At 30.3% G+C, this 112,061-nt stretch overlaps 10 protein-coding genes and 1 non-coding gene across 12 annotated transcripts; 8 read left to right on the forward strand and 3 right to left on the reverse strand.

Annotated features, from left to right (window-relative positions):
- Nucleotides 1-6,165: 6,165 nt before the first annotated feature.
- Nucleotides 6,166-32,147, forward strand: Cad96Cb (protocadherin Fat 4-like Cad96Ca). The gene is made up of 5 exons (XM_065515141.1): nucleotides 6,166-6,223; nucleotides 24,334-24,635; nucleotides 29,778-30,824; nucleotides 30,887-31,598; nucleotides 31,657-32,147. The coding sequence occupies exons 1-5, from the start codon at nucleotides 6,166-6,168 to the stop codon at nucleotides 31,932-31,934; spliced, it is 2,397 nt and encodes a 798-aa protein (XP_065371213.1). The 3' UTR covers nucleotides 31,935-32,147.
- Nucleotides 15,683-15,846, forward strand: LOC135949627 (U1 spliceosomal RNA). Its single transcript, XR_010575878.1, has one exon. It is a non-coding gene; the product is annotated as a U1 spliceosomal RNA (small nuclear RNA).
- A 2,649-nt stretch (nucleotides 32,148-34,796) lies between the features above and the next one.
- TfIIFbeta (transcription factor TFIIFbeta) lies at nucleotides 34,797-35,944 on the forward strand. Its single transcript, XM_065498351.1, has 2 exons — nucleotides 34,797-35,426; nucleotides 35,493-35,944. Exons 1-2 carry the CDS (start codon nucleotides 34,866-34,868, stop codon nucleotides 35,784-35,786), a joined length of 855 nt encoding a protein of 284 aa, XP_065354423.1. The 5' UTR covers nucleotides 34,797-34,865; the 3' UTR covers nucleotides 35,787-35,944.
- Nucleotides 35,945-40,897: 4,953 nt separating this feature from the next.
- On the reverse strand, nucleotides 40,898-48,467 carry Cap-H2 (Chromosome associated protein H2). Its single transcript, XM_065515152.1, has 7 exons — nucleotides 48,464-48,467; nucleotides 47,939-48,111; nucleotides 47,696-47,874; nucleotides 44,915-46,434; nucleotides 44,495-44,847; nucleotides 43,346-44,431; nucleotides 40,898-41,783 (listed from the first exon to the last, which is right to left on the reverse strand). Exons 1-7 carry the CDS (start codon nucleotides 48,465-48,467, stop codon nucleotides 40,917-40,919), a joined length of 4,182 nt encoding a protein of 1,393 aa, XP_065371224.1. The 3' UTR covers nucleotides 40,898-40,916.
- Nucleotides 48,468-50,080: 1,613 nt separating this feature from the next.
- Nucleotides 50,081-51,079, forward strand: MED7 (mediator complex subunit 7). The gene is made up of 2 exons (XM_065498353.1): nucleotides 50,081-50,522; nucleotides 50,584-51,079. Exons 1-2 carry the CDS (start codon nucleotides 50,199-50,201, stop codon nucleotides 50,911-50,913), a joined length of 654 nt encoding a protein of 217 aa, XP_065354425.1. The 5' UTR covers nucleotides 50,081-50,198; the 3' UTR covers nucleotides 50,914-51,079.
- Nucleotides 51,080-54,384: 3,305 nt separating this feature from the next.
- Nucleotides 54,385-90,164, reverse strand: LOC135957107 (synaptic vesicle glycoprotein 2B-like). The gene is made up of 10 exons (XM_065507784.1): nucleotides 89,698-90,164; nucleotides 61,234-61,603; nucleotides 60,988-61,169; nucleotides 60,748-60,929; nucleotides 60,459-60,679; nucleotides 60,229-60,394; nucleotides 60,006-60,123; nucleotides 55,074-55,233; nucleotides 54,881-55,008; nucleotides 54,385-54,804 (listed from the first exon to the last, which is right to left on the reverse strand). The coding sequence occupies exons 1-10, from the start codon at nucleotides 89,762-89,764 to the stop codon at nucleotides 54,749-54,751; spliced, it is 1,650 nt and encodes a 549-aa protein (XP_065363856.1). The 5' UTR covers nucleotides 89,765-90,164; the 3' UTR covers nucleotides 54,385-54,748.
- On the forward strand, nucleotides 65,936-67,216 carry LOC135957115 (luciferin sulfotransferase-like). The gene is made up of 4 exons (XM_065507794.1): nucleotides 65,936-66,265; nucleotides 66,331-66,463; nucleotides 66,535-66,932; nucleotides 66,996-67,216. The coding sequence occupies exons 1-4, from the start codon at nucleotides 65,994-65,996 to the stop codon at nucleotides 67,129-67,131; spliced, it is 939 nt and encodes a 312-aa protein (XP_065363866.1). The 5' UTR covers nucleotides 65,936-65,993; the 3' UTR covers nucleotides 67,132-67,216.
- On the forward strand, nucleotides 68,399-69,875 carry LOC135957133 (sulfotransferase 1E1-like). The gene is made up of 4 exons (XM_065507819.1): nucleotides 68,399-68,766; nucleotides 68,839-68,971; nucleotides 69,037-69,434; nucleotides 69,511-69,875. The coding sequence occupies exons 1-4, from the start codon at nucleotides 68,495-68,497 to the stop codon at nucleotides 69,644-69,646; spliced, it is 939 nt and encodes a 312-aa protein (XP_065363891.1). The 5' UTR covers nucleotides 68,399-68,494; the 3' UTR covers nucleotides 69,647-69,875.
- Nucleotides 72,975-76,395, forward strand: LOC135957143 (sulfotransferase 1E1-like). The gene is made up of 5 exons (XM_065507831.1): nucleotides 72,975-73,246; nucleotides 73,297-73,429; nucleotides 73,489-73,664; nucleotides 75,966-76,193; nucleotides 76,250-76,395. Exons 1-5 carry the CDS (start codon nucleotides 72,975-72,977, stop codon nucleotides 76,383-76,385), a joined length of 945 nt encoding a protein of 314 aa, XP_065363903.1. The 3' UTR covers nucleotides 76,386-76,395.
- On the forward strand, nucleotides 80,661-84,668 carry LOC135957125 (luciferin sulfotransferase-like). The gene is made up of 4 exons (XM_065507806.1): nucleotides 80,661-80,968; nucleotides 81,037-81,169; nucleotides 81,236-81,633; nucleotides 84,394-84,668. The coding sequence occupies exons 1-4, from the start codon at nucleotides 80,697-80,699 to the stop codon at nucleotides 84,527-84,529; spliced, it is 939 nt and encodes a 312-aa protein (XP_065363878.1). The 5' UTR covers nucleotides 80,661-80,696; the 3' UTR covers nucleotides 84,530-84,668.
- A 5,438-nt stretch (nucleotides 90,165-95,602) lies between the features above and the next one.
- Nucleotides 95,603-109,155, reverse strand: LOC135949032 (synaptic vesicle glycoprotein 2B-like). Of its 2 annotated transcripts, none has more exons than XM_065498490.1 (11): nucleotides 109,028-109,155; nucleotides 108,691-108,948; nucleotides 108,216-108,378; nucleotides 107,969-108,150; nucleotides 107,718-107,899; nucleotides 104,129-104,346; nucleotides 103,909-104,068; nucleotides 103,723-103,834; nucleotides 103,498-103,657; nucleotides 95,781-95,908; nucleotides 95,603-95,720 (listed from the first exon to the last, which is right to left on the reverse strand). In XM_065498490.1, the coding sequence occupies exons 1-11, from the start codon at nucleotides 109,035-109,037 to the stop codon at nucleotides 95,665-95,667; spliced, it is 1,629 nt and encodes a 542-aa protein (XP_065354562.1). In that variant the 5' UTR covers nucleotides 109,038-109,155; the 3' UTR covers nucleotides 95,603-95,664. The 2 variants fall into 2 exon arrangements, with proteins under 2 accessions (XP_065354562.1, XP_065354561.1); XM_065498489.1 differs by having other exon boundaries at nucleotides 103,723-103,837.
- Nucleotides 109,156-112,061: the final 2,906 nt, after the last annotated feature.

The following is a 112,061-nucleotide window of genomic DNA, read 5'->3' on the forward strand; positions in this document are numbered from 1 at the left end:
CGCCCACCGCCCACGAAGCCCATACATAGATAAGAATTTTTTGATATTTCCTTTATTATTCGACAAAAAATTTTAAGTTTTCATCCTGTTCCGAAAACTTCCGAAAACTATTTTTTTTAATCGGAACAAGATACTCCCAACTTTCATTTTATTAAAAAAACAGCTTGGGGGAAAGTGGGGCTACATTTTTTTTCCATGGAAAATCAAAAAAAAATAATTTTTAGAGACTTATAGTTTACGATACGATATCCCCATAATTTGTTTTATTTATGGAGAAATGTTATATTTTTCAAATATGTTAAAGATAAATGGTATTATTAGGAATATTATACATACATATATAAACCACTGAATTGCGTGAAAATATAAGTAAATTTTTACTTAACACCCTTGCATGGACTTTACTTCAATTTTTTAAAAATAAAATCTTCTTAAAACTATAAGTGTACATTTCATCTTTAAACATTTCTCTACAAAACAGCATCATTTGATTTTTGAAATTGAGTGTTTGAAAAATTGAGTTTTTGACACCAAAATCCCTCTGTGCATCGTAGGCGTACGCGACCGCTTAAGGCACAATCAATCCAGTTGTATTAACAGCCCAGCACCACCTTGTGTGGTATCCCTGATAGCCCATTTGGAGATAACTCAGGATTCCGGTAAGCAAAGTTTAGTATTATCTGTTTCGGATTTCTGAAAATGATTTATATTCCCTTACAATTGTAACGTGCAGTTACAACATTCAATACATCAATTAATACTAATACAATATATATTAGCATATTGTTGTCAATAATTCTCAAACAGTTAATCTGAATTCTAATTGGTTGTCAATAATTCCCAAACAGTTTATGTGAATTCTGATATAAGACATCAAAGAAAAACTTGAACCGGGAAGCTAGAATTGAAGTTCCGATCTTCTTATACTTTGCGCCCGGGTAACAAAGTATAATTAGACGAGATCTAAATTCTTACTTCGTATTAATACTAATTGGTCGTTAGCCGACCGAGAGCCGAAGCATTTATCTCGTCGGATTGTACTCATTAGCTCAGTGATGTTAACTTTTTAATTTCGATTACCGTACAGCCCTAAAAAAATTACCGTTTTTTAAGTAAAATTACCGTATGCAAAGTTTTGTACAAAAATAATAATATTTTCTTATTGAAACAGGTTTATTTTTATAATTCAATATATCGAGGGCCTATATTCAAAACTCTATCTTACGGCCATTCTCACAATGTACGATTAAAAGTTAACGTGAACTTTAACCGCAAGTTAGCCTAATTTGAATTTCACAATGTACGATTAATTCTTAATTGACACTATTTAACAACAAAGTTGCTGTTAAATATAACCGAACAAATTTCGCCGGTTAGCATCTTAATTGTAAGAAATATAATAAAAGAAAATGGAAAATCAACATTTATATTTCTGTAATATTTTTAATTTTAAAAATGTAAAGCGCAGAAAAAGAAATTTGGCGCGGCGTAATCATTTTTCTTTAACTGATGAAGAATTCAGACAAAGATTTAGAATATCAAAGTCCACAGCAAAATACGTTGTTAAACTTATAGGCAGCAACATAAAATATGCAACAACTAGGTAAGGTGCTTCAAAAAAGTTTATCTAATATAATTAAATAAAAAATATTTTATTAATCTGCTTTATAGAAATCGATCACTATCACCTATGGAAATGCTGTTGTTGACTTTAAGGTTTTACGCTACAGGCAGCTTCCTGATTGTAATAAGCGATTATTGTGGAGTATCTATCGCAACAGCAAGTCGCGTTGTAAAAAAAGTGTCGAAAGCAATTGCAAAACTTTCAATGAAATTTATAACAATGCCACATTCTCAGGAGGATATGAGGAAGACAGCTTTACATTTTTATGGTATTTCAAAGTTTCCTAAAGTCATAGGAGCTATAGATTGTACCCACATTAAATTACAATCTCCTGGAGGGACTGATGCTGAAATTTTTAGATGTCGTAAAGGTTATTTTTCATTGAATGTACAAGTAAGGTTTCTTTAAATTACAGAATTTTCTGAGATTTAATAAGCATACGAATATATGTAAATTATTTGTAGGCTATTTGCAACTCTAACCTGGAAATAATGGATATAGTAGTCAGATGGCCTGGATCGGCCCACGACAGTTATATTTTTAATAACAGTCGTATTAAAGCTAGATTTGAAAATGGAGAGTTTGGATCCTATTTACTTTTAGGCGACGGCGGCTATGGTGTTAAGCCATATTTGATGACACCATTAAGCAACCCACAGACTGAGGGAGAAAAATTATACAACGAGTCACAAATTAGAACACGAAACGTAATAGAACGGTGTTTTGGTGTATTGAAGCGACGTTTCCCAGTATTATCTCTGGGAATAAGAGTATCCCTTGACTCTACTATGGCAATAATATTGTCGTGTACTATTTTGCACAACTTATGTCGGATTCTAAAAGACGTTTATGACTTTGATAACTATTCCATATCAAGCGATGAAGACGAAATTATCGGAGATGGATTATCGAGGACACGAAACAGCCTTATTGAAAATTTTTTTTCAATATTGTAAAATATTTGTTGGTTTTGAGGGTCATAAATAAAGAAAGTTTTTGTATTAATCATCAATAGCTGTATTTTTTCATAATTTGCTTAGTAGAATCTATAAAACCATTTGTAAAAAAAACTGCAACTTCATGTACTGTGGTCGTATTAAATATTTATTTACTTCACATATCGTCACCTTAAATTCAAACGGATGTTACTACACTTTCGATTTGTATAATATAAAATAAAAATTAAATAGAAAATCGTTATTTGGTTCAGGTATTTATTTACGTAAATATTTTTCTTATAATTTAATTCACAGCCTTGTAAGGCAATTTAAGGTATCAATGTATCACAAACAAACAAAATAACACAAAATATTGAATAATTCACAAAAAGACAAAAAAAATATATATATACAGCAGAGCTGTAAATGTATCATTCTTTTTTGATTTTAATTCGTTACGAATTAGCTAAATTTTGAATTAATTCTTGAATGAAATTTGAATCAATTCAAACGAATTAGGCAGAAATGAATTTTAATTCTTATCCAATTCAAATGAATTTGTTAAAATTCGTTTTCAATTCAAATGAATTTGTAAAATGAATTGAATTCAAAATCAATTCAATTCAAATTAACTGGAAATAAATTGCAATTCACTTTGACAAATTCATTTGAATTAGAAACGAATTGCAATTCACTTTGACAAATTCATTTGAATTAGAAACGAATTGCAATTCATTCTACAAATTCATTTGAATTAGAAACGAATTGCAATTCATTCTACAAATTCATTTGAATTAGAAACGAATTGCAATTCATTCTACAAATTCATTTGAATTAGAAACGAATTGCAATTCATTTGACAAATTCATTTGAATTGGAAATGAATTGCAAATTCATTTTTACCAAAATCATTTGTATTGACTCAAATTTCATTCAATTCATTTTTTTGTGTGAATGATTCGCGAATTAATTCAAAAATAAATGATTCATTTACAGCTCTGATATACAGTGACCCTCAAATTATATGTTTTTTTAAGATAATGAAAATCTTAAAATCTATCCATTGATTAAAATTTAAAAGTTTCGGTTTGTTGGATATTTGGTTAAAAAATAGATTCGGTTATGAAAAAAAGATTTAAGTCGAACTATAATAATTTTCACGATCTTAAAAAAATCAAAAAATTCACTGGTGTTTACTAACTTTTTTAACTGTATGTAAACATAAAAATTAACGAAAAAATAAATAGAATTTCATAATTTCAAAGCAGTAGAAATTATCAATATTTATCTTTTTGCTCAAATTTCTGAATTTCTAATTTTTTTAATTGTATTTCTAATTTTAATACTTCTTCTTTCAAACGAAGTTCATTAATTTGTAGATTATGTCTCTCTTCAGCTCTTGTGTCCTCATTTTCGAAAAAAGACATTTGCTTGTCTAGCAGTTGATCACTTTTATCGGGAACAGCGCACTTTTTAAAGTTAAGTTTTTCAGACTTCTGCTTCTTTAACTTTGAGGGGTTCCATTTACTCCATGAGTTGGACTGAAATAGTTATATAATTTTTAAATAGTTAGATTGATAAATAGATAGTTAGAAAAATATTTAATTAGGTAAATATTTAGTTAGATAAGTAAATATATCGAGCCCTTAGAGCCAAATTATCGAAAGCGACATTTTCTAATTTTTTTTTATTGCTAAAATTAAAATTTTATGGACCGACTGATGTTTTAGCGTTCTTAGAATATCAAAATTGTTAATAACTTAAAAATTATAGGGGGTAAGATTTTATCGTAAGTCAATGTTTATATTTTACAGAAAACGAATTTTATCGTAAGCGACACACAGTGGTATCGAAAAAAAGAGGGAAATAAATCTGTAACTTCCAAATGGTTAGATTGGTTTGAATGAAATTTCACATGAAAAGAAAAAGTGTTGTCGAGTTTAAGTTTTGAACCTTGACCTCATGGGCCCACCCGGGGCGCGACCAAGGGTCCTCAAAGTAGGACATGTTAAGTAGGGCTTGTTATATTTTTAAATAATCCAATTTATTCGTTTGTGTTCCGATTTCAAAAAAATTACACACAAATAATCTTCTCACCGAGCACTATAAAAAACCTTGTCCTAGCTGTCAAATATCTCTTATAGCTTAGGAGATATTCGCATATGAAAATTAAATTTTCCAAATTTTTAACCACCATACTCCAGTTTTTTGATAACAGCTCGTCCAAATTTTTTCCAATTTTCATTTGTTGGAGTAACAACACATTTGTGTGTCAAATAGAAAATGAATTGTTTAAAAATAATGATTAAGTCCAAAGTTATAAGCATTCGAATTTAAAAAATTTTAAGTAGACGATTTTTTGCAAATTTTCTGGGAAAAAAGTACTTTTTCCTTTTTAAGTCATCGCAAAAAATTTCTAAGAGGATGTATAATTAATATATACTTTCTGAAAGCTAAGTTTTCATAAAATATTTTATAAATATTATTGTAAAATTAGTGTTTTGTCGCTTAGGATAATTTGGCGCTAAGGGCTCGATATGGATAGATAGTTAGTTAAATAATACATAAACGATATACATACATACCTTGTCATCAATTTCTTTTTCAGATTTTAGGTCAACCTCGTCCTCCAAAATATCTATTTCGATTACACTATCATTTTGCTGTTGGCCTGAAAAATTAATGATTAAAATATGTACATATGTATGCATAATATAAAAGCTTATAATATTAAAATCTTACACATATCGGAATCAAAGTCATTGGACAAGCCTGTGGCAGATTTTCCTAATAATGAGGCAATTCTTTCCTCATTATTTGTCACCTGGCTATTGTACGCGCCTCCGCCGGTTTTGTATAGCTGATTTCGGTGGACCGATATAGCTGTTTTTGCTTTTCTTTTCATATTCTCATACTTATCTCTGAGATGTTTAGATGATCTGATGGAGTGGCTTTGAGATCCAAATTCTTCGGCGATTTTTTCCCAAACGTCTTTTTTTTGTTGCCAGGTCACTGCGTTTGTTTTTTTGTTTTCTAATACATTTGAATATTTTTCTGCCAACGATGTTAAAATATCTTCTTCCTGAGACGTGAAGTTGGAAGCTCTACAAAAAAGTTAGTAAACAATAAAGACGGCTTGTGTTGAGAGCTATGCCACAATTACTTACCTTGCTCGCTTTGTTTTAGAAATATCCATGCTGGCATCATCAAAGGGCGACATGCGTTCAAAACTGTATTCCTCCATTTCGTCTCTGTTGATTAGTGAAATATTAATTTTTTTCCATATACCACCGGAATATTGTATTCCAAAAAAATACAAACCGAACAACAAATGTACACTTTTCCTTGTTAGTTTTCAGTAATTGTTGCTCAGTTTGTTTCTAGCTATAAATGCGCAATATGTATAATTTAAATTTTACACTTACCTTAATATTTTAGTTTCATAAATTTTTTTTAATTTTACAAATCACAAATTATTATTTTTTGATGCCGCCTTTTGAGAAAATGTTTAAATTTTAATCTTTCATTACACAATTGTTCGTAAACAAATATATGCAGTATTGCCATACTTTCTACTGAATGTTTTTGTTAAGTAATCAGATGATGGTGAAACGCAAATCAGTAACCGTTGGTTTAATGGTCCCCGTTAAACAAACCGACAGTTAGTTAATTTCCCGGTTAAAATTAAATAATCGTACATTGTGAAAATGGCCGTTAAAAACACAACTTTTCAGGAAAGCCAAAAAAATTTTTTTTCGCGTATTACTTGAGTTATTAAAATTCGGTATGCTACAATTATTATTTTAAAGCAACTACTGAATCTCACATATAATTTGTTTTTAAAATTTTGCATTATTTATATTTTCTTCTCAAAATATTCAATTCAAAAGATGTGATAAGATAGAGGATTTTGCATTTTAATAGAATTAAATTATTTTGATTTCATTTATGCCATCTGTCAGTTTTTAATGTGATTTATTTAGATAACGGCTAATAATACAACATAATATAAAAAACACTTTAAAAGTAGACACTTTTTAAGCAAACTCCAACTTTAACCATTAATTGTTATGCCATGGAAATTATATTTTCCAAAAACAAAAAGGTAAAATATTTCCATGGTAATTCATTTTTTTAAATGATTGAAAAATGTAAAATTCATGTTCAGCATTCAAAAATTAGTAAGAACACATGAATTGCAAGAAGAAATTATTCCAAAAAAAATATTTGAAAAGATAGAGACTTCAGTTTGTTCTGTAAATTTTACAGTTAGGTACCTTAATATTTTTGAGTTTTTTACGTTTTTTTTTATAATACCACTAAGAAAACACAAACTATTATTTTGTATGCCGTCTTTTAGACAATTTTTTATATTTCAATCTTTCATTACACTATTTTTCGTAAACAAATGTATGCATTATTGCCATACTTTCTACTGAATGCTTTGGTTAAGTAATCAAATGATGGTGAAACGTAAATCGGTAACCGTTGGTTAAATGGTCCCCGTTAAACAAACCGACAGTTAGTTAATTTTCCGGATAAAATGAAATAATCGTACATTGTGAAAATGGCCGTTTGAATCCATTTGAAAATTTTCTGGGAAATGCAAAACTAAAGGATATTTTAATATTACAGAAATATTGGTATCGAACAATTGGGGATTTATTACGTCAATGTTTTTAATGATTGCATTTGATTTGATTAAAAAAATGTTTGCAACAGTTTTAAATACTAATTTCCCAGCAAAAACTTTACTTACAAATAAGCCGAAAAATAAGGGGAATTTGACGATTCGACTACTTATTTTTCTACTGAAAGAAGTCATTATTTTTGTTCGCGATGTCCCAAAAGTAATCCTTTATATTTTGGCCGGAAATAAGTTGTTTTGTTAGTAGAGTTATTTATAGAATTTTGTATTTGCAAACATAAAATAAAAAAAAAATAAGTCGCAGCCAAGAGTCGAACCATCAACCATCCGTTTGCTAGTCTGTTGTTGTACTCACTACACCACTGCTTAGTTATTAGTTATTTTATTTCTGTTTTTCTAAAAATTAACATGCAATAAAAAAATGGGCAAATTAAAAAAAAGTAACAGTTTTTTTGTTTTCTTTGTTTATTTTATAGTAAAGTCTAAAAAACAAAAACAGTATACTTAAAAAATAAGTTATTAAAAAAGACACTACTTAAGTAGCTTTGTAAGCGAAGTTTTTGCTGGGTTGTTTGTATTTATATCCATACCTGAAAGACTTGCGGAAGTTGGTTATCATCATCCTCAAAATTTTATTATTATTTTAATGAGAAATATGTATGTATATCATATGTAGACACATTATGGAAATATAAATTTTGCGATATAATTCATAAAAATTTAAACTTTTTAAAATTACCGTACAAATGTAGAAATTACCTGCCTACCGTACGGAGGACTAAATTACCGTACAATACGGTAATTACCGTACGGTTAACATCACTGCATTAGCTAGTCATAGCCAATAAGTTGTAGTTAGCCGACGAGAGCTGAAGAATTTGTCTCCTCGGATTGCATCCATAGACAGTATTCACAAATAATTAGTCATTATCCGACCGATAGCCGAAGTATTTATCTCGTCGGATTCTCTATTAGAAGTTTCACCCATTAACAAACATATTCCAAAGATCCAAGACTGCTCTGTGGTAAAGATTTCTAAGGAAGCAGACCTTTGAAGAACCTGGACAGACTAAGCATACCCCGGCTGGAAACAAAAACTGCATCACACAATTGGCTCTAAGCTTGATCTTTGGAAAAATATGGATTTCAAAATGTTTCAATATTTCTATGGAAAACATCTGACTCAAACAGTCAGACAGACTGAAGCATGATCGTAAATGACATGTCAATTTCTTTCAAATCATATTCAGGATATGGGGGAGAAAATGTCCTTCGGGATTATGCGATCTGTATTGATGATTCAAATACAAAAACGGGCAATGGTTCGGTAATTCTCGCTACTGATCTTAACCATTGGATATCTCTAAGACTGGAGTGCTTTCCAAGCTTCGGCTGCAAAAATTATACAGGAATTACATATATCCAGTCGACTATTGATATATACGTGGACAATCTTGCAGCAAACCAGGATATCTATTGGTAAACTGTAGCCATCTGAAGAGCCACCTATTATTAAATTTTACAACTATGTAAAATATATTCAGAAAGCTCACCCCGATGTTCTGGATGACCACCACTTGTACAGAATTAGTCACATCACTTTAGTCAAAATTACTGTCTCAAAGGTATTATTGATAGCATGCTGGTTAGCTCTTCTTTTATTAATATGTATATTTATCACAAATCTTAAATTTATTAAAGCAATTTTATTTGTTTCCACTTATTTTATAATCGACCCCACTGTTAACTGTAATTGAGTTAATGATCTCTATCTCAAATTAAGGGTTAACTGTACTTCTGTTAATTTCAATGATTGCATTGCAATATCATTGTTTAACAACCAAAGAAAATATTTGAAATTTATAGTTCAATAATAAGAAATGAATTCAATTTACCATAAAATTTCAAAAATTTCACAACTCTACGGCTAATTAATTGTCTTGTTTTTTCTGGGTGAGGTTTTTCAAATAAAAATCATAAAAAACAAACTTCATTAAATATTATAAAGAAAAACAGTAATCAAAAATATATGTAAGTATAAGTACTATATAACTCCCCCTGATTTAAAAACAAAAACTACAAAACATTTTCAATTAATTAAATAATGAAAAGAAAAAACTGGCATCCAAGTGTAATAATGCAGTTACGGCTACGAAATATGAAGGCAAAAGGAAAATCAAACTTAAAAAACTAAAATTGACTCATATCCATATGGTTGACAACTGAAAGACAAAGTGTTCTGGCCCAATGATTTGTGGGTCTATATGACTCCAACTTAATTTCGTAAAGTCTGTACGTAACTTTAGATATACATATGTATTTAGATATTTCATACTTACGTGACTTACAATGTTTCTTTGTTTTTTTTTTTTAATTTTGAAACAAAATATTTCTATATGTTTAAAAAGACTATTCAAACTTGGTTATAAATTTGTATGTTGTTGTTGTTATTGTTAATGTAATTTAACAACAAACAATCAGTTAATATGTTTTTATGTCATAAATGAGTTTTCTATTTAAGTTTTAAATTTTAACACATGTTGCATTTGATGTTTGCAGCTAATAATTTTATTTAAAGGGTGACGAAATCAGAGACAGAAAATATTTTTAATTAAACAAAATTTGTTTAATAAAGTCTACAGTTTCACAAAAAATTCTAATTTAATTTTTTTTTTAAATTTTTTAAAATTTAATTTTTAATTTTTAAAAAAAAATTTTTTTGGAAAAATAATTTATGACAAAAATAATTTTGATGAAAAAAAAATTCGGGTTAAAAAATATTTTTCCCGATTTTGACCCATTGTAGGTCCAACTTACTATAGCTTTATATACATCATTGCAATGGACTTTAAAATATCTATCATTAGACTGATATCCATATTGTCTATATTAATGACTTAGTAATCCAGATTTAGATCAAAAATGGACCAAAAATCGAGGTTGTCCCGGTTTTTTGCTCATATCTCCGTTATTTATGGACCGATTTTGCTGATTTTAAATAGCAAACTTCTCGAAAGCATGTCTGACAGACAGAAGATTTGGATCCCGAAGATATCTGGGGTCTTCAGAAAATTGATTTCAACAGACAGACAGACATGGCTTAATCGACTCCGCTATCTATAAGGATCCAGAATGTATATACTTTATAGGGTCGGAAAATTATATTGTGGAAATTACAAACGGAATGACAAACTTATATACATATACCCTTCTCACGAAGGTGAAGGGTACAATAAGTATCCTGAATCGACACTGGTCTTTGACGCTATATCTTCCATTAGCATTCCATTTTCATACCCTTGAATTTCATATGTTAAGTTATTCGCATTTTCACTCTCGGATCTTCGCAATGTTTCACAAATAAGTAGCTATGAAACGTTCAACTTTTATCTACGAAAAGGCTCGTTGGACGGAGCTGAGCGATTTCTTTCGGCATTTTAATTGGAAACTTTGTTTCTTAGACAATAATGTCAATGCCATGGCTAAAATGGTTGAGAAAATAATCACGTGGGCGCCGGTTGTACCATCAGGAAGAAGTATTACAAGAATGACACTAGAGTGGAATACTCAAGGATCAAGAAGCCGTGGTTGACCCAGAACTCCTGAAGGCAATATATACTCCAATAGCTAGGACAGTGTAATCTTACGTGAGAATGTGTGAAAATAACCGGCAACTCTCCAATAGATTACATGCGTTGTATAAAATAATTACTTTTTAAAGTGTAGTACAAAAAAAAAGTTTAAAGTGACTACACTCCAGACTACTTAGAGACACTAAAGTGACAATTGACTTCACACTAGATTACATGGGATGTATAAAGTAGCCAATTGACTTCTCCCTGCACTACAAAGAGCACATATGTGTCAAATGTCCCAAAATATATAAATGGAAGTCAGCCAAGTGATCAGACATTAGAGACAATTACTGTCTATTGACTACTTGCTTAATTGCTGGGATATGAGTGATACAATAACAAAATACATGGGAATATACAGGCCTGTCACACATTAAGTTCGGAATGGTTTCAATTCCGTAGTTTTTATTCCGATCGCGTTTTAGGTTCTTCAGATTCCATGTAATTTATTAATTACAAAAATATTTAATAATTCTGTATTTCTGATTTTAATTTGATATCTTTTTTATATTAAGACAAAAGTGACGCTTTTGGTACAAAAATAGATTACAAATTTTAGAAAAACAAATACATAATTACGAAGAATATCAATTCCTCTTTGAAAACTGAAAGAGGTTCCATTCCGAAAGAAATTTTCATTTTACTTTTTCTGAAGAAGCAAAATACGGATTTAATTACACTTTCGATCGGAATGGAATTCTGGGACAGTCCTGTATGTTATGATAATGTCACAATGTAAAAAACAAAAGACGCTACCGTGATTTAAAACTTAACACCTCCTCCATTTTGTAAAACTTTTCAAAATTGGTAACTATAAGGTCTAGTTTTTAAAATGTAAATAAACTTTAATGGTTGGGTTTCAATTAGCGATTATCTGCTTTATAATCTAAGTTTAACTGAGCAGTATTGGGCAGTTAGGAACTAAACTAACACTTTAATAAGAAATACCCTTTAAATAAATGCATTTCCATGTATGTCATATGGCATTATTATATGACTTTGTTTTTGTATAAAATTCTTTTTTCATCTTTTCCTGCGTTTATATATTTTTGTTGGTTCTATTTCATTCGATAATTTATTACTGTTATTACTCGTATTATTATTTTTCATACTTCACTGATTTGTCTTTATTTTTTTTCATTTGATAAGTTTATTGTATATTTTTTTCTTTTTTTATTATTTATTTCTTCATAAGTCATACAAAAACTTGTTGATCTTTCTTAATAAGTTTGCCACAGTTAATTTTGCATTGAACGTCGGTATGTGTACCTACTATGTCTTTAGCAAAAGAAGGTCTTATCCGTTTTGTTTTTCGATTTTTGAGGTTAAAGTTGTTTAAAGCCTTTATTATAAGTAATTTTTCTTTAAGTATTTTTTAGTATTGTATATAATTTGACAAAGTTAAAAACGACAATAATCAGATATTAATGTTTATTTGTCATTGCTTAAAAAAACTTTAGTTTAAAAATGTTGCAATATGTTTTTATATGTTATACGCGTTTTGAAGTGCAGATTCTTAAATCTCTTGATTACTCCGAGTTCTAGGCCGTTATTTGTATGGTGCTGATTTGTGTTTCACTTCATAGAGCTTTTTTAATGTCATATAATGTAATAAAATCTCATATATAGTTTTTCCCTGTAATAATACCTACATAATAGGGGTTCTATCAGGCCTGTCACAGAATTCCATTTCGAATTTCGATTCATCAGAAAAAGTAAAACGAAAATTTCTTTCGAAATGAAACCACTTTGGGGGCATTTACATTATGACTTTAAGTCATGACTAAAAATCATGCATATTTGTTTGTACTAACAAATTGTGACGTCTAACCATAAGGCAAGTATTCTGTTTTTCAAGACTTTTTTTGATATTTTGCTTTGAGCTCTTTTCTGATTGGTTGTTGAAACGATTATGTGCCAAAAAAAGGCAAAACAGGGGTTTTAAAAGAGAAACAAAAAAAAGACATGACTTTAAATCAGAGTGTAAATGCCACCTTTCTAAAATGTGTAATCAATTTCTGTACTTTTGTTTTAATACAAAAACGTAGTGAAATTAATATCAGAATTAGAGAATTATCAAATATTTTTACAATTAATAAATTATACGGAATCTGAAGAAGCTAAAACGAAATCGATCGAAATAAAAACTACGGAATCGAACCAAATATGAGACAACCTGAACCAAAATATGAGACAACCTGAAATAATGTTAATATTTTTAATTTTTTTTTGGCAACTTTATAAAGACGTCTGATGACATAGGAAGCTGAAATTTGGAATACCTAAAGTACTTTCTCTGCGGAAAATCGTAAAGGAGCCACAGTTTTTCGGCCTGTGAACGGAGCGGTGTGGCACTTTCCGTTTTTAATATTTCTCCATATAACTCACTATATTTTGTAATGGGGTTTTACTTTTTCACAACTTTCTGGAGCTATCTGATGACATGGAAAGCTGAAATTTGGCATGCTAAAAGTACTTTCTCTGCGTAAGATCGTAACGAAGCCAGAAGTCTATTTTGTAGGGAATTTTTATATTTTCTAGATTTTTATGAAGACCGATGAAGGGAATAACGGATATGGAAGTAGTATTGGTCATGTGTTTCTTAATATTGTTACGTTTTAACCTTTTCAAAACGTTGGTATATTTCCTTTAAATAAACCTAATACTTTTGATTGCAAATAAAAGCCATTTAGTAGTTTGAAAATTGTAACAACTCTTTATTTATTTAAAATGTGCAACAGAATTAAATAGTCACTCAATGTTTTTTTATACACGTTTATAAATTCGCAGAAATACAGACACACTTTATAATGTACACGAATTCACTTGAAGAATACAGCACTCAGTTGATGTTTATTCGAAAAGCATCTCTGATAAACTAACTCACGACTGCAACCTCTGCCACTATTTATAACACTGCCATCTGCACTCTAGATTGCTCTTTAACTGTCTAGAGCTTTCTAATACATACACCATATGTGGTGTACTTTCTACAATGTTCTTTAACTGAATATTCGAATTCGAATATACGGTCGCAGCAAACAGCGTTGCCAACTTACGATCAATGGTCAACTGAAAGCTTTTATTCAATGTTAATAATGCCCACAGATACTTTTAAGGGTGACTATTTGAACTGATTTCAATAGTGCGTGGTTTTAGAAACTTGCACTAATCTAAACATCATGTACTAATGTAATATTTCAACATTTCCAATAAAAAACTCAAAGAAAATATTTCATAACTTAAACACATTTGTCTACTGAAGAATTCATATATTTTAAAGGAAATTGATTTTCCTTAAAGACCATAATTGGGAAAAAAAAACTTGCATAGGGGTGCAAGTTTGAATCGTCTTTGAATATTGAACAGGCAAGAGTATTTCAAACAGTAATGGATGCTTGGAGGAGATTTTCGCCAATGTTTGCCTGTGGTGCCACATTCCCTCAGGGCTGCTGTTGTACAAACTTCATTGAAGTACTCAGTTCTCTGGTCAAACTTAAACCAACATCCGAGCAGTGAACACGGCATACAGAGGTGGGCTTTTAAAAATGGACAATGGAGAGCTAGCAATCGGAGTTTGGTAAAGATATTATTGAAATTCCAAATGAAATGATGCTTCAAGACACAATTGTAAAGATCATTTTTGGTGAAAAATTAAATACTTGCCCTAGAAATGATGACGTTTGTCAAATCAACGAGTTGGAGTTAAACATACTTGAGTATTGACACAGTTGAATGTGATAGCATAGCCAAAAAGAGAAAACTATTTGGTCGAAATTTTTAACAGCCTTTAACCATCTGCGGAATTTAAATACGAGGAGAGGACTCTGTAATGGCACAAGATTAAAGGAGACCAAACTTTCGAAAAATTTCATATGTGCAAATATCCTGACAGGCACTGCCGAAGGAAGTCCAGCATTTATCCCGAGGATTGAGCAGAACAGTATTCCCCATAAGGCTGGCATTTTCCATAACAATAAATAAAGAATAAGGTCAGACGTTGGAAAAGGTGGGGTTCGATCTAATATATGGAAATGCATTAACATAAAGCACTTTATGGATTATAAATCTTTAAGTGATGTTTTTATTGAAAGTAAATTGGCACAAGTTTTGTGTCAACAGTAAACGAATTAAAAACTTCTTCAAAATTAACTGCAAATATATGTATATGTATGTATGATTTATAAATAAATGAGTGAATAAGGGAAGCCAGTGTGACGCCGATCATAAAATGCTAGTATAATAAAAAACGCAATCAAAGCGATAAACTGCGAAACACAAACTTTGCTGGATGACAGTATAATTTTTAACAAGTTAAGGAATTGGTTATAGAAAGAATACTGAGATCTGTAAACATTTAAAAAAATTTCGATACAAAAACATTTTTGGAAATTAGCAATGAAAACAAACAAATTTAATATTTCCTTATTCATTAAATTTTACTTAATAATAACAAGCGTATGTAGCTGGTAGCTTGTCGCTGTTATTGTGAAACAAAAACTTAAGTTTTTTGTTGTTGTTGAGTTGTATGAATTCATACAACTCACCACCATCATCCACAAACCAAGAAACAACAACAAACAATATTTTGCCAGATTTTAGCACTACACTAGCGTGCCATTAGTGTGCTACTAAATAAAACAGCAACAACAAAAACAACCACTTTTTTTAACACAAGCTAAATATAACAACAAACAATATACTTTGAGATAAACAAGCGCCAACATTTTGTTCAAACACACACAAATATTTCGTGTATTTAATTTTTATTCTTTGTAATTCTCATAGAGTTTATACGTTGCATTGTATAAGATGTTTAGTTTGAGCGGAGAAAAGCATACTTACCTGGCGTAGGGGTTACCGTGATCATGAAGGCGGTTCCCCCGGAGTGAGGCTTGGCCATTGCACTACGGCTGAGTTGACCTCCGCGATTATTCCTAATGCGAATAACTCGTGCGTGTAATTTTTGGTAGCCGGGAATGGCGTTCGCGCCGTCCCGACATTTAATAATAAATTTCAATGAACAAGAGTAGAAGTGAATTGTTTGGATATTATCTATTTCCGCAACTTTTGAACCGTTTGTTTTATTACTAAATTCTATTTTCTTTTAAACATCTTTAAATTTGTAAAATCTTACATTTCTGTGGACATTTGACAAATCGACTTCTCTCGAGATAAGACAATTTACAGGATTTTTGTAGTAAATATAAAATTTGAATGCGCTTCTTTTGGTCTTATAGCCGTATTTCTATGACTTTTAGAACATAAGATACGCAATCGAAAAAACGACCTCTTTCAGGTTTTTCCCCAATTTCAATTTGACAAAACAACTTCTCTCATAGAATTCAAATCATTTAAAAAAACTAGTAAACTGCCTTTTGACAAAACAGCCTATCTCTATTGAGTTTTAGCACATTATTAACAATTATTTTTTGATAAAACAGCTTCATTCGAAAGAAGTCGTTTTGTCGAAAGCAAAGATTGAGACAAGTAGATTTTTAAATCAATTGATCACGAATTTTCGTTTTGACAAAACGTCTTGTATCGACAGAGGTTCTTTTACAAAAATTAAAATTTAAAAAAGTTAAGTCTTATACCATGTTCACACGACGGCATTATTCGTCATTCACGCTCTCATTCGTCATTCAACCCCCAATTACGAACTGAATTACATGATTCGCCATACAAAATTTCAAGTGCGAATTACCTTGTTCGTACGTAATTCAGTTTGAATTACCTTATGAATTACGAACGAATGACTGTCATCTCTAATTTTTATCGATTATTTATGTATTACTACGTTTATACGTAGCCTATTCGCAAATAAAAATTATTTGCAATTAACTAACTCACTGTTTATAAGTCGGAAAATTTATGTTTTTATGTGATGCCGGATGGTAAACTTTAATAAATAAAAATAATGTTTTTGAACAAAATATGATACATTTTTTATTTTTTAAATGCAAAAATGATAGAATCTAAAATTCATATTTGTCTCGCAATCCAATTAATGCAAAAACACAATGAAATATTTAAAAAAAGTCTTAATAAACTAAAAATGTTAAAACATATGGCAATGCTTAAAATCTTATTTGCAAATAGTGTCGTTAATCAGGAATTGTTTTCGTGAGTTAGCTATTCGCAAATAAAAAATTAATTCACTGTTTATGCGGCAAATTTTTCTAAATTCAATATTTTTATTTGCGAATAAGCCGTGCGTATAAACGTAGTATATCAAAATCAGCTGTCCAAACAAAAATGTCAAAACAAAATAAAGATTTTTGTATTAAATAAATAAATTAAATGAAATAAAAAGTCTGATTAAAGTTAAAGCCACGCAGCTCTGCCATTCTTTCAGCCCACACCTCTAATAAAGCCCGATCGATGCCCTGGTCCCACTTGCTTGCACTTTTTCTTTTTTCTAATAATGAAAATAATAATTAAATTATATTTGTTTAATTAATAATGCTACAATTTTATGTTTTTACTTACCTTTTTTATCCATTGCCAAATTACAAATTTAAAATTCGCACCAAACAAACAAAATAAACAAAAAAACAAAACATGTAAACAGAAGAAAAAAAAACAAGAAGAAGAAATAAATAAATGTCAAACTGAATTACGAATGTTGTCGTGTAAACAGGTTGATTCGCAATCGTAATTCAAAACGCGAATTAGGTAATTCAGACTGCCGTGGAAACATGGCATTATCTTAACATAAGTGCTTTTAAAAATGGAAAACAGAAGAAAAGAAGCTGTTTTGCTACTTAAATAAAAATAAATTAAAAATTCCTATAAATGAATGAAGTAAAAAACTTGAGACTATGGCCAATAATGTGAAAAAAAGAACAAGTAAATATGTCTTTGATTTCGACCAAAGACCATGAACTAGAAAAATCTTTGGCTAAATATATGGTTCAAGTGATGAAAATACTTTGATTGCTAAAAATTTCGATGATGTGAATGGATTGACCATACATTTCTAGTTGTGTTGCATCTTGAGTTTGATACAGTGCATGAGCAAATTGAAAAAAATTAAGAAAAATTCATCCTTTTCAATATACCATACACACGACTGGGTAAATTTAATAACGGCTACAAATCGTTCACGAATTAAACCAAAACTATTTTTTAGATTTTATTGGTCTGATGAAAGATAGATACACATGGAGGAAATGCAACATTTCAGGTATTTATAAAAATAATTTTATTTATAGGCTACATTATATAACTTTTTACTACTTACATACATATATCTTTTTCAGGTAAAAAATTTGAGTGAACCTGGAGTTTTGCAGTACAAATCATCACTAGACCAGGATAGGCTTTTAAGCTGCTAGACATCAACTCTCGTCGTCTAAAGATGCCGATTCCACAATTGGTCGAAGTTACATGTCTCCATTAGTCGTATCACATAACAAAAAATGCGATTTGATGGATATGCTGCCACTGATAAATACCCATCTACACATTTTTTAAAGCATCTTGGATCTGGATCTTGACGAAGAAGAAAATCAATAAAGTTTCACAAAGTAAATCGTAAAATATGATTTTTTACTGTTTTCTTCTTATAATAAGATAATAGTATTATTTTATTTAAAAGTTAATTTTTATATTAAAATTCAACCTAATCAAATATTTACTGTTTTTAAAGAAACATTTTTATATTTGATTAATTATGTGGCTATTGTAACGAAAATGTTGAATAATTTTTTTTAATAATACCGAAATATGTTTGTCAAATCAACTTCTTTCGACTTTTTTTTATATTTCCATATATGATACAAGCTAATTTGTTTGCTAAAAATACATTTGACAAAAAACCTTAAAATTGTTTGTTGCTGTTTTAAAGAAAACTATTGCACTTTCAAACAAATGAAAAACCGCTAATTGTTTATTGGATATTTGTCTATAATGTGTATGTATAACATTTCTTTAATGTTCTACACAAGAACTTTTGTTAGTAGTTTATACGGTTTTTTCGCTCTCCTGAAAAGTTTACGTTTTAGAAAGAAGCCGTTTTGTCAAATGTCCACAGATATGTTCTCAATTATACATGCCTTGAATTGTCAGACTAACATAAAATAAAAAATAAAATTACAATTGAAAAAATAAAACATCAAAAATAATAATAATAAAATAATTTAAATTCAATTTAAAAAATATAAGAAGAAACATGTGTGTTAAATGTTGTTTGTGTAAATGTTCATTTGAACAAAATCTCGTAAGATTTATAAAATGTCCTGAAAATAAAATTAAAGAATGGAGTGCAGCCTGCGGAGTTGAGCTGAATAAACACTCCCGGATTTGCATGCATCATTTCAATGACTCCGATTATATTGAACTGCATCAAGCCACAATGTGCACGTCTAATGCCAAATATTAACAAAATATTTCTCAATTTTCATTTGTTATTATTCGTATTTTTGGATTTCTGTTTTTTATTTTTCTATTATTTGACGTAACAAGGCATAGCATTTTAAACTCTCTCCCTCACGCAGAGAAAAATATAATTGGGCATGGTTACTGTAACCATTTAAATAGTGTTACAAGATTTTTAACAATATTATAGTCACAGTAACCATTTACATGATTGTGATAACATGGTTAATTTTCGATTCACATGATTGTATCAACCATATATATGATTACAGTTAACAAGTATATGTTTGTGACAAGCATATTTATAATGAATAATTTTATCATAATATGTTGTTCTCAGATTATGATAAGCCTTAAGCCGAGAGCAACATAATATGATAAGTCTTTCATCATATGAATGGTTGTTACAAACATATATTTGTTTACTGTAACCATATATATGGTTGATACAATCATGTGAATCGTAAATTAACCATATTATGGTTACCACAATCATGTAAATGGTTACTGTGACTATAATATAGTAAAAAAATTTTAACAATATTAAAATGGTTACAGTAACCATGCCCAACTATATTTTTTCTCTGCGTGCTAGTGATTCTACCTTCTAATGGTTGTACCATGGGTCCAACCAAAAACAAAATGTCCAGCAGTCCGACGTATAAAAACAATTAACCTTCCGTTAGTCGCAATTATTTTCAATCGAGACTACACCATTTCCAATTGTATTTCAGAAGTTTCTAATTGTATTTCAGAAATTTCCAATTGAATTTCAGAAATTTCCATTTATATTTCAGAAATTTCCATTTATATTTCAGAAATTTCCATTATATTTCAGAAATTTCTAATTATATTTCAGAATTTTCTAATTATATTTCAGAATATTCCAATTATATTTCAGAACTTTCCAATTGTATTTCAGAAATTTCCATTTGTATTTCAGAATTTTTAATTTATATTTAAAATGTTTCTAATTGTATTTCAGAATTTTCCAATTGTATTTCAGAATTTTCTATTTGTATTTCAGAAATATCCATTGGTATTGCTATTAGAATTTTCTGAAATACAAATGGATATTTCTGAAATACAATTGGAAAATTCTGAAATACAATTGGAAACTTTTTAAGTATAAAATAAAAATTCTGAAATACAAATGGAAATTTCTGAAATACAATTGGAAAATTCTGAAATACAATTGGAAATTTCTGAAATACAATTAGAAATTTCTGAAATATAAATGGAAAATTCTGAAATATAATTGGAAAATTCTGAAATATAATTAGAAATTTCTGAAATATAATTGGAAATTTCTGAAATATAAATGGAAATTTCTGAAATATAAATGGAAATTTCTGAAATTGAATTGGAATTTTCTGAAATATAAATAGAAATTTCTGAAATTCAATTGGAAATTTCTGAAATACAATTAGAAACTTCTGAAATACAATCGAAAATGGTGTAGTCGCAATGATCAAATTGATATCAATAAAAAACGGAGAGTTTGAAAATAAAATGTCTTCACTTTTTATTTCGAAAACATAAAAACAATATTAAATTCAAAGTATTAAAAATATTAATAAAATTGCAAAAAAAATATATTTTTATCAAAAAATAGCTTAAAATTTAGGGTGTTTAAAAAAAATTACAATAAAATATTTTATTGCCTGTGTCAACCAGATCAGTTGCGACTAACGGAGGGTTAGACATGATAGTACCCATGGATTGCAAAGTTGATACTATTGTACTTCTATTGATACTATTTCATATTACTCCCGAGACTAATTTAACATTTTCAGTATTTTATATACACATAAATTCTAATTTACAAGTTCATATCAGAACGATTTGTTACTATAGTTAATTAACTATTTTCTATTGAAAATCATGTATGTATAACTGTATTTTATATCTAAAATATTAGGTATAATTTTCCATTTTCCATAAAAAACAACAGCATAAATACGCTAAAATGAAAATAAATATTATTTTGATACCGAACAAATTTTCCAAACTATAAGCAGCTGTGTCAAAAACTGAAGAAAATGGGTTGATCAGAATAAATGGAAATTTTTTTCGGTCTCAGTAAATGTTATTCCTTTGAAAATTATTTCGAATTTCGTTAATAAGTTCCATAACATTTGTTGAGGTGAATGATATTTACCTTTTTATTTTTGCATTGGAATCACCAAATCTGTATTCTTAATATTTTTTTTGGAAAAATAAAATTTAAAATTGATTTTAAACAAGTAAGAGTGCTATATTCGGCTGTGCCGAATCTTATATACCCTTCACCAAATTATACTTCAATATTTTAAATATTTTTAGGTAAACAAAATTTAATTTTTTTCCAGTTGTTTTTTGAATTTTTTGGAAAAAAAAATTTTTCGATTGTTATTTTAAATTTTTTTTTTTAAATTAAAATTTTTTTTTTTTTTAAATTAAAAAATTTTTTTTTTTTTTAAATTTTAAAATTTTTTTTTTAGTTTTTTCAATTTTTTAAAAAAAAAAAAAAAAAAATTCGGGTTGAAAATTTCTCATATCTCAGCCATTTGTGGACCGATTTTGCTGATTTTAAATAGCAAAATTCTCGAACAGACAGACAGACAGACAGACAGACAGACAGACAGACATACAGACAGACAGACGGACATGGCTTAATCGACTCCGCTATCTATAAGGATCCAGAATATATATACTTTATAGGGTCGGAAATGAAAAATGTAGAAATTACAAACGGAATGACAAACTTATATATACCCTTCTCACGAAGGTGAAGGGTATAAAAATGCTACTTTTATTGTACCATAAGTGGCAAGGGTATATATAAGTTTGTTATACTTATATGAAAAATGTGTGTATAACAATTTTTCTATAGAAAAATATGTATAGATATAACTGATTTTTTATAGAAAAATATGTTAATATCTTTTTCAAAATGTCTATATTAAATACTTTTATACACTAGTATTTCTATAGAAAGGTCTGTTATACTCAAGACTTTCAATAGCAAAAATTCATATACACAAGATTTTCTATTAAAAACTGTTATACACACATTTTTCTATACATAATAATTTTACACGCAACTTTTTCTATAGAAAAAACTATATTTAGACTAATTTTTGTATAACAGTTATTTGTCAGTATATCATAATTTTTTCCAATAGAAAAATATCAGTATAAAAAGTATTTAATATAGAATTTTTATAAAACTGTTATTTCTATAGAAAATTTTTTTGTATAACAGTTCCAGCGAAAATTATCATATGTTAATAATTTGATTTATAAAAAAACTCTAAAAATATTGTATAAATCCCAAAGTTAGTTTAAGTTATTATTGTTTAGCCTCAGATTATGCAAAATACATGAAAATGCATTTTTGCTCTTGAAGTCTTGTTAAATTTAAATAAATGAAAAGAAAACTGATGAATCATTTTAAAAACAAATTAACAACAAAGTTATTTAGCAAACAACAAATACCAAAAGAATAATTGTAAAAACAAAAAATAAAATTGCAAGAGTTTTTAACAATAATTAACGAAAAACGGAAGCTTACTAGAGCGTAAACTGAAAATGAATCAAACATGACGGACAAAAGATTCGTCCATTTGCAGTAGTAAATAAATTGAAAGAATGAAAGTAGAAGTAGAGATAAAACGAATTTTTTATACCCTACACTAGGATAACGAAAATTGTATATTATACCCTACACCACTATGTGTTTATGCGTTTATGCTGATGTTTGTAACGCCCAAAAATATTAGTCTAACATCCACCTGAAAGTATACCGATCGACTTAGAATCAATTTCTGAGTCGATTAAACGATGTCCGTCCGTCTATCCATGTAAACCTTGTGCGCAGAGTACAGGTCGCAATTTTGAAGATATTTCGATCTAATTTGGTACATATTATTTTTTCGGCCCATGGACGAAGCCTATTGAAACTGGCTGAAATCGTTCGATTATTTCACCTAGCCCCCATACAAATGTCCTTCCGAAATTGGACTTTATCGGTCATAAATGTTTAATTTATATATGTATCTCCACAAATTTCGCTCCAAATAAGTTTTATATACACAAAATTCATGTCACCAAATTTTGTTACGATCGGTCCATAATTAGTCATAGCTCCCATATAGACCCGCTACCGAAAATCACTTTAACGTGCATAAAGCGCTTAAAAATGTTGGTATACTCACAAAATTCAACATAGTTAACTTTAATATAGACATAAATCACACGACCTATTTTCATGGTGATAGGTCCATAATTGGTCATAGCTCCCATATAAGGCCCACTTCCGAAAATCACTCAAAAATATAAATTATTGAAATTTTAAAAGAAAAAGGTTTTTGCTCTTTTACTTAGTGTAGGGTATTATATGGTCGGGCTTCAACGACCATACTTTCTTACTTGTTATACCCTTCATCTTCGTGAGAAGGGTATATATAAGTTTGTCATTCCGTTTGTAATTTCTACATTTTTCATTTCCGACCCTATAAAGTATATATATTCTGGATCTGGATTAAGCCATGTCCGTCTGTCTGTTGAAATCAATTTTCTGAAGACCCCACTTCGGGATCCAAATCTTCAATAATTCTGTCAGACATGCTTTCGAGAAGTTTGCTATTTAAAATCAGCAAAATCGGTCCATAAATAACGGAGATATGAGCAAAAAACCGGGACAACCTAGATTTTTGACCTATTTTTGATCTATATCTGGATTACTAAGTCATTAATATAGACAATATGGATATCTAATGATAGATATTTCAAAGTCCATTGTAACGATGTAGATAGGAAGTTAGACCTACAATGGGTCAAAATCGGGAAAAATATTTTTTAACCCGAATTTTGTTTTCATCAAAAAAAAAACATTTAAAAACTAAAAAATTTGGAAAAAACTTTTTTTAAAAAAAATTAAAAAAAAAATTTGAAAAAGAATTAAAAAAAATTAAATTTTGTTTACCAAAAAATATTTAAAAAAATTTATTTTAAAGTATAATTTGGTGAAGGGTATATAAGATTCGGCACAGCCGAATATAGCTCTCTTACTTTTTTTTTTTTTACACTATACTTATTATATGGTATTTTTCTTTCTTGCAGCTGTTGAAAGTGCTATACTGGACTCCCGCTGCTATTTAGAGGGCGGTGGTTCGGCGGAGAGTTTTCTGGCCAGTGAAGATCTTGAAATTGGCACTATCATTGGAAAATTGCGCATCAATGGTGATCCAGATATGGAGAATGGTGATATAAATTTAGCTTTAAGAGAAAAGGATGCACCTGTTGAAATTGTGCCGGGTACCAAAGACTTAGCTTTAGCAGTTGAATTGGATAAGGAGGGCAGAAATGGTCCTTCCTCGATATATGTTAATGTTATATGCATACGAAGGCATTCAACAGATCCGGTAAGTTGATACAATGATTCAGTTAACAACCCTCGTGTTGTGTTTACATTTGGAGGCAATGAACTTTATTTGCAATTAAATATTTGTTCTATAAATAAAACTATTTAACTTTTAAACTTTACTTCATTTGCTACTCGATGGGATTTAAATCTCAAAAAACTTTATTAAAATAATTTGGCTACAACACGCCTTAGTTTAATTTCGACCTAAATACAAAAAAAATAAACAGGAAAGGGTGTAACTTTAGAAAATAATAAAATAAAATTCCTTATAAAAATATTAGGTTAACACTCAAATATTGTGTTTGTATACAAAAAAAAAGTAAAGAAAAATGTTATAAACATGTTATGTTTGTGCTTCTCTAAAACCACCTATAGTGGTTTCCATGTGAGACCATAAATTAGTCCCTATAACTTCCGTTTGCCGGCTTAGTTTGAGTTTGCGAATGTGTGTGAGTGTTTTTACAATGTACACAGAAACGCATTGTGGCCTGGGATCCTATTTCCCTACTAACACTATGCGTCCTGTATTTGTAACCATAACAGAAATTATAGTTTTCCTTACAACCTAAATATTTACACAAAAAAAAAAACAAAAAAACAACAAGAAAGAATCAACCAAACACTTGTACACTTTCATTCATTTACCTTAAATTCTCTCACAATCATTAGAAAGTTCTTAGCAAAGGTTTTGTTTTTGTTTCTAGTTTCTTTTATTTAACACCAACATTCATCAAACAACTTGAACTATGAAAGAGGTCCTCTTATAATGTAAACTTCCTAGTTGAGTTTTCAAAAAAATAAAAAAATGTAAAGGAAAACTTTACAAATAACTTCTAAAGTAGTTAGTAAAATTGTTAACATACAACTGTTTCAGCATTTGAACACCCTACTATATAGGTTATAGAATTTTAGACTAGACACTTGATTCATCATGAGTTTAGACATAATTCTTAATATAAGTTTTTTCGTGCTACAAATCTTCATTTCAATCGCTATAATAATATATAGTTAATAATTATCCTGAATCGACACAAGTCTTTGACGCTATATCTTCCTTTAGCATACCTTTTCATACCCTTGAATTTCATATGTTGAGTTATTCGCCGCGCATTATCACCTTGCGATGAAGGGTGCCAAAATAACACTATTGACCTTTTTCTTACCTCACGGCTTGAAAAGTATGAAGTGGATGTTCTTGCACCTCTCCGTAATTCGGATTATCGCACCATTTCCCCCTCATTTTTGCTCTCGGATATTCGCAATGTTTCACAAATAGCCATGAAACTTTCAAATTTTTATCTACGAAAAGGCTCGTTGGGCGGAGCTGAACGATTTCTTTCGGCATTTTAATTGGAAATTTTGTTTCCCAGGCAGTAATGTCAATGCCATAGCTAAAATGGTTGGGAATGAAGACGTTCAGATGTACAAAATAGCAATTAGTTCCAGAGAGCACAATAACCATTACGCAAAAACGGATTCGTTACGCAAAAAGGCAAGATCTTCGTGTACCAAAGTACTAAGGCGCGATAAAGCTCTATACGAGCAACGTCTTCGTACTAAAGTTCTTACTGCTGTCCGGGGTAGTAAAAGCTGGTCATTCGTTAAAATACTCAACGGATAATGCTAGTTCCTCAATTCCGATTCTTTTAAAGGATGACCAAACATTCATTGACCCGGTCGATAAGGCTAACCTTTTAGCTGAATTATTCGCAAGTAATTCTCACTTGTAAGTGATTAATCTCTGTCCGAACTCGAAAGAGTATTAGTAACTATGCCAAATATATTCTTCCGAGCAAGTGATGTAAAAAGGGTTTTATCAGATCTCAACGTAAATAAGTCTCCTGGGCTTGATGCAGTGCTCTTCGACGTTAACTCGTCCATTAGCTAACCTTTTCAGCAATTCATACTATGCAGTCGTATTTCCTATATGTTGGAAGGTTGCTAATGTCATGCCAATTCCTAAAAAAGGAAAAGCTAATAACCCGGAAAATTTCTGTTCAATAGCAATTTATTCTGCACTTCTGGTTAAATGTTTGGAATTCAACAATTTACTTAACGACCACCAGTATGGCATCTGTAGAGGACGCTCTACGGGAGACTTGCTAGGGTTCATATCGGAAAAATGGTGTCGTTCCATTCACCATTTTGACGACAGTAAAATGGTCGCTATATATTTTATCAAGGCGTTCGATAGATTGCGGCTCGGTGCACTTTTATCTTATTGCTTTTGGTGTCGGTATTAACATCTCTCGATTTATATCGAGCTTTCTCAGGGATCTCATCAAACAAGTTCAAGATAAATTCAGGGGTACCGTAAGGCTCCGTTCTTGCTTCTACTCTAGTTCTTATTTTTCTAAATGACCTTCTACGTCAAACTTCCAACCCTATCTATTATTTTGCAGATGACAGCAACATTTGCCATTCATATTCATTCAGTTACAGACCAAGCCTGTCTGAAAATGGAACAATGAGGCAAATCATAAATGATTCCCTTAATCGGGACCTTCTACCAATCTCTAAATTGGTTCGTTTTGACACATAAACGAACGATAGACCATGTCTCTTCATCTGTATTTATGAGTGGTGTAAATATTGTGGAATCAGACGCTCTAGATGTTCTGGGCATGAGAATACAATATGATGTCCGATGGTCTAAACACATTTTTCAAGTGTCGAAAGAAGCATTCAAGTGTCTCGGATTTCTAAAAAGGTGTAGGTATTACTTCACTCCATCTGATCTCCTCACTATTTACACCACCTATATCCGACCGAAAATGGAATACAACTCCCATGTACATATGTACTGTTCATAGACTTCAAGAAAGCCATCGATACCATCAGACGGACTGCCATTGAGTAGGCAGGGAATACCCCAGAATATAATTCGGATCATCAGAGCTATGTATGGCTGGCTGATGCTCTCAACGGGAGCATCATATCCAGATGAACCAAGCTCAGAATATCCAATGCATGTGTAACGTGTACTCTGTTGTAACGTGAAAACTTGATAGTATCAAACACAATGACGCAAAAACTACAGATATTCATCAACAAGTCCCTCGGAATCATATGCAGGATATTCTGGGCGAACACCATCAGCAACATGAAGCAAATTAAACGCAGAAAATGTAGGTGAATCGGTTGTACCATCAGGAAGAAGTATTACAAGAATGACACTAGAGTGGAATACTCAAGGATCAAGAAGCCGTGGTTGACCCAGAACTCCTGAAGACAATCTATACTCCAATAGCTAGGACAATGTAATCTTACGTGAAAATGTGTGAAAATAACCGACAACTCTCCAATAGATTACATGCATTGTGTAAAATAATTACTTTTTTAAAGTGTAGTACAAAATAAAAGTTTAAAGTGACTACACTCCACACTACTTAGAGACACTAAAGTGACAATTGACTTCACGCTAGATTACATGGGATGTATCAAGTAGCCAATTGACTTCTCCCTGCACTACAAAGAGCACATATGTGTCAAATGTCCCAAAATATATAAATTGAAGTCAGCCAAGTGATCAGACATTAGAGACAATTACTGTCTATAAGGGATACATTGACTACTTGCTTAATTGCTGGGATATGAGTGATACAATAACAAAATACATGGCAATATACAGGCCTGTCACACATTTAGTTCGGAATGGTTTCAATTCCGTAGTTTTTATTCCAATCGATTTCGTTTTAGGTTCTTCAGATTCCATGTAATTTATTAATTACAAAAATCTATATATATAAATATGAAATGGTCCATGTATGTAATGTCATCACGTGAGAACGGCTGGAGCGATTTGGCTGATTTTTTTTTTATTCGATTCGAAATTTTCAGGTTTGTAAAGAAAAAAAAATTAAAAAATTCTGTGTAAAACTCGGAAATTTTTTTTGAGTCCAGTCAACTGTAATAAAAAAAGAAATTTTCGTTTTACTTTTTCTGAAGAAGCGAAATACGGAATTAATTCCACTTTCGATCGGAATGGAATTCTGTGATAGGCCTGATATTCTCATTAATTAGGTTTTTGGCTCTCAATTACCTATGTAGTTGTAATCCATATTATTAGATTTCCTCAAAAATTAGCGAATATTTTTCAATTTTGAATCCTCATCAATATTTATTTTAGTGCTCATGATTCATGATCATTTATTTATTTCAATATCTACAGCGATCATGTAGAAAGTCTTCGAAGTCAATCAGGTTTTCAAAAAATCAAATCTTACCAATCAATATAATTCAAATTACCAAAAGTCCAACATACTGAAGGATACATTCAAAGTCCTTATAACCGATTTTAGAGCCTTCAATTGTTTCAATGTGAATATAACGCGTTAAATTTATTTAATTTCATGCCTTAAGTTTTATTATACTAAACTACTCTTGTATGTTTAAGAATTTCTTAATATGTTCCCTCGTATCCACGAATGTATGTTCCCATTTACGTCTTTCTATGTACATTTCATTCAAATATAAATATTTTCAATTACTCGTACTCTCGAACCTCTTGAACTTTGTAATATGTTTAAGAGTTCATTGACCACATACTCGTAGTTCCAGTAAAGTTTAGATTGTTTGGATTAGTTAAGGTTTGCTAAATGGTATGGTAAATTCACATTGTATGTATATTTGCCAGTGTAAACAGCGTTGAGTATTGACAAATGTTTGTACAAATTCTAGACATAATTTGGCAGGAGTTAAACAAATATACACACTAGTTAGTTTCCTTATAAATTATAGAAAAATTACTTAATATTTGGAAACGAGTTGGTATTACATATATCAAGGGATTTCTTAATTAAGGAGATTAAATAAATTTACTTTTAGTATCCAGCAAATAACAAATGAAGATTTGAATTAAATATTTTTCATTAACATGGAAAAATTGAAATAAAGTAAAATGATTTATTAGTTACCAATTAATTAGGATTAAATTAGGTTTCTAAATAATTTATGATAATATTAAAGAATCTATTTCAAAAACTTAGAAATGCAATTGTTGGCGAAAATCGTTGCATAATAGTCTAAGGATTTGTTTTTATATAGACACACTTAAGATCACGTATATTATATCGTTAACATTTTCGAAACTAGCTCCAATTCCTATTAAATATTCCCCTATTCTTCACTTTCTTTCCAGAGCTTTGTTATACCCGTCAATGTGCGTGTTATCGATGTCAACGACAATGCCCCACAATGGATTGGCACTCCCTACACTCTAACACTTTCCGAGGTAACAGTACCTGGTACTCGTATTTTACAGGGCGCCAAAGCAGAAGATGCCGATCAACAAGGACCCTTTTCCACGGTGGAATATCAAGTACTAACGGGACCCTACTCCGAATATGTACAATTCCTAAATCCACTTGAAGGAACACTGGTTCTTAAGAAACCTTTGGATTATGAACAAATGCAAAACTTTACCGTAAAACTGAGGGCGCAAGATCAAGGAACACCAGCGAAATATTCCGATACCACCCTTAGAGTAGTAATAACCGATGCCGATGATCAGAATCCCAAGTTCTTAAGAGAAACTTATAATGCTGAACTGCCCACAGATGGTAGACCGGGCGAGTTGAAAATAAGACCAGAACCCATTAAGGCCATAGATCAAGATGAGGGCATATGTGCTCCCATACAATACAGTATAGTACAATCTCAAGATACCAAATATTTTCGCGTGCATCCGCATAGTGGAGTGATCACTTTACTGACGCCTATTGGCTATTCCGATCTAACAAATGGTGCTACTTTGGTGGTTAAAGCCACACAAATCGATAATCTCGATAGATATGCTCTGACCACAGTAACTTTGGCTAGACCGGGTGGAACTCATAGCGATATGAGTGCCTTGGCTTTTGTTCAAAAGAAATTTCACATGCGCATTAGAGAAGATACGGCTGTGGGTAATCGCATTTTAGCCTTGCCCACTAATAAACCGGGTAAACATCTGAAATACATCATACCCGATCCCGTGAATTCGCAATTTTTCAGTGTGGGCTCTTTGGGAGAAGTGATTTTATCGAAAGCCTTGGATTATGAGAAAATGACCAGGCATGATTTTCAAGTGTTTGCCACAGATGGCATGACCAATACGACGGCGGAAATTTCTCTGGAAGTTATAGATGTTAATGATTGGGAGCCCAGATTTCGAGAGACTCACTATGAGTTTGTGGTGCCTAAAAGTGTGAGTTTTTATAAGACATTTAGATATTTAAATATTGAATAAATTATTGTGTGTGTTTACAGCAATCTCTACAATCGCGCATTGAGTCCCTAGAAGGCGTAATGATTGGTAAAATCGAAGCTGCTGATGGTGATCGCAATGACAAATTGGAGCTGTCACTAAGAGGTCAACATGCTGGACTTTTTGAAATCGATACTACAGGCAATATCTATATGAGACCAGAACAATTACAAACACTCAACGATTCTACCATTCACCTAATAGCCATTGCCACTGATTCGGGTGTACCACCCAGAAGTACTTCTGTACCTGTTACCGTCACCATGGAAGGTGTGGCCTTGGCTCAAGCCTCCTGGAGTAGTAGTTTATTGGGCATGTTTGGTATTATTGTGGGACTATTTGTGGTAATAATATTGTCTTTAACTTGTTATATTGTACGTTACAAAAATAAAACACGTAAAACCACGCCCACCTTGGGTCGAAATCGAGTGCATAGTCATGGACATAGTACAGTGTCCTCGGCTAATTTAGTGACTCACGAAAAAGTGGCGGGTAATGGAAATGGGGCCACCGTAACTAGCGGCAATGTATCGGTGCTGCATATGAAACATAATGGCAACATAACAATGGCCAATCCAATTGGCAATGGAGGCTTTCAGCCCAGTACCCTGGGTAGTAATATGGGCCTGGGAGCTTCAGCTATACTGGCAGCCAGTTTAGAGCGTGAACGAGAAAGAGAGCGGCAAAGAGAAAACTATGCTGCCACAGTGAGAAGTAAGTTTAACTAAATATAACATAAATAACATAAAAGTAATATTATTCCTCCCAACAGGTATAGTTTCCAGGGCCTCTGCAAATGGTCAGCTCTATGAGGAAGATGAAATTGAAAATGATTCCTTATGCCCCTCCCATCCACAGTCAGCCGATAACAATAACAAAAAAATGGCCTGGGAGTCTCCCTCCACAACAGCCTCCCATCAAACGGGTGTCACTACTATATCCTGTGCTAACGGCAGTGTCACAAATGTTGGTGTCAACGGTTCCAGCAACTTGTTAACGGCCACGGATACAATGGGTTCATCGGAAAACAATTTAACGGTGTACTTTTAATTTATTGCATTATGTATTTAATATGTATCTTTCTTAGTTATTTGTATATAAAAATTGTTTGTTTTAATTGTAAGTATTTATGTATGTTTTTAGTAAATTAGTCATAAATTTAGTTAATAGTTATTTAATTGCTAAATTATACATATTTAAAAAAGTATTTTAGTATTAAATAAAGGAAAAAAAATACTCTTTCTAACAACTAGTTTATAAGTTAATAATAGAAAAATCAAGCTTAATTCCATTTGTAAATCTTTCGCTTCCAAAGATTTTTCCAGAGATTTTGTCATACATATCGAAATTGAATTTTTTTTTATATAATATGTACTTTATTTACGAATTTTTAAGAGAAACCTAAAATTTAAGTAATAAAAAGATAAATAAAAACGAAATAATGGTTGTATTAAGTTGAAATTTAGTTAATTTATATGAACTGCTTCCTATATTTTTTAAATAAAACTAAGTATGTGTGAGATATCATAGATTTTTTTATTCGTTTGAAAGGCCTATCGATGCCGTTATGTATGCCCGCCGCGGCACCGCTGTGTGGCTTTTCAGGCTGAATTTGACCGTAGACTTGCGACTTAAGAAAATCTCACAATAAAAAGTCTAACGGGGTCAAATCACACGCTCTTGATGGCCAGTTCACATCACCTACACGTGAGATGAGCATGTAGAATGTTCAATGTTATAACAGATGTGAGGCACGTAGGGCCTTTTTATTCACCTCACAAGTGTCAATATTTTACTTTCTACAATACTTTGCTATCGTTTCACACACGCCCATATAACATTTTTTTTTCTTTTTGCAGTTTTTTCATTTTTTGGAAAAAAAAATTTTCGAATTGTTTTTTTAAATTTTTAAAATTTTTTTTTTCAATTTTAAAATGAAAAAAATTTTGGTGAAACAAAAAACGGGTTAAAAAATTTTACCCATTGTAGGTCCGACTTACTATGATTTTATATACGTGATAGTAATCCAGATATAATACAAAAATCGAGGTTGTCCTGGTTTTTTCCTCATATCTCAGCCATTTGTGCACCGATTTTGCTGATTTTAAATAGCAAACTTCTCGAAAGCATGTCTGACAGAATTATTGAAGATTTGGATCCCGAAGATATCTGGGGTCTTCAGAAAATTGGTTTCAACAGATAGACAGACAGACATGGCTTAATCGACTCCGCTATCTCTAAGGATCCAGAATATATATACCACAGATTATTACAGATATGAAACAAATGACAGTTGTCAAAAAAGTTTTCAATGGTTGTGATTTGCAGAGCGAGAGAAAAATTATAATTTCAATAGGAAACTAGTGTGAAATATATTTGTCCCTCTTTTCAAACCACAACCATTTTGACATTTTCTTTTGTTATTTTTCTTCTGAAAACAGCTGATTCATATCTGTATAATTTGTGATATATACTTTATAGGGTCGGAAATGAAAAATGTAGAAATTACAAACGGAATGACAAACTTATTGATAGCTATGACGAGGTAATAGTCGATGGCACATCTGGTAGGCCCTGACTACGCTCAATTCTAATTTTGGTTTATAGGATTTTTACACATGAACTGGGAAAATGTAAGAACCTATGTATGTATATACCAACAGGGTGATTAAAAGTTTAATTTTCTGAAGACTTCGCTATTTTCTATGATTTTCACATCAATTTAATGTATTTGGTCCAATTTGGGTGAATTCTGCTTGGCAGAACAATTCAATAGTTGAAACAAAATGGCTTCTTTCCGATTTTTGAATAGTCGACTTTCCGGCTGTTATACATTTTTGAAAAGACGAATTTTCTTTTTTACTTTTTATCATATTTTAATAATTCGGTCCAGTCCATTGAGTTTGTGAGCAAAACCAGTTCTTTCGATCAATCAGCATAAATTGTTTAAATGTTTTTTTTTGTGTGGATACCAGTGATATTTATTTTATTTTGATTTTTTTCAAATTTTTCCTATTTGAAAAGACATTTACGGGGATTATGTGAAATAATGGATCGATTTCAACGAGTTTTAATAGGCTTTTTCCTTGGGCACATACATATTTTATTGTAATATCAAATATTCAAATGCGACCATTATTTTGCGCACAAAGTTTACATGGACAACTAACCAGACGGACGGACAGTGATTCTAAGTCGATTCAACTGTCGGTAAAGTTTAAGGTGACTAATATTTTTTTGCGTTATAAAGATCAGTCCAATCACAATATACCCTCCCCAATGTGGTGGTATAATAGGTTATAAAAATGTGCTACAGATAAGTAGTATGGGTCATGGGAATTTATACATAAATTCGCCTTCATCTGGATATTGTTTAATCAATGAAAACAAATAAGGGGCTGTGTTCTTACGAACGAGATTAGCTTACAATCCTGGTCAAAGCACATAATATGCTCTGTGGTATCTAACTCCTCCTCATAGCCACACGTCTTGCCATAATCCGGAGTGTCATTCTGCCAACTATTTGACCCACCCTAACTGGCTAGTGAACCAATTACTCCTATGATGACGCTTATAACCAGGACTGGTTAGAATCAACAATCATAATTAATATTATAACAATAAAGTAAAATATTTTTCGGCATGAAACTTACTTAAAAATAATTATTTTATTAAATTTGTAATTTATTTCACTATATCTCGCCCTATTTGCTAAGAATTTAAATTACACTAAAAATATACATACGTTCCACTAAAATGTTCGCATTGGCAACTCTTCAAACAGCTGTTTATCAAATGTCATCGTATGTTCTCTCTCACGCTGTCAACAAATGCATTTTAGCGGCTCATTTTAGTTTTTTATTCTCCACAAGCAACAAACATTAAACAAATTTAAAATTTCGTGTAAACGTGTAATAACAAAATATAATTTTTTATTAAATAATTTTATTAAGAAAATAGTAATCATTTAATTGCCATAAAATGTCAAAAAATGACGATAAAGATATTAAAGTGCCCATCGTTGACAAAGAACTTGATCTCTCAAATGCAGGACGTGGTGTGTGGCTAGTGAAGGTACCCAAATATATAGCAACAAAATGGGAAAAGGCACCCTCCAATATGGATGTGGGAAAGTTGAGGATTAGCAAGACTCCCGGACAAAAGGCACAAGTATCGTTGAGTTTGACACAGGCCGTAGTGAAACTAGATCCTCTAGAAGAAATTCCCACTGAACACATACTAGACGTTTCAGTTGTGACGAAACAGACGTTGGGAGTATTTTCTCACATGGGACCACCAACAGCGGCCACCACCGCTGCTGCTAAAGATAGTAAAGAAACAGCTTCGCAAACACTAGATATGGAAAAACTTTACATGGAAGGTAGAATTGTGCAAAAGCTGGAATGTCGTCCCATAGCAGACACTTGTTATATGAAACTGAAATTGGAGTCTATACGCAAGGCATCGGTGCCACAACGTAAAGTGCAGCCCATAGATAAAATTGTGCAAAACTTCAAGCCTGTCAAAGATCATGCACATAATGTAAGTATTTGTGTTCAATGCATTTTTTTATTAAATAAAAACTTCCATTTTTATTCCTTCATTTAGATTGAATACCGTGAACGCAAAAAGGCTGAGGGTAAAAAGGCTCGTGATGATAAGAACGCTGTCATGGATATGTTGTTCAATGCTTTCGAAAAACATCAGTACTATAACATAAAAGATTTGGTTAAAATCACCAAACAGCCCATTGGTTATTTGAAAGAGATTCTTAAAGAAGTTTGTGATTACAATATGAAAAATCCCCATAAAAACATGTGGGAATTAAAGAAGGAATATCGTCATTATAAATCAGACGAGAAAAAGGATGATGATAAGGGATCAGATAGTGATACTGAATAACAATAATCTTTACATATTTAAAAGACTTTGTAACTAAATTTTTAATTAGAACATTATTTAAAGAAAGAAGAAACAAAAAAGAAAACAAATTTTGTGAATAAAATTAAAACCACAAAGTTTATGTTATTTTAAAAAGATTGTCTACAGTTTTTAAAGAATTTCCAAATATAAATTTTTTTATTAATTTGGTAGGGGCGATGTAAGTAAATACATTTTTTTCATTCAGTATGTATATAATCAGCCCAATTATGAATAAAAATTCCCCGGAAGACTTTTCGCTTTTCCCATTTTTCCTATTAAAATTCAATGAAAAAAACTCCCGGGGAACAAAATCCCGTGGAATATTTTATTCATAATTGGGCTGAATGTGGTGTTTCTTACATGATTACTGTTTTGAGGCCATATAATAATTTTCACAATTTTAAAAAGCAACTATTGTACTATTGCGTATATATTGATGTATCAATCATATTATTAGGATTCTTCAGGAAGTTGATTTCAACATACAGACGGACATGGCTATATCGACTCCGCTATCTATACCGATCCAGAATATATATGTACATATACTTTATGGGGTCGCAAATGAAAAATATTGAAATGGTTCATTCCGAAAAAATGTTCGTTCTACTTTTTCTTAATCAGCAAAATGCGGAATTAATTCCACTTTCAATCAGAATGGTTTTCTGTGACATGGGGGTAAAATCAATATAATATTTAAAAAGCCAACTCATGGATTATTTTTAAATTTTCTTGTATGTGCTGCAGTAAAATTTGATTTCTTTGATTTGTCACCCAGCAATTGTTTATTGAACAACATCAAAAGTACCCCCATAATAATATAGATGTATTGTTAACCGGAGACTTCTCATCACCCTTAGTAAAAAAATAACTTCACATTATATTTGTAAAAAATTTTAATATTTTATTAATTTTTATTTGTTTAAAATATTAATTATATTATTTAATTACTCTGTTCGTTATACAAAAATATACGTTTTATTTAAATTTAAAAATAAGGCTAAATTTTAGTGTTTTAAAGGTAAACATTTTATGTAAATTCTACTACTATTAATATGTTCATATGTATTTTGGATAGTGGGATGTTTGTGAACCTCTTAATTTATTATCGATACTAAATTAAAAATAAAAACGTGTCATTGATATATAATATAGATGATAATATACGTATTATAACAAACATATTAATAATTAGAAAGCCTAAATATTTAACATTTTTAAAAATAATTATAAAATATTAAAACACACGCCCAAATCTTAGATTAAGAACAGATATAAATGACATGTCAGGTACTTTAAAATATTAATGGCAGTGACTAAAAAACAAACTTAAAGAATTAAGGAAAATAAGAGGTGAAAAAATAACTAAATAAATTTTTAAACAAAATTAGAACTGAAAACAAATCCAACAAAAATTAAAGAAAAATAAGGAAAAAAACTAAAAAATTAACTATTTAACTAAATTCATAAATAAAGTAAATAAACTTAAACTGAAAACACAGGAAACAAAAATTAAAGAAACTAAAGAAAAAACATTATAGGAAATTTAGGAAAAAAAAAACTAACTAAATTCTTAAACAAAAATTAGAGAACTTAAATGAAAATTATAAAAATTTAAACTCAAAATTTTTTTTTGAAATAAATAAGGAGTAAACGGTAAATTGCTTTAAGCAATAGATAAATACACAAGCTTGGTTAAAAATATAATCAAACTTATTTGAAAACTTTTTAGTAAAGTTGGGTTGATTAACAACTCGACAATTTTGCGTCTCACTCTGACATGTGTGTGAAGTAAGGCTTCGTAAGGCCATTTAGATGGCGGAGTATAACGACTCACAAATTGAAAGGTTATCGCACGTCGATTAACGTAAGTCCCTAGTCGACCTATATCTTCATATAGGAAGCTGGAACGCTAAAATCTTGTTATTAAAATCAAGAGTACTCCACCAGTTCATACGTCGAGTTATATATAAATGGTACTCCACCAACATCGATGAGTTTTTCTTCAAATTAAAAGAAACGCGGTTTGTGTAAACGACGTAGAACAAGAACGCGACGCAAAATTGCGAATTGTTAATCAACCCATACCTACTTTGCGACTGTCTTTGAAAACTACCAAATAGTAATACAATTTACCATAAACTGAACAAAAAATACAAGAAATAAAAATTAATGCAAAATAAAGGACTAAAGAAAGAAACTTAAAGAAAAAGAAATATAAAATTGGGATAATAGTTAAACAAAAAAATAAAACCAAATTAAAAAATACAATACAAATTCTTTAAGATTGTAGAAATTTAAACAGAATTAAATAAAATTTATGTAAAAAAATAAAAAGTATTTTTGTTTAAAAAATTCAAAAAACAAATTTTGCTAAAAATTTGTAATACTGTTAAAAAACAATGCTGCTATTATTATTGACTGTTTATTTTAAAATTAATATTGTATTATAGGCTTAGTTTAGCCAACACTGGTAAATTTTTAATTTTACGAAAATATTTCGAAATGCTTTGATTTGCCAATTTCTGAAATGATAATGGAAAATTGAAGACAATAATCATACAGAAAATTTGTGGTAAATGATCATAATAATTAATATTTATTAAGATCTAAATAGGGATGTGGGATTTGATTAATCGTACATCCCCAGTTCTAAATAAACAAGTATGTATGAACTATTTACTATTTGTTAATATATAAATAATTTAGTTTTAACACAGTATCTACATACGGTTGTTTTGAAAAATGTTAGTTCTTGTTTGAATAAGAAGGTCTACGAATAATAATCAACATTACTTTATTTAAAAGTCAAGAGATTACATTTTAATGATTCTTTCTGCATACAAAATGTTTGTATGCTAAGTAAAGGCATGTTATGCTGAAAGTCTTTACTATGCGAAGCCAGTGTTTGAAATACCATCGAGGAGAAAATTCAGCAATACAGGAAATCTTTACTAAGGGAGTCGGTGTTGGAACTACCGGGTGGTCCAAACATAATGCACGATATTAATTGTGAGTCACACCTTAACGTCAAGTGTTTTGACCAACTTAATTTGACATTTCTTTGTTTCAGTGTTTGACAAATTCAAACAATGGAGAGGTACACAATTGAGCAGCGCGTTAAGATTGTTGAAGCCTTTTACGAAAATGAACGTTCAAATCAAAATGCATTTCGTGAACGTAATAGATCAAATGTGTCCACAACCGGGAAAATTTTGCGCAAATTTCAGCAAACCGGGTGTGTTGGAAATGTGAGTGATTGTTGAAAAGCCGATGCCTCACCAAAAAGTGACTGGTGCGGTTTAGGGTACTTCTTCGAAAATGAGCAGTTACGGCAAGCAGTTAACGTGAATGGTGTTCGTTATGGCGAGATGATAACGGACTTCTTGTGGCCATAAATTGAGTATATGGACCTGGACGATATGTGGCTCCAACAGAATGGTGTCACTTGCCTCACAGCAAACGAAACAATAGCTCTTTTGCACGAGAAATTCAACGGCCGTTTCGACACGATCTTGTGATTTGACATCTTTCTTTGGGGATATTTAAAAGAAAAAGTGTACGTCAATAAGCCAAGAACAATTCAAGAGCTAAAGGATGACATAATTCGAAACATTAACGACATTGAACTTCAATTATGTTTCAAAGTCATTGAAAATATTGACCATCTGATAGAGGTATGCCACCGAAGCCGTGGCGAGCATTTGGCCGATATTTTGTTTCACACATAATTGTCATAGATCCTTCTATCATAATAAAAAATATTAAGATAATTCTCTGAAAACTTTGTGTTTTATTTACAATAAATATCGTGAGTTTTGGTTGGACCACCCTTAGTATGTTTTCAATATTTGTATTTGAAATAGGAAAGTTAGTTAAAATATGAAATTGAATAAATAAATTAATGTTGGATACATTCTCAACAAATTTGTGTATCATTGGAGCAACACTCTTTCACTCTTTAAAACTGCTCGGCAGTTTATTAAACAAAACTGACAGGCCCTTTATCATCCATCGATTTGCCACAATTGATGTAAATTAAAACAATTTTTATAACCCTGTAGTCCATCTGGATAGTCAATTATTCGTTTTTGAAATCACTCAATTAACAGAAAACCAAAACAGAGGGGTTATTTTGTAATTCGTTACGAAAAGAAAATCGTTCCAAATTGTATGCTTAAAATACATGGTATTTCGAAAATGCTTTCTTTGGAATTGAATTACACAATAACCCACAGCTCTCACTCTTAATTCGGAATTAAAAATGCCAGCCATTCATTCCATAAATCCATTCCCAACATCTAATTCTTAAGCTTGATTCAGATGCTTAGAATTCATTCATCGTTAAATTAATTCATAATGGAATTATTTCATAACAAAATTCATTCAATGGTACGATTTTTGACCTAATCCGAAGTCGAATTCTACAAAGTTATAATGGAAAAGTGATTCTACACAAACAAGGAAAATATATACATTGTTAGCAAAATGTTAAACAAAAGTTTTAAGAATAGTTATAAAGAACAAACATGATTTGAAAATAAACAAAACAAAAAAAAAATACATTTTTCATTATTGGGAAAAATTAGTTTAGTGCAAAAATTATTATTTTTTATTACTTCTATTTCGTAATTGAATTTTCGATAAGTATTCAAGAAAAAAAAAATAGTCCTGGTGTATAAGTCCTTATAAAATAATTAGTTTAAAACAACATTCTTTACATAATGTTAGACACACAAAACATAAATGTTAATTTTTTGACTAATATACAAATATACTTTTTAAAATATTTACTAAAACCTTAAATTATACTTAATTAAAATTCTTAAAATTAATACATAACTTAAATAAGACCTATTATTATTAAAAATTATTGCATAATACTAACCGATAACCTCTATTGTAAGTAAAATTGAACTTTTCTGTATTTTGCTTTAAATGTTAATGGTGAATTAAATTCATTTTGTACAGCCGCCCAAAACTACCACAATACACATACATATACGTTTTAAAACGTACATGCAGATAGACAGACAGTCACATCACAAGGAACACAAGTAACTAAATTTGTAAATGCAAACTATATACATAAACAAGTCATTAGTAACGTCATGATGTGGTCATTTCATCTATTGAAAAAATGCCAGAATCATGATCATCACTTCTTTTCTGTACCTTTTCGATGGGCTGTAGCGTTTGTATTTTATTGATGTTGACATTAAACAAGGCGGTATTTATATATTGAGCTTGACGGCTGGTGCAGGGCATCATATTTATGTCGCTTACTGCAGCTGGGGGTGTTATAATTTGTACATCTTCTATCAGGTGTGGCAACTCATTGTGTCGGCTAATTGCTGGTGTTGTAGTTGTTATTTCTTTAGGCTTCTTTTCGGCTATTAGAGAAGTTATTGCATTATCACTATTACGTTTTAGTGATGTTTTTGATTTTTTAGTTGCTTTTTTACTGCTTTGTAGTTTTATTAAAGGCTCATCTTCCTCTTCATCTACGACCTCTTGAATTTTCCCCATAATGGGCTTTTCTTTTGTTTTCAGCTTTGCTTTGTTATCACTTGCTTTTTGTTTATTATCAATCATACCTATATTATCCTCTATAGCTACCGTATGACGTTTTGTACTTAATAATTTCAAGTGTATATCATGCCAAGAAGAAGGCTTCTCTGAGGATTTATTGTCTATAGAGATTTCTATATTGCTTTGATTTGCCAGCAATAGAGTGGAAAGAAAATATCTGGATACATACGAGTTATCTTTACTATCCATAATATCATGAAAAGAGGCTGCAGGACGATTTGACGAGGTAGAGCTAGATTTAGATACATTCGCAGATTCTTCATTAGAGTCAGTTACAGTTTGTACTGTTTCGATAATTTCGGAGCCCAATTTGAAAACATCGAAATGATGACGCTCTCTCGATTTAGCTAATATGGGCTGCAAATGTTCGTGCCATTGTTGGATCTGAAAGATAAATACGGGATTGTGTTAAAGTTTAAAACGATAATGTAAAGATTTTAATTAAAATCAATGAATTTAGAATTTGTATTTATATTTTATATAAAATTCTAAATAATAACTAAAATTGGTTAAAATACTTTTTTTTCAGTTAAACAAATTCGATATTAAGTTCGAAAAGTTGTAAAACACTTTAAAGCACTAAAGATTATATTTATTTTGTTATTTTCCAAGACAATAATACTGTAAAATGAATTTTAAAACATTTTCGGTAACTTCGAAAATTTCAAAATTAAGTTCGAAAAATTCGAAATTCATTTTTTAGCTTCAAAATAACTTACTAAAGCTTTGTAACTCAAAATCAATGCCTCAAATATTTTAAAATTGAATTAAACTATGTTTTTAACATCAAAATTATGTTCGAATTATTTTAAAATACTAAAAATAGTGCATTTTTATATTTTTGAAACAAAATTAATGTTTTACACAATAAAATAATTTATATTAGTTTTTAAAAAATTTTGAAATTAAATCCGAAAATTAAAATTATAAAAAAACAATATTTTGGAATTATTGAAGTTCGAAAAATTTGATGATGTTTTCACTCCCTAAAATATTTATTTTATTCAGAGTATATTACTATTCAGAAAATAAAAAATTTATGAATTTTTAAACATTTTGAGAAACTTCGAAATTAAGTTCGAAACATTAAAATTTCATTTTGAAGCTTAAAAATTAGTTACTAAAGTTATTTGTACTCAAAATCATCTTTTAAAATATTTTAAATTTGATATAAACGGGCCTTTTTTAGCTTCGAAGTTGTGTTCGAAAAATTTTAAAACAATTTTTTTTATAATTTTTTTAAACAAAATTAATAAAATTTAGATTCTGTTTTCTATTACTTTTTAAAAGAATTCAAAATTAAATCGGAAAGATTCGAAATTAATTTTTAAAGATTCGAAATTAATTTTTAAGCATTAATACTAGTTACTAAGGGTAGGGTCACACATGGAAAATATAGCTAATTTGACTTATTCGAAATTTTATTCCAAAAGATAACTAACTAAAATAATTTTAAAGCACTAATAATTCGATTTTTTGTAATATTTAAAATCAAAATTAATTCTTTATCTAAAAAATATTATATAAAAAATATTTCGAAATTAAGTTCGAAGATTAAATTTTAGAATTTCTAAAAAGTTCAAAATAATGGCTGAAATGTGTTTTAAATAATAATACAAAACTATTTTTTTTATTTAAAAAATAAATTTCGAAATTAAGTTCGAGAAATTCGAAATTTATTTTAAAGCTTTAAAATTATTTCTAAATCTTTTTGATGTCAAAAATCTGCGTTTAAATATTTTCACAATTTTAGTAAATCTGAACTGCTGGAAATAACATATTTGGGAATTTCGAAATTAAATTGAAATATTTTAATGCACTTAAATATAAATATTATTTTTTGTTATTTTGTTTAAAAACTACTTTTTTATTTTAAAATTTGTTTAATTTCCTATTCATATATTTTTTTTTGTGAAATTTCAAAGGATTTTTTATCTTTGACTTACCTTAGTTTTGATTCCCTGAGTTTCCAAATTCAACATTTCATCATCATCGGAATCATCATCATTTTCCATAATGTCATCATTATCACATTCAGCCATAGAATTATTAGCAAGGTCTAATTTTTCTTTCAACAATTCTTCAGCACTTTTTTTAGATTCATCTGATTTCGAGGATTTATCGCAAGGCGTTTCAATATCACTATCTTTTGGAATTTCATTCCCACATACATCAGTGGCTTTTTGTTGAGATTCGGGCTCCGTACTTTCCGGACATTCTGCACTACAAGCTGGAGTTTCTGTAGAGTTTTCCGTTAACACCATATTTGAGTCTTGTGTATTTGTTAAGGGCTCCGTACTTAGAGCACTTTCTTCAGTACAATCTTGAGATTCTGTACTTTGCGCACTTCCTTCTGTACATATTTGCGTTTCTGTAGAGTTCTCCGTTAACACCATATCAGACTCTTGCGTATTATTTGTCGCGGAGTTTTCTGTGGTAACACATTCCGAATTATCCATACTACTTTGGGTTTGCAATTTTTCCGATTCTTCTATTGTTTCACTACAACTTGCCTCCGTGTTGGGTTCCTTGTTTCCATTTTCTGGTGTTTCATTATTTCCTTCCAGTTCAGTAGTTAAAACCTCTCTAATTTCATCCGGCAGCTGATTTAATAAACTTTCCGTACTTTGTTCACAGTTATTTGGTGTTTCATCTAGATTAATAATCCTTTTGCAGTTCTCTACTGCAGACGTTTCTACCTCTTCGAATATAATTTCTAATGTTTCCTTTTCCGGCGTCAAATTGTTAACATCCACCCCAACACCCGAATCACGACTTAAACGACATACATGTTTTATTATTAAAGTCTCCTGTTCCTCTTCAGTAAAACCACAAAATTCAGCACAACTGTCGCTGTCATCATCATCCTCGTTATCCGAAAAGCCACAAAAATCCGAAGAATGTCCCGGACTATAGGGCGGTGACATACAAACACCGCTCATATCGGTATCGTTAAGAGAAAACCATTGTGTTAGTTGAGGGGTACGTACCACGCGTGCTGGAGCTTCGTTTCTACAACGTTTTAAAGAGCGCTAAAGGGAAAATTATGTAAATTAATAAAATAAACAAATAAAATATTGAAGAGGTAAACTTACCGCTTGCAGATATAAATCCATTTCAGGTCCCAATTTAAATAAAATTTTTCTTCTTACTAGTTTTTCGGGTAATTTAAAAATATTAAATAATAAATTTTGTTTTTTAGGTGTTGTTATCACAGGCACTTTAAAGGTTTCATAACTAAAATGTTCCATAATGTCATCTCTCATTTCAAGGGCTTCCTTTAATTCATCATCCATATATATGGTTACATCTTTTCTCTCCACTCCCGGCAATATATTAGCGGCCTTAATGACGGGTGACAACAAACGACATTCATTGTCTTCTAAATCTGAAAGGTAAACACCTTCATCATCCGTGTGTGGTAGTTCTATACGGATTTGGTTGTTATCTAAAAAAATAATATTGAGAAAATATGTAAATTATATTTCAATTATTTGGTTTTTTGTATGACAAACCTTTATCCAGTTGTGGCTCAACATCAATTTGATTTAAATTTTCCCTAGACATGGCTAAATTTTCTGTTGAAATCGAATGATGTCTATCATCTATTAAGGCAGAGTCTTTTCTATTGTCTGTGGCTTTACTAAGTTCAGCAGGATTATCTGTTTTATTTTCATCCCCTTCTTTTATGGTTTCCAAATTTTCGTTTGCTTCTGTTGTATTATTTTCTGTACTACTGGTTTCCAAAACTCCACTTGTTTCAGCGATGCCTTCCTGTGTTGTATCCAAATTTTCATTTGCCTCGGTTGTTGTATTATTTTCAGTATTGCTGGTTTGATCTAATACACTAGTACCCAAAGCAGAATCATTTTCGAGTTGTGTTTCCGAGTTATTTAAAGATTTGTTGGCTTCTGCTTCTACATTTGTATCATTAAGGCTTTCCGAATTTGTTGTTATATCCAGATTTTTTGTAGTATCTGTTGTTGCATCGTTACTTTGATCTAATACACTAGTACCCAAAGCAGAATCATTTTCTTGTTGATTTTCCGTTGTATTTAACGAATTGTTGGCTTCTGCTACATTTGTATCATTTAGATTTTCCGCTTCTGCTGTTGTATTATTCTCTGTACTGCTAGTTTGATCTAACACACTAGTACCCAAAGCAGAATCATTTTCTTTGTTAGCCTCTGCTGTATTTGTATCATTTAAATTTGTTGCATCCAGCTGTGTTGTCTCCAATATGTTATTTGTTTCATCCAATATACTTTGACCTAAACCAGAATCATTTTTGCCATTTATATTGGAGGAATCCAAATTCTCTTGGGACTTATTTGCTGGATCTAAGTCCTCATTTGTGCTATTGTTTGCCGCACTACAATCCAGCATAGTTTGATCCAATTCCGAAACATTTTTAACATTTATGGAATCATGTTCTTGCAAATTATCCGCTGGGTCTTTTGGATCATTTGTTATAACAGTTTGTCCTTCCGCTGGGCTTACTGTGTCTTCGTCTAGTTCTGCTGATTTTCTTTTTTTAGCTTTCATGTCTTGTTGTAGCACATAATTCTCCAAACGTAGATATTTCTGAACATATGCTTCCGATAGAGGCGGCCAACTGCGATCTGTATTACAGGCTTCATCTTCCATTTCCTCTTGCTCGTCCATGTAGTCTTTCATTTTGAAATGCAAACGAAAGTTTATATCCGGCACCAGGGTATTGTAACGATGTTCTATATGATAGGTAAATAGTTTGTAATTCCTTTTCGTATCGATATCTTCTTCATTTTCCAAATCATAGATGGTGGCATGTTGCCATCCAGCCGGATGTATTTGTTGTTCCATTTCAATATTACGCAGTAATGATTTGGGTTTTTGTGCCGATTTTGGTACGGCAAAACGTTTCTCTTCCGTTAGCTTTTTGAATTTTTTCGGTGTTAATTCAACTTCATAGGGATCACTCGGAGCTTCTAATACTCGTTTTCGGCCTCTTTTGGGCTTTTCGGTGGGTGCAGCATTTTCGGTTTGTTGTTGTTCTCTAAAAAAAAATATTGAAAATATGTGTTTTAAATGATTTTCTATGTTTTAATAAGCTTTTAAACATATTCCTTCTATGATTTTAAAAATCTATAACAAAAACTTGGTTTCACATCCAACGGCTTTTAACAGACTGACAGATAAGTTATATCGGTTCCGCCATCTAATCTACAATATTTATAACTTATGGGGTCGTAACTGAAAAATGTGGAAATTACAAAAGGAATTTCATACTTATATATACCCTTAACGCATCAAGGATTTTATATAAATCTGATTTTTCATATAATTACCGGTTTTTAATCCCAAAAAGATCTGTTAAAAAAATACTATTTTTCATGAGAAAGTCGAATTCCAAACCGAAAATTTCCAACAATATTAATTTTTTTGAAAAATGCTATAAAAATAAATGCATTTAATCATAGGGTCAACAATATGACTTTAATTACATTATTGTCAGAACTCTTTCAGCATAATTTTTTTAAAAAGGCTATACAAAAAAGTGATAGCGATATTTGTTTAAAGTAAACATAATAATTTACTGATAATGAACAAAAAAAATGCCGGCCTAATAATAAAGTAAAATAAAAATTTATGTTTGTAAAACAGAGATATTTGTAATTTTGTTGGAACACTTAAATTAGAAGCAGTTTAAGTTAAATTTCTATATCATTATTATTGTAATTATATTTTTAATTAATTTTATAAAAGCCTTTTGATTGCTCTAAAAAAAACTGATATCAATGGACCGAAATACAATATGTTTTTTTTGCACGAATATAGTTCTCATTCGTGCAAAAAAAAAAGATATTCTGATTAAGAGATATTTCTTCCGACTTTGACCCATTTTCGGTCAAAATTTCTATAGCGTTATATACATCGTTGGAACGTAATCTAGATATAGACTATAAATTTAAGTAGTCGTGGTTTTTGCTTATATTTCAGGCATTTGTGAGCCGATTTTGACGAATTTAAATAGCGGATATATTGATATATCAATGAAGAATGTAATCTATATGGGGGCTTTGGAAAGATGCTTTTAAGAGATACCCGGACATGGCTATATCGACTTTATAACGATACTGAATATAAACGCTTGGTCGCAAATGAAAAATATATAAAATCATAAAGGAAATATGAAGGTTATAAAACGGTATTTGTAAATTCCTAAAAACATGGAATTATTGGAAAATCCCGTTAGCACCCTGGTACTAATTTGTATATTTAAATTCCCATCTTTAATTAAATTTATGTTAACTTACAATTTTTGTTTTTGTAGCTCTTCATCGGCATTTGATAATGTTAGAATTTGTCTCTCCACTAGACTTTGTACGTAATCAACACGTTTGGAATAGATTTTTGATGAATTAACCAATAGAAGACCAGCTTCGTTTAAAACTAAATCACTACTAATGCCCAAACGTTCAAAATAATCCAAATACTAAAAAATATAAAAAATAAAATATTTTAAAAGAATTCAATAAAACTAACTCATTAATACTTACATATTTTAATGATACATTAAAATCTGTAGAATATTCTGCATGTTCGGCCAGTTCAATTAATAGTAAAACGATATTCTTTTGGCTGGGTTCCTCTTCAACGGTGTGTATTAGTTTTGATACCCGGGAATTGGGATGTTTGCTAGCAGCCCGTAAAATATCAGTTAAAGCATCAGCTAAGGAAGAAATACAAGAAATTCTTATTGCAACCATAATAAACTTTCCGGCCATTTAAAAAAACTTAATTAATTCAAATATTTAAACACACATTCAATTGCACACGCACTTTCGCTCATACTTAACGAAACACACACACATAAGTATACAATTATGGAAATGCATTTTATCAAGTTTTTGTTAGTGTTTTATTACAGAAAAAAAACTGTAGTTGTTGTACAACAATATATAAACAAGACCTGATACACAAACAAACACACACTCACACACATCTACCCATATTAATATGAAAAAGAACAAGCATGGACCTCCTCTGATTTTTCAAAGAAAATTGATTTAATTTCCACTTACCCATGTCGTTTGGATTCCTTTAAATATATTAAAAAATATTTAATATTAAAATAATTGTTAACGCGTTCAGTTTTTTATTAAGTTATTTAAATTTCTAAACATTAATAATTTTTATATTACATAGATTTTTACACGCACTATTTATTTTGTCATCTTTACTTTATGGCGTGGTTCGCGAGGGTTTTTGTTTTATTTATCTTTCAATTTCTATGTTTATTTTATTCACATTGTCATAATTTGTTGTGCGTTTTTCTTTAGACATATTCATTTATATTTATAATATATTTTTAACAATATAATTTCACTTTTTATTAAAGAATTTAAAGATTTTGTAAACTTTTTCATTTTCTGTTTTGATCTCGCGTGTGTATTACTTTTTACTTATCCACTCGTTCTTATGATGTTTACTCGTTCATGATTCACTCGCTACTGTGGATAAATTTGAAAAAATGGCGGCCTTTATTTGAATGTGTGGTGGAATTGTTTTTGTACACGTGTACTGTGGTAAGGCAGTGTTAAAAAACCACTATGCCTCAGCGGGTTAATGATATAAATTAAATTAAATAAATAGATACCTAAAATAATATAAAATAAATATAATAATATAAATAGGTGTAGGCAAAGTAAATTTTCACAATTTCTTTTTGATGTGTATATTCCAAATCGGAGTGAACAAAACAAACTCACATGTTTTTAAATTGTTTTTTTTCCGAATTAGAAAAATACCAGTCCTATAAGAAATACATGGTGTGTTGTGTTAGAAGACGTGAACCAGATAAGGTGGAGTCATATTGCGTTGCCAATTTGTAATGGCTGGAAATGATTATTCTAGCTCAAAGAAATTAATAGCTTACAGTATTTTAATAATTTGAATAGTGCTTCAAAATACCTTTCATATGATGTATAATATAATAAAATTTATAGACATTGTGAACCAAAAATTACGATTAGGATTAATTGTCATACAAATATGTAGTTAGATACAAATTCATGCGCGCGGCCGAAAGTCGGCAATATGGATAATCTGAATATTAAGATAAAAAAATATGAAAATATAAACTGTCTGGATCTCCATTATTATATATTCAAAATGTTTTTAATGTTAAAAAACTTTAAGCTGTAAAAGATATAATTGTTTTTAAAATATGCAATATAAAGGTTTGAGTGAACAATTTCTGGTAACCAGCCAAAGACCATCTATACAAAAAAAATGTGAGGCTTATTTATTCACATAATTTTACTTAATATTTCACTTAAAATCCACGTGCTTATTTAAATGGTTATACTTTGAAACTCTATTAAATGAATTAACTTTATATTAAATATTTTCCATATTATTTTATTTATAAAACAAATGTAATGTATGATTTCATATAAAACTATTTCAGTAGATGTTTATAATATATTAAAACATTGTTATATAAAAGAAATTAAAACAAACATGTATAATTGATGTTATTTCTGAAAAGAAGCCAATATAGACAACGTAGCATCACTTATTTGAGAGGTGGGTTATTTTACTCACCATGCGTAAGAATTTCTGTGTTAGCAATTCGTAGTGAATGTGTAATAATTTAAGAAGAAGCATATATTTTATTTATTGTGTTGTTTTTAATAATTTGGAAATTTGTCGAGTTTTTGTGAAAAAATAGCAATTAATTTAAAACTAAAACAAAAAATCAAAAGAAAATTATTTAATTTTAAACACTTCCATAAAAAAAAATAAAAATCCAACATGGCTCAACAGGAATCACAGGTTATGAGTTTACCTCTTCCTCCGGTGCAATATATTAATCTGTTTTCGGAGGATAGTATAAGGCGTAATCGAGCGCCTAGGCCTCCTCCACCCATTCAAGATATGTACAGCATGTTTGGCATACAGTACAACAATGAGGAAATGATACGTTCGTTGGAATCACAGAATATTAAAAGACTTATACCCATACACTTTGACAGGCGAAAAGAGCTGAAGAAATTGAATCATTCTTTGTTTGTGAATTTCCTGGACTTGATTGATTTACTAATACAATATCCCGACAGTCCTAGAAGAACAGAAAAGGTTTAAACTAATGTGTTTTTTCATGGTTATTACATAAATATAAATAATATTTACATTCCAGATTGATGACTTAAGTTTGTTATTCGTTCATATGCACCATCTACTCAATGAATTTCGTCCTCACCAGGCCCGCGAAACTCTGCGTGTTATGATGGAAATGCAAAAACGCCAGCGTGTGGAGACCACCAATCGTTTTCAGAAGCATTTGGAACGTGTACGTGATATTGTCAACAATGCCTTTGCCGCTCTGCCCGAAATCACCGATGAAGATCTTAGTGAGGGTGATGTGAAAATGGAAGTTGATTCTCAAGACGCAAATAATGGTAGTAAATCGGATGCTAGTTATCAATTAGATCGTATTATGTGTAATGTTATTGATAACATGGAATAACCTTAAAGAATGTGGTCGGACTGACAATGAATATGGTATGGTATATATAAACTTTAGTTTGTAATAAATTAGTTTTTTCATAATAAAATTATTTTTAATGTATATTAGAAAATTAAGTAAACAAATATCAAAAATATATATAATTTTATTTAAAAAAAGTATAAAACTGCAATTGTTACATTAATGTTGGTTAAAAATATTCAAAATATATATAATACTAGCTAAAACCCTGAGCCAAAAGTAAAAAAGAATTAAAAAGGAGTACATTCTGTGATCACTTTCTTTTGAAACCAAAATCGATCTTTCAAATGAAAATGAACTGAAAATTAAACGTGGCTATAAGTCTGTAAATAGTGGTTCAAATAGAAAAAGAACGACCATATGTGATCACTTAATTTTTATTCAAAAATCTATTTCAAGCAAAAACCGATTTTTTATATTGTAATTAACTCTTTCAGCCACGCTTTTTTCTGTATAAGTTTAAAATCAAAACAATTGCATTTTTACTTTAATCAAGGTTAGTTTAATTAAGAAAAAATTAATCAAAACATGAAAAAACCACCCCATTCCATGTTTAAATGTACACGAATTTACTTAAAAAACACAACACACTTTAAGGCACTCAGTTGATGTTTATTCGAAAAGCGTCTCTGATAAACTGACTCACGACTGCAACCTCTGCCACTATTTATAACACTGCCATCTGCACTCCAGATTGTTCTTTAACCGTCAAAATTCGAATATTCTAGATCTTACTAATACATACGCCATCTGTGGTATACTTTCTACAATGTTCTTTAACTGAATATTCGAATTCGAATACAGCGTTGCCAACTTACGATCAAATCAACTGCCCACAAAATAATGCCCACAGATATGTTACAGTTTGCTATTACAGCACTGTTATTTGAAAGCATTATGCTACTTTTAAATCAGCCCTTAAAATCGTTATATTTGAATTCACGCACAATTTCGTAACAATATTTAACTAACCAGAGCACCCTGACGTCAAAGTTTTCAAAAAATCATAAACGATGACTTCAAAAAATATAATTGTTTAGCAAAATGCCAATAGATTAAAATAAACTATGTTTTAAAGACTATAGAAAATATGTCGGTAAATAGTGGTCCAAATGTCAAACGCACGATAGTATGTGATCACTTACCATGTTAATTATTGTAATTTTTGTATGACTGGAGGAACCATTTTTGTAGCCAAAACTATAAGCAATCACTTAACAGGGATAGAAATCGGTACATAGGGGTTTTAAACGTTGCTGATTTCGAATCTGAGGTAAAATTTTTAAAATTCAAAATGTCGTATCCAATATGTCGGCGTAAATTTTAAAATGTCTTCTGATTTACATGAAAATCGGTATACGGGGGTATTCAAGGATAGTGATTTCGAATCTGAGGTCAAATTTTTCTTTTTTAAATGGCGGATCCAATATGGCGACGTAAATTTTAAAATTTCTTCTGATTTGCGTGGCTAAAAATTGGAACTATGTAAAATGCAAACTTTTTCAATCCCGAAATCCAGAGATATGCGAGAATTAGTTTCCTTAGTTTTATGTGATGTTTTTTAACTGGACTTTCTCTAAAAGAAGCTTAAAGCTTCAAAACAAATGCAGAATTAATCAAAATAGACCAATAACATGTTCATTATTCAAAATATTCCAAAAATTCGATTGTTCACGGCTGTCACAGAATGGGTGAATTCCAAAATGTATGTATGCAATGCAACCTTAAAAAGTCGAGCGATTCTTAACGCAACCGTGTAAAATTTGATAATGTTTCATATCGCAAAATGTATGAAAAAGTAAAAACAGGCAGTATGATAAGTTTTTTTAAATTTTAACTACGCGTTTGCATTAGGGATGCCAAACGGGACTGGGTTTTACAAATCCCGGGATTCGGGATTTTAGAAATGTAAATCCCGGGATTCCGGGATTTTTCGGGACCCCGGGATTTTTCGGGATCCCGGGATTTTTCGGGATTTCGGGATTTTTCGGGACTTCGGGATTTTAGTTAAACGTCAAAAACATCAAATTCAACAATAAAAACTATTGATTTCATTAATATATTTAAGTAAAAATATAACAAATCAAAAACTAATGCATTAAATTAAAATAAATGGTCCATGATTTCCCCTAGCTCCATACAATTGTCCCCCGGAGTACTGTTTGAGCAGTCATAAATATCTTGATTATCGGCAATCCTTACAAAATTTTGCACAAAATAAGTTGTAAGTACTCTGAAATTATACTGCAAAGTACTGCGGAAATCGGACTACATTTGCCCCTTCAGAAAATAACTTGAACATAAATTTCGTAAAAGTGTAAATTGTGTAAAAGCCTGTCAATGGAAGGGAGACGTGCTGCTTCCTGATTCAAATGAAAAAATCTGGCTGTGTTTGGATTTGAAGCGAGATTATTATAAATATGCTGAAATTTAGCTTTCTAAGTATTTTGGGTGCTTCAAAAATCTTCCTAAAATATAAAAAATCTCATAATATTTCGGGATTTGTTAATCCCGAAAAATCCCGGGATTCTTTTTCACAAATCCCGGGATTCGGGAAATCCCGATCCCGAAAAATCCCGGGATTTTCGGGATCGGGATTGGCATCCCTAGTTTGCATGCTTTATAAAAATATGACTGCATTGCATACATACATTTTGGAATTCACCCAATTATATTCTGATCGAAAGTGGAATTATTTTAGTATTTAGCCTTTTCACAAAGAGTAAAACTATTTTTTTTGGAATATAACCAAAATTAGAAATTTTTATTGGATTCTTTTATTAGTATCCAATTACATTTTCAAACCAAAGACATTTTTTTAGATTTTTATCGAAGTCTACATTCTTAAAATTAATAGGTCAATTACGGATGGCAACCGAACCGAAGAGGAAAATCTATAGTCCAAATGTTCATGTCTCTGCCTTTTGGTGTTTGGGCTGGGTGATCTTGAATCAGTCAGTCCCTCAGTAACATTACTCTTTTATATGTATAGGAGCTTAAAAAAAAGTATAAAACTTCCGTTGTTGCATGGTGGAACATTTGTTTTGGGTCAAGGCCTACTGAAATTTGTCATAACCGTTTCATTACTTAACCTAGCCCCATACAAATGGCGTCTCAGAATAGGTCTTTAACGCCAATAAATCGCTTAAATTTACTGATATCAATCTGAAATGAAGCACAAATTACTTCTTGGAAAGTAGAAAATAAAATACACTACTAAATTTTAGGTTATCTGTTCATAAATGACAATAGCTCCACACTTCTGCCGAAGAAAACATAAAAAGTCAATAAAATAGTTTTGAGTGATGGACAAGCTAAATGACATAACTTTGTTAACATCTAAAAAGACATCGACAGAGTTCGTGCTTTTCGGCTTTAACTTTGTATGGAATACTTTTCACAGTTTAGACAACAGGCATCAACAAAAAATAAATGGAAAGTTTCATTAACTTAATTTTTTATTTAATTATATTTATTTTCTTTTTTTTTATTACATTAACAACTAAATACATATTTACAATTCTTTCTAATTACGATGCTAAACAAATAAAATCATTGTAATCTCTATAAAATGAGTTAGTTGATCTTTAAAAAAACTAAATAAAATAGTACAATACATAAAATATACAAAATCACGATGAGTAAGTAACACGAAAAAAAAAATACATGTGTCAGTTTATCTAAACTAATAAAATAAAAAAAACAAATAAATATTTTGATAAGTACATACTTAATTTCTAGATTTTAGATTAAAAAAAACTTTATACAAATACACAGTTTTAAAAACGCTTTAAATAAACACAATAAATATTGTTTAAGTAAATGTCGACTTTTTCTCACTGGGTAATATACAGGATAAAGCGCTGGCCACTGTAAAACAGAGAAACATATTTATTTAGATTTAAATAAATTTTTATGTATTTTAAATTACAAATTTTCTACTTACATAGCAAAATTATACCAACCATTAAAAATGGTGGCAAACAGCCAAGTTCCACAAATACCGGGAAAAGCATATTGCCAGATAAAGCACCCAAACGGCCGAACATTAAGCCTACCGCAATAATAAATGATCTAGAATAAAACAGAATTTTATAATATGAATTTTTTATTTATTTCATTTTAATTGTAGCACTTACCTTAAGGTGGTGGGGAATAGAGCAATAACCAAACCCAATAAGGAGGAGGTTGAAATGCTGCATATAGTTATAAATATCGAGGATATTATAAGTGTCATCAAGCCACTATTGGACCAATATAAACCTACTCCTAATACGCCAGATATGAAGAGACCGGAAACTAAAAATTAATTAAAGAAATTTTAAGTTTTATGGTTTGTATTAGGTTCCTATATGAATATTATTTTTTTGAAATTTTCAAGAAATTTTTTCGGGAAATTTCGGAAATTTCTTTATTCCCTTCTTATTGGAGATTCGCTGTGATTTGTTGCCAATCGAATGATTTGATTATATTCATATTTTTATACCCTTCACCATGAGTGGCCAGGGTATATATAAGTTTGTCATTCCGTTTGTAATTTCTACATTTTTCATTTGCGACCCCACAAAGTATGTATATATATTCTGGTTCGTTATAGATTGCGAAGTCGATATAGCCATGTCCGTCTATCCGTCTGTATGTTGAAATCAACTTTCCGTAGCCCCCAAATAACTTAAACACATGATTCATACATCAATATATCGGGAATTCTTCCGGCTCGGTTGCTATTTAGACCCATAAATGGTTGAGATATAAGGAAAAACCGGGTCAACCTCGATTTTTGCCCTATTTTTGATCTATATCTAGATTAATAAGTCCTTAATATAGACAATATGGATATCTAATGATAGATATTTCAAAGTCCATTGCAACGGAGTATATATAACTATAGTAAGTTGGACCTACAATGGGTAAAAATCCGGAAAATTATTTTTTAAGCCTAATTTTTTTTATCAATTCTTTTGTCATAAATTGTTTTTCCAAAAAGAAAAATTTTAAAAATTTAAAAAAATTTGAAAAAACTTTTTTTTAAAAAAATAAAAAAACAATTTCAAGGTGTATTAATAAGGTGAAGTTACGAACACAGCTGATTTTTATTTATTTGTTTATGTTGAGTTTGAGATTGTCAAACTTTCTTTACTTTTTTTGTTGTCATTAAAAAAAATAATTGAAACAGAAAATATTGAAAAGTTTTCAATTTTGTAAATTTTAGTCTAAACAAAGAATTGTGTAAGAAAAATTAAAGAAAACACATTAAACAATAAAATGAGGTGAGTAGCAGTGAAATTTAATCCTCAAAAGTCCAATGGATGACCAAAATAACATCATTTTGTTTGTTTGCTTGGTTTTGCAGTTTTCATGTGCAACAACATATTTTGACATTCTCAGTCGTTTGACAATAAAAAAATATTGTCTTTGTTGTATTTGTTGCCGAGACGCTCTCACCTGATTAATACGCCTTGAACAATTTCGAAAAAAAAATTTGAAAACTATTTTAAAACAAGTAAGAGTGCTATATTCGGCTGTGCCGAATCTTATATACTCTTCACCAAATTATACTTCAAAATTTTAAATATTTTTAGGTAAACAAAATTTAATTTTTTTTAAGTTGTTTTTTCATTTTTTGGAAAAAAATTTTTCCATTATTGTTTTTTTTTTAAATTTAAAATTTTTTTTTTAAATTTTAAAAAATTTTTTTTTGGTTTTTTAATTTTTTTTTTTTTTGAAAAAAAAAATTCGGGTTAAAATTTTTTTTCCCGATTTTGACCCATTGTAGGTCGAACTTACTATGGTCTTATATACGTCGTTGCAAATGTCTTTGAAATATCTATCATTAGATATCCATATTGTCTATATTAATGTCTTAGTAATCCAGATATAGGTAAAAAATAGGTCAAAAATCGAGGTTGTCTTGGTTTTTTCCTCATATCTCAGCCATTTGTGGACAGATTTTGCTGATTTTAAATAGCAAAATTCTCGAAAGCATGTCTGACAGAATTATTGAAGATTTGGATCCCAAAGATATCTGGGGTCTTCAGAAAACTGATTTCAACAGACAGACAGACGGACATGGCTTAATCGACTCCGCTATCTATAAGGATCCAGAATATATATACTTTATAGGGTCGGAAATGAAAAATGTAGAAATTACAAACGGAATGACAAACTTATATATACCCTTCTCACGAAGGTGAAGGGTATAAAAACCGAAAATATAAATTTTGTTTGCCTAAAAATATTTAAACAAATTTATTTTTAAGTATAATTTGGTGGAGGGTATATAAGATTTGGCACAGCCAAATATAGCTCTCTACTTGTTATTTTTGCATTTTTTATAAAAAAAATTTTTTTGTAACTAAAAATTTAATTTCAATTTGAAAAATTTGCATTTTCGCAAAAACTCAATATAAAGCCTTTTTTGTCATATTTTTCAAAAAAGTATTCTATTTTTTTAATTATCAAAAGTTATATATATTTTTGAAAAATATACAAAATTTCCTATCCATTGATATATAACATATCTACCTTATGTTTTTTACGTGGTAAATTAATTAGGGAAAACTTTACACCTCGCAGATACAGCATATGGGAATAATTGTAGAACCAATCATGTTTGAATTTAAATATACATAGTTCTAGTTTTTTTCTGTACTGTAATTTTGAATGTGTATGCAAAGCCTCTATAGAACATCTTCTGAGAGAAGGCAGAGTGGAATTAGTATCACATATTTTAGAAGGCCTACACAGTGAAGACCTAGCATATTTTTCCGCTAGGATGTGAATGCACCGACACATACCCATTTACATTTTAAATCCAATACATTCTTAAATAAAGCCTCTCTCTTTAAGGCTGACGCAGTTTTAGACTGAATCATTTAATTAGCGATAAATTCGGTTATCATGACTAAAACTTTAATCTAGTACGAAACTGGCGATTAGGGGATTCAAGGATAAGGCAAAACTTCCAAACCACTTCATTCTAAATAGTTTTTAACAGGTATTGCAGAATGTGGCCAACCGTTGCACAGTGGGGCAGAATCAACATTTTTTGGAAATAAATCTGGCATTTCTTAACGGCTGATCCGATCGGGATAAAATTTGACTCGGGCGTAGCCAAGAAGTATTCGAGTTCAAGTTATTAAAATGGTCCATACAAATGCTCCAGGTACCTACGACATGTAAAACACGTCTTATCCGAATTTAAAAATTTTTATATTTTGAGAAAGCGCTCGGATAGGCCTTGAAAAAAACATGCTTGCGTGTGCTATTTATCTCTTATAATTTCCGAGTTATAGGCATTTCAAACTTGAAATTTAAAAATTTTGCCAGCCAACTAAATTACCAATAATATTTATACAAACAATTTCAAAGCAATAACGATTATGGATCCAAAAATAAACGATTTTCAATTTAAAAATTCAAAAATGTAGATTTTTGATGTTTTTTGGATGAAAAGGTGACTTAACTGTTATTTTATTAAAAAAAACTTCTTTAAGAACATATTGTTACGAAATTGTACTTGAATTCAAACGATTTTAACGGCTGATTTAAAAGTAGCATAATGCTTTCAAATAGCAGTGCTGTAATAGCAAACTGTAACATATCTGTGGGCATTATTAACATTGAATAAAAGCTTTCAGTTGACCATTGATCGTAAGTAAGGCAACGCTGTTTACTGCGTCCGTATATTCGAATTCGAATATTCAGTTAAAGAACATTGTAGAAAGTACACCATAGATGGCGTATGTATTAGAAAGCTCTAGAATATACGAGCTTTGACAGTTAAAGAGCAATCTAGAGTGCAGATGGCAGTGTTATAGTGGCAGAGGTTGCAGTCGTTAGTGAGTTTATCAGAGACGCTATTCGAATAAACATCAACTGAGTGCCTTAAAGTGTGTTGTGTTTTTCAAGTAAATTCGTGTACATTATAAAGTTTGTCTGTATTTCTGCGAATTTATAAACGTGTATAAAAAACACTGAGTGACTATTTAATTCTGTTGTTGTACATTTTAAATAAATAAAGAGTTGTTACAATTTTCAAACTACTAAACGGCTTTTAGTTACAATCAAAAGTATCCGGTTTATTTAAAGGAACTAAACCAACGTTTTGAAAAGGTTAAAACGTAACAATATACTAATTTTATGTTTTTCTGTAAGGTATCTTTATGGAGAACATTTTGACATAAAAAACATGTTCAATTTTACGAACATGTCGCTTCTTCGCCCTTCGGAATTTGACCTATTTTTTTAATCATCCCAAAGCTGGGATCAGAAAACGGAAAGCAGGTTTGGAAACCTTGATGTGTTCCCTATTTATTCCTAAAGTAGTTTTCCAGTCCCGAATGAAATGTGGACCTTATTGGCAAAATTGTAAAAAAATAAAATTTTTGGGATTTTAGCACCAATTTTTAGGAATTGCGGGATTTCCTTTGACCTTTTGACAAGTTTTTTTTACACTTTGTTGTTTGGAATGATAAATTTAAAAGAACGTTGAAAATTTCATAGCCCGTGATTTATGTCAGATTTATTTCCAAAAAATTTTGATTCTGGCCCACTGTGCGTTGCCATATTGGAATATTAGGGTTTCATGACGTTTTTCGGGTGTTGCTCTCTTCAAACGAATCAATTGCGTTCGGTATATGTTCCATGTGATGTTCTGGCCAGATTTCAGCAGCTCATAATAGATATGACCTTTTTGCTCCCACCAAATATAGATAATTACCTTAGCGCCATGGATATTTGGCTTTGGCGTCGATTCAGATGGTTTGCTGGGCTTCAGCTACTTTTTTTAAAATTAAAGAAGTAAAGCAAAACTTCCCGCATATGACGCTTTTTTGTTGGCACAAAATTTTACATTTTCAACTTTGTTATTTACACTATAATGTTTAGTTACTAAGTGAGAATAAATGACAGATATGTTATTCAAAATGACATATAAGTTATTAAAAACAAAAACCGCTTTCAAAAGATACGTCATCTATTGCAAATTCTTAATTTTTAAGTCATAACATTTCCCGGGAATAAAAAAAGACCGAGAAATTAGGAACCTTAGATTGTATTTCTAAACTTACTTAACATTCTTTTTGGACCCAGAGCCTTGATTATAAAACCAGCAAAACAGTAGCCTACTAGACCCACTATCGCTACAATAATGTTATTAATGTACATGTCCATCGAAATATTTGCGCGCTGGAAATTAAGAAAAAATTAATAAAATTAAAATTTAATAAAAAAGCATTTTAGAATATTTTAATGCTGATCAAAACAATCGATCATGTTAGGAATTAAACTTACATCACTGCAATCCGAGGTATAATTAGCTACAGTTGTGGCCGATTTATTGGCACTATATTCCAAAATTGTGCAAAGTGTAGCCGATTCATTGTCGTCAGCATACATTGTCTCGTATTCAGCAATTGAGGCAAATAGTTGCGGCAACCATAAACGTATTGTGTTAAGACTAAAATATATGGTCAATACAAAACATTATATAAAGTCTAAAACCTAAATACCGGAACACTTACCCCAACAACATACAAAATTGCATAAAATAAACATGCAAAGATCGGCACAATAGAGGTTTACGGAACATGGGCTTCATTTGCTGCCAGCCTTCATGCAGAGATTGAGCCAAAGTGCGATGCTCCTTTTTGGGTAGTTTAGTGCCATCTTTATTATCAATAGTGAATACAACTTCATTGGCATTGGTGTCACGGGTGGGTACTTCCTCAATTAGGGTGTGGATCTTGAAATATTTAAGAAAAGTGCTTGTTATAATTATGAAAATATCAAAAACTTGATTTTTTTTCATACCGGATAAGTATTTTTAGGTTTTCTGCTATTAAAGGCATATATTTTTTGAAAAGCTCTTAATGCTTCGGCATTACGACCCTGGGACATTAAAAACTTGGGACTTTCGGGCAGCAATATTAATAGCAAACCGCTTATTAAGCTGGGCAGGCCACAAACTAACAGGAAAATTTGCCAGGTGTGTACTGAAATATAAAATCATCATCAGTTGTGCTCAAAATTACTTAAATTTTATTTCCTCACCATTAAACGATTCAAATAAAACAAATTCCCAATCTTGGGATAATATGGCCCAGGCCAACATGGGTAAGGTCAAGGTACCCAACGATTGCACCATACCCAAGGCCATTAAAACTCTGGGTCGGTATTTGGGTCCATGTAATTCAGTAAGATAAGTAAATAAAACCGCTCCGGGACCATTAACACTGTAATTAATTTATACATTTTTATTATGGACTTAGAAGGTTAGCAATATTATGATTTACTCACATTAAGCCACCAAAAAATTTGAATGTGGCCAACATTACAAAATTTTGAGACATTGAACTGCAGAACACACACACCGCATCCGCCAAATAACCAATTATAAGAATCTTTCTTCTACCCTGGGTATCGGCTAAATACCCCCAAATTATGGCCGATGCAATCATACCGGCATAGGTGGCCGAATTAAGGGTACCCTTGTTTAGCAGTGTCAGTTTGAGATCACACTCTGCTATGGGCAAAATGTAGGCCATTGTGGTGGTGGAGAAGACATTCGCCAATATTGCACATATGGCCACAATGAGTAGCAGCAGATTAAATAAACCGAAACCTGCAGTTTCTATGGCCTTATCAAAGTCGGCGGGTTCAACGACATCTGAAAAGAATAGAAAATATTTAAATTTTAAATTAATTATGTGTTGTTTAAATGATTTTTTCTTATTATATCTTCTGTTGTTCAAATGATAAGAATATGGTCGTTGAAATTTTAAATAATTCGAATATTTTACAATGGATTTGTATTAACTGTGACTTGTTGGAAATATTTAGTTTAGATTTTGATTATTTTATAAATTAATATAAAACATATTATTTGAAAACTCCATATAAATCTAATTTTTTCTTTTGTAAACTCATTTTAAAACTAAACTGATGTGATACCGATTTGAGTCAAATTTTCCATTGTTCCATTTTGAATCAATAAAAAAATTTAAAAACCTTCTCCATTTTAACGGATTTGTATTTATTTGGTTGGAGTTATAGTTCATAGCTTGAAGCATAAATAAATACACATAGATCGGAAACTCTCCTGTCAAAGACCTAACTCAGTTGTCAAAAACCTAAGTGGTGAGAATGTATTAGTAAAAAAAACTATGTGAAAACTAAAACAACACTGAACGTGTGATTATTTTGAGTATATTTATACCCTACACCATAGTGGGGAGGGTATAATGCGTTTGTGCAGATGTTAAAGTATACCGATCGACTTAGAATCACTTTCTGTCCGTCTGGCTGGTTGGTTGGCTGGCTGTCCAAGTAAATTTTGTGCGCAAAGTACAGGTCGCAATTTTGAAGATATTTCGATCAAATTTGGTACATATAATTTTTTCGGCCCAAGGACCAAGCCTATTGGAACTGACTGAAATCGGTCCATTATTTCACCTAGCCTCCATACAAATGTCCTCCCGAAATTGGACTTTATCGGTAATAAATGTTTAATTTATATATGTATCTCCACAAATTTCGCTCCAAATAAGTTTTATATATATATGAAATTCATGTCATCAAATTTTGTTACGATCGGTCCATAATTAGTCATAGCTCCCATATAGACCCGCTTCCGAAAATCACTTTAACGTGCATAAAGCGCTTAAAAATGTTGGTATACACACAAAATTCACCATAAATAACTTTCACATTGGTCATAGCCCCCATATAAGGCCCACTTCCGAAAATCTCTCACTAGTATAAATTATTAATATTTTAAAAGAAAAATGTTTTTGCTCATTTACTTGGTGTAGGCTATTATATGGGCTTGACTGACCATACTTTCTTAATTGTTTTCGTTTGTAGTATTTTATTTCGTATACGATTCAGGAGCTTAATTCATTAAAAACTTAATTCGGAATTAATGGCCGATTTCATTAATCAGTTCTCAAAATGTAATTCATTAGTTTTTATTTTTTCTAAATTTTTTTTTTCTTCTAAAATTTGTACCAACATTGTGTCATATGCGGGAAGTTTTGCTGTACTTCTTTTATTTGAAACAAGTAAGAGAGCTATATTCGGCTGTGCCGAATTTTTGGAATTGTTTTTTTTTAATTTAAAATTTTTTTTTATGAAATTTAAAAAAAAAAATTTTTGTTTTTTCAATTTTTTTTTAATATTTAGGGAAAAAAAATTTTGGAAAAAAAAATAATTCGGGTTAAAAAATATTTTTTCCGATTTTGACCCATTGTAGGTCCAACTTACTATGGTCTTATATACGTCATTGCAAAGGTCTTTGAAATATCTATCATTAGATATCCATATTGTCTATATTAATGACTTAGTAATCCAGATATAGTAGGTCAAAAATCGATGTTGTCCTAGTTTTTTCCTTATATCTCAGCCATTTGTTGACCGATTTTCTCGAGTTTAAATAGCAACCGAGCCGGAAGAATTCCGAAGATATTGATGTATTGATCGTGTATGTAAGTTTTTTGGGGGCTTCGGAAAGTTGATTTCAACAGACATACCGACGGACATGGCTTAATGGACTCCGCTATCTATAAGGATCTAGAATATATATACTTTATAGGGTCGGAAAATTATATTGTGGAAATTACAAACGGAATGGCAAACTTATATATACCCTTCTCACGAAAGTGAAGGATATAAAAAAGTGCTGCTGAAGCACACCGATTGCTCACTAAAGCTCTTGCTGTGTGTGTTTTGCATCGGTTTCAAGAGATCGCCCAGGCCAGCCAAAAAAGTTTGAAGACCAAGAATTGGAGGCATTAGTCCATGAAGATTATTGTCAAACAGGAGCTTGCAAAATAATTGGGAGCTACTCAAGCAGCAATTTCAAAATGTTTGCGAGCATTTTCATCCAAAAGCAGGGAAATGGGTACCATAGGAATTGCTGAAGAGAGACCTTGAAAGACGATTTTGCATGTCCGAAATGATGTTTGAACGCTATAAATTAGTTAAAAAAATGGATTCATTGCGATAACGTAATAGACGTATGTGAATCCCGGCCAACCAGCCGAATCGAGGTCAAAGCCAAATATCCATGATGCTAAGGTAATGCTCTGTAATATGCGGCCAGACATGAAACCGTAATATTCCATCATGACAACGCTTGGTCACATGGCATTATCTATTAAAAAGTATTTAGAAAGAAGTAGTTGGGAAGTTTTGTCTCACCCACTTTATAGGCCAGCCCTTGCCCATCCGACTACTATTTGTTACGATCGATGCTTCACTTTGGAGCAGAGTATCCAAAATTGGATTGATTCGTTCTTTTGGCTCAGAATCCATATGTTGCCAGAATGATTAAAAAACAAGTAAGAGAGCTATATTCGGCTGTGCCAACTCTTATATACCCTTCACCAAATTATACTTTAAAATACAAAATTAAAAAAAAAAATAAAATTTTTTTGATAAAAAAAACTTAGGCTTAAAAAGTATTATTCCCGATTTTGACCCATTTTAGGTCCTAATTACTATAGCTTTATATACATCGTTTTAATGGACTTTGAAATATCTATCATTATATATCCATATTGTCTATATTAATTAGTAATCCAGATATAGATCAAAAATAGGTCAACAATCGAGTTTGTCCCGGTTTTTTCCTTATATCTCAGCCATTTGTGGGCCGATTTTCTCGATTTTAAATAGCAACCGAGCCGGAAGAATTCCAGATATATTTATGTATGTCAGACGGACATGGCTATATCGATTTCACTTCGCTAACGATCCAGAATATGTATATCAGCCCAATTATGTATAAAAATCACCCGGGAGTTTTTCCCCTTTTCTCATTTTTCCTATTCAAATTCAATGGGGAAAAACTGCCGGGGAACACTGCCGGAAATTTTTTATTTATAATTGGGCTTATATATACTTTGTGGCGTCGCAAATGAAAAATGTAGAAATTACAAACGGAATGACAAACTTATACATATATACCCTTGCCATTCATGGCGAGGGGTATAAAAAGGATTGCAAATGAGATTTTCTAATTGCTATTCAGAACACAACAACTGAAAATTATATTTTCCTTTTGAAAATGAGGAAATAATAAATAAAATTGAGAAAAAAAATAGTAATTGGATCCTCTAAAACCCCTCTAAAAAACACAATATCAATAAAATATTGTTTCCTTATATAGGGGTTAGGCTCAATTATGTACCGATCCACACAAAAGTTGGTAGAAAGATTTAGGTTCATATGAAACATGTTTATGTTCAATTACATCATGATATTAGTTATTAGAGTAGTCAAGAATAAAAGTCAGCTTGCTAGCTCCTTTCGTTTGGGCCCTATTTTTTTTGTCAGGGTGCCCTGATAGACCAATCGATAGTGTGCTTAACTATTAATCTGAGAGTTGCGTGTTCGATTCCCACCAGAGACTCTGGGTGAATCTGCAGACAAGCAAAACGTTTTGCAGTTTGTGTTTGTTTTTTCCAAAAAAAAAAAAAAACAGAAATCTAATGAGGACCCAGAAAACATACTGTTTGCTTCTACGACCAATATCTCGATATGCTACAAACGGAATGACAAACTCATCTTTTTTGATGGTGGTTATAAAAATGGTGAAAAACAGGTGTGTTTTTTGATCATATCTTAGAAATTTACATATATCTCGGATATATTCATAATTTTAATATAATGATTCAGAATATAGTTTGTCGTAATGGAGTATTGTAGAGAACAGAATCTCACTCCAAAAAGAGCTTACTTGAGCATTTTAGATAGGGTCTATTATACTCACTCTATAACAACCATTTCTTCTAGTTTTTAGAGTAAATACTCATGAATAGATAGTAAGAATTAACACAAATAAAACAATTTAACAGGTTTCATATATAAATTCGATGATAATGCATTATTTACACAAAACCACTGATATATTAAAGCATCTATTAAGTGCTAGTATTTAATAAATAAACTACTCACAAAGCATTCACAACTCTGGCAACTAATAACTTCTAGTAGTAGTTTAAAAACCAACGCAAAGATAAGACATAAAATTTTAAATAAAAATACAAAAAAAAAATATGAACAAATTTTGTGAAGTAACACCGCAACGATATCCTACAAATCTGATAAACAAGGATTGGTCACAACGTTGCATAAAATATAATTCAGAACGTTTGGATTTTGTGAAGAAAGTCCATGAATTGGAAGTGTTCGATGATGATGTATGGCTGGTAACATTGCCAAAGTGCGGCACTACCTGGATGCAGGAACTGCTGTGGTTGGTTATGAATAATTTTGATTTTGAGACGGCGAAAAAGGAACATTTGGAAGTTAGGACACCATTTTTGGAGTAATATAAATAATGTTTAGTAGTACAGCTAAAATTTTATTTATTAATTTATTTTTTTTTAACAGATTTGACTACATAATCCATGAAAACTTGGAAACAGCTTTTAATCCATTGGAAAAGTTATCAAGACCCAGACTTATTAAAACTCACTTATGTTTACCTTTGCTGCCAGCACAAATTTGGGATAAAAAACCTAAGGTAGGGATATTTTTATTTATTTATTTATTTATTTATTATTTAAATAATTTATAATTTTGAAACAAATATAGGTAATTTATGTTTCCCGTCATATTCAAGATGCTTATGTTTCCCAATATTATCACACCCGTAGCTTGGGCTTTAATATGGACAAGACCCTGGAACAATTTGTGGCCACAACTATGCAGGGTGACAATTTATTTGATCCATTTTTGCATATAACTGAATTTTTTAGCTTGAGAAATGAACCCTGGTTGTATTATACCAGTTTTGAAATCATGAAACATGATTTGAGACAAGTTATTACAGAGGTCTGCAACTTTCTTAATAAATCCATAACGGAAGAGACAATGGAGAAAATGTTAAAGCATTTATCGTTTGAAGAGATGAAAAATAATGCAAAAACAAATCATATTTGGGAATTTGAACAAGTTAGAAAGAAGATGGGTTTACCCTATGAACATCATAAGTGAGTTTTAAAAAATTCATTTGATTTAAACAAACAATTATTTATTTATAATTTAATTTGCAGTTTTGTGCGCAAGGGTCAAGTTAATGGCTATAAAGAAGAATTATCTGCTGAAATGGTTGGTGAATTGAATAACTGGGTTACTGAGAACTTATCTAAACACAATGTCACAATGGAAGAATTATTGCTGCTAAAATGAAGATTTAAATTTATGTTGGAAGTTAACAATTAATAAGGTTTTTTAATAATAAACAAATTTTACCAATCATGTTAAAAAAAAACAATTTAGAATTACTATATCTGTGACAACAAAGAAAAAAAGAGATGTTTAAAAATCGGAATAGTACACATCAAAATTAGATTTTCTTTAAATTCAGAAATTATCAGTTGGAAATTATATTTTCCATTTGAATTTTAGAAGAACTCAAATGAAAATTATAGTCATAGAGAATAGACATAGAGCGGAAACTCTCCTGTCAAAGACCTAACTCAGTTGTCAAAAACCAAAGTGGTGAGAATGTATTAGTAGAAAAAACTATGTGAAAACAAAAACAACACTCGTATGTGTGATTATTTTGAGTATTTTTTATGTTTGAGTTTTTTTTCTAGTTTCCGCTCCATGTTTCTCTATGATTATAGTTTCATTTCCAATTGTTCACTATCAGTAAAGAAATATTGAAAATATAGTAGATTTTTGATGTTTTTTGGGCGAAAAGGTGACTTAAAATTTGTTTTATTAAAACGAGTAAGAAAGTATGGTCGGTCAAGCCCGACCATATAATACCCTACACCAAGTAAATGAGTAAAAATATTTTTCTTTTAAAATATCAATAATTTATATTCGTGAGTGATTTTCGGAAGTGGGCCTTATATGGGGGCTATGACCAATTATGGACCGATCACCATAAAATTAGGTGGTGTGATTAATTTTAAGTATGTTGAATTTTGTGTGTATACCAACATTTTTAAGCGATTTATGCACGTTAAAGTGATTTTCGGAAGCGGGTCTATATGGGAGCTATGACTAATTATGACCGATCGTAACAAAATTTGGTGACATGAATTTTGTATATATAAAATTTATTTGAAGCGAAATTTGTGTAGTTACATAGATAAATTAAACATTTATGACCGATAAAGTCCAATTTCGAGGGGACATTTGTATGGGGGCTAGGTGAAATAATGGACCGATTTCAGCCAGTTTCATTAGGCTTGGTCCTTGAGCCGATAAAATAATATGTACCAAATTTCATCGAAATATCTTTAAAATTGCGACCTGTACTCTGCGCACAAGGTTTGCATGGACAGCTAGCCAGCCAACCAGACGGACGGACGGACATCGTTTAATCGACTCAGAAAGTGATTCTAAGACATGCTTCATATATAAATTTAATGATAATGCATATTTACTGATATAACAAGACATCTATTAAGTGCAAGTATTGTATTAATAAGTAAACAACTCACAGAGCATTCACAACTCTGACAACTAACAACGCCAGTTTAAAAATCATCGCCAGGATAAGACATACATTAAATTAAAAAAAAAAACTACGAAAAATATGTTCAACTTTTGTGAAGTAACACCGCAACGATATCCCACAAATCTAATAAACAAGGATTGGTCACAACGTAGTATAAAATATTATTCAGAATATTTGCATTTTGTTAAGAAAGTCCATGAATTGGAAGTGTTTGATGATGATGTATGGCTGGTAACATTGCCAAAGTCTGGCACCACCTGGATGCAGGAACTGCTGTGGTTGGTTGTAAATAACTTTGATTTTGAGACGGCCAAAAAAGAACACTTGGAAGTTAGAACACCATGTTTGGAGTAATATAAATAATATTTAGTAGTACAAGTAAATTTTAATTTATTAATTTATGTATGTATATATTTTAACAGATTTGACTACATAATCCATGAAAACTTGGAGAGGGCATTTAAACCTTTGGAAAGTTTATCAAGACCCAGACTTATTAAAACGCATTTATGTTTACCTTTGCTGCCAGCACAAATTTGGGATAAAAAACCTAAGGTTATAGACTTACCTTTTAATTATTTTTCTAAAGAACATAATTTCTAAATTTGTTTAAAATTTAGGTTATTTATGTTTCCCGTAATATTCAAGATGCTTATGTTTCCCTATATTATCAATACCGTAGTTTGGGCTTTAGTATGGACAAGACCCTGGAACAATTTGTGGCTACAGCTATGAAGGGTGACAAATTATTTGATCCATTTTTACATATAACTGAATTTTTTAGCTTGAGAAATGAACACTGGTTGTATTATACCAGTTTTGAAAGCATGAAACATGATTTGAGACAAGTCATTACAGAGGTCTGCACATTTCTTAATAAAACCATAACGGAAGAGACAATGGAGAAAATGTTAAAGCATTTATCGTTTGAAGAGATGAAAAATAATGCAAAAACAAATCATATTTGGGATTTTGAACAAGTTAGAAAGAAGATGGGTTTACCCTATGAACATCATAAGTGAGTTTTAAAAAATTCATTTGATTTAAACAAAACTAATAATTATTTATTGTATTTATAATTATTTAATTTGCAGTTTTGTGCGCAAGGGCCAAGTTAATGGTTATAAAGACGAATTATCGCCAGAAATGGTTAGTAAATTGAATAACTGGGTAACTGAGAACTTATCTAAATACAATGTCACAATGGAGGAATTATTGCTGCTAAAATGAAGATTTAAATTTATTTTGGAAATTAACAATTAATAAGGTGTTTTAATAATAACAAAATTTTACCAAACATGTTAAAAAGAAAACAATTTAGAATTATATCTGTGACAACAAAGAGAAAAATTAGATGTTTAGCAAGTAAGAGAGCTATATTCGGCTGTGCCGGATTTTATATACCCTTCACCAAATTATACTTCACAATAAAAATTTTAAATATTTTTAGGTAAACAAATTTTATTTTTTTTGGAAACAAATTTTTTTCCATTTGTTTTTTTTGTAAATTTTTTAAATTTAAAATTTTTTTTTAATTTTTTACAGCCATATGCATTAGGGTGGGTCAATTTGTTCCGGCCCAAAAAACGTGGTAAAGCGTATAGCAAATTCGTAATCTACGGAAAATTCTATGAACTTTTTCAGAAGAAACCGTGGTTCTTCAAAAAAATCGCATTTTTTTAATTTTTTGAAATTTAAGCATAACTTTGAACTCAGTCATTATTTTTAATCAAATTTTTCTTTATATACATTTCTTGTTAGTCCTATAAATTAAAAATAGAGAAAATCGGAAAATATTTGAATCCGCGGTCACCAAAAAACTGGAGTAGGGTGGGTAAAAATGTTAAAAATGTATTATTCAAATGCCAATATCTCTTACGCTATAAGAGATAATTGATAGCTACGAGATATGTAGATAAGTTATATGTAGTACTCGACGAGAAGATTCTATATATATGTAATTTTTTGAAATCGGAACACAAACGAAGAAATATTATTATTTTTAAAATTGAACATACCCGAGGTCTCCTAGCAAAAGAGGTCTTGAGCTCCAAATCTTCTCGTAAAAAACCGGAAGCTCGATTTTGATTTTAGAACCATGGTTTCTTCTGGAAAAGTTCTTAGAATTTTCCGTAGATTAGGAATTTGCTATATGCTTAGTAGTCAAACAAATTGACTCACCCTAATATTTATGTATGTCATTTGGGGGCTACGGAAAGTTGATTTCAACATACGTCACTTCGCTAACGATCCAGAATATGTGTATCAGCCCAATTATGAATAAAAATTCAAATTCAATGGGGAAAAACTCCCGCTGATATATACTTTGTGGAGTCGCAAATGAAAAATGTAGAAATTACAAACGGAATGACAAACTTATACATATATACCCTTGTCATTCATGGCGAGGGGTATAAAAAGGATTGCAAATGAGATTTTCTAATTGCTATTCAGAACACAACAACTGAAAATTATATTTTCCTTTTGAAAATGAGGAAATAATAAATAAAATTGAGAAAAAAAAATAGTAATTGGATCCTCTAAAACCCCTCTAAAAAACACACTATCAATAAAATATTGTTTCCTTATATAGGGGTTAGGCTCAATTATGTACCGATCCACACAAAAGTTGGTAGAAAGATTTAGGTTCATATGAAACATGTTTATGTTCAATTACATCATAATATTAGTTATTAGAGTAGTCAAGAAAAAAGTCAGCTTGCTAGCTTCTTTCGTTTGGGCCCTATTTTGTTTTTTGTCAGGGTACCCTGATAGACCAGTTGATAGTGTGCTGAATTATTAATCTGAGGGTTGCGGGTTCGATTCCTGCCAGAGACTCTGGGTGAAACTGCAGACAAGCAAAACGTTTTGTAGTTTGTGTTTGTTTTTTCAAAAAAAAAAAAGAAATCTAATGAGGACCCAGAAAACATACTGTTTGCTTCTACGACCAATATCTCAATATGTTACAAACGGAATGACAAACTCATCTTTTTTGATGGTGGTTATAAAAATGGTGAAAAACAGGTGTGTTTTTTGATCATATCTTAGAAATTTACGTATATGTCGGATATATTGATAATTTTAATATAATGATTCAGAATATAGTTTGTCGTAATGGAGTATTGTAGTGAACAGAATCTCACTCCAAAAATAGCTTATTTGAGCATTTTAGATAGGGTCTATTATACTCTCTCTATAACAACCATTTCTTCTAGTTTTTAGAGTAAATACTCATGAATAGATAGTAAGAATTAACACAAATAAAACAATTTAACAGGTTTCATATATAAATTTGATGATAATGTATTATTTACACAAAACTACTGATATACAAAAGCATCTATTAAGTGCTAGTATTTAATAAATAAACTACTCACAAAGCATTCACAACTCTGGCAACTAATAACTTCTAGTAATAGTTTAAAAACCAACGCAAAGGTAAGACATACAATTTTAAATAAAACAAGTAAGAGTGCTATATTCGGCTATGCCGAATCTTATATACCCTTCACCTTTGTTGTGGATGCATTATTATTTTTTATAATTAGTATATAGGTATGTATGTACATTGCCCACTTTCAGCGTACAGCATCCTAAATTTATCAAGAACACAAAAAACAACAACAACGCCAAACGAAACAGAACACCAAAAGAAAAAACAAAAACAAAATACGCAAGGCAATGAAACCAACACACATCCAAACATACGTTTAATTGTATAAAAAACAACAACAACGCCAATAGAAAAACAAAATACGCAAAGCATGCACATTCAAACATACGATTTGTTGTTTTTTTGTCAAAAAAACCAACACACAACCAAACTAAACTTTAGTTGTATAAAAAACAACAACAACGCCAAAAGAAACAAAACACAAGAAAAACAAAATACACAAAGCTTGCACATCCAAGCATACGTTTTGTTGTTTTTTTGTCAAAGCATGCAATACATTGTGTTTTTTGATGAAATTTTCAGAGGTTGTCTCGGATTTTTGCTCATATCTCCGTTATTTATGGACGGATTTTGCTGATTTTAAATAGCAAAATTCTCGAAAGTATGTCTGACAGAATTGTTGAAGATTTGGATCCCGGAGATATCTGGGGCCTTCAGAAAATTGATTTCAACAGACAGACAGACAGACAGACGGACAGACAGACAGACAGACAGACAGACAGACAGACAGACAGACAGACAGACAGACAGACAGACAGACAGACAGACAGACAGACAGACAGACAGACAGACAGACAGACAGACAGACAGACAGACAGACAGACAGACAGACAGACAGACAGACAGACAGACAGACAGACAGACAGACAGACAGACAGACAGACAGACAGACAGACAGACAGACAGACAGACAGACAGACAGACAGACAGACAGACAGACAGACAGACAGACGGACATGGCTTAATCGACTCCGCTATCTATAAGGATCCAGAATATATATACTTTATAGGGTCGGAAATGAAAAATGTAGAAATTACAAACGGAATGACAAACTTATATATACCCTTCTCACGAAGCTGAAGGGTATAAATACAAAAAAAAATATGAACAAATTTTGTGAATTAACACCGCAACGATATCCTACAAATCTGATAAACAAGGATTGGTCACAGCGTTGCATAAAATATAATTCAGAACGTTTGGATTTTGTGAAGAAAGTCCATGAATTGGAAGTGTTTGATGATGATGTATGGCTGGTAACATTGCCAAAGTGCGGCACTACCTGGATGCAGGAACTGCTGTGGTTGGTTATGAATAATTTTGATTTTGAGACGGCGAAAAAGGAACATTTGGAAGTTAGGACACCATTTTTGGAGTAATATAATAATGCTAAAATTTAATTTATTAATTTATTTTTTTTAACAGATTTGACTACATAATCCATGAAAACTTGGAGACAGCTTTTAAACCATTGGAAACGTTATCAAGACCCAGACTTATTAAAACTCACTTATGTTTACCTTTGCTGCCAGCACAAATTTGGGATAAAAAACCTAAGGTAGCGATATTTTTATTTATTTATTATTTAAATAATTTATAATTTTGCAACAAATGTAGGTTATTTATGTTTCCCGTCATATTCAAGATGCTTATGTTTCCCAATATTATCACACCCGTAGCTTGGGCTTCAATATGGACAAGACCCTGGAACAATTTGTGGCCACAACTATGCAGGGTGACAATTTATTTGATCCATTTTTACATATAACTGAATTTTTTAGCTTGAGAACAGTGTAGCCAGATGTGGGGATTTGTCCCCAATTTGGGGATTTCAAGATTTTTTTGGGGACAGAATTTCGTGGGGGAGGGATTTGGGGATTTTAACAAAATTTGGGGATTTACACCCATTTTTGGGGATTTTACATTTTTAGACATTAGCGGTATTCACAATGTAGAGTACTTGGCCTAGTAATAAAGCAGAAGAGCTATTTATTGACAAACATTTCAATTTCTAATCTATTTGGTTTTATATTTTGTTTAAATAATCATATTTTATTTCTTCAGAATTTGATGAAAAACGCAAAAATTTTCGATTTTTTGTTTCCAGGACACTACTTTGATAATAAAAAAATTAAAAAAGGATTTCATCAAAAGTTCACAGATATTAAATTGTTTTAAATTCTTGTTAAACACAGAAAGCTGAATCATTCTCTAGGAGCCAATTTTTGACTTCGTATTTAAATGTTAATTACACTGTGCGAAAGTGAAAAAAATGTCAAAAAATTTCAGAATTTCAAATTCAGAATTTATTCTAAAAAAAAAGTTTTCAATGATGTTCGTCAACTTATCGTCGACCTGTAACTTAAGCTGGCCACACACGGTTGATTTGTGATTATGATTTGTTCGTGTTCGACATCTTGTTACTTGTTAATGGGGATGTGCGCGATAAAAATCACAAGTAATTGAAAATTTTCAATCACAAATCAGGTGAACAAATCATTCCGTGTGGGCTAGCTTTAGTCCGTTTTTGTCCGACTTTTTTCAACGGGTTTGGAAAGAAAACTGATTACGTTTTAAAATACCGTGCATCTTTTGATACATTTGTAAGTTATAAGTATTGTTTTTGTTAAGAATATCTAAAAAAAAACAAAATTTGATTTTAATAGCATTTCAATACTTATTTTGATATGAAAGCTTATACCAATGCATTGATATACATTTTTACTGTATATGTATGTATATGAAAACTATTTGTGTTGAATTTTATTTGAGTTTGAAATATTTTTACGAAATCTATACTCATTAAAATGATTTTCGGAAGTGGGCATTATATGGTAAATTTGGTGAGGCAGGTTCGGCATATATAAAACTTATTTTTGCTGAATTTGTTTTTTATATCTATATAACTAAGATATTTATTACAGCTTAACTATTTTCAGATAGGGCAATCGTATGGGGGCTATGAGAAATGATGTACCCATTCTAATCAAATTCAATAGGCTTCATCCTTGGGGCAATACAATAGCTTGTACCAAATTATATTTGAAATTGCGACCTGTAGTTTGATTACAAGGTTTACATGGACGGACGGACATCGCAAAATCGACTCAGAAAGTGATCCAGAACATATTGGTATACTTTAAGGTGGATATTGGGACAATATTTTTGCACGTTGCAAACATCAGCTCTAACTCAATATACCCTTCTTTGGAGCTTTTTTCGAAAAAGTTTAATAACTTTTGCAAATATAAACCGATTTCAACAAGTAATGTTTATTTCTATATATTCTATTGTCTTTAAAACACTGTATAAAAAAATAGGTTTTCATAGAAAAAAATTAAAATAACTTTGTTGAATTTGAAAAACGACGAAAAAAATATGCAAAATGTGTGAGTTAGAGGTACTAAAGTACTACTTAAAAAAGTTTTTTCAAAATAACTCAAAATTTTGAGGAAGTTTCAAAATCTTTGAAAACGGTTTTAGTATTCCCTCACCTAGGCCTACAACCACCATTGGGTCGCTTTTCAAGTTCTGTCAAAAAGTTTTATTTTGTAGCAGAGTGTTATCTTTAAGTTCTATTTTAATACGACAATGAGTTTTTCAGTGCTTTTTTTAAATTATACTTAAATGGATTCCACTTCCGATGCGGTGAAATTATGGCTTATTTTGTCCATTTTTTACAAAATATACTTTCTTTTTCTGGAATACAAAATCGAATATTATAAAGCTCTTGATTTCTCAAGGAGTTACAAAAACTAATTCATACAAAAATCGGATAAACATCAAGAATTCTTTGGCAGGTTTCAAAGTAAAATGACATCTTCCAAACAACTTGTTCCAAAATCGATGAATCAACATTTTGAAAACTGACAATGAGGTAAATAGATGTAAAAATGCTTGTCGTATGTTATTATGCCAGATTGCAACTTTAGTTTGTTAAACTCAACATAGTAAAATTTAGTATTAACAATATAATTTAATTTTTTTTATGGTGACAAAATTGGGGATTTCAATTTTGAAATGGGGATTTTTTGGGGACATCGACTTTCAGATTGGGGACATAAGGTAAACTTTGTCTGGCAACACTGCTTGAGAAATGAACCCTGGTTGTATTATACCAGTTTTGAAAGCATGAAACAGGATTTGAGACAAGTTATTACAGAGGTCTGCAACTTTCTTAATAAATCCATAACGGAAGAGACAATGGAGAAAATGTTAAAGCATTTATCGTTTGAAGAGATGAAAAATAACACGAAAACAAATCATATTTGGGAATTTGAACAAGTTAGAAAGAAGATGGGTTTACCCTATGAACATCATAAGTGAGTTTTAAACAACTCAATTGATTTAAACAAAAATCATAAATATTTATTTGCAGTTTTGTGCGCAAGGGTCAAGTTAATGGCTATAAAGAAGAATTATCTGCTGAAATGGTTGGTGAATTGAATAACTGGGTTACTGAGAACTTATCTAAACACAATGTCACAATGGAAGAATTATTGTTGCTAAAATGAAGATTATTTTGGAAATCAATATTAACAATATTAACAATAATACAATAAATATACAAATGATGTTATAAAAAATAACAATTAAGAATCATATCTGTGGCAACAACGAAAAATTACAGAATTTCAACAGTAATTCAGAAAAAACTAGTTGAAATGAAAATGAGATTTGAATTTTAGAAGAAATCAAATGGAAATGGAAATAGTTTGTATTTCAATCTAGTTGACCGCCCGGCTTCGCCCGGTAGCATTTACTAATGTTAGTTCGTCAAGTTTCTCCAACCCACATACACGTGCCTGTTCTTATTTATTTGAAAATAAAATATCTAAATTTGTACTGCATACTTTAGGGAGCTTTTTGATTACAGTTGACTGGACTCAAAAAAACATTCCGAGTTTTACCCGGAATTTTTGAATATTTTTTCTTTACATACCATCTCCTGAAAATTTCGAATCGAATAAAAAACAAGTAAGAGAGCTATATTCGGCTGTGCCGAATCTTATATATCCTTCACCAAATTATACTTTAAAAATAAATTTTTTTAAATATTTTTATTTAAACAAACATTTTTTTGTTTTCGAAATTGTTTTTTTAATTTTATTTCCAAATTTTTTAAAATTTGTTTTTTAGTTTTTAAAAATTTTTTCGAAAAAAGTTATGACAAAAAAAAATTTTTTGATGAAAAAAAAAAAAATTCGGGTTAAAAAATATTTTTCCCGATTTTGACCCATTGAAGATTTGGATCCCGAAGATATCTGGGGTCTTCAGAAAATTGATTTCAATAGACAGACACACGGACATGACTTAATCGACTCCGCTATCTATAAGAATCCAGAATATATATACTTTATATGGTATATATGGAATATATATACTTTATATGGTTTTAATGTAGAAATTATAAACGGAATGACAAACTTATATATACCCTTCTCACGAAGGTGAAGGGTATAAAAATCAGCCAAATAGCTCCAGCCGTTCTCACGTGATGCCATTACATACATGGACCATTTAATTTTTACATATATAGATTAGGAAAAGATTAATTGAAATTGAGATTTTCCAGTTCAATTTCAGAAAAGAAATATAGAAAATTAAACTTTCCATTTCAGATTCAACTAAATTAGAAAGAAATTATGATGTAGTTGAATGATGAACAATTTAAACTAAACTCTGTTTTCAAAGTAACATGGTACAGTGGGGCAGAATCAATTTTTTTGTATGGAAATAAATCCGGCATTTCGAAACGGCTGGTTCTACAAATTCTCCAGGGGCGGCGCTATTGGGTACATGTACAATTTTCAAAAATACCTCTTTCACCAGCTACCGAATTATAAATAAAATGTTTCTAAACCACTGTGCATTGGGTTAATTTTCCATAAAAAATTGCATGCAAATATTTTCAAATACCGTTTTATTTGCAAGAAAGAAACAAAATTGACCCATTTAAGTAAGTGACACACAATTTACATTATAAATAAATTTGAGAATTTACCAAATCCCATATCTGGATTGCACTCTATTATACTCTCAGCTATAAATAATAGTCTAGTGCATAGAGAAATACACATAGAAGAGAAACTAGAAAAAAAAACTCAAACTAAAAAAATCAATTAAGAGAGCTATATTCGACTGTGGCGAATCTTATATACCCTTCACCAATTATACCTTAAAAATCAAATTTTAAATATTTAAAAAAAAAAAATTCAAAAATGTTTAAAATCTTTTTTTTCGAAATTTTTTTTTTGTATTTTTTTAAATTTTTGTTTTTAATTATTTAAATTTTTTTTTTAAATTTATGACAAAAACATTTTTTTGGTAAAAAAATATTTTTCACGATTTTGACCCAAATTACTATAGCATTATATACATCGTTGCAATGGACTTTGAAATATCATTAGATATCCATATTGCATATATTAATGATATAGTAATCCAGATATAGATCAAAACAAGAAAAAAGCTATTTTCGGCTTCACCAAATTATACTTAAAAATATTTTTTTTTAATATTTCTATTTAAACAAAATATTTTTTTTTCAAAATTGTTTTTTAATTTTTTTTTCCAAATTGTTTTTTAATTTTTAAAAAAAAATTTTTTTGATGAAAAATAATTCGCGTTAATATTTTTTATTTTATTTTTTTTCCGATTTTGACCCATTGCAGGTCAAACTTACTATAACCTTATATACGTCGTTGCAATGGACTTCGAAATATCTGTCATTAGATATCCATATTGTCAATATTAATGACTTAGTAATCCAGATATATGTAGATCAATAATAGGCCAAAAATCTAGGTTGTCCCGGTTTTTTCCTTATATCTAAGCCATTTGTGTGCTGATTTTGTCGATTTTAAATAGCAACCGAGCCGGAAGAATTCGCGATATATTGTGATGTATGTAAGTTATTTGGGGGCTACGGAAAGTTGATTTCAACATACAAACGGACAGACGGATATAGCTATATCGACTTCGCTATCTATAACGATCCAGAATATACTATATACTTTGTGGGGTCGCAAATAAAAAATGTTGAAATTACAAACGGGATGACAAACTTATATGTATATACACTTGCCATTCATGGTGAAGGGTATAATCAAAGTAATTACACTAGGGTGGGTCGATTTGTAGGGACCCAAAAATTCGCCCAAGTGACAAGGAAAATCGCATTCCTTGAAATTTGTATATGGGGTCCCCCAGGGGGGTTACAGGGGTTGTGTCAGTAGCATGGATGGGTTGGCCCTCCAAAGTTAGTGAGTATCGGTCATATGGGGCACTTTAAATGGGTAAAAGTGGGATTTTTCAAAATTTGACCTTTGGGTCAAAATAAGGAATATCAGAATTCATTCTAGAGGTATGGTTCCTTGGGCAAAGTTTCTTATTTTAATCCCTAACTAAGTTACACATAAGAGTGTTGCCTTTGTTTTCACATAGTTTTTACTAATAAATTCTCACCATTCAGGTTTATGACATCTGAGTTAGGTCGTTGACGGGAGAGTTTCCGATCTATGAGTATTTGTCTATGGTCTAGTGTTTGTATACCCGTCATTACTTGTGAGGGTATATATAAGTTTGACATTCCGTTTGTAATTTCCACAATATAAATTTCCGACCCTATAAAGTTATATATTCTAGATCCTTATAGATAGGGGAGTCGATTAAGCCATTCCCGTCTGTGTGTTGAAATCAACTTTCCGAAGCCCCCAAATAACTTATATACACGATTCATACATCAATATCTTCGGAATTCTTCCAGCTCGGTTGCTATTTAAAATCGGTCCACAAATGGCTGAGAAACCAGGACAACCTCGATTTTTTACCTATATCTGGATTACTAAGTCATTAATATAGACAATATGGATATCTAACGATAGATATTTCAAAGACCATTGCAACGTCGTATATAAGACCTGCAATGGGTCAAAATCGGAAAAAACATTTTTTTTTAACCCGAATTTTTTTTTCACCAAAAGCTTATTTTTTGCTAAATATTAAAAAAAATTGAAAAAAAATAATTTGAAAATTTTTTTTCCAAAAAATTAAAAAAAATGCTTTGGAAAAAAAAAAATTTGTTTACTTAAAAATATTTAAAATTTTTATTTTGAAGTATAATTTGGTGAAGGGTATATAAGATTCGGCACAGCTCACTTGTTTTTGATTAATTTTTCTTTTAAAGTGTAGATGTACGATTCGGCACAAACGCATATAGCTCTCTTATTTGTTTTATTACAATTTTATGAGGAGTAAACAAATAAAAAACAATGAGTACAAGAGATAATAATATGTATATTGCATATACCCTGCAGTTCTAGGTGACATTCCCGAAGTAGTGATTTTACAAATAATTAGATATTTGATTAGTTATTTTAAAATTAAATTCCGGATTACAAAACGACAGTTAGTAGCAATTGACTCTTCAATAGATTACTGCTGGTGGATTAAATAACTACTTTCTAAAGGGCCAAACAAAAAATTGTTAAAGTGATCTTAAGCCTAGATTAGTTAAAAATACTAAAGCGACAATTTACTACAAGCTAGATTACCTGGGTTACATAAAGTATCCAATTGAATTCTCTTTACATTACATACATATCAAATGGCCCAAAAATATGTAAATTACTGTCTCATTGAGTACTTTTAAAACGGCTGGGTAGTACCACAGCTGTAATAATTGTTTTTGTATGTTTTTTTTAACATGTTAATATTTAAATACTCTTACAACTTGATTTTTGAGTTTAGTTCATTCATTCATTCACCGGCGACTGTTGTGTATTTGCGGTCAGATAAGAAATATCAACAAAACAGAAAACAAAATGTTTAAATTAATTGAAGTAAAGCCACAACGTTATCCCACAAATCTAATAAACAAAGACTGGTCAAAACGTATTATACACCATCGAGCCGATCGTTTGGACTTTCTGAAAAAGGTGCATGAACTTGAGGTTTACGATGATGATGTTTGGCTGGTAACGTTGCCGAAATGTGGCACCACCTGGATGCAGGAGCTGTTGTGGTTGGTGATGAATGATTTCGATTTTGAGACAGCATTAAAGACTGATTTGGAATTCAGATCACCATTTATGGAGTAAGTTTTGTGTTCAGTTTCAATATGTAAAATGATTAAATTCTAATAAAATACACTTTCTATTGCAGATTTGAGTATATAGTTAATGAAAACTTGGAAACAGCTTTTAAACCACTGGAAAGTTTATCCCGACCACGACTCATTAAAACCCACTTTTGTTTGCCACTGCTGCCAGCACAAATCTGGGATAAAAAGCCTAAGGTAATCAATCGAACAAAAATAAATCAAAAACTTTACTAATTAAATCAAATAATTAAACTTTCTCAGGTTATTTATGTTGCTCGCAACATACGCGATGCTTATGTCTCCGAATATTATCACACACGCAGTTTAGGAGTTTCTATGGGTAAAACCATTGATGAATACATCAATCAACAAATGGAAGGTCCCACCATACAAGAACCATTTTCAAATTTAACCGAATTTCATGCGCTACGCAATGAGTCATGGCTGTACTACACCAGCTTTGAACGCATGAAACTTGATTTGCGTCAAGTCATTACGGAGGTCTGCAACTTTCTAAACAAAACTATAACGGAAGAGACAATGGAGAGAATGTTAAAGCATTTATCGTTTGAAGAGATGAAAATTAATCAAAAAACAAATCATATTTGGGAATTTGAACAAGTTAGAAAGAAGCTGGGTTTACCCTACGAACATCATAAGTGAGTATAAACGAGTAAGAGTGTTATATTCGGTTCGATTCGAACAAATTTGTATGAAAACTATTCGATAGAATTTTAAGAACTGAGTGTTTTTAATACAAATTTTTTCTACTCATTTTTCTTTCGACATCGCACAGTTGTATGAGAAAAAAAAGAGGGAAATAAATCTGTAACTTCTAAACCCTTAGTCCGATTTTAATGAAATTTCACAAGCGCAAAGGGGAAGTGTTTTTGAGTTTAAGTTTTGAATCTGGACCTCATGAGCCCACTAGGAGCTGAGCCAGGGCTCCCCAAAATAGGACACCTCGGGTATGGTCAATTTTAAAAATGATCCTATTTCTTCGTTTGTGTTCCGATTTCAAAAAAATTATATATAAAGAATCTTCTCATCGAGCACTCGTCGTAGCTATCAATTATCTGTTATAGCTTAGGAGATATCCGCATTTGAAAATTAAATTTTCAACATTTTTACCCACCCTACTCCAGTTTTTTGATGACCGCGGTTCCAAATATTTCCAGATTTTCTACATTTTTCCTTTATAGGATTAACAACAGATATATATATATCAAATAAAGGAAGAATTGTTTAAAAATCATGACTGAGTCCAAAGTTACATGCATTTGAATTTAAAAAAATTAAAAAAGGCGATTTTTCGCTATTTTTTTGGGAAAAAAGTACTTTTATTCTTTTTAAGTTATCTAAAAAATTTCTAAAAGGATGTATAATGAATTTGTACTTTTTAAAACGCTAACTTTACATCAAATATTTGAAATGAAAAAAAGTTATAATTTTTGATACCGAGGAGACCAGGTCCATTCAAAAAACGCCTATTTTTTATGTAAAATTCAAGTTTAGGGCAAAAATTCTCAAATCGCATAGTGGATATTAAAATATAGTAACCCATTTTAGATGGCCCAATATGTTCTTAATTATTTTGTAAAGGGTTCCGATAACTCCGCCCCTGGTATGGATATTATAGCCAAAAAACGAAAATATCCCATTTTTGGAATTTTTCAAATACTTTTTTGGGAATTGCGGGATTCCTGATTACAAATTTCAAAATTAGTTTTTATTTTTTCATTTTCAATAAAAAAATCTATATAAATGTCAAATTTCATTACAAAATATTCATAAATAACAATTTTATTTCAATTTGAAAAATGTGTATCTATGCAAAAACTCAATAAATAGCATTTTTTGTTATATTTTTCAAAAAAGTATTCAATGAATTTTTTAATTGTTAAAAGTTATATACATTATTGAAAATTAGACAAAATCCTCTATCCATTGATATATAACATGTCTACCTTATGTTTTTTACGTGGCAAATTAATTAGGGAAAACTTAACAACTCGCTGAGAATTTACCTAACATAGAAATTCATAAAAAAGCATGTTGCGTACATAACAACATTTTTATGAATGTAAATAACAGTGCTAGGTAAATTCTCAGCGAGTTGTTTAGTTTTGCCTAATTTATTTGACACTTTTGATATATTCTTTATTTGATATATAGATCTTTTGTTAATCCTATAAAAGAAAAATGGATAAAATCGGGGAATATTTGGAACCGCGGTCACCAAAAAACTGGAGTAGGGTGGGTAAAAATGTTGAAAATTAAATTTTCAAATGCAAATATCTCCTAAGCAATAAGAGATAATTGATAGCTTTTAGGTGAGATAGTTTTAGGGAGATTCTATATGTGTAATTTTTTTTTAAATCGGAACACAAACGAAGAAATAGGATCATTTTAAAAATTGAACATACCCGAGGTGTCCTACTTTGGGAACCCCTGGTCCCGCTCCTGGTGGGCTCATGAGGTCCAAATTCAAAACTTAAACTCGACTACACTTCCTCTTTGCGCATGTGAAATTTCATTCAAATCGGCGCAAGGGTTTAGAAGTTACAGATTTATTTCCATCTTTTTTTATTCTCATACCACTGTGCATCGTGGAACAGGCAGTGAAATATAAATATTAAAAACTAGTTTTAATGAAAAAAAAATTTTAGATTTTTGAAAATTTGGTAAAAAAATTTTAGTGGAAAAAAATGTATTTGATAAAAAAAAATTTAAAATTTTGATGATCTATAGCGGATATACTGATGTATCAATCAAGTATAAAAGTTATTGGGGGCTTCAGAAATTTAAAGTCAACAGAGCAACGGAAAAAAATTAGGGGAAAAAAATTAGTTTTTAAATTTTTTAAGTTTAAATTTATTTTTTTTAAATTTATTAAAAAAATTTTGGACAAGAAAATTTTTTGTGAAAAAAAAAATTCGGTTGAAATGAAATATTTTTCCCGATTTTGAACCACTGTAGGCCCGCTTTTATATATTTGTAATTCATATATAGATAAAAAATAGGTCAAAAATCGAGGTTGTCCTGAATTTTCCTTATATCTCAGCCATTTGTGGGTCGACTTTCTCGATTTTAAATAGTCACCGAATCGGGTCTATAGCTGATATATTGATGTATGAATCATGAATGGAAGTTATTTGGGTGCTAGGGAAAGTTGATTTCAACATACAGACGGACAGACGGACGTGACTATAACGATCCAGAATATACATATATACTTTGTGGGGTCGCAAATGAAAAATATAAAAATTACAAACTGAAACTTATATATACCCTTGCAACTCATGGTGAAGGGTATAATAAATTTGGTGATAAAAAAAATTGTCCACTCATTGTGAAGGCTATAAAAAAATAGTTTCATTAATAAAATATATTTAAATTATTGTTAATTTATGTTGCAGTTTTGTACGCAAAGGTCAAGTTAATGGTTACAAAGAGGAATTATCCCCCCAAATGGTAGAGAAATTGGATAAATGGGTTACGGAGAATTTAAGCAAGCACCAGATTACCATGGATGAATTGTTGCTACTGAAATGATGTTAAAATTAATAAAGTAATTTGAGATTGTTTTTGCATTTTATTTTCTTTCTTTCTTCTATTTATGTTTTGAGATATTGTGTTCATTAATTTTAATAAAAAAAATTAATAAAATTGTATACATGTTAATTAAAAAATACATTTGTTGTTTTAATAAATAAAATTAATTTGAAATTCCATTAATGATAAAATACAGTAGTACGAGTATTTTATTAATAAACAACATTAGGGTGGCCTTATATTAAATTTTCGGCGCTCCCAAGTTCTATAACACAGCACATTGGGGCAGAATCAAAATTTTGTGGAAATAAATCTGGCATTTCTAAACGGCTGGTCCGATCGGAATGAAATTTGACATAGACGTAGCCAAGGAGTATTTGAGTTTAAGTTATTAAAATAGGTCCTATAAATGCTCCACGGGCGGCGCTATGGGAGCTCAAAGTAAGATACCTTCGACATGTAAAATTCGATTTCAAAGATTTTTATAATTTTGGAAATCTTAGTCCTTCAAAAATACTTCACTTTTTCACATTTTAATGTGACTGAGTCTGAATCATTGCAATGCATTGACTTGTTGTTGAATAAAATATTAAGAAAATTTATAAACATTTTTTAGTATGAACAAGTAAGAGTACTATATTCGATATAAATTTAAATAATATAACAATTGTTAGAAATGCTAGTTTACGCAGAAGATATTTTATTTCAAAAAAATGTATCTAATTCAGCAATTTATAATTGAAATTCCTATTAGAACGTATGAAATTTAACAATTTATATACTTAATAATTGGTTAACATTACACGTTTGGCTCAAAAATTTTCCTTGCTGACCTTAAGTGAAGAAACAGAGTATAAAAAGGGTATACAAATATATTTAGACAAATTTCAAAATAATGGGTTGTGGGATTTATATGGGAGCTATGACCTATTATGATTCGGTTGTCATAAAATATTTTAACGTAATTTATATGTATTTTAATTGAATTTCATCTGTACAATAGATTTATAAAACAATTTGTAGTATGATTCTTGGATACAAGTTACTGATCGGTGTAAAATTTTGGTCCAGTACAGATTTTTTTTTCGATATTTTTGCAGGTTAATGTGTTTTTCGGAAGTGGTTGTTATATGGAGGCTATGATCAATTATGGGCCTATCATCGTAACATTTGGTACATCGAATTTTATATATATGGAACAAATTTGTTTCGAATTTCTATATAACTACTAGCTGAACCCGGTCCGCGTTGCTGGCCCGTACAATAATTCTGTTTTATATTACATCTCGATTTGAATATACAGTGTCGACCTGACATCGCACCCGAAACACTGAGGGGTCATTTGACAAAGTTGTAGCAGATATCTATAAGTACAGTGGCATGATATGCCCTTAAAAAAAGAAACGGATGTATTTAAGGCAAATGGGACATTATATTTATGAATTCATGTTAAGGACAGGGGATATACATTTTTTTTTTATTTACTCGGGAACAAACCACATACAAAACATGAATTTTCCAAATGTAAGCCAGCAATAGTCAACGATTGGCCTTATGCTTTGTCGTTGGAAATCTTTGGTATGCTTGAAATCATTACGTCTTCGCATTTTAATCTGCCACCGATGATTGTTGCCTCAATTAAATTTGGTGAACATTTTTTGATGGTCAATCGTGTTCCGTTGCATAATTTTGGAGCGTTTATGTTGCTGAGAAACATTATCTGTGATCCACCTTCAATGTTTCAGTAGAATAATTGAGGCTTGTTCTTCGTTCATTACTGTGTCAATCGATTTGAATTTCATGTGTCGCCAGTCAGTTTCAATTAATTCGCTATTGAGCTTGTTGACATCATCATTTTTTGGTACCAAACGGATTAAATATTCATTTGCATTTGGCAGAAGTTCGGCGGGAACGAAATCTAATTTGTCGACGTTGTTTACTATATTAGTTGTACTTTCGGAAATTTTGTTTATCATCGGTTGATAATATAAAAGCACTTTTATAGTGCAATGATAACAGCGGCCTACTTGTTTTATCGAACGATATGAAAATTTGGTATGTACCGGATATGTTACACCAAATCATTCGCTTCATAGTACACCAAATTTTTAGAATGATGTTAAGCAACGAAATTAAAATTAGCATTGTTTGACCGTTGGGAGTGAAAAAAAGCATTTATTTCTCGAATGAAAAAATAAAAATAATTTTTTGACAAATCTGAACACGCAGAGAAAAAATATAATTGGGCATGGTTTCTGTAACCATTGGGCATGGTTTCTGTAACCATTTCAATATTGTTACAAGTTGTTTAACTATATTATAGTCACAGTAACCATTTACATGATTGTGGTAACCATAATATGGTTAACTTACGATTCACATGATTGTCTCAACCATATATATGGTTACAGTAAACATATATATGTTTGTGACAACCATTTATATGATGAAGGACTTATCATATTATGGTGCTCTCGGCTTAAGGCTTATCATAATCTGAGAACAACATATTATGATAAAATTATTCATCATAAATATGGTTGCCACAAACATATATATGTTTACTGTAACCATATATATGGTTGAGACAATCATGTGAATCGTAAGTTAACCATATTATGGTTACCACAATCATGTAAATGGTTACTGTGACTATAATATAGTTAAAAAACTTGTAACACTATATAAATGGTTACAGTAACTATGCCCAATTATATTTTTTCTCTGCGTGAAGATTCACTGAAAATTTGATAAAAATCGGTCCAGCCATATCTCCGGAACCACTATGCCGATTTCGTGCAAACTTCACATAAACCATCCCCAACTTACCCTGGAATTTTGGTTGAAATCGGTCTACCCGTTTTCGCAGTTATTGGTCAATCTGTGTATATGAGTATTATTTGTGTCCAATTTTAGCATGATAAAGGTATTTATAAGAGATTTATGAGTACTTAATTGATTTTCGGAAATGGACCTTATATGGGAGCTATGGTCAAATATGGACTGATATTCACAAAATCTTGTAGTATGATTTCTAAATATAAATTACGGATCTGTGTAAAATTTTGTTTTGATATTAATATTTTTTAGATATTTATTTTTCCGAAATGGGCCTTATAGGGGAGCTATAACCAACTATCGGCCGATCTTCATAGAATTAGGTACAGCGATTTTGGTATATATGGGGACTATTTATGACGAATTTCAACTTAATAGCGATATTTATAAGACATTTATGCTTATTTAAGTGATTTTCGAAAGTGAACTTTATATGGGGGCTATGGTCAAATATGGGCCTATCCAAAAACAATTTGGTGTTGTGATATTTTTAAGCCGAAACTTATTTTTCCTGAATTTTGTGTGGATATTGCAATTTTGTAGACATTTACATACCATAGCTATATTTCGGGAAAAAAATTTGTATGGGGCCTAGGAGAAATCATGGACCGATTCTTATAATTTTTGCCAGAGTTAGTCCTTTTAACATAAAAATAACGTGTGTAAAATTTTATGATATTATCTGCAATATATTTGCACAAAGAACCAAAACTATGTTAAAATTATCAAGTTTTTTTTTTTAGGTTGTCTCACATTTTGGTTTATAACTCTGGTTCCACTGAACCGATTTTGCTGATATTCAATACCAAACTGCTTAGGAGAACAATAAACATTTTTTTTGCAAGTCTACTAATTTTGTTTGCCTATTTTGGACGTGAGCGTGTTTTACACAGACATACAGACAGACGGACATGGCTCAATCGACTTAGAATTTCATAAGGACCAATAATATATATACTATGTTGGGTCTCAGATGAATATTTCTCAATGTTACACACGGAATGACAAACTTATATATACCCTCATTCACCACTTATAGTGGTGGAGGTTATAAAAAAGGAAAGTGATATTGATCACAATATTTTTAACAACACAAATAAAACAAATTTCTTGTATTTTTGTTAGTGCCATTTTTCTAGCCAAATAATTGGATGTTTGACCAGTTCTACTGGACTCCAAATCCTCTCCAGGGCACACCATCGGTAGATTAGGTAAAATTCCGAAGGACGTGATTCGAAAAATAGGACATGTTTTTTATACCAAAATATTCTCCGTAAAGGAAGCATACAGAAAAACATAAAATTGTTATATGTATGTTCTTAAAGAATGTTTTTTTTTTTTTAACAAAAAAAGAGTTAAATAGTTTTCGCCCAAAAAACAGCAAACATCTACTATTTTTGGCATTTTTAAAGTGAAAATCGTTTATTTTTGGATCCATAATTGATATTGCTCTGAAATCTTTTATATTTAATTGCTAATTTATTTGCCTAACTAATAAAAAAATACGAATCCATTCGGTCCAAAACTACGACCTATATTTTTAAAAAATCGGACCAAGTTATGGCAAAATTTTAAAATTTAAATTTTGAAATGCTTATAACTTGGAAATTATAAGAGATAAATAGCACACTTAAGCATGTTATTTCAAGATCTAGCCGAGTGCTTTCCAAAAATAAATCTTTAAAATTGGTTGGGAAACAAAACAATAGCACGTGTTTAAAAATTTTACATGTCAGAGGTACCTTACTTTGAGCCACCATATCGCCACCCCTGAAGTGTTTGTAGGCCCCATTTTAATAACTTAAACTTCTCCTTGGCTACGCAGCCGTTTAAAAATTTCAGATTTATTTCCACAAAATGTCTGGCCTATCAACGAGGAACTTATACACAACACAAATAAAACGTAGGAAATGGAGATGAATGGCCAGAAAGAATTTTGACAGTATAACGAGAATGGCGCTAGAGTGGTCGACCAAAGAAGACGAGATAACAACTGCTACAAATCGTGTAAAATGGAGATGCTGCTTTGGTCAAAAGTATTTCGGAACTCCTAATGTCCTCTTAATGTTATTCCGATCTTAGTACCGAGAAGAGCAATTATTTTTTTAATTTTCCTTCCGTGTTGCAGTTTAAACAAAATTTATTATGTAATTGTTTTCTTTTCTTAATTTCACAATGAAATAATTACAATTTTACACAATCTTAATATTTTTCATTTAAATTAATTTATAGTTTTATACATTTGTGCACTTGCATTGGAATATTATTATTATTGTATTTACTTTTGTTGAGCGTAATATTATTTTTTGCACAAAACTAAATTTCTTTACCTTTATTCTTATCACAATTATTATCAGTCGTAACATCTGTGTTACATTCAGAAACTGCCATGATCATAAATTAAAATATAAACTGTTTTTATATTAAATTTTATTTTCGATTTTATAAATTTCTCTTATTTTTTTCTTTTTTGAGTATTAATTGAAATGTTGCACTTGATCAATTAATATTTTTTTTTTATTTTTTCACTTTATTATTCGAGATACATAAATGCACAATGGAAAAATTTTCCTTTTAATTTATTTTCTTATTTATTTGTTAATAAATGTGTATTTGAAGGCAAAAAACAAAAAAAAAAAACTGTGATGATGCTTTTTAATAAAATTGCATTTGTTTGCTTTTAAAAAGATTTTAATTGAAAATCACTATTATTGTATGACGAAGATGATGTACCGTTGCACTATTTCGAAATTTAAACGTATTCCACCGAAAGTCTCAAATAAACTGACAATTTTTTAGAAATTACATTGATATTTAACATGGAAATTTCATTTAAATCTTAACAATTTTATTTTTTTTTGTTAGAATCATTTCAATTTATATGGTGGCTGGGGCAATATAAAAAGAACAAATGGAATTGTTACTGTATTTTGTTTAGTTTAAACAAAAACAAAAATAATACGTTTAAGATAAATTTGTTTAAATAGAAACGATTAAAGCCTTTGTAGAGGACAACAAAATTTCATTTTAAATTTGAAATGTTGAAGACAACCAAAAAATCTTTAACACATTTGGCGTGCGCTGCTTATCTATCTTTTTGTGATGTTCGTTTAACGTAATTTTTTTCCCCAATATCGCTTAACTAAACTCATCTTCACGATCATCATTTGTAGCGCCCTAAAAGTTTAGTCTTTTTATCTTCATCATCATTTGTCAGCTTGTTATCTAATTTAATCAGTTAAAGTTTATCACACACAGAGTGAATTCAACGTGGTCTAACAAAATTCAAAATGTGTTTTCTGCTTCATCGTTTTTGTTAAATTGTATAAATCTCACCCGAACTAGTATTCAAAGTGTTATAAAATTTATATTCTGTTTGACTTTTAGTGTTAGAATTCGCAAATATAACAAATTAACACTATTAATACCAGTAGGTGTTTTTTGCCAATAATGAAAATTACTCATATTTTGTATATTTAACCATATTTCGAAATTTGAGTCAAAACTGATACTGTAAACCCGAGTTGTATCGGCTGTAAAGTAATGTTCGGCACTCATAGTCATGATCGTTTATTTTAATCTGTAAACATCACGAATGTCAACGAAACTCACAAAAATGATCAAATAAGAAATAAAAATTGTAATCATAATAAAATAAGCTGGTAAGATTAGAACAATGTTTTCTACATGCGGACCACTGTTCAAAGTTTGAAAATGGATTTACTAGGAGAAAAATAGATTTGTTTTTTTAAATTCTGGCATTTCTAAACGGCTCATCCGATCCAGTTTAACTTATTAAAATGGATCCTACAAATTATACAGGGGCGGCGCTATAGGCGCTAAAAGTAGGGTAACTTCGACATGTAAAATTTGTAAACACGTGCCATTTTTTTGTTTCCCAACCGATTTCAAAGATTTTTATATTTTTTAGATTCAAAAAACTTCGCCCATCAAAAATATTGCACTTTTTCGTACTAAAATTTTTTTATACATTTTCTTAATGTGACTGAGTCAGAACCAAGACTTGTATTGAACAAAATATTAAGAAAATTTATATACATTTTTTAATATGAAATTTTTATACTAATTTATGTTTTAAAAACACAATAAATATATAATCTACATATATACATAAATAAAAATCAATTGTAGTTCGTTGGTAATTGCATCAGTTGAGAAACGGCCGGACCGTTTTAGACAATTTTTTTTAAATGTTGGTCATAGTCCAACTTAGGTTTTTACGGAATGAAAAATTGACCACGTCCACTTTTTTCGATTTATCTAAAATCGGAAAACGGCTACACCGATTTGGCTAATTTTTTGTTCAGATGTTCGTAGTTATCCAATTTAAGTTTTTATTGAAGGAAAAATTTACCATGAAAATTTTTTTCGATATATCTAAAAACGCAGGAAGCCTGGTCCGATTTAACAATTTTTTTTAATGTTCGCAATACATAGTCCGCAAATAAAAATTTCCACGTCCACTAATACACCCACTTATTACATACATCTGCAAAATACATCGGTCTGTGATCAATCATATATCAGAATAAAATTCGATAACTTATATAAACACTCAAAATAGCTTAAATCGATAATAACTTGGCCAATAAGCTTAATCAAGAAAAGTAGCTCGATCTGTGATCGCTCATATTTCTGACCAAAAATCTATTTTTTATATAGAAACTCAAAATATCTAAATTCGCTAATAACTTTTCCAATAAGCGTTGAATAATGAAAACGAGCACGATCTGTGATCACTCATATTTCTGACCAAAATTCGATTACTTACATATATAAAAACTCAAAATATGTACATTGATTTACATGTATTCTGTTGTTGGAGGACTTAGGTTTTTGACAACAAACTTAGGTTCTTTGTCTCTCAGTAGCGCTTCTATGTATATTTTATTCTATGTCCTATATGAATAAATATTATCATTCAATAATACGTTTTTTTTCTTTTTAACTATTTTTACCCTTTTCAAATCGCTTCTCACAAATTCACAAATCGAACTTAAGCATTTTTTTAACTTGGACAGGACAACGTCTGTCGGGTCAGCTAGTATGTAATAAAATCTTTATTTATTAACAAATCTCAATGAAATTTTCAACTTTTTTTAAAATTGTCATTCTAAATAATAAAATGTGAAACAAAACTTGTCAAAAGGTCAACTGGAATCCCGGGATTTCTTAAAATTAATCCAAAAAATTCTAATTCTTACAATTTTGCCCATGGGGTCCACATTTCCTTCTGGGCTGGGAAAATACTTTGGGGATAAATAGGCAACCTATCAAGGTTTCTAAAACTGCTTCCCCTTTTTTGATCCCAGCTTTGGGATTTTAGAACATGTGGCCCAAAGGTGAAATTTTGATAAAAAATAGGTCACATTCCGAAGGGCGTAGGGGCGACATATTCGAAAAATAGGACATGATTTTTATATCAAAATGTTTTTCGTAAATGTTTTACAGAAAAATATAAAATTGCTATACATATGTATGTTCTTAAAGAAAGTTTATTTTTAATAAAAAAAGAGTTAAGTCACCTTTTCGCCCAAAAAACAGCAAAACGCTATTTTTTGAATATTTATATTGAAAGTCGTTTATTTTTGGATCCATAATTGATATTGCTCTAAAATCTTTTGTATGTTATTCATAGTTTAGTTGTCTAACCAACAAAAAAATTCGAGTCCATTCGTTCAAAAAGCGGAAATGCCTATAACTCGGAAATTATACGAGATAAATAGCACACGCAAGCATATTTGAAATCGGATTTTTAGGACCCATTTTAATAACTTGAACTCGAATACTCTTTGGCTAAGCTAATGTCAAATTTTATCCCGATCGGTCAATAGGTCAAGCATAGGTTTAAGCACCAATTTTTTTGGTGCTTAACTAAAAATTTTAAAAAATGCTATCTTGATTACTTCTAAAAGATTTCAACCCAATAATAACACCAAAAACTCAATTTCTCAAAAAATGCGAAAAAGTACCTATTGTTCTGCAACACAACAAAATCTTTCTACATACCTACAGAGAGTCTTAAAAAATGAGTAAACACCACAAATTATTAGATTTTTTTAAGATAATGAAAATCCTGCAATCAATCCATCGATTACAATTCAAGGACAAAATCTATTATTTTTTCTTCTTCCAATAAAGAATTTTTTTTTTTTTATTCATTTTGATTTTCTTTAAATTTGAAATAAAAAAATAATTAAAATAATTTCGTTCCTACAGCACCGAAAACAACCTACTTGAAGTTGTTTTCGTTCCGGATCCAAATGACAGGTTTTTCGTTACTGACCTACAATAGGTCAAACTCGGGAAAAATATTTTTTAACCCGAATTTTTCTTTTACCAAAAATTTTATTTTGTCATAAAATTGTTTTCAATCATTTTTTTAAAAAGTTAAAAAAAATTTAAAAAAATTAAAAAAAACAATTTAAAAAAAACCCAAGTAAGGAAGTATGGTCGGTCAAGCCCGACCATATAATACCCTACACTAAGTAAAAGAGCAAAAACATTTTTCTTTTAAAATTATAATAATTTATATTTTTGAGTGATTTTAGGAAGTTAGCCCTATATGGGGGCCAATTATGGACCGATCACCATGAAATTAGGTAGTGTGATTTATGTCTATATTAAAGTTAAGTATGTTGAATTTTGTGTGTGTACCAACATTTTTAAGCGATTTATGCACGTTAAAGTGATTTTCGGAAGCGGGTCTATATGGGAGCTATGACTAATTATGGACCGATCGTAACAAAATTTGGTGACATGAATTTTGTGTATATAAAACTTATTTGGAGCGGAATTTGTAGAGATACATATATAAATTAAACATTTATGACCGATAAAGTCCAATTTCGGGAGGACATTTGTATGGGGGCTAGGTGAAATAGTGGACCGATTTCAGCCAGTTTCAATAGGCTTTGTCCTTGAGCCGAAAAAATAATATGTACCAAATTTCATCGAAATATCTTCAAAATTGCGACCTGTACTCTGCGCACAAGGTTTACATGGACAGCCGGCCAGCCGACCAGACGGACGGACATCGCTTAATCGACTCAGAAAGTGATTCTAAGTCGATCGGTATACTTTAAGGTGGATGTTAGACTAATATTTTTGGGCGTTACAAACATCTGCACAAACGCATAATACCTTCCCCACTATGGTGGTGTAGGGTATAAAAACCTGTAATATTCTTCGAATATGTCGCCCCTACGCCCTTCGGCATTTTACCTATTTTTTTTATCAATAATTCAACTTAAAAAAAGTCTAAAATCCCAAAGCTGTGATCAAAAAAAAAGCAGCCTTGGAAACCATGATGTGTTTCCTATTTATCGCCAAACTATTCCAGACCCGAAGGAAATGTGGACCCTATAGGCAAAATTGTAAAAAATACCATTTTTGGGATTTTCGCTCCAATTTTTAGGAATTGCTGGATTACCTTTGACCTTTTGACAAGTTTTTTTACACCTTGTTATTTAGAATCATTGAGTTTCGTTGATAAATGAAGATTTTATTACATATTACATATTCATTGAGTTTCTAAAACTATAATTTATATCAAAATATTAATAGGATTGCAAATATTAGGAACAATTTGATCGACATTTATTCCAAGCTATATTTTTATGTTTAGATAAGTTAATTTTTGGTCTTACAAAAAAAATTTCAAGTCATTATTTCAATTAGATTCAAATATATGCCACTTTAAAATTAAGTCTATGAAAAATATTGCACTTTTTCATACTAAAAATTTTTAATAAATTTTTTAAAATTTCTTTTGAATCATTTTTGGTTTTTTGGCAAGTTTTTCTGGTTAGAATTAAAGACCTCATTATTTTTTTTTACATTCATCATATTACTACTACAGTTTCCCTAAAATTATAACTAAATTAGTGTTAATTTGTTTGACAATGTTAAGGAAATTTTTATCATATACTAAAAATTAAATATTTACTTAATGACTAGTCAACTTTTGACGTCAGTTTCACGCTAAGACAAGATAAGCTGCCAAAAACAAATAAGAATTATTATTTTTTTTTGTTTAAATCTACAAAACATTTTTATTCATTCATATTCGTTTAAGTGATGAAATTAGGAAATTCATTCACAATCAAAATTTATAGAATTCGTGGATTAATTAAAATAATATTTAAAATTTTTTGTTTTTTTTATTAAATAAACTAATATTTTTTATTAATTTTTAGTTAGAAGAATTAAAATAAAATAAATGCATAAAAAACTTTTTATTTATTCTTAATAAACATATAAAAATTACCATATTATCATTTCAAAGCGATTTTGTGGGTATTCGGTAGGAACAGAGATAACACAAATGAGACTGAAAAAACAATAAATTTAAATTTTATTAAATTTTATTTACTAAAAATTAAACAATTACCTGTCATAACTCCTCCAATTAGTAGAAATGGTGGTATACAACCCATAGATATAAAATAGGGAAATAATATATTGCCCAATAGAGAGCCACAGCGACCAAATGTCATCACCATTATTATCACCATTGTTCTGTAAATGAATTAATAGACAAAAGTTTTAAGTACTTAATCTCTCACATCATTGTGTTATTTATGTGGAAATGTTGTTAAAAATTACTGACATTTTCATTTAATTAGAATGTTTAGTTGTTGCTCTGTGTAAAATGGTGCCAGGTTTTTGTTTGACTTGGTTTTTTAAGTGTGTGGAAATTAAGCCATTTAATGGCATCTTTAAATCTGTTTTCCACTCCTACTAGTTGTAGTAGCTTGTTATACCCTTCACCTTCGTGAGTAGGGTATATATAAGTTTGTCATTCCGTTTGTAATTTCTGCATTTTTCATTTCCGACCCTATAAATTATATATATTCTGGATCCTTATAGATAGCGGAGTCGATTAAACCATGTCCGTCTGTCTGTCTGTTGAAATCAATTTTCTGATGATCCCAGATATCTTCGGGATCCAAATCTTCAATAATTCTGTCCGACATGCTTTCGAGAAGTTTGCCATTTAAAATCAGCGAAATCGGTCCACAAATGGATGAGATATGAGGAAAAAACCAAGACAACCTTGATTTTTTACCTATTTTTGACCTATATCTGGATTACTAAGACATTAATATAGACAATATGGATATCTAATGATAGATATTTCAAAGACATTTGCAACGACGTAAGTAAGTAGGTAAGTTGGACCTACAATGGGTCAAAATCGAAAAAATTTTAGCCAGAATTTTTTTTCACAAAAAAAAAATTGAAAAACCGAAAAAAAAAATTTTAAAATTTTAAAAAAAAAAATTTTAAAAAAAGATTCAAAATAATCGAAAAAAAATTTGTTCCAAAAAATTAACAAAACAACTGGAAAGAGTAACTAAAGTAGAGATTTAATTTTATTTGTGAAATGCTAGAGCATTTAGTGTTTAATGCAAACAGTTTTGTGTATAATAATAGCTGGATGTGTATTTTTTTCTATTTAGGACATAAGGATAACATGGAATGTTGATTAAAAAAGCTTGTTATGCTGTATTTTCTTTGTTGTAATTTTACCAACTATTGCTTCTTATATAATCTTGCGAGGCAATCACGATAAAATATTTTTATGGATTGACACAGGCCTAAAAAATTGCTTAGAGCAGCAATGCACAATGGGGCAGAATCAAAATTTTTTGGAAATAAATCTGGCATTTCTAAACGGCTGATTCGATCGAGATAAAATTTGACGTGGGCATAGCCAAGAAGTATTCGAGTTTAATTTATTAAAGTAGGTCCTACAAATTCTCCAGGGATGTCGCTATGGGGGATCAAAGTTGGGTACCTTCGACATGTAAAATTTTTAAGCACGTGCCATTGTTTCTCATCCGATTTCAAAGAATTTTATATTTTTGGAAAGGGCTCGGCATGCTATTTATCTCTTATAATTTCCATGTTATAGTCATTTCAAAATTGAAATTTTAAAATTTTGACATAACTTGGTCCGTTTTTTTTTAAATATTTGGCGTACTTTCGGACCAAATGGACTGGAATTTATTTTGGTAGTTAGAAAACTAAATTACGAATAATATATTAAAGATTTTAGAGCAATATCAATTATGGATCCAAAACTAAACGATTTTCAATTTAAAAATTCAAAAATAGTAGATTTTTTATGTTTTTTTGGGCGAAAAGGTGACTTAAAAATTTTTTTTATTAAAACAAGTAAGAAAGTATGGTCGGTCAAGCCCGACCATATAATACCCCACACCAAGTAAATGAGCAAAAACATTTTTCTTTTAAAATATCAATAATTTATATTCGTGAGTGATTTTCGGAAGTGGGCATTATATGGGAGCTATGACCAATTATGGACCGATCACCATTAAATTAGGTCATGTGATTTATGTCTACATGAAAGTTATTGATGGTAAATTTTGTGTATAACAAAATTTTTAAGAGATTTATGCACTTTAAAGTGATTTTCGGAAGCGGGTCTATATGGGAGCTATGACTAATTATGGACACATCGTAACAGAATTTGGTGACATGAATTTTGAATATATAAACCTTATTTGGAGCGAAATTTGTGGAGATACATATGTAAATTAAACATTTATGACCTATAAAGTCCAACTTAGGGAGGACATTTGTATAAGGGCTATGTGAAATAATGGACCGATTTTAGCCAGTTTCAATTGGCTTGGTCCTTGGGCCAAAAAAATTATATGTACCAAATTTGATCGAAATATCTTCAAAATTAATCGACTCAGAAAGTGTCGAACGGTATAATTTAAGGTGGGTGTTAGACTAATATTTTTGGGCGTTACAAACATTTGCACAAACGCATTATACCCTTCCCACTATGGTGGTGTAGGGTATAAAAAAACTCTCTTTAACAACATATAACAATTTTATGTTTTTCTGTAAGTTATCATTTTGGTATAAAAAATATGTCCTATTTTTCGAATATGTCGCCCTTAGAAATTTGACCAATTTTTTATAAAAATTTCAACTTTGGCCCATATGTTCTAAAATACCAAAGCAGGGATCCGAAAACGAAAAGCAGCTCAAGAAACCTAGATGTTTTCCTTATTTATCGCCCAAGTATTTTCCCAGCCCCGAAGGAAATATTGACCCTATGGGCAAAATTGTAATAAATAAAATTTTTGGGATTTTCGCTCCAATTTTTAGTGATTGCGGGATTCCCTTTGACTTTTTGACAAGTTTTTTTAAACTTTGTTATTTAGAATGACAAATTTAAAAGAACGTTGAAAATTTCATTGATTTTTAATAGGATTGCAAATATTAGGAACAATTTAATCCACATTTATTACGAACTAATTTGTATACCCTTCACCATGAGTGGCAAGGTTATATATGTATATAAGTTTGTCATTCCGTTTGTAGTGTCTACATTTTTTATTTGCGACCCGACAAAGTATATATATGTCCGCCTGTATGTTGAAATCAACTTTCCGTAGTCCCTAAATAACTTAAATACATACTTGATATCGAGTTGATATTAAAAATCAACAAAATCGACCCACAAATGGCTGAAATATAACGAAAAAATCGGAACAACTTCGATTTTTGGACCATTTTTTATCTATATCTGGATTACTAAGTCATTAATATAGACAATATGGATATCTAATGATAGATATTTCAAAGTCCATTGCAACGATGTATATAAGACTATAGTAAGTTGGACCTAAAATGAGCCAAAATCGGAAAAAAAATTTGAAAATTTAAAAAATATATAGAAATAAACATTACTTGTCGAAATCGGTTCATATTTGCAAAAGTTATTAAACTTTTTCGAAAAAAGTTCCAAAGAAGGGTATATTGAGTTAAAGCTGATGTTTGCAACGTGCAAAAATATAGTCCCAATACCCACCTTAAAGTATACCAATATGTTCTGGATCACTTTCTGAGTCGATTTTGCGATGTCCGTCCGTCCATGTAAACCTTGTAATCAAACTACAGGTCACAATTTCAAAGATAATTTGGTACAAGCTCTTGTATTGCCCCAAGGACGAAGCCTATTGAATTTGATTAGAATGGGTACATCATTTCTCATAGCCCCCATACGATTGCCCTATCTGAAAATAGTTAAGCTGTCATAAATATCTTAGTTATATAGATATAAAAAACAAATTCAGCAAAAATAAGTTTTATATATGCCGAACCTGCCTCACCAAATTTGCCATATAATGCCCACTTCCGAAAATTATTTTAATGTGTATAGATTTCTTAAAAATATTTCAAACTCAAATAAAATTCAACACAAATAGTTTTCATATACATATACAGAAGAAATGTTAAGAACTAAATTTTCTTTATACATTGCAATAAAAATGTATATCAATGCATTGGTATAAGCTTTCATATCAAAATAAGTATTGAAATGCTATTAAAATCAAATTTTGTTTTTTTGTATATATAAGTTTGTCATTCCGTGTGTAACATTGAGAAATATTCATCTGAGACCCAATAAAGTATATATATTATTGATCCGTCTGTCTGTCTGTCTGTCTGTCTGTCTGTCTGTGTAAAACACGCTCACGTCCAAAATAGACAAACAAAATGGTTAAACTTGCAAGAAAAATGTTTATTGTTCTCCTAAGCAGTTTGGTATTGAAAATCAGCAAAATCGGTTCAGTGAAACCAGAGTTATGAACCTAAATGTGGGACATCGCTGTACCAAATTCTATGAAGATCGGCCAATAATTGGTTATAGCTCCCATATAAGGACCACTTCCGAAAAACATATTAACCTACATAAATATCTGAAAAATATCAATATCAAAACAAAATTTTATACAAACATCTAATTTATATTTAGAAATCATACTTCAGGATTTTGCGAATATCGGTCCATATTTGACCATAGCTCCCATATAAGGTCCACTTCTGAAAATCAGTTAAGTACTCATAAATCTCTTATAAATAGCTTTATTATGCTAAAATTCGACACAAATAATAAGCATATACATAGAAATCACTGTACCAAATTTTATGCAGATTGGCCGATAATTGGTCATGGCTATCCTATAAGGCCCATTTCCGAAAAAGATATTAACCATAATAAATATTTAAAACAAATCGATATCAAAATGAATATTGTGAATATCGGTCCATATTTGGCAACAGCTCCCATATAAATACATTAAAATATTTTATGACAATCGACTCATAATAGGTCATAGCTCCCACATAATTCCCACAACCAAATATTTTAAAATTTGTCTAAATATATTTGTATACCCTTTTTTGTACTCTGTTTCTTCATTTGAGGTTCAAAAGGAAAAATTTTGATCCAAACGTATTAACTTATTATTAAGTATATAAATTGTTAATTTCCATACGTTCTAATCGGAATTGTAATTATAAATTGCTGAATTAGATAAAATTGTTTGTACATTTTAAATAAAATATCTTCTGAGTAAACTAGTCTTTCTAACAATTGTTATATTATTTCAGTTGTTATACCATCATATTTAGGTGGAGGGTATTTAAGATTCGGCACGGCCGAATATAGTACTCTTACTTGTTTTAGATATTCTTAACAAAAACAATACTTATATCTTACAAATGTATTTCAAAACGTAGTTTTCTTTCCAAACCCGTTGAAAAATATAAAGTCGGACAAAAACTGGCCCACACGGAATGATTTGTTCGCCTGATTTGTGATTGAAAATGTTCAATTACTTGTGATTTTTATCGCGCACATCCCCATTAACAAGTAACAAGTTGTCGAACACGAACAAATCATAATCACAAATCAACCGTGTGTGGCCAGCTTAAGTTACAGGTCGACGATAAGTTGACGAACATCATTGAAAACTTTTTTTAGGATAAATTCGGAATTTGAGGATGTTTTTGAAATTTTTTTCACTTTCGCACAGTGTAATTAACATTTAAATACGAAGTCAAAAATTGGCTCCTAGAGAATGATTCAGCTTTCTGTGTTTAGCAAGAATTTAAAACAATTTAATATCTGTGAACTTTTGATGAAATCCTTTTTTAATTTTTTTATTATCAAAGTAGTGTCCTGGAAACGAAAAATCTAAAATTTTTGTGTTTTTCATCAAATTCTGAAGAAATGAAAGAAATAAAATATGATTATTTAAACAAAATATAAAACAAATAGATTAGAAATTGAAATGTTTGTCAATAAATAACTTTTCTGCTTTATTACTAGGCCAAGTACTCTACATTGTGAATACCGCTAATGTCTAAAAATGTAAAATCCCCAAAAATGGATGTAAATCCCCAAATTTTGTTAAAATCCCCAAATCCCTCCCCACGAAATTCTGTCCCCAAAAAAATCTTGAAATCCCCAAACAAATCCCCACATCTGGCTACACTGCATGTAACTAACCGTCAGCGCGAGTAGAAAATTACTTTGAGAGCAGCTCAGAGAGTAAATTTTATACCGCTCTTTTTCTATTATGGATCAATATAAGAATTTTTTTCTTATTTCAAGTTATCTTACTCTTAATTTGAAGTTTAAGAATTAACTACTTTATTTAACTTCTCACTTGTACTTAAAACAAGATTTTCTTAATTCAAGAATTTCGTTCTTGTTTTAAGAACATTTCCGCTTGATTTTTGTAATCAATCCCGTTTATATTTATTCTAAGTACAAATGAGTATGAATCGTACTTAAATTTTTAAGTACAATTCTGGCTAAATTTGAGTAAAATAAACTTAAATTTAGAAGTGCTTTTTTCTTTCTGTGCAGTAACAATTGTTTTATACACACAATTTTCATATTTTATTCCTTTTAAAATGTATAAATACTCACATTTTCTTCAATTTTATTGAAAATTCTTTTTTTTATATTTTTTCACCACAAAAATAAAATTGAAAATAAATAAACAATAATACAAAACATATGAAATATAAGCTGCTAACTATTACGAGTTCAAAATAGAACTTGTAATAGTTTGCAACGAGAGAGCACTATCTAAAATTTATACGCTCTTGAATTTTTCTCTACTTGCATATTTTTTTAAGTTAATGAACGCTTTTCCAGTAACAATTGTTACTAACTAGTAACAACTTTCAGTTATTGAACATAGCTAATAAGAATAAGTGAGCTATTATTTGTTTTGTTTAGATAAGTTAATTTTTGGTCTTACAAAAAAAATTTCATTTCATTTATAACAAAATTTTGTTATGAAAAAGTGCAATATTTAAAATCAGATAGGAACATAAAAATGGTACGTAATTATTCCATTTTAATCCTGTAATGTCTTTTTTGAAAGGACTTTTTTGATTTTCTCGAAAAAGGGTATTGACCCCTAAAGAGAGCAGTTAGAGGGTTAAGATCTTCCACCATTTTTTTCATTTTTTTCATTCGATCAAAAAATAAAAAAATTTACCCACTGTAAAAACAAAAAAATCAGAGTAGCTGGACTATAAGTTTATTCTACAAAAATGATCTACTCAACGTGCCCTTTCAGAATTATAGGCTCGATATTCTGTTACAATCAAAAAGTCGCATTTTGTTGGACTGAATTATTTACCAGATTTTTTTAGTAAGTTTTTATAGCAACTATTTTAAATTTACTAGTAATATTTAATATCATTATTGTTGAAGAATTCGGTATTATTTTATTACATTCTACTGCTAAGATCTTACTAAAAATCTCGTAATATTTTTAGTACACAGAGAAAACAAATTTGTTTTTCAGAGATATCAAATTTATTGTCAATGAAATCATAAGATAACCCCTGTCTATATCTGATAAATTTTTATTATGATAAACGTCAAAATGGTTGTCAAGATAAAAAATTATCAGGTATAGTCCCCATTTATTAGTATTATTGCTTCGTTATGACAAAATTGTTAGTGCTTTTGATCAGACAACAAAATATTTGTCAAGTATAGACCAAATTTTCTAGTTGTTGCTTCAAAGTTTTATTAGGGGGGGAGGGGGTTTGTCTGTGTATTTGTTTGTTAAAAAATCCGTGTATCTCAGTATAAATCCATCATTAACATTTGATTATTTGCAGTTATAACCAGAAAAATCTATGTATACAAACGAATCATTCGACTAGCTAGAAATTGCCACAATTAATCAAACACAGCCTATGGCAATAAAATGTTTAGGTAATAAAAGGAAAAATAAATACAATACCTCATATTTGTGGGAAATAAATTCACCGAAACACTAATAACTGTGGTGGCCGAGACACTAGCAGAGCTAACAAACGCAGAGGCCAAAATTAAAGTCATTAAATGGGAATTGGAAAAGTACATTGTTACACCTGAAAGAAAGGCCAAGCATAAAGCTATTTCTGTAAGAAAATATAAAAAATAGTTAATACAGAAAATCTACTATTTAACAAGAAATAAAACTTACTTAAAACATTATTATTGCCCAGTTTATTAACCACTATAGTGACTAATAAAAAGCAAAAGAAGGATATAACCGCCACCACAATATTGTCACTATACGAGCTGGCATTAATGTGCTGCTAGACATGCAAAAATAAGAATATTAAAGAAATTTTTATTAAAATTTAATAAAATTAATCAATTTTCTTACCAAATCACAATTAACCACTTGTTGACCAGATGCTAATATTATTGTTTTATTGTAATTATATTGCAATACTGTGCACATGCTGCTGGAGGCCATATTTTTCTCTTTAAATTCCACCATGGTAACAAAGATTTGTGGCAGCCATAAACGTATGGAATTAAGTCTAAGGGGGAATGAAACTTATAAATGAATATGAATTTAAATTAGGGAATGAAATCTTTACCCTAAAAGTATGCAAAATAACATGGAATATACTTGTAACGATTGCTTTAGATAGGGACTGGAACACATGGGCCGCAATTGCCGCAGACCTTCAAAAAACTGTTCTTTGGCCTGCTGGCGTTTATGAGCCATTGTTTTATGGGTTTTTTTGTATTCCTTACTATTGCGTCTGGTGTGAAGTTCAGTTTTTTCGGGATCTTCATCGAGCAAGTTTGTTATCTGAAATCATAGGCAAACATATTAATATAAAGTTTTAGTCTATTTTAATATGTATCCTTTCTATTTGTGGTCAAAGACCTACTTTAAAATTGGACTAAAAGACGAACAATTATATTTAAAACTGGACTATATAAAGACCCAAATTTGAAGTCTAAATTGGAATATAAAAAACAGAGCTTCTAATTAATTCAATTTGAGCTTAATTCACTAAAATTTTAATTCGGAATTAAAAAAATTCCAAACATTCATTTCGTCAAGACATTCCCAACAATTAATTCTTTAGCTATTCATTCAAAGGCTTTTATTTAAACAAAATTCATTCATCGTTGAAATAATTCATAACACAATTTATTTAACCCATGAATGATTAAATTTTTGTTAATTCAAATCTAATACGAATTGAATTAAAATAGTTTTTCTTCATTCAGTTTTGTTAAGCTTTTAATCATTAACAAAATGAATTTAAGCAAGTAAGAGAGCTATATTCGGTTGTGACAAATCTTATATACCCTTCACCAAATTATACTTCAAAATACAAATTTTCAATATTTATAGGTAAACAAAATTTTTTTTCCAATGTTGATTTTTTAATTTTTTGGGAAAATTTTTTTTCGATTTGTTATTTTAAAATTTTTTAAACTTTAATTTTTTTTTAAATTTTAAACAAATTTTTTTTTTTAAATTTTTTTTGTGAAAAAAAAAATCGGGTTAAAAAATATTTTTTCCGATTTTGACCCATTGCAGGTCCAACTTACTATGGTCTTATATACGTCGCTACAAAGGTCTTTGAAATAAGTATCATTAGATATCCATATTGTCTATATTAATGACTTAGTAATCCATACATAGGTCAAAAATCGAGGTTGTCCTGGTTTTTTCCTCATATCTCAGCCATTTGTGGACCGATTTTGCTGATTTTAAACAGGAAACTTCTTGAAAGCATGTTTGATAAAATTATTGAAGATTTGGATCCCGAAGATATCTGGGGTCTTCAGAAAATTGATTTCAACAGACAGACGGACATGGCTTTATCGACTCCGCTATAAAATTATATAGTGGAAATTACAAACGGAATGACGAACTTATATATACCCTTCTCACGAAGGTGAAAGCTATAAAAATTTACTTTTTGTAATAGATTTGAATTGAAGAGAAATTGATTCATTCAATACATTTTTAAAGCAATTTGTAATGGATTTGAATTCAAAAAAATGTTAATGTTTCAATAAGGAATTAATTCTACAAATAATGAATTCATAAAGGAATAAATCCAATAGATTTGAAGTACAAATTAACTCAATGGTTAAAAGATACAATTTATTTTGATTACGAAAATGGAATTAAGAATTAATTCTTTCAAACCATTGATTAAGACTTCTAAGTGATATCTAAATTTGACTATATAAAAAACTACGAATGAAGTCCAAATTGGACAATATAAACCTGTACGATTGATGTTCAAATGTGTCTGTATAAAGACCTAAGATTGCAGTCGAATTTGGACAATATAAACCTACGATTGAAGTTCAAATTATACAAAATGAACCCCTACGACTGAAGTCCAAATTAAACATAAATAAGAATAATGTCGAAATTTTAATATTTAAAGACCTTAGATTGAAGTTTAAATTGGACTGTATAAAGTACTACGACTGATGTTGAAATTTGACTGTATAAAGACCTAAGTCTGAAGATAAAATTGGACTATATAAACCTGCGATTGAAGCTAAAATTTGACTGTACAAAGACCTATGACTCAAGTTAAAATTCGACTGTATAAATATCTACGATTGAACTCAAAATTGGATAGTATAATGACGTAAGATTGAAGTTAAAATTGGACTGTATAAAGAGCTACAATTGAAGTTAAAACTGGACTATATAAACCTACGATTGAAGCTAAAATTTGACTGTACAAAAATCTATGACTGAAGTTAAAATTCGACTGTATAAACCCCTAAGATTGAAGTTAAAATTTGAATGTATAAATACCTACGATTGAACTTAAAATTGGATTGAATAAAGACCTAAGATTAAAGTTAAAATTGAACTGTATAAAGACCTAAGATTGAAATTAAATTTAACTGTATAAAGACCTACGATTGAAGTTAAAATTTAACTGTATAAAGACCTACTATTGAAGTCAAAATTGAACTTATCAAATCTACGATTGAAGTTAAAATTGGAGTGAATGATTGAAGTTTAAATTGGACTGTATAAAGTCATACGATTGAAGTTAAAATTGGGCTGTATATAGATCTACGTTTGAAGTTAAATTGGACTGTATAAGTATCTACGATTGAAGTTAAAATTTGACTTTATAAAGACCTGCGATTGAAGTTAAAATTGGACTATATAAAGATCTGCGAGTGAAGTTAAAATTAAACTGTATATAACCCTACGATAGAAGTTAAAATTTAATTGTACAAACACCTATGACTGAAGTTAAAATTAGACTGTATAAAGAGCTAAGATTGAAGTTAAAATTCGACTGTATAAAGACCTACGATTGAAGATAAAATTGGAGTGAATAAAGACCTATGATTGATGTTTAAATTGGACTGTATAAAGTCGTACGATTGAAGTTAAAATTGGGCTGTATATAGATCTACGTTTGAAGTTAAATTGGACTGTATAAGTACCTACGATTGAAGTTAAAATTTGACTTTATAAAGACCTGCGGCTGAAGCTAAAATTGGTCTGTATAAGGAGCTACGATTGAAGTTAAAATTGAACTGTATAAACCCCTACGATTGAAGTTAGAATTGAACTGTATAAAACCCTACGATAGAAGTTAAAATTTTATTGTACAAAGACCTATGACTGAAGTTAAAATTAGACTGTATAAAGACCTACAATTGAAGTTAACATTGAACTGTATAAAATCTACGATTGAAGTTAAATTGGAGTGGATAAATACCTGCGATTGAAGTTAATTTTGGACTGATTGAAGTTAAAATTTGACTTTATAAAGTCCTATGATTGAAGTTAAAATTGGACTTCATTAAGAGCTACGATTAAAGTTACTATTGGACTGTATAAAGATTTATAATTGATGTTAAAATTGGACTTTCTAAAAACACCTGCGATTGAACTTAAAATTGGACTGTATAAAGTCCTAAGATTGAAGTTAAAATATGACTGTATAAATACCTACGATTGAACTTAAATTTGGACTCTTCAAAGACCTAATATTAAAGTTGAAATTGTACTGTATAAAAACCTGGGATTCAACTTAAAATTTAATTGTATAAAGACCTACGATTATTGTTAAAATTGGATTATTTAAAGACCAAATTTTAGTACATAATTATTTTTTCAACATGATAAATAAATGGTTATGGTTAAGACTACAAAAACAATTTACTTACCGGATACTCAGTCTTTGGTCTCCTATGATTTATAGCAAAAATCATGCGTAAACACTCCAATGCCTCATCATTACGGCCCTGAGACATGAGAAATTTGGGACTTTCGGGGAAAAATGAATTTAGGAAACCACCAAGTAATGGTACTATAGCGGTTATAAGTATGAAAACATGCCAAGTATGCACTAAACAAAAGATAATTAAACATTCATAAAAGTAATAAATTCCAATGCAAATAAATTCCTCATACTTACACTTTATAAAACTTCCCAGTTGTATAGAGAAATGATTAGGCAGTATACCACAAGCTATAATGGGCAATATAATAGTAGCAGCTGCCTTAATCATACCAATGCCCATCATGATGCGTCCTCTATGTTGTAGACCATGAAATTCGGAAACATACGACATGACCACAGCAAAGGGCCCACAAACGCTATGTTTATGAAAAACTAATTTATTTGCTGATTGGTGGCATTAAATGTTATTTGTTGAACTTACAAAAAGCCATCGAAAAATTTAAAAATCAATAATTGATTCACAGTTTGACTGATGCCAGTGCAAACGACAATTATGCCATCAAAGAGTAGAGCATACACTAATACCATTTTGCGACCCATGGTGTCGGCTATGTAGCCCCAGGGTATGGCTGAAACAATCATGCCTTTACAAAGATAAATATGTTTTTTGGTTAGTCGAATGTTTGATAATTTTATTAGGTAAAGGGTGTTTAAATAGACGATAATTTCAAACTAAATTAAAAAATCCTAAATCTTATTTGAATCAAATATTTGAAGGGTTATTGACTGTATATGGGAAAATAATTGAGGAAGTTTGGAATATTTGTTGAACAATTATGGAATATATTTATCTACATACAATTTATGCAAGGTTTAATTTTCAATTCCTTATATTTTTTAAAAAATCCTCTGTTTTGAAATACAATTTCCTCTCAAAACACCCTTTTTTAACTTACCCGCGAAACACATTGCATTTAAAACACCTTTGTGCATCAGACTTAATTGCAAATCACATTCAGCCGTTGGCAGTATAAAGGACAACGATGATGTGGAGAATATGGCCGAAATCAAAGGTGACATTGTGACAATTAAAAGACAAATATTGAAACAGCCAAAACCACAAGCCGCTATGGCAGTTTCAAAATCACTGACACTGCCACTTGAATTGGCGCTACTTGACGGCTCATTGCTGGTGGTTGTGTCAGACTTGAGAGCTACGAAAGGTTTGTTGAAAATAAAAGTTATTTTTTCATAAAAAGCAACTACCTTTTATTTGTTTGTTTTTTCACTGACCTTTGGACATTTAAGATAATTAAACTTCAAAGAATTTTGAATGTATGTATTTGGGGGAGAAAAATTTCAATTAAGAAATTAGGAAAAATTTGGTTTTCTATAGAAATTATGATTTATTTGTAAAAGTGTCTTTTTTTATTTGAAGTTTTGAAATTTGTTTGTAAATGTGTAAATTAAACAGGGCGAAAGCTAAATTAGTTAAAAATAATATTCAAGTATAGAGAGCTACGATTGAATTTGAAATTGGACTGTATAAATAACTACGATTGAAGCTAAAATTGGATTTTATAAATACCTAAGATTGAAGTTAAAATTGGAATGTATAAAGACCTAAGATTCATGCTAAAATTGGACTGTAAAAATGCCTAAGACTGGAATTAAATTTAAACTATCTAAAATCCTACGATTGAAGCAAAAAAAAATGAACTGTATAAACCCCTATGATTGAAGTTAAAATTGGACTGTATAAAAGCCTAAGATAGAAATTAAATTTAACTGTATAAAGACCTAAGATGGAAGTTAAAATTGGACTGTATAAAGACTTACGATTGTAGTTGAAATTGGACTGTATAAAGACCAACGATTGAAGTTGAAATTGGACTGTGTTAAGACCTACGTCTGAAGTAAAAATTGGACTGCATCAAGATCTATGTCTGAAGTAAAAATTGGACTGTATAAGGAACTAAGATTGAAGTTATAATTGAACTGTATAAAGACCTACGATTGAAGCTGAAATTGGACTGTATAAAGAAATACAATTGAAGTTGAAATTGGACTGTATAAAGACCTACGATTGAAGTTAGAATTGGACTGTATAAAGTTCTACAATATATTTGAAATTGGACTATCTAAAATCCTATGAATGAAGTTAAAATTGAACTACAGAAAAATCTTGAACAGTAGAAAATCCTGTGATTGAAGTTACAATTATAGACCTACGATTGATCATAAAATTGGACTGTATAAAGACCTATGATTGAAGTTAAATTTGGACTGTATAAAGACCTAAGATTGAAGCTAAAATTGGATTGTATTACCACCTAAAATTGAAGTAAAAATTGGACTGTTTAAAGACCTACGATTGATGTTAAAATTGGACTGTAGAACTACCTGTGATTGAAGTAGAAATTGGTCTGTGTAAAGATCTCCAATTGAAGTTGAAATAGGACTGTATAAAGACCAACGATTGAAGTTGAAATTGGACTGTGTTAAGACCTACGTCTGAAGTAAAAATTGGACTGTATTAAGATCTATGTCTGAAGTAAAAATTGGACTGTATAAGGAACTAAGATTGAAGTTATAATTGAACTGTATAAAGACCTACGATTGAAGCTGAAATTGGACTGTATAAAGAAATACAATTGAAGTTGAAATTGGACTGTATAAAGACCTACTATTGAAGTTATAATTGGACTGTATAAAGTTCTACAATAAATTTAAAATTGGACTATTTAAAAACCTATAATTAAAGTTAAAATTGGACTATCTTAAATTCTACGATTGAAGTTAAAATTGAACTGTATAAACCCCTATGATTGAAGTTAAAATTGGATTGTAGAAAAAGCTGTGATTGAAGTTAAAATTTTACTGTATAAAGACCTACGATTGAAGATAAAATTGGTATATTGAAAGATTGTTTAAATTTTGTCTGAGAAATATTTTGTGATACTTATATATGAGAAATTCTGAGAGTGTCAATAGATTTATTTTGTACTCCCCCTATAAAAATAGAAAAAAGATGTTAAATAATTTTTTTTGTTTTGAAAAATATGTTTTTTTTATTTAATTATAATTTATTTGTATATACATTAAAATTGTATATTCTGTAAATATTTACAATATATGTATATTAATAATTTACCTTTTTGTTTTATTGTTTTAAAAACACAAACCTTAATATTCGAACACAAATAAATAAATAAATTTATTTACATACACTAATTGAGTTATTTCAATTTAAATCTCAAATTCATTTTAATGAAATAAAACTAAATTGAATAAAAATATTTTATTTTTTTTTACAACTTTTATTAAATGTATGTGTGGTGCCATTGTATTTGTTTTATAATTAAATAAATAAATATTCTGCTAAAAAATACAAAAACACCCAAATACATTTTAGATAATCACAACTAAATTATTTGTTTGTTTTAAAAATTTGTATAGATCTTGATTATGTTGACAATAGCAGAAGAAGTCTGTCTATTGCAGCAATAAACTATGTTTTTTAGAGAAACCTTAAAATGTTGTTTAGTATTTTGTTTATCAACTTGTTGTTTTGTGTAGAAAATTGTATTTTCGATGTAATTTTATTACAACAATATTTTTTGAAAAATTTCTTTTAAAATTTAAACTAGTTAATTTACAGTTAAGATTCGAGAGGAAGTTTCTTTATAAACTACTTAATATTTATGTTTCTATGGGATTATTGTCTTCATCACATGATATATATTTGATTTTGACCTTTTGCCTTTCGATGCCATTATGTATGGATATGCACAAAGGTGAACCTTCACTATCCGTTCGATGTTTTTCTGGAGCACTATCGTGCCGTATGAGATTACAGGTGGTGCCCAAATGATTCGACTGACGGTCACGCAATGAAGAGTTTGCGACTTGTATTTGGGTCTCAATGGTGCTGCGCTTCCAATAGGGTTTGCGCTCGACTGTTAAATAAAGAAATTAACAGTGGAGAATTTTAAAATTTTTATAAAAATGTAACTAACATTAGAAATCAATATATAACTAGCTGAAGTTTTTCTACAGAAGTCAATCTAGCGCATGCTCAAGCTTTTCATATTGAATTCAAGCTATCGCTTGATCAAGCTCTCATATAGAAGTCAGTCTATCGCTAGCTCATGCGCTCCTATTGAGTCCAAGCTATTGCTAGCTCAAGCTTTCCTACAGATGTCAATCTATCACTAGCTCTAGCTTTCCTATAGAAGTCAATCTATCGCTAGCTCCAGATTTCCTATAGAAGTCAATCTATCGCTAGCTCCAGATTTCCTATAGAAGTCAATCTATTGCTAGCTCC

Source organism: Calliphora vicina, chromosome 1, assembly GCF_958450345.1.
Source record: "Calliphora vicina chromosome 1, idCalVici1.1, whole genome shotgun sequence".
Taxonomy (NCBI): domain Eukaryota; kingdom Metazoa; phylum Arthropoda; class Insecta; order Diptera; family Calliphoridae; genus Calliphora; species Calliphora vicina.

What these genes read in the sequence shown, in the direction of transcription:
- Cad96Cb (XM_065515141.1), top strand. Translation starts at nt 6,166, where the DNA reads ATGGTGAAACGCAAATCAGTAACCGTTGGTTTAATGGTCCCCGTTAAA. An exon ending in CCCCGTTAAACAAACCGACA is followed by an intron (nt 6,224 to 24,333) that starts GTTAGTTAATTT and finishes TCTTTCTTGCAG; the next exon opens with CTGTTGAAAGTGCTATACTG. An exon ending in GAAGGCATTCAACAGATCCG is followed by an intron (nt 24,636 to 29,777) that starts GTAAGTTGATAC and finishes CTTTCTTTCCAG; the next exon opens with AGCTTTGTTATACCCGTCAA.
- LOC135957143 (XM_065507831.1), top strand. Translation starts at nt 72,975, where the DNA reads ATGAACAAATTTTGTGAATTAACACCGCAACGATATCCTACAAATCTG. An exon ending in GTTAGGACACCATTTTTGGA is followed by an intron (nt 73,247 to 73,296) that starts GTAATATAATAA and finishes TTTTTTTAACAG; the next exon opens with ATTTGACTACATAATCCATG. An exon ending in TTTGGGATAAAAAACCTAAG is followed by an intron (nt 73,430 to 73,488) that starts GTAGCGATATTT and finishes CAACAAATGTAG; the next exon opens with GTTATTTATGTTTCCCGTCA.
- LOC135957115 (XM_065507794.1), top strand. Translation starts at nt 65,994, where the DNA reads ATGAACAAATTTTGTGAAGTAACACCGCAACGATATCCTACAAATCTG. An exon ending in TTTGGGATAAAAAACCTAAG is followed by an intron (nt 66,464 to 66,534) that starts GTAGGGATATTT and finishes AAACAAATATAG; the next exon opens with GTAATTTATGTTTCCCGTCA. An exon ending in TTACCCTATGAACATCATAA is followed by an intron (nt 66,933 to 66,995) that starts GTGAGTTTTAAA and finishes TTTAATTTGCAG; the next exon opens with TTTTGTGCGCAAGGGTCAAG.
- TfIIFbeta (XM_065498351.1), top strand. Translation starts at nt 34,866, where the DNA reads ATGTCAAAAAATGACGATAAAGATATTAAAGTGCCCATCGTTGACAAA. An exon ending in TCAAAGATCATGCACATAAT is followed by an intron (nt 35,427 to 35,492) that starts GTAAGTATTTGT and finishes TCCTTCATTTAG; the next exon opens with ATTGAATACCGTGAACGCAA.
- MED7 (XM_065498353.1), top strand. Translation starts at nt 50,199, where the DNA reads ATGGCTCAACAGGAATCACAGGTTATGAGTTTACCTCTTCCTCCGGTG. An exon ending in GTCCTAGAAGAACAGAAAAG is followed by an intron (nt 50,523 to 50,583) that starts GTTTAAACTAAT and finishes TTTACATTCCAG; the next exon opens with ATTGATGACTTAAGTTTGTT.
- LOC135957107 (XM_065507784.1), bottom strand. Translation starts at nt 89,764, where the DNA reads ATGATCATGGCAGTTTCTGAATGTAACACAGATGTTACGACTGATAAT. An exon ending in AACCTAAAAATACTTATCCG is followed by an intron (nt 60,680 to 60,747) that starts GTATGAAAAAAA and finishes AAATATTTCAAG; the next exon opens with ATCCACACCCTAATTGAGGA. An exon ending in CAATTTTGTATGTTGTTGGG is followed by an intron (nt 60,395 to 60,458) that starts GTAAGTGTTCCG and finishes CATATATTTTAG; the next exon opens with TCTTAACACAATACGTTTAT.
- Cap-H2 (XM_065515152.1), bottom strand. An exon ending in TTAATGTATCATTAAAATAT is followed by an intron (nt 47,875 to 47,938) that starts GTAAGTATTAAT and finishes TATATTTTTTAG; the next exon opens with TATTTGGATTATTTTGAACG. An exon ending in TGAGCCACAACTGGATAAAG is followed by an intron (nt 44,848 to 44,914) that starts GTTTGTCATACA and finishes TTATTTTTTTAG; the next exon opens with ATAACAACCAAATCCGTATA.
- LOC135957125 (XM_065507806.1), top strand. Translation starts at nt 80,697, where the DNA reads ATGTTTAAATTAATTGAAGTAAAGCCACAACGTTATCCCACAAATCTA. An exon ending in TTCAGATCACCATTTATGGA is followed by an intron (nt 80,969 to 81,036) that starts GTAAGTTTTGTG and finishes TTTCTATTGCAG; the next exon opens with ATTTGAGTATATAGTTAATG. An exon ending in TCTGGGATAAAAAGCCTAAG is followed by an intron (nt 81,170 to 81,235) that starts GTAATCAATCGA and finishes AAACTTTCTCAG; the next exon opens with GTTATTTATGTTGCTCGCAA.
- LOC135957133 (XM_065507819.1), top strand. Translation starts at nt 68,495, where the DNA reads ATGTTCAACTTTTGTGAAGTAACACCGCAACGATATCCCACAAATCTA. An exon ending in TTTGGGATAAAAAACCTAAG is followed by an intron (nt 68,972 to 69,036) that starts GTTATAGACTTA and finishes TTTAAAATTTAG; the next exon opens with GTTATTTATGTTTCCCGTAA. An exon ending in TTACCCTATGAACATCATAA is followed by an intron (nt 69,435 to 69,510) that starts GTGAGTTTTAAA and finishes TTTAATTTGCAG; the next exon opens with TTTTGTGCGCAAGGGCCAAG.
- LOC135949032 (XM_065498489.1), bottom strand. An exon ending in ACTGGGAAGTTTTATAAAGT is followed by an intron (nt 107,900 to 107,968) that starts GTAAGTATGAGG and finishes TCTTTTGTTTAG; the next exon opens with TGCATACTTGGCATGTTTTC. An exon ending in TTATTTCCCACAAATATGAG is followed by an intron (nt 95,909 to 103,497) that starts GTATTGTATTTA and finishes ATTCATTTACAG; the next exon opens with AACAATGGTGATAATAATGG.